The following is a 144,179-nucleotide window of genomic DNA, read 5'->3' on the forward strand; positions in this document are numbered from 1 at the left end:
TAACAATTACAGCAGGGAAACAGGCCATGTTGGCCCTTCTAGTCAGTGCCGAACACTTAGAAAATAGAACATAGAATTGTACAGAATATTACAGGCCCTTTGGCCCACAATGTTGTGCAGACCCTCAGACCCTGCCTCCCATATAACCCCCCACCTTAAATTCCTCCATATACCTGTCTAGTAGTCTCTTAAACTTCACTAGTGTATCTGCCTCCACCACTGACTCAGGCAGTGCATTCCACGCACCAACCACTCTCTGAGTAAAAGACCTTCCTCTAATATCCCTCTTGAACTTCCCTCCCCTTACCTTAAAGCCATGTCCTCTTGTACTGAGCAGTGGTGCCCTGGGGAAGAGGTGCTATAGCTGTCCACTCTGTCTATTCCTCTTAATATCTTTTACACCCCTATCATGTCTCCTCTCATCCTCCTTCTCTCCAAAGAGTAAAGCCCTAGCTCCTTTAATCTCTGATCATAATGCATGCTCTCTAAACCAGGCAGCATCCTGGTCAATCTCCTCTGTACCCTTTCCAATGCTTCCACATCCTTCCTATCATGAGGCGACCAGAACTGGACACAGTACTCCAAGTGTGGCCTAACTAGAGTTTTATAGAGCTGCATCATTTACTTACTCTCACCTAGTCCTTCTGACCTGCACTCAGCCCATAACCCTCCATTCCTTTCCTGTCCATATACCTATCCAATTTTACTTTAAATGACAATACCGAACCTGCCTCTACCACTTCTACCGAAAGCTTGTTACACACAGCTACCACTCTCTGAGTAAAGAAGTTCCCCCTCATGATACCCCTAAACTTCTGCCCCCTAACTCTCAACTCATGTCCTCGTGTTTCAATCTCCCCTACTCTCAATGGAAAAAGCCTATCCACGTCAACTCTATCTATCCTCCTCACAATTTTAAATACCTCTATCAAGTCCCCCCTCAACCTTCTACGCTCCATAGAATAAAGACCTAACTTGTTCAACCTTTCTCTGTAACTTAGGTGCTGAAACCCAGGTAACACTCTAGTAAATTTCCTCTGTACTCTCTCTATGTTGTTGACATCTTTCCTATAATTCGGTGACCAGAACTGTACACAATACTCCAAATTTGGCCTCACCAATACCTTGTACAATTTTAACATTACATCCCAACTCCTGTACTCAATGCTCTGATTTATAAAGGCCAGCATGTGGCGACTCACTTCCCAGCGCACTCGAACCGGCTCACAATTAGCCAGCGCGCCGGCATAAAGGCCAGTCCCAAAAGGGCGCCAAGTCTGCTTCACCAACAAGGGGAAAAGCCCGCACACGGGACGGGACTGAATACAGTATTCCCGCCTGGGGAGGGCGGGATCAGGAAGGCTTTAAAGCGAGGCTGCCAAGTTTGAATAAAGCTCTTTTGTAACTGCAGCTCACCGACTACGTGTCATTATTTCACCGCTGCGTGTAGCACACCGCTACAATTGGTGACCCCGACGGCCCAAACGATATTTGGGCCGAAGATGATGGATGCCGCATCTGTTCATGTGGTTTAGTTGAAACTGCCAAGCTTCTGGACGCTGCGACCTCACCTATGGTTCCAGCAAGCAGAAGCCCAATTCCACATTCGGCAGATAACCTTGGAGGACACACGTTACTACTATGTGGTGAGCTCCCTCGACCAGGAAACAGCGGCCCAGGTTGAGGAGTGCATACAGTCTCCCCCAGTGGACGGCAAATACACGGAATTCAAAGCCTTGCTCATAAGGGCTTTCGGACTCTCACGGCGTGAGTGGGCTGCCCGCTTACTGCACCTGGATGGTTTGGGAGACAGACCTCCATCGAGTCTCAAGATGGCGCTCATGGAGTAAACTGCTTCTAAGCTTTGCTCCAAACCTTTTACGTCTTTTTAACCTACAAACACCCCTTAAAGGATCTTTTTATACTTATTCTAAAGGGGTCTAAACATACAGAATTTTTTCTTTTTAACTATTTGAATTATTCTCAACTTGTTGAAATGTCTAGAGCAAAAGAATCGAAACAGACGAACGAACCGATAACTTTAGAAACAATCGTGAAGCTTATAGAAGACAAATTTGAAGAACTGGAGAGAAAAATAACCGTAAAGTTTTTTCGGTTTGATGAGCGTTTGAAATTTGTGGAAGAAAAGCTCCAGACACTTTCACTGGAATCACAAAAACAACAAGCAAGTATTTTGGCTCTTGAAGAAGCCACTCGCAAGAAAGATCGTATAATTGAAAAAATACAAGAAGAGCAAACTTCGACTTCTCAACAGATGGATCGCTATAAAGTTAAAATTACTGATTTGGAAAATCGCTCTCGAAGACAAAATCTTCGGTTAATTGGGATCCCGGAAAAATTTGAAAGCGGTGATCTTACCGTTTTCTTCTCTAAATTCCTAATGGATGTCCTGGGCCCAGAGGTACTGGATATTCCTCCGGTAATTGATCGGGCACATCGGGTCTCCAGATTTCAGGCGGATTCAAGCTTGAAACCACGACACGTAATTCTCCGGATCCATTATCCCCATATCAAAGAACGTCTGATTCGAGCAGCTCATAAAAAAGGCATGATAACCCATCAAGATTTCAAATTTCGCATTTTGGAGGATTATAGCCCGGAGGTCTTACGGGCTAGGCTGGCTTTTAGATCGGTTATGTCGAATCTTCACCAGAAAGGCTACAAGCAAGCGCTGTTATTTCCAGCACACTTGAGAGTCACTCTCCAAGATGGATCTTTTCGGCTGTTTAAATTGCCAACGGATGCTCAAGGTTTCCTGGAACAATGACATTCTATCGGGCTGACCAATGTAATCTAGTCTATAGATTTGGATCTGCTATAGATTGACGTTTGTTTTTTTTTTTTGGTATGGTTTACATGTATTTCTTACATACGGTTAAAGCTTTTTTTTGCTGGGTTTATTCTGACTTTATATTTTTTCATATTATTAATCTATTAGCGTTGAAAATAACCTATTAGGATTTTTTCTTCCTTTTTGCTTTTCTTTTTTTAAATCGATATATGTTCTCTTTTACACTTTTAACATTTGAATATTACGATTGGGAAAAAAAAATAAAATGGCGTTTCTTCTTCCCGACAGGCTCTAGTGTTTGCAGCGTCATAACTGTTTTGATGTGTTTGAAAGTTTTAAACTTTCATTTATTGTTTTAATTCTTTTTTTTAACCCTTTTGTTTATATACATTTATAACACTAATTTTATATTTTAACTTTTGTTATATCAACCCTTTTTTATAATGTGGGTTGTTTGTATTTTTTTAACTTTGTTACGTTCGAGTTGCCGTCTTGAGACAAGGGGGTAATTTTAGTATTAGATCGCTCGCTTGCCTCTTTTTGGCTTTTTTCCTGGGGTTTTGAGGGCGGTGGGAGGGGGATTTTTCTTTTTTTTCTTTTTTTCGCTTGCTTTTTGCTTAGTTTTATTTCATGGGCTTATATGAAACTACAAAAATGGCTGCAGTGCTGTGACTTCCGGTTTCCCCTTGAACTTACTTCCTTCTTCCGGGTTCATGGGTTCATTTTTCTTTCAAACTCATGTGTCAACTGTAATATATATTGTCAATATGGATAAGACTATTAACTTTGTTTCTTGGAATACTAATGGTTTAAATCATCCGATCAAACGGAAAAAAATATTCAAAGTATTCCATAGAATGAATGCTAATGTTATTTTTGTACAAGAGACTCATGTAAGGAAGGTGGATAGTCAGCGGTTGTTTAGGCTTTGGAAGGGCCAACAGTATCCTCAAATTCGCAAGCTAAAGTGAGAGGTGTTTCTATTTTCATAGACTCATCAACTGCTTTTATACATCATGAAACAATTTCAGATCCGCAAGGTAGATTTTTGCTTATTACTGGTTTACTTTTTAATCAAAAAGTTGTTTTAGTTAATGTTTATGCTCCAAATACTGACTGTCCTGAATTTTTTAAATGCTTATTTACATCCTTTCCCAATCTGGATCAATATAGATGATAATGGGCGGGGATTTTAATTGTTGTCTAAACCCTTTGATGGATAGATCCAAGCCCATTCAAACTTTTCCGAATAAATCGGCTTCTCTTATTAATTCTTTTATGATTGATTCAGCTATTTGTGAAATTTGGTGTTTTTTACACCCTAATGACAAAGAGTTCTCATACTTTTCCCATGTGTATCATAATTACTCAAGAATTGATTACTTTTTCATTGATCAGCATTTACTTACAGATGTTATGGATTGTAAATATGACTCTATTACTATATCTGATCATGCACCTTTGAAGTTATCTATTAAGGTGACGGATTCATATATTAGTACTAAAGGTTGGAGGTTTAATCCTGGTTTACTGCAGGATTCTGACTTTGTCAACTTTATGAAACAACAAATTGATTTGTTTTTCTCAATAAATTCTACAGCAGAGATCTCTAGTGGAATTTTGTGGGATACTTTTAAGGCATATATTCGTGGACAGATTATTTCATATTCTGCTGGAGTTAGGAAATGAACTAATTCTAAAATATTAACATTAGTTGATAAAATTAAGGCAATTGACAAGATCTACTCATTGACCCCTAGTAAAGAACTTTATAAAGAAAGGGTGGAACTTCAAATGCATAGTTTATTATTAACCTCCTCGATTGAAAGTCAGTTAATTAAATCGAAAGCTCAATTCTATACATATGGAGATAAGTCTGGTAAACTACTAGCTAACCAATTGAAAATTGCTTCGGATAAGCGACAGATTACTAGGATTCGCAAACAAGATGGTACTTTGACGATTGATCATAAAGAGATAAATAAAGCCTTTCAAGATTTTTATAATTCCTTATATCAATCAGAATGTACTAAGGACTCTTCTATAATGAATGAATTCTTAAGGAAATTGAATATTCCAAAAGTAACTGTTGAGGATAGTCTATTTTTGGATACACCTATTATGGAGTCTGAAATAGAAAAGGCTATTTTTTCAATGAACTCGGGTAAAGCTTCGGGTCCAGATGGTTTTTCTGCAGAATTTTTTAAATCCTTTTTTTCCAGACTTTCTCCTTGGCTTTGTAAAATTTTTAAAGATGCATTAAGTATCGGTAAACTACCACAATCTTTTTATGAAGCTTCTATTTCTTTAATTCTTAAAAAAGATAAAGACCCTACTGAATATGCATCCTATCGGCCTATATCTTTGCTGAATACGGATTTTAAGATTTTTAGTAAAATTTTGGCTATTAGATTAGAAAATATATTGCCTCAGATTATTTCTGAGGATCAGACTGGATTTATTAAAAATCGCTATTCATCCTTTAATATTAGAAAATTAATTAATATTGTTTATACCTCTTCATCTAAAAGCCCAGAATGTGTCATCTCTTTAGATGCCGAAAAAGCATTTGATAGAGTCGAATGGTCATATTTATTTAATACATTGCAACATTTTAATTTTAGTTCAAAATTTATATCATGGATTAAATTAATATATCAGAAACCTTTAGCTTCGGTCTTCACCAATAATCAAAGATCCCCTTTTTTCAGTTATTTCGGGGTACAAGGCAAGGTTGTCCTTTAAGCCCTTTATTATTTGACCAAATTAAGCAACTTGCTAATAGGTGGTCTCCATTATCTTTGTCTTTGGTAGGCAGAGTTAATGCCATTAAGATGATGATACTACCTAAATTTCTATATCTGTTTCAAGCATTACCAATTTTTATTCCCAAATCTTTTTTTGATATGGTTGATTCTAAAATATCTTCGTATTTGTGGCAGAACAAAAATCCTAGGCTAGGTAAAAAATATTTACAGAAGCCTAAGAAGGAGGGCGGCTTGGCTTTACCAAATTTAAGATTTTATTATTGGGCAGTTAATATACGGTATTTGATATTTTGGACACAAGAATCGACTACAGTTGCTGGCCCACAATGGGTGAATTTGGAATGTAAATCTGTGCAAGATTTCTCATTGATCTCAATCTTAGGATCTTCACTTCCTTTTTCGTTACTCAAAATGAATAAACAGATAACTAATCCCATAGTCAAGTATACATTACGAATCTGGTTTCAATTTCGTAAATTTTTTGGTTTGAATAAGTTTATGTTGTTAAGTCCTATAATATCTAACTACTTCTTCCGACCATCATCTATAGATCAAGCTTTTCTTTTATGGAAAACAAAAGGTATAACATGTTTTCGTGATCTGTTTTTGGATGATAACATTATGTCCTTTGAACAGTTATCTAATAAATATAATTTATCTAAAACCCATTTTTTTAGATATTTACAAGTTAGAAATTTTCTATAAAATGAACTAAAGTCTTTTACGAAAGAATGTCCATTGGACATTACAGAAAGAATTTTAGCTCTCAATCCTTGTCAAAAGGGCTTAGTAGCTATCATTTATAATATGATTATGAATGTACAACCAGATATATCAGAAAAAATTAAGAAGGAATGGCAGGAAGAATTGCATTGCCCTATATCTACTGAGCAATGGGAAAAAATTTTATTATTGGTAAACTCATCCTCTATCTGTGCTAAACATGCTCTAATACAATTTAAGGTTGTACATAGAGCTCACATGTCTAAAGATAAACTTGCTCGATTTTATTCTTACGTTAATCCAACCTGTGATAGGTGTCATTCTGATGTTGCTTCATTGACTCATATGTTTTGGTCTTGTCCTTGTTTACAAAACTATTGGAAATATATTTTTAATATTATTTCAAGAGTTTTAAATATTAATCTCCAACCACATCCTTTTACCGCAATTTTTGGTCTACCAATGATAGATAATAAGCGTTTATCCGCTTCATCCCAACGAATGATTGCATTTGTTACACTAATGGCTAGAAGATCTATTTTACTGAATTGGAAAGAAATTAACCCTCCAACTGTATTTCAGTGGTTTTCTCAAACTATTTCCTGTTTGAGTTTAGAAAAAATTAGAAGTGTGGTTTTTGATCCTTCAGTTAAATTTGAGGAAACTTGGAGACCATTTATTTGATTGAGACGGATGTGTGAAGCACGGAGGAACATCTGGCGAAACTTCTGACATGCCTGTGCTGCTGACGCTGCTACTGAGCGATCGGAGAGATCTCCAGAGAGGAAGGCCCCGAATCCTCGGCTTTGCCTGTTGCTTGGTGGCCGGAGCCGGGGTTGAAGCACTCGGCAGAGATGGTGCTCGGTGCTCGGTGTCGGAGGGCTGGTCGGAGGCACGAAGTTGTCGGAAGTTTTCGGACGGACTCACAGTTGGCTGTGCTCGGGTGCTTCCAGAGGCTGCATCGGGAAGTTTTGCCACGTTGGAGGTTTCTTCCTTCTGCCATCTGCGTGAGATGATGGGCTATCTGGGACTTTGAGACTTTTTTTTACCGTGCCCATGGTCTGCTCTTATCAAATTATGGTATTGCTTTGCACTGTTGTAACTGTATGTTATAATTATGTGGTTTTTTTGGTCAGTTAGTCTTGGTCTGTCTTGTGTTTATGTGATATCATACTGGAGGAACATTGAATTTCCCCTTGGGGATGAATAAAGTATCTATCTATCTATCTATCTATCTATTCAACATTTTCATATGAATTAAATGGTCTGATCCTGAACCTTATTGTTACTATCATGAATTGTGTGGATGGAGGTTCGGAGTCATCGGCACTACTGTATGTATTTAACATTATGCAATTGCCCATGTTGGTTAGTTTTTTTTTATTATTAGTTGTTTTTTTTTATTCTTTTAGTTTTTTTTGGGGGGGGTTTCTTTTTCTCCTTTTCTTTTTTTTCTCAATTTCTTTACATTAATACTATGAGTTTGGGAGACTTTATATATTGATTAATACATATCTGATTGTTAATTAATCTATTAATTGTGTACTCTCAAACGTTTTGTACTTATATTTTACTTATGTTTTTCTTAAAATTAATAAAAAGATTTGAAAAGAAAGAAAAGAAAAGACCTCCATCGGCTTTAATGAATGAGATGTTGTCTCTGGCCGGAGATCACAAGCCCTGCCTTATGTTTGAGCAGGCATTCTTGAAGCAGCTGCCCGAGGACATACGCCTGCTGCTGTCCGACGCGGATTTCAGCGACCCCCGGAAGGTGGCAGCCCGGGCGGACTTGCTGTGGAAAGCCAAGAAGGAGAGTGGGGCATCCGTTGCACAGATCACCAGGCCATGCTCCCAGCAGCAAACCAGACCAGGCCCGGCCACAGAGCCCACTAACCCCAAAGGCAGGGGCAAGGAGACCAACGAACAATGGTGCTTCTACCACCAGCGGTGGGGCGCAGAAGCCCGCTGCTGTCGCCCGCCCTGCAAGTTCCCGGGAAACACCAGGGCCAGCCGCCGCTGATGGCTACGGCAGCTGGCCATCGGGATAGCGTCCTGTATGTGTGGGACAAGCGGTCGGGACGCTGTTTTTTGGTCAACACCGGAGCCGAGATCAGCGTCTTACCTCCATCGAGTTACGACACCCGCAATAGGGCACCGAGTCCCACCCTGAGGGCCGTGAACGGCAGCACAGTAAGGACCTACGGCACCCGTACGGTACCGGCTGCAGTTCGGCTCCAGCCGGTTCACGTGGGACTTCACACTGGCCGCCGTAGCTCAACCGCTTCTGGGTGCGGATTTTTTGCGGGCTCACAGCCTACTGGTCGACCTGCCGAGGCAGAGACTGGTCCACGCCGAGACCTTTCAGACATTCTCCCTGGGTGAAGCCCAATTGCCAGCCCCACACCTCGACTCCATCACATTGTCCGACAATGACTTCACCAGAGTCCTGGCGGATTTCCCATCGGTTCTGGCACCACAGTTCAAGGCAGCCATGCCCAGACACGGGGTTCAGCACCACATCCCGACACAGGGACCACCCCTCCACACCCGTGCTCGAAGGCTTCCCCCGGACAAACTCCGACTGGCGAAGGAGGAGTTCAAGAGGATGGAGGAATTGGGGATCATACGGTGGTCCGACGCCCATGGGCCTCCCTCCTGTACATGGTGCCCAAAGCAACAGGGGGCTGGAGACCATGCAGTGACTACCACAGGCTGAACGAGGCTACAACAGCGGACCGCTACCTTGTGCTGCACATTCAGGACTTTGCAGCAAACCTGCACGGTGCACGGATCTTCTCCAAGGTAGACCTTGTCCGGGGATACCATCAAATCCCGATGCATCCGGATGACGTCCCCAAAACGGCACTCATCACCCCTTTCGGCCTTTTCGAGTTCCTCCGCATGCCGTTCAGCCTAAAGAATGCCGCACAGATGTTTCAGCGGTTAATGGACGCGGAGGGACGCGACCTGGACTTCGCTTTCATCTATTTGGACGACATCCTTATAGCCAGCAGCAGTCGTCAGGAGCATCTGTCCCACCTCCGTCAACTCTACGCCCGACTGAGTGAATACGGCCTGACAATCAACCCGGCCAAATGCCAGTTTGGGCTCAACACCATTGACTTCCTGGGCCACAGGATTACTAAAGACGGGGCAACCCCTCTGCCTGCTAAGGTAGACGCAGTCCGCCATTTCCCCCAACGCAACACAATCAAAGGCCTTCAGGAATTCGTGGGTATGGTGAATTTCTACCACCGCTTCCTCCCTTCAGCTGTCCAAATCATGCGCCCGCTGTTCGCCCCGATGTCGGGTCCGGGCAAGGACGTTACCTGGGACGAGGAGTCCGCCGCCGCTTTCATTAAAACCAAAGAAGCCTTGGCGAACACCGCGATGCTAGTGCACCCCAGAACGGACGTCCCTACCGCCCTCACAGTGGCCGCATCCAACACGGCAGTCGGTGGGGTGCTGGAACAACTCATCGAGGGCCGCTGGCAACCCCTGGCGTTTTTCAGCAAACACCTATGACCACCCGAGCTCAAATACAGTGCTTTCGACCGGGAACTGTTGGCGCTATACCTGGCAATCCGGCATTTCAGGTACTTCTTAGAAGGTAGGCCCTTCACCGTGTTCACGGACCACAAACCGTTCATGAAAGTGTCCGATACCTGGTTGTCCCGCCAGCAGCGACATCTGTCCTACATCTCTGAATACACGACGGATGTCCGGCACGTCTCGGGTAAGGACAATGTCGTGGCGGACGCGCTCTCTCGCCCTAACATTCATGCCCTTTCCCAGGAGGTAGACTATGAAGCACTGGCGGAGGCGCAGCAGGCAGACGAGGAGATCCCTAGTTACAGAACTGCAGTCTCCGGTTTACAGCTCCAGGACCTCCCCGTAGGCCCAGGTGAGAGGACCCTACTCTGTGACGTCACCACCGGCCAACCCCGTCCCGTCATCCCGGCAACCTGGCAGCGGCGCATTTTCGACTCCATTCATAACTTAGCGCACCCGTCCATCAGGACAACCGTCTGGATGGTCTCCAACAGGTTCGTTTGGCACGGACTCCGCAAGCAAGTCAGTGAATGGGCCAAAATGTGCATGCACTGCCAGACGGCCAAGGTGCACGGCACACCAAAGCCCTGCCGCAGCAGTTCCACCCCACCCACCGGCGTTTCGACCACATTCATGTTGATATCGTGGGCCCCCTGCCAGTGTCGCACGGAGCGTGGCACCTCCTCACTATCATGAACCGGTTCACCAAATGGCCAGAGGCGATCCCGCTCACCGACACCACCTCCGAATCTTGCGCCCGGGCACTGATCGCCACCTGGGTATCTCGCTTTGGTGTACCGGCCCACATTACCTCCGACAGAGGCGCCCAGTTCACCTCCAGTCTGTGGTCGGCTGTGGCCTGCCTTTTGGGGACACAGCTGCACCACACCACTGCCTACCACCCACAGTCGAACGGCCTGGTGGAGCGTTTCCACCGTCACCTAAAGTCGGCTCTCATGGCCCGCCTGTGAGGAGCTAACTGGGTGGACGAGCTTCCCTGGGTCCTGCTCGGAATCCGCACGGCACCCAAAGACGATCTGCACACCTCGTCGGCCAAGTTGGTGTACGGCGCACCCCTGGTCGTCCCCGGGGAGTTCATACCAGCCCCAAGGGGGCATGAGGAAGAACCCGCAGCAGTCGTGGGCAGACTACGCGAGAGGCTCGGCAACCTGGCCCCCATACCCACTTCGCAGCATAGGCAGAACCCGACCTGCGTACCCAAAGACCTGCAGAACTGTAAGTTTGTATTTGTACGAACGGGCGGGCATCGGCCACCGCTGCAGCGGCCCTATGAGGGGCCGTTTACGGTGATCAGGAACAACGGGTCCACATTCGTGCTGGACATTGGGGGGAAAGAGGAGATTTTCATGGTGGACCGACTCAAACCGGCCCATGTGGACGTGGCGCAACCGGTCGAGTTTCCGGCACCGTGGCGCAGAGGCCGACCTCCCAAACAGGGTCCGGCCCAGACTGTGGACATTGGGGGGTGTATGGGGGTGGATTATGTGGCGACCCACTTCCTAGCGCACTCGAACCGGCAAGTGCGCCGGCATAAAGGCCAGTCCCAAAAGGGCACCAAGTCTGCTTCACCAACAAGGGGAAAAGCCCGCGCGGGACTGTGAATACATGCCCCCTACAGCATCCGTGCCCGGGGAGGGCGGGATCAGGAAGGCTTTAAAGTGAGGCCGTGAAGTTCGAATAAAATCTTTTTGTAACTGCAGTTTACCGACTCCGTGTCGTTATTTCAGCGCTGCGTGTAGCATTAACATTACATCCCAACTTCTATACTCAATGCTCTGATTTATAAAGGCCAGCATACCAAAAGCTTTCTTCACCACCCTATCCACATGAGATTCCACTTTCAGGGAACTATGCACCATTATTCCTAGATCACTCTGTTCTACTGCATTCCTCAATGCCCTACCATTTACCATGTATGTCCTATTTTGATTATTCCTACCAAAATGTAGCACCTCACACTTATCAGCATTAAACTCCATCTGCCGTCGTTCAGCCCACTCTTCTAACTGGCCTAAATCTCTCTGCAAGCTTTGAAATCCTATTTCATTATCCACAACACCACCTATCTTAGTATCATCTGCATACTTACTAATCCAATTTACCACCCCATTATCCAGATCATTAATGTATATGACAAACAACATTGGACCCAGTACAGATCTCTGAGGCACACCACCAGTCACCGGCCTCCAACTTGACAAATAATTATCCACCACTACTCTCTGGCATCTCCCATCCAGCCACTGTTGAATCCATTTTACTACTTCAATATTAATACCTAACGATTGAACCTTCCTTTTTTAAAATTTAATTTTTTTATTGAAGTTCATCATCAAACAAACATTTCCATAAGATGTAGTTCAGACATTGTACATAAATATCATATAATCATACATATCACAAATCTCCACAAAGTAATTATCTGAGGTATACACTTATAGAAAAGAGTGGAAAGAAAAAACAAGCTAAAGGAAAGAACTATGTATAAGTAGGGAGTGATCTTCTTTTTACAACATATTCATTGATTTGTGAGAATAAAATCAGGCCTATGAGGCATTATGTAGTTAAACCATTTTTCCCAGTATGAATCAAATTGTTCCAGCTTATGGTTAACAGATGCTGTTATCTTCTCCATTTTGTAAATGTCCATTGTAATTTCCATCCATGTATTTAAAGTTGGGCTCTCCTGTGATAACCATTTCCTAGTAAGAGTCTTTTTACCAGCCACCAACAGTATATTCATTAAATATTTATCTCTTTTCAACCATTCTTGAGGTATATATCCAAAATATATGGTCTTACTCTCTAAGGGTATTTCACATTTAAAGATGTCTTGTAGGGCATTGTGTATTCCCCTCCAATAGTTTTTGATAACAGGGCAGTCCCAAAAAATATGATAATGATTTGCATTTTGATTTCCACAATTTCTCCAGCAAACAGGGAGGTTACTATCATAATGGGATTTCTGAGAGGGTGTAATAAAATATCTTATCAAGTTTTTCCATCCAAACTCCCTCCATTTCTGTGAACTGGTACACTTCCATTGATACCTCCATATTGTTGTCCATTCTTCCTCAGATATAATTATCCCTCCTTCCTTCTCCCATTTTGTTTTAATGTATGAAGTCGAATGTGTTTTAAGATTTGCCAACCCCTTATACATGCTTGAAATGATTGTACTACCATTATCTGAATTATATGCTTTTCTAAATAGCTCTATCAAGCATGTACTTGCCTTGGTTACATTTTTAAGCATCTTATTAACATTGTCGCATCTGTAAATACCGATAAAAATCTTGTTTTTCTGATGAGTGTTTCTCTTTAAGCATTTCAAAACTGAACAGTGTTCCTTCTTTCATTATGTTGCAAAGAACTGTTATTCCTTTAGCTGTCCAGTCCTTAAATCTAGCATCCAATTTGTTTCGTGTAAAATCTGAGTCATATGCACACCATTTAAGAATTGCAATATCTCTCTCTAGACTTATCCCTTTTACAATGGACAATCAACTTTTATATAATTGGTTTCAAAAAGGGATTAGATACATAGGAGATTGTTTTGAAGGAGGTATATTAATGTCATTTGATCAATTAAAGAATAAATATAAAGTATCAAATAACACTTTATTTTGTTACTTTCAACTAAGGGCTTATATAAGAGAAAAACTAGGTCAAACAATGTTATTGCCGAAATCTATTGAAATAGAAATTTTAATTCAAAAAGGAAATATTAAAAAATTTATATCTTGTATGTATAATTTGATTCAAAAACAGGCAATTAAACAAGGAGTCCATAAGTCAAGACAAAAATGGGAAAGTGATTTGAATATTAAAATTGAAGAAACAAATTGGTCAAGACTATGTCTTGATAGTATGACAAATACAATAAATGTTCGGTTAAGATTAGTGCAATATAACTTTCTACATCAATTATATATTACACCACAAAAATAAATAAATTAAATCCAAGTTTATCTGATCAGTGTTTCCGATGTAACCAAGAAACAGGTACTTTTTTACATTCTACATGGTCTTGTTCTAAAATTCAACCTTTTTGGACAAATTTAAGACTTTTACTGGAACAAATTATGGGAATACAACTTCCTCATAATCCAATATTACTTTTACTAGGTGATATTGAAGGGATAAAACCGAAGCTCAAACTAAATAAATATCAGAAAGAATTCATAAAAATTGCACTGGCAGTAGCCAAAAAGGCTATTGCAGTTACTTGGAAATCGGATATATATTTAAGTATAGATTGTTGGAAGAAAGAAATCTATGGCTGTATTCCATTAGAAAAAATTACTTATAATTTAAGAAATAAATATGAAACATTTTTGAAAATTTGGTGCCCTTATTTACAAAAGACAGGACTAAATATATAGGTGCTCTGAAGATGAAACAATTGGTTACTTGGGGAAAGAAATAAATATATATACTAGATTATATTCTTTTATAGTAGTTTTCCATATTTTAAGATTCAATTTCACCCATGGGTTATCAATAGTATTTATGTACCTTTGCAGGTTGTTATCAGCCAAAATTGCCTGTATGGGGATGGGAAGTACCCACTCCTCAATGTTTTTCCATTGAGCGTCATATGATGGGTTGCACCAACATATCACAGCTTTGAACAGTGCTGCAAAACAATAATCTCTAAGAGAAGGTAGGCCCCATCCCCCCTTTTCCTTTGCTAATTGCAAAGTTCTGAGACGAACTCTAGGCCTTTTATCCTGCCAAATATACCTTGATAACATCTTGTTCTATTCATTGAATTGATTTTGATTAATCTCTATTGGTAGGGTCTGAAAGAGTCTGGGTAGTATATTCATTTTAATAGACTCAATCCTTGAACTGAGACTGAAAAAAGGAATCAGGTTCCATCTTGCCACACCTTCCTTAATTTGTTTATATAAAGGCTGATAATTACATTCTGATAATTTTGCCAAATCTTTTGGCATAATGATGCCCAAATATTTGAAAGACTCTGTGTGCCATGCCCAGGGGTATCTACTTTCAATTTCTCTTGGTGGGCTATAGTAATATGAAGGTAATTGGGTTTTATCTATGTTGATCTTGTATCATGATAATTGACCATATTGTTCAAAGGATTGCATCAATTTAGATAAAGAGTATGTTGGTTGCCCTAGATAGATCAAAATGTCATCCGCATAACAAGCCAATTTATGCTCTGTCCCTTTAATAGTAATTCCTCTGATATTGTCTGATGTATTGAGCTAATGGTTCCAGATATAACGCGAAGAGTAGTGGTGACCATGCACAACCCTGTCTCGTGCCTCTTTCTAGGGTAAGACTATTTGATAAATATCCATTGATTTTAATCCTAGCAGTAGGATTGTCATATAGCGTCTGTATAGTTTTAATAATTGTATCTTGGAAACCAAATCTATGTAAAACTCTGTAAAGAAAATTCCAATTAACCACATCAAATGCTTGTTCAGCATCCACGCTTATCACTATTGCTTCAATTTTATTTTTTTGTATATGATCCATAATGTGAAGTGTCCTTCGTATATTGTCTTGTGTTTGGCGTTTTCGTATAAAACCTGTCTGATCATTACATATCAGTATGGGTAGAAACTCCTCTAATCGTTTGGCCATGATGGAGGTAAATAATCTATAAATTACATTAAGAACGGATATTGGTCTAAATGACCAATATCCTTGCCTTCTTTCAGTATAGCTGAGATTATCGCTTCCTTCCAACTGGGTGGTATTTGTGCCTTTTTTAGACCCCAGTTCAATGTGGGGAGTAAAACAGGAATTAACTCATTTTAAGATTCTTTGTACCACTCTGCCGTATACCCATCTGATCCTGGTGACTTGCTTAATTTAAGCCTACTAATTGCAGCTTTTAATTCAACTTCAGTTATGTCAGCAGTCATCGTTCTATTTTGTTCTTCGCTTAAAGTGGGTAACTCTAGAGAATTCAAGAAGGTGTCAATTTGGGTTATGCTTCCCCCTGGAACTTTGGAATATAGAGTTTTGTAAAACACTTCGAAAGCTTCTTGAATTTCACAGCTTATTTTTTATCATTTTCGTTCTTGGGTCCCTAATTCTATGAATTATATTTTCTGCTATCTTTTTTTTCAATTTCCATGCCAGTATTTTCATAGATTTCGATCCACTTTCATAATGTCTCTGTTTCAGAAACATTAAATTTTTCTTGATTTCTTGCGTAGCCAAACTATTAATTTCATTCCTAATTCTTTTAATTTCCCCTAATGTATTCTGTGCCAAATTCAATTTGTGTTTTTTCTCTAGTTCCTTCAGCCTATTTTGTAATTCCTCTCCTGATGAAGGGTTTCGGCCTGAAACATCGTCACTACCTCCTCCCATAGATGCTGTCTGACCTGCTGAGTTCTGCCAGCATTTTGTGTTTTTATTTATTTCCAGCATCTGCAGATTCACTCGTGTTGCCTTTGTAATTCCTCTAAAGTTTTATTCCTTATTTTTTTCTTATATGAAGATATCGCTATAATTTTCCCTCTTAAGACCGCCTTCAGAGTATCCCATAAAATGGGAGGTGGAACCTCTCCATTATCATTAAATTCTAAGTAGAGACCAATTTCTTTTTTAATTTGTTCCTTAAAGTACGGATTATTGAGTAGACTTGAATTTAGTTTTCAAATAGTATTCTTTGGTTGTAGGTCAAAATCAACAGATAAAGATATAGGTGCATGGTCACTTACATCTATTATCCCAATTCCACAGGTGTTTATTTTGTCTTTGTCTTTTCTAAATGTCATGAAATAGTCTATTCTTGTATATACAGAATGGGGAGCAGAATAATGAGTGTAATCCCTTCTGTTGGGGAAAAGGTCCCTCCATATATCAATTAAACCAACATCTCAGAAAGTGTATTAACTTTCTTATGTAAAGATCTTATTTCGTAGGTTTTTCTATTGGAAGAGTGTTACGTACCCCGTAACTGGGTTGTCAAAGCAGCAGAAATGGAACACTCATTGAAGTCTGTAATTACTAGAAACTAATAAAGTTTATTAGTAAATTAAGTAATACAGCACACTAAATGCAAGGATATAAATGTAACAGGTTAGCAATGATAATATACACATATACACAGAAATATAGGAATAGGAATCAGCCAAGCTCTATAAAAGTCTAGGGGTAAATGATCAGTCTTCAAGTGAAGCAGAGTTCAGTTCAGTTTAGAGTAGTTCGAGGTAGTTGTTGTGGTACTGTTGGAGAGAGTGAGAGATACAGCTGAAATTTCAGGCAAACCTTCCGTTGTCTTCTTGTCCCATTGTGGTCACCGATTGTGACCCCTCTGTTCCAGATGTGACTGGTTTTCCACGGTGAACCCGTCACCCAGCCAAGGGTGGACACACAACAGGTCCCCACCGGTCGTACCTTTACACCCTGTGAGCCTCTGGCCGATTCCCGCGAATCGGTCCTCCAAACTCCCACCAACTTGTGGGGGCACAATGCTCTCTTCAGGGTCTCGTGGCGTGTCTACTGTGTCTTAGTAAACCCGCTATTTTATCCCCTCCCCGATGGGGTATCACCTGTCCATCAAACTTCACCACTTCCTTTTGTCTCAGCAGGAGTGTTAATGAACAGTTCAGGTTCAAAGCAACTGTCCGTGGCAGTATCAGTGCAGACGCCAAAATACTGAATTATGTGTCTCTCTCTCGTTATCTCTCTCTTATTAGCATTTTGAATGGCTCTCCCTTATCTCTCTCTCATTAGCAGCATCCATTCTGCAGCTCTGCTTGGCTTCACACATAACAAGAGTCTAAGTTTGGTTGTAATTGTAAATTTAAGTCTCCCCCACATATCAGGAGACCTTCTGTTTCCGTTACCATAATATCAGTAATCTTCTGAAAGAAACCAATATCACTTCCCGGGGGTGCGTATATATTCAATGGAGTAACTGAATTTCCATCTATATTCCCCCTTACCAGAATATATCTGCCCTCTTTATCTCCCATTTTGAATACTTTTTCAAAATTTGGCTTACTTGAGATAAGAATAGCAACTCCTCTCCTATGTCCTGATTTATATGAAGAGAAAAACAAGTTAGTGAAGCCCATTCTCTTTAGTTTTTTATGCTCATTATCACTTAAATGAGTTTCCTGTAAATATACTACATGGGCTTGTTCTTTTTTCATTTTGGATAAAATTCTATTATGTTTGATTGGATTTAATAGCCCATTGACATTAAAAGAAATTAATTTTACCTTGTCCTTAGCCATCTGTATTTATCTGTCAATATATCATTGAAATTAGAATAAAACTTAATTGAACAAATAAGAACCAAGGAACACAAATAATAACACAAATGGCAATGAACGTGTGATTCCAAGGCTGAGGTCTCTAGTAGATGACCCTGCATTGAGCTAGAGGAAATGTCTAGCTGTGGGGGATAACCCCTCCTACTTGTGAGTTGAGGGCCCCCATTACAGTATTCATAAAAGTCAGTGAACAAATCCATTACACAGAAAAGATTTCCCTGTGTACTCCTCCTATATATACATATATATATATACACACACACACACACACAAATATATATTCTCATTTTGGTGGGGAAAAAGGAGTAAGTGAGCGAATAAAGATTAACAACTAAGTAATATAAAATCCACATTACACTAAGTATTTCTCGAGATAGGTATATCACCATCTACATTTGCTTCCGTTCAGCTTCTCAACATTTTTAAAGTTAGCCAAACCTTATGGTTCTTCTGAAGGGGGTGAGGGCTGTCTTTGGAAAACTCCCAGTCTCTTCCTGATATACTTCTCTCAGCTTCCTCCCGTCTCCTGCCTTCTCAATTCTTGCACTATTTCCCAAGCGGAGCAGGATAATTCCTCCGCCAGGTTTTCCCTCGGTTTGGTCACACTGACAGGCAACCCTCTGGCCTTCATGTCTGTAGTTGCCTCTTCCACTGTCTGGTACAAGCACGTCCCGTCATCATAAAACACTTGAAGTTTAGCAGGGTACGGAGTTTGAAATCTAATCTTTTTTTGCTTTAGTACTCACTTTACTTCAGAGTATTCTTTATGTTTCTGCAGGACTGTGGGGGGGGGGGGAATCTTGTTCGAAATATATTACTTTATCATCTAAAAACAATCTCTTCTTACCCCAGGCCCTTCGTAGATCTCTGCCTTGGTGCTGAACTGAAGGAATTTAATTATTATTGAGCGTGGCTTATCCCGGGTAGGTTTCGGGACTAACGCGTGATGTGTTCTCTCAATTTCCAGCTCCATTGTTGAGGAAAGCTCCAGCATGTCCCGCAGCAACTTTCCGACAAACTCCGTCATAGACAAGCCCTCTGCTCCTTTGGGAACGTTGTATATTCTGATATTTTTCCGCCGTGATCTTCCCTCCAGGTCAAGCAGTTTACCTTCTTGGTGATTTAATATTTTTATCGTCTTACTCAGTATTCATTCAACGTTTTGAACGCGATCTTCCACCTTCTCAGTTCGAGTCTCTGCCACCACTATTTTTTTGATTGATGTTGGCGAGCTCTGATTTAATATCAAGTAGCTGCCGCTTTATTTCTTTCTGGAACTCCCTTATCTCTTTCAGAATTTCGATCATACTCGCCGCTTCACCTGAACGAGGCCCAGTGTCCGCCTCGCTAGCACGCGGTCGGGTAGGAGAGCCGCTCGCTGCACTCCTCTCGGTCGCAGACTCCGCAGTGTTGCTCTTTTTATTTCCATTCTTTTTCCCCATTCTTGCCCCTCTTTTCAGTTCAAATATTTTTCGAAAAATACTATATTTGATGGGTCAACAGGGCTTAATACGCGTTTTTCTGGAGGAGCTAATGACTTAAGTTGCCATTCTCGACGATGACGTCACCGGAAACCTCACGATTGAACCTTCCTAACTAACCTTGCACCTAGGTAAGACCAACTAGGGTAGGACAGACAGTGAACTGGAGAGCACTGAGGAGTTTTTTAGAACAAAGTGATCTGGGAATACAGGTCCATAATTCATTGAAATTGGTGTCACATTGGCCCTCATAAATCACAGTACAAAGTACAGGAGGTGGGATGTCATGTCATATCACAGGGGCACTCAGGGGAGACATAACGGAGGGGGTCAGACACTGAGTCCCTTTGTGTGGAACTCAGAAATCAGACGGGTGCAATCACACTCATGGGACTGTACTGCAGACCCCCTAATAGACACAGAGGAAAAATATGTAAAGCTTCAGAAGTTAGGATCAAACGGAGCACACATGTTTGTAGATTAGTTTGATTATAATTTGCTAATCGGGTAGTTGTGCAGAAGGTGTTTCTATGCAAACATACATTTATAAAGGTTATCACCCAATCAAACACTGAATGAACTCAGCAGGTTAGACGACATCTATGGAAGACTATAAGATAGAGGAGCAGAATTAGTCCATTTGTCCCATCAGGTTTGTTCTGCCATTTCATGATGGCTAATCCAATTTTCCTCTCAGCCCGAATCTCCTGCCTTCTCCCATATCCCTTCAAGCCCTGACCAAGCAATAATCTATCAATCTCTGCCTTAAATATACCTAGTGACTTGGACTCCACGACCGCCTGTGGCTATAGTTTCCACAGTTTCACTACTCTTTGGCTAAATAAATTACCCTCCTCTCCCCAAAGCTACAAACTGGTTCCCATACTATGCCAATATCAACCCTTTGTCTCAAAATCTTTTAAACTCACAATAATTTTCCTCCTCAGTTCCCTTGTTTTTAGCCGCAAGATCAACCATGAACAACAGAGTTAGCATATGGGACCTCATAACCCGGTGGGTTACAGTTATGGAATTCTTCTCCGATCTTCCCCATCTGTTTTACACTTCTTTGGATATAGTTGGCTCAGATTCACCAGGAATATAGGTACAACATTCCTCTCATGTTCCTACTTTCTCAGTTAAAATAAAATCTAATGCTATCCTGTTTAGTCGGGTCACAGTTCAAGTGGCTAGTACTTCAGCCGTTAAGCATAAATGCACAGATAAATCTAGACACTAAAGCAATACATTCACCATATCGTCAGACATTTCATTTTCCTTCAGTTTTCTGTCTTTTCTAGTCCATTATCGGACTCCAGAAGAGAGGGATAATACAGCTTACACTTGGTTCCGTACACCCAGTTGGCTTTGCCTTGTACCTTGACTGTTGTACGGGGGTCAGCAACACTTGATTGGGTCCCTTCCACCGAGGAGAGCGAGAGTATTTTTCAGTGATTGAATCACCTGGTTAAATTGGATGTGTATTTCCCTCCCCAGGTTTCAGTAAGGCTGCAGTCACTCCCAGGAGAATCCCAGGGCTTGTCCCAATGCTTTACCGTAGATTCCGGACTACAGAGCGCACCTGATTTTAAGCCGCTGGCTCTAATTTTAGAAATAAAATCATTTTTTTAATTGTAAAGGCCGCACCGGATTTTAGGCCGCACCGGATTTTCGGCCGCAGGTGTCCCACGTTGTAATATGAGATATTTACACAGAAAGATATTACACGTGAGGATTTTTTTAACTTTTAATTAAATCCATATGGTAACAAAAACAAATACATATTGCAAATGCTTTTTTTCGAACCGTGCCCGTACGCGGCTACTTTTAAATATACGTTGCGTATACTTCTTTACTGAACAACATTCCAATATCTCCTAACGACTGGTAAAAAATATATATACTGCAGCCTACCAGGAAAAGTTATTGATACCTTTAACTTAAAAGCAGAGTTCGCTCAGATCCAAAGCCGCTCGCGTAATGCACTCCCCCCCTCCGTCCCGTTTCATCGCAAACGGCATTTTCCCACAAGACACCGCGAAACCGGGTGTGTCGTCATAGCATCCCGCGATGTAGTACAGAAAACAAATATAGTTTAAACTAAGTAGGGTAGGTAGCACAATGCTTCGAGTGTTTTCCATGTTGATGAGGGTGAGTACAAATGACTGATTTACAATAATTTAATTGTGAAAGTGCGCTTGATTTATCGTACAATTTCATTGGACCTCTGTGAACTACTCATCAATTTTATTGGTCTACTGTTACGAGGCAAAATGTTTACGAGGCGGCATGAAAAAAATCATGCATTAGCCGCTTCGGATTATTGGCCGCAAAGTTCAAAGCTGTTCAAAATGTGGGAAAAAAGTAGCGGCTTAAAATCCGGAATCTACGGTAGTTAACATCCTCATAAAGTGATTCTTCCATCACTATTAAACTGACAAGGAATCCAAAATCCAATACCATGTAAAAAAAAAGAGAGACAAGTGGATATAGGTCCACTAGAAAATGAGGCCAGAGAAATAATAACGGGGGACAAGGAGATGGCAAATGAACTAAATGACGATTTTGCATCAGTCCTCACTGTGGAAGACACGAGCAGTGTGCCAGATGCTGTAGTGTGTGAAGGAAGAGAAATGGGTGCAGTTACAATTACAAAGGAGAAGGTGCTCAAAAAGCTGAAAGACCTAAAGGTATATAAGTAACCCGCACCCTAGGGTTCTGAAAGAGGTAGCGGTAGAGATTGTGGTGGCATTAGTAATAATCTTAAAAAAATTATTGGACTCTGGCATGGTGAAAAATTGCAAATGTCACTCCACTCTTTAAGAAAGGAGGCCTTCGGGACTCCAATAAGGTTCAAGGTATTAAGAGAGGAGATAAAGTGCATAAAGTTTCGTTGTATACAGATGACTCGTTAGTTTATATTTCAGATCCTAAGAAATCTATTCCTGCTATGTTATCTTTATTTTCTGAATTTAGTAGTTTTTCTGGATATAAATTAAATTTGCACAAAAGTGAGTTATTTCCTATTAACAACTACTTGGATCAATATGACCAAATTCCTTTTAGTATTGCTAAAAATAACTTCACTTATCTTGGTATTAAAATTACCAAAAATTTTAAGGACCTGTATAAATATAACTTGCTTCCATTAACTGAGTACACGCAACAAGTACTTTCTAAATGGTCTTCTTTGACATTTTCATTTATTGGTCAAATTAATGCTATTAAAATGATGGTGTTACCAAAGTTTCTGTATGTATTCCAAGCAATCCCCTCTTTTGTTCCTAAACTGTTTTTTTGATAGAAGAGACTCTAAAATGCTATCTGACATTTGGAATAATAAAAATCCTAGATTGAGTAAACCTTTACTGCAGAAATTAAAAAAGTATGGTGGTTTGGCTTTGCCAAATTTTAGAATGTATTACTGGGCAATTAATATTCAATGTATTCCTTTTTGGATTCATTTCTCAGACATACATGACTGTCCTTTATGGGTGGATTTGGAGAAAAACTCAGTGAAGAGGTATTCTTTGGCCTCTTTACTGAGAGCTCCTCTTCCTTTTTTGCTTTCTAAGATTGGTAGTTGAGACCTTAATCCCATTATTAAACATACATTAAGAATTTGGTTTCAGTTTCATAGATTCTTTGAGTTTAATAATTTTGTTCTTTCTAGTAAAATCCATCTTAATTATTTTCTTAAACCATCAATTTCCAACCAGACCTTTTTAATTTGGAAAACCAAAGGAATAATAACTTTTTCAGACTTGTTCATGGGGGATTGTTTAATGTCTTTCACTCAGTTAGTGGACAAATATGACCTATCTAATGCACACTTTTTTAGATATTTACAAATTAGGAATTTTTTACGTAGTTTACTTCCAAATTTTACCTTGGCTTATTCACCCAATATAATAGATATTCTTTTTCAGGTTAAACCATTTCAAAAAGGACTGATAGCTATAATTTATAAATGGTTATTGGATTTGCGTATGTTATCTAATGATAAAATTAAAGCTGTGTGGGAATTGGAATTTTGAGAGTCACTCTCAGATAATCAATGGGATAAAATTTTTCATTTGCTAAATACTTCATCTATTTGTGCCCGTCATTACTTGATACAGTTCAAGGTAGTGCATCAGGTGCATATGTCAAAGGATAAATGGGCTAAAAATTATAAATCTGAATGCACGAAGTGTCAGAAATAAGGCGGATGAGCTTGAAGCTCAGGTGCGAATGGGTAACTATGATGTTGTTGGGATAACAGAGACATGGCTGCAGGGAGATCAGACCTGGGAAATGAATGTACAAGGGTATACGTGCTATCGTAGGGACAGAAATGTGGGCAGAGGGGATGGGGTGGCCCTGTTGGTGAGGAATGAGATTCAGTCCTTTGCAAGGGGGGACATAGGATCAGGAGAAGTGGAGTCTGTGTGGATAGAATTGAGGAACAGTAAGGGCAAAAGGACCCTAATGGGTGTTGTCTATAGGCCACCAAACAGTAGCATGGATATTGGGTGCAAGTTGAATAGGGAGTTAACAGTGGCATGTGGCAAAGGTAATGGTGCAGTAGTTATGGGGGATTTCAACATGCAGATGAACTGGGGGAATCAGGTTGGTGCTGGACCACAGGATAGGGAGTTTGTAGAGTGCCTAAGGGATGCATTCTTGGAACAGCTTGTACGAGAGCCGACCAGGGACAAGGCTATTCTAGATTTAGTGTTATGTAATGAACAGGATTTGATAAGCGATCTTGAAGTAAAGGAGCCATTAGGAGGTAGTGATCATAATATGATAAGTTTTTATCTGCAATTTGAGAAGGATAAGGGCAGCTCGGAGGTGTCAGTGTTGCAGTTGAACAGGGGAAACTATGGAGCCATGAGGGAGGAGCTGGCCAAAGTTGACTGGACGGATAGCCTAGCAGAAAAGACAGTGGAACAGCAATGGCAGGTATTCTTGGGAATAATGCACAAGGTGCAAAATCCGTTCATCCCCCGGAGAAGGAAGGATTCAAAGGGGGAAAAGGGGCCACAGTGGTTGACAAAGGAAGTCAGAGATTGCATAGCATTAAAAAAAAAGGAAGTATAACAGAGCTAAGGTGAGTGGGAGGACAGATGATTGGGAAATTTTTAAGGAACAACAGAACTTAACTAAAAAGACAATACGGGGAGAAAAAATGAGGTACGAATGCAAGCTAGCCAGGAATATAAAGGAGGATAGCAAAAGCTTTTTTAGGTATGTGAAGAGAAAGAAGATAGTTAAGAACAATGTTGGGCCCTTGAAGAATGAATTGGGTGAAATTGTTATGGGAAACAGAGAAATGGCAGAAGAATTTAATAAGTGCTTTAGATCTGTCTTCACTAAGGAAGACACAAGCAATCTCCCAGATTTATGGATGGGCCAAGGACATAGGGTAACAGAGGAAATGAAACAGATTGACATTAGGAAGGAAACGGTGATGAGTAGACTGATGGGACTACAAAGGCTGACAAATCCCCAGGTCCAGATGGTCTGCATCCTAGGGTACTAAAGGAGGTGGCCCTGGAAATTGCGGATGCATTGGTAATCATTTTCCAATGTTCCTTGGATTCAGGATCAGTTCCTGAGGATTGGAGAATGGCTAATGTTATCCCACTTTTTAAGAAAGGAGGGAGGGAGAAAACAGAGAACTATCGACCTGTCAGCCTAACATCAGTAGTGGGGAAGATGCTTAGAGTCCATTATTAAAGATGAAATAGTGGCATATCTAGATAGCAGTGATAGGATTGGGCCGAGCCAGCATGGATTTACCAAGGGCAAATCATGCTTGACTAATCTATTGGAGTTTTTCGAGGATGTAACCAGGAAGTTAGACAAGGGAGATCCAGTGGATGTAGTGTACCTCGATTTTCAGAAGGCATTTGATAAGGTCCCACATAGGAGATTGGTGGGTAAAATCAGAGCTCATGGTATTGGGGGGAAGATATTGACATGGATAGAAAACTGGTTGGCAGATAGAAAGCAAAGGGTAACAGTGAATGGGTGTTTCTCGGAATGGCAGGTGGTGACTAGTGGGGTGCCACAGGGCTCGGTATTGGGACTACAGCTGTTTACGATTTATGTCAACGATTTAGATGAAGGCATTGAGAATAACATCAGCAAGTTTGCTGATGATACTAAGCTGGGTGGCAGTGTGACATGTGATGAGGATGTTAGGAGAATTCAGGGTGACTTGGATAGGCTGGGTGAGTGGGCAGATACTTGGCAGATGACGTTTAATGTGAATAAGTGTGAGGTTATCCACTTTAAGAGTAAGAACAGGAAGGCAGATTATTATCTGAACGGTGTAAAGTTAGGTAAGGGAGAAATACAAAGGGATCTAGGAGTCCTTGTTCATCAGTCACTGAAGGTGAATGAGCAAAAGCAGCAGGCAGTGAAGAAGGCTAATGGAATGTTGGCCTTTATTACAAAGGGAATTGAGTACAAGAGCAAGGAAATCCTCTTGCATTTGTACAGGGCCCTGGTGAGACCACACCTGGAGTATTGTGTACAGTTTTGGTCTCCAGGGTTAAGGAAGGACATCCTGGCTGTAGAGGAAGTGCAGCGTAGATTCACAAGGTTAATTCCTGGGATGTCAGGACTGTCTTACGCAGAGAGGTTAGAGAGACTGGGCTTGTACACATTGGAATTAAGGAGATTGAGAGGGGATCTGATTGCAACATATAAGATTATTAAGGGATTGGACAAGATAGAGGCAGGAAATATGTTCCAGATGCTGGGAGAGTCCAGTACCAGAGGGCATGGTTTGAAAATAAGGGGTAGGTCATTTAGGACAGAGTTAAGGAAAAACTTCTTCTCCCAGAGAGTTGTGGGGGTCTGGAATGCACTGCCTCAGAAGGCAGTGGAGGCCAATTCTCTGGATGCTTTCAAGAAGGAGCTAGATAGGTATCTTATGGATGGGGGAATCAAGGGATATGGAGACAAGTCAGGAACCGGGTATTGATAGTAGATGATCAGCCATGATCTCAAAATGGCAGTGCAGGCTCGAAGGGCCAAATGGTCCACTTCTGCACCTATTGTCTATTGTCTATTATCTATAAATTAACCCATATCTTTTCCAATAGTAATCCTATTTGCGACAAATTTAATATTGAGGTGGCTACTTTAACACATATGTTTTGGTCATGTATCAAGATAGATAATCTTTGGAAAGAAGTCTTTAAGGCTCTATCAAAAGTCTTGAATTTGGATCTACAACTGAATTTACTTACAGCAATTTTTGGGATCATTCCATCGAAAGCAGGATATATTCCTGTTTCCGCTCAACGAATAATAGCTTTTACAACTTTATTGGCTAGGGGAGCCATTTTGCTTAAATGGAAGGATTCTAATCCACCTGCTGCTCTTTATTGGGTTAGCTCCATTATGTCCTGTTTAAGTTTAGAGAAAATAAGAAGTCAGATATTTGATACATCCTTTAAATTTAAGGAAACCTGGCAACCTTTTATTCAATATTTTTATATGCTTTGATTTATGGCTCTTCCAGTTACCTTCTCGAAATATTGGATTTGATCAGAAAGTTTTTCTTTTTTCTTGCTTTCACTCTCAGTTTAAGCTGCTGAGTTCTCTTTTTTTTCTCTTTTTTTTTGTTTAGTGGGGTTTTTTATATATATAAAAATTTATAAAAGTTTCTTTATCTTTTTGCTTCTTTTCATGGAATGATAAGAGGAGAATCAATTATCTTATTCTTTATTACATACTATTAGATTAATACAATGTATGATCTTGCTAATGTTTATTTTACTTTTTATATGAATTGTTATTGATATAGATATTTGAGATAATTCTCCTCTTGTTTTTATATATACATATATATATGTACTCTTTTTTAATTAATAGAAAGATTGATAAAGAAATAAAGGAGGAAGGCAGCAGAAAGGAAATTATAGACCAGTTAACCTGACCTCAGTGGTTGGGAAGATGTTGGAGTCAATTGTTGAGGATGAGGTGATGGAGTACTTGGTGAAACAGGACAAGATAGTACAATGTCAGCATGGTTTCCTTCAGGGAAAATCCTGCCTGACAAACCTGTTGGAATTCTTTGAGGAGATTACAAGTAGGATAGATAAAGGGGATGTTGTATATTTGGACATGATGTCACACATGAGGCTGCTTACGAAGTTAAGAGCCCATGGTATTTCAGTAAAGTCACTGACATGGTTAGAGCATTGGCTGATTGGTAGGAGGCAGCGGGTGGGAATAAAAGGATCCTCTTCTGATTGGCTACCAGTGACTGGTGGTGTTCTGCAGGGGTCAGTGTTGGGAACGCTTCTTTTTATGCTGTATATCAATGATTTAGATGATGGAATAAATGGCTTTGTGGCCACGTTTGCAGATGATTCAAAGATTGGTGGAGGGACAGGTAATGTTGAGGAAACAGGTAGGATGCAGAAGGACTTAGATTAGGAGAATGGGCAAGAAAGTGACAAATGAAATACAATGTTGGAAAATGCAAGGTCATGCACTTTGGTAGAAGAAATAAATGTGCAGACTATTTCCTTAATGGGGAGAAAATCCCAAAGTCTGAGATGCAAAGAGACGTGGGAATCCTTGTGCAGAGCACCCAAAAGGTTAACTTGCAGGTCGAGTCAGTGGTGAGGAAGGCAAATACCATGTTAGCATTCATTTCAAGAGGCCTAGAACACAAGAGCAGGGATGTGATGCGGAAGCTTTATTAGGCACTGGTGAGGCCTCACCTTGAGTATTGTGAACAGTTTTGGGCTCCTCATCTAAGAAAAGATGTGCTGGAATTAGAGAGGGTTCAGAGGTGGTTCACAAGGATGATTCCGGGAATGAATATGAGGAATGTTTGATGGCTCTGGATCTGTACTCACTGGAATTTAGAAGGATGAGTGGGTATCTCATTGAATGTTGAAAGGCCTAGACAGAGCAGGTGTGAAAAGGATGGGCGAGTCTAAGACAAGGGAATACAGCCTCAGGATAGAGGGGTGTCCATTTAGAACAAAGATGCGGGAAATTTCTTCGGCCAGATAATAGTGAATTTGTGGAATTTATTAACCAGACAGCTGTGGAGGCCAAGTTGTTGGGTTTTTTTAAGGCAGAGATTGATAGGATCTTGATTGGACATGGCATCAAATTTACGGGGAGAAGGCCAGGGAATGGAGCTGAGGAGGAGAGAAGGATCAGCCATGATTGAATGGTGGAATGAACTCGATTGGCCGAATGGCCTAATTCTGCTCCTGTGTCTTACGGTCTTTTACTCAGATCAAGTATCGCACATTTTCTTGTTAGAACTTCTCCGTACTGACATGGAAAAATTCCTGAACTCATTTGGCAAACTCAATCTATCTGGTCCTATTCCAGTTTGGGAGTAAAAATATGTGGTAAGTTAAAATCACCAACTATAACAACCTCAAAGAAGACAAAATCTTCCAATGATGGAAATCCAAGCAACACACACAAAATGTTGGAGGAACTGAGCAGGTCAGGCAGCATCTATGGAAAAAAGTACAGTCGACGTTTCCGAAACTGAAAAGTCAGAAGGTCTGAAGTCACCTGGACCAGATGGACTATATCCCAGGGTTCTGAAAGAGGTGGCTTAAGTGATTGTGGAGGTATTAGATCTTTCAAGGATCACTAGATTCTGGAATGGTCCCGTAAGACTGGAAATTGCAAATGTCACTCCACTCTTCAATCACGAAGAGAGACAGAAGGAAGGAAACTATAGGCCAGTTAGTCTGACCTCAGTGGTTGGGAAGATGTTGGACTTGATTGTTAAGGATTGTTTAGAGGTACTTGGAGGAACATGATAAAAAAAGATGCAGTTAGCATGGTTTCCTCAAGGGAAAATCTTGCCTGACAAATGTGGGTGAATGTTTTGAAGTTATAACGAGCAGGTTAGACAAAGGAGAATTGGTTGATGTCGTGTACTTGGATTATCAAAAGGCCTTTGAAAAGGTGTTGCACATGAGGCTGCTTAACAAGATATGAGCACGGAAAGATGCTAGCATGGATAGAGTATTGGCTGATTGGCAGGAAGCAAAGAGTGGGAATAAAGAGAGCCTTTTCCATTTGGCTGCTGGTGACTAGTGGTGTTACATAGGGGTCGGTTTTGGAATCACTTCTTTTTATGCTGTGTGATTTGGATGAAGGAATTGATGACTATGTGGCCAAGTTCGTAGATAATACAAAGATAGGTAGAGGGACAAGTTGTGTTGAGAAAGCAGGGAGGCAGCAGAAAAACTAAGACAGACTAGGAGAATGGTGAAAGAAGTGGCAGGTGAAACACATTGTTGGGAAGTGTATGGCCATTCTCTTTAAATAGCATATGCTATTTTCTAAATGGGCACAAATTCAAAATTCAAAAATCTGAGACTTGGGAGTCCTTGTGCAGAACACACTAAAGGTGTGTCAGGTTGAGTCAGTGGCGAGGAAGACAAATGCAATGTTAGCATTAATTTCAAGTGGTCTAGAATACAAGAGCAGGCATGTGATGCTGAGGCTTTGTAAGGCACTGGTGAGGCCTCACCTTGAGTATTGTGAACAGTTTTGGGTTCTTCATCTAAGAAAAGATGTGTTGGCATTGGAGGGGATTCAGAGGAGGCTCACAAGGATGTTCTGGGAATGAAAGGGTTATCATACGAGGAATGTTTGATAGCTGTGGGCCTTTACTCACTGTAATTTAGAAGGATGAAGGGGGGATCTAATTGAAATGATGAAAGGTCCAGATAGTTAATGTGGAGAGGCTGTTTCCTATGGTGGGGGAGTCTAGGACCAGAGGGCGCAAACTCAGAATAGATGGACATTCAAAGAGGGGAGATGAGGAATGTCTTTAGCCGGGGGGGGGGGGTGAAAATGTGTGTAATTCATTGTCACAAACAGCTGTCGATACTAAGTCATTGGATGTATTTAAAACAGATCATGATAGGCTCTTGATTAGTCAGGGTGGGAATGGTTATAGGGTGCTGACAAGAGAATGGGGTTGAGAGGAAAATGGATCAGCCATGATGATATGGTGGAGCAGACAATGCGCTGAATGGACTAATTCTGCTCCTATGTCTTATCATGGTCTAATACTGAACTGAAGCCTGCAGATACCTAATGAAGAACTTATGGCGGAGACATAATTCCAGTGGGAATGGCATTTATAACAGTGAAATACCACAACCAAAAACCCACACAGGGCTTGTATGTGGTAAGTCTCCCCAGCATTGTGGGGACTTGATTGGCTCAGCAAACAACAAGTTGATTGGAGAGCAATCCACCATTTGCATGCCACATCCCCTGCAACAGGGTGAACTGAAAGTAAATTAAGAAGGATACTGGATGCTGCCACAGCAATGTTCAAGGATAGCACTGGAAAACTCAAACATATCAAAGATAAAATAGTGTTAAATGAAAATGCCACACCCAAGCTTTACAAAGCCCATCTGGTTCATTATACCATCTGTGATAATGTAGCCAGTGAGCTAGATCACATGGAGGCTGAAGGAATTCTTTCCAAGGCTGGATGGAGCCCATGGACAATGCCAGTGGTTCCAGTAGCCAGAAAGAATGGGTCTGTCAGGATCTGTGGTGATTTTAAGATCACCGTCAACCCAGTATGAAAGTAGATCAATAGCATTTGGGCAGGATAGAGAATATGTTTGTAAACTATTCTGGAGGCAACTGGACTTTGTTGAGGGCTACCTACAGAATGAAATGGAAGAAGAGTCCAAAGAGTGAGGTGGTTCATTTTGGTAGTTCAGATATGATGGCAGAATATAGTATTAATGTTAAGACTCTTGGCAGTGTGGAGGATCAGAGGGATCTTGGGGTCTGAGTCCATATAACGCTCAAAGCTGCTGCGCAGGGTGACTTTGTGGTTAAGAAGGTATACGGCGCATTGACCTTCATCAATGCTGGGATTGAGTTTCAGAGCTGAGAGGTAATGTTGCAGCTATATAGGACACTGGTCAGACCCCACTTGGAGTACTGGGCTCAATTCTGGTCACCTCACTACAGGAAGGATGTGGAAACCATAGAAAGGGTGCAGAGGATTGACAAAGATGTTGCCTGGATTGGGAAGCATGCCTGATGAGAATAAGTTGAGTGAACTCGGCCTTTTTTCCTTGGTGCGACAGAGGATGAGAGGTGACCTGATAGAGGTGTATAAGATAATGAGAGGCACTGATCATGTGGATAGTCAGAGGCTTTTTCCCAGGGCTGAAATGGCTAGCACAAGAGGACACAGGTTTAAGGTGCTGGGGAGTAGGTATAGAGATGTCAGGGGTAGGTTTTTTACGCAGAGAGACAGGTGATTGTGTAGAATGGGCTGCTGGTGGTGGAAGCAGGTTCAACAGGGTCTTTTAAGGGACTCCTGGACAGGTACATGGAGCTTAGGAAAATAGAGGGCTATGGGTAACCTGAGGTAATTTCTAAAGTAAGTACATGTTTGGCACAACTTTGTGGGCTGAAGGGCTTGTATTGTGCTGTAGGTTGTCTATGTTTCTTTGTTTCTAAAGAGTTTTTCACCATAACCACTCACATAGGGCTTTGTTGCTATAATAGGCTTATTTTTGGAGTAGCATCTGCACCTGCACTCTGGCAGAAAGCTATAGACCAGGTGCTGCACTCATTGTTACCTGGATGACATTATTGGTACCAATGAGGATGACAAGAAACATCTCCAAAATTTCAAGACAGTGTTAAGAAGATTAGAAAATTATGAGCTCAGAGCACTGTACAAGAAATGTGAATTCTTTAAACCAAACATCACTTATTGTGGTCACCCTATTGACATTAAAGAATTAGACAAGTGTGTCGAGAAAATTCAGGCAGTGGTGGATGCCCCAAGGCCAAAGGACATGTCACAGTTTTGGTTCTTTTTGTAGGATCTGTCAATTACTCTGACAGGTTCCTATGAAACCTGGCTACTGTGCTTCACCCCTTGAACTCATGATTGCAGAGCAGGAAGAAATGGCAATGGCCAGAACAGTGTGAGGATATTTTCCAAAAGACAAAAGAAATGTTGACATCAGACACTGTACTCACAGATTATGATCCACATCATCCAGTGAAGCTTGTCTGTGATGTCTCACCTTATGGTATAGGTGTAGTCATGTCACATGTTATGAGTGAATGCCCCATTGACTTTGCATCATGATTCCTTTGACACAGATTGGCAGAGAGGCCTTGAGTCTGGTTTGTGGTGGAAAACCTTTCAACCAGTACCTGTATGGGACAGAGTTTACCCTCATTACTGATCATTAACCATGAGTGCCTATTTTCAATCCACATGAACAGCAGCAGCACGAATGCATAGATAGGCTCTGCTTCTTGGAAGACACAAGTACAAGATTGAATTTAGGAGGACAACTTGTCATGTAATCATGGAAGTGCTGATAGATTGTCCCATTTATTCTCGACGTATTCTCCCTAATGCAAATTGTAAGTCTCACTATTATGGCAGAGATGATCCAAAGAGAAACCAGAACAGACCCCCACACTGTCTCAGGTCTACATGGCCACCCAAAAATGAAGTATAAGTTCCAATTGTCCCATTTCTACCAATGCCAGGATGAACTTGCTATTGACAGGGGTTGTCTCATGTAGGGATTGAGAGTTGTTGTACCATCCCAGCTGAGAGCTGAGGTGTTGGACAAGTTACATTCTGGTCACCTAGGTGTAATCAAATTGAACATCATGGCTCGAAGCTTTGTCTGGTGGCCAGGGATAGATCAGCAGATTGAACAGCTTGCCATGCACTGTTAGGGATGCCAACATGTTCAGAAGATGTCAAGAGCAGTGTCTCTCCACCCTGGGAATGGCCTGCAATGCCCTGGTAGAGGATTCATGTGGATTTTGCCAGACCACTCATGGGCACAAGTTTCTTGCCAGTAGTGGATGCAGCTACAAAGTGGCCAGAAGTGTTTTTAATAGCCTCCACTAAGCCTTGCACACTTTGATGTGTTGGGAAGCGTCTTGACAAAGACTAGTATTCCTGAACACTTAGACACTGAAAATGGACCACATTTGTGATGGAATACTTTTACTCATTCCTAAAACAAATTGCATCTGCACCACACCACCTAGCTACAAATGGCTTGGCAGAAAGGTTTGTCCAGAGTCTAAAGAACACACTGTGAGCAATGTCAGCAGAACACACTATGCTAACGCTGAATCAGAAGCTCGCCAATTTCCTCCTTGCATATCGTAATGCAGCACCCTCCACAACCAACAACCCACCAACTATGCTGTTCCTCAGTCGTTCCTTGTGCTCACGCTCCAATCTTCTGTAACCCAATCACAGGTGGAGTATGTAGGATAAACAGCTGAGACACATTGAGAGCTCATTAAACAAGGAGGTCTGATGTTTCACTCCTGGACAAACAGCCCTGGTGAGGGACTACAGAGGTGATCAAAAGTGGGTACTGGGGAAGATCAAGGACAGAACTGGAACTCTCTTCTGCACCAGTGGTCCCCAACCACCGGGCCGCGAGAAAACAATATGATTTGGCGATATGAAACGATATGAGTCAGCTGCACCTTTCCTCATTCCCTGTCACGTCCACAGTTGAACTTGAACGCACACAAGGTCATTAGTCGGTATGAGTAAAAAACAAACGTCGCTTGAGAGTTTCTTTGGAAGAGGTGGTAGGGGACATAAAAGGCCTAACAATGATGATAATGCAGAGACAGCTGAGGCTGGGACTGCAAAAAAATGAAAGCTTCCTTCAACAGAAAATATGACGAGTCGTACATAAAATATGGCTTTATTGTGACTGGTGACTCGCACGCTTCAAGCCCCCTGTGTGTGATATGTGGAGTCAAGCTGTCTAATGAGACAATGAAGCCCTCAAAACTGCTTCGGCACCTTGAGTCCAAGCACCTTGCACTTAAAGACAAACCCGTTGAGTTTTTTGCAGGGAGAAAATGGGAGCAAGCGGGACAGAAGCAAGTACTGAGAGCCACCACCTCCACAAATGCTGCTGCTCTGAGAGCTTTGTACTTAGTGGCTAGCCGTATTGCTAAGGCTAAGAAGCCTTTCACTGTTGTGAAGAATTGATTCTGCCTGCTGCCAAGGACATGTGCTGTGAACTGTTGGGAGAAGCTGCAGCTAACAAGAAGGCACAGGTTTCTCTTTCAGCTACCACAGTTTCAAGGAGAATCGATGACATAGCGGAGGACATCGAAGCATAGCTGTTGGAACGGCTTAACGAGTCACCATGGTATGCCATCCCGGTCGACGAGTCTATCAATGTTGACAACAAGGCAATACTGCTGGTTTATGTGCAATATATATTTCAAGATGATGTGCACGAGGATATGTTGTGTGCACTGCCACTGCCAATTAACACAACTGGGGCAGAACTATTCAAGTCTTTGAATGACTACATGTCAAGCAAATTGGACTGGTCATTATTTGTTGGAACATGCACAAACAGGGCTGCAGTTATGGTTTCACTACCCTGGTCAAAGACGTTGCTCCTGAATGCCAGTCTACACACTGTCATACACAGGGAAATGCTGGCTAGCTGAAAAATGTCACCTGATCTTAACAGCGTATTGAGTGATGTTGTTGAAATTATCAATCACATCTAAGCAAAAGCCCTTAACTCATGTCTGTTTGAGCAGCTTTGTGAGGAAATGAATGCAGAGCACAAGTGCTTTCTCTTACACACTGAAGTCAGATAGCTATTAAGGGGAGAGTCCTGGCCAGAGTTTTTGAGTTAAGAGCAGCTACAGAGATTTCTTTCAGGAAAAAAGTCACCACTGGCAGCACACTTCAGTGACGAGGAGTGGATAGCAAAACTCACTTATCTGTGTGACATCTTCAACCTGCTCAATGAACTCAATTTGTCACTTTAGGGGAGAATGACAACTGTCTTCAAGTTGGCAGATAAAGCGTCTGCTTTCAAGGCCAAACTGGAACTGTGGGGACGGCAAGTGGACAGGAGCATATTTGACATGTTCCCAACATTAGCTGGGATTTTGGGAGAGACTGACACTGCACCGTCCTTCTCACGGTACGCGATTGCCTATCTTTGCTGTCGACAGAAGTCGAGCATTACTTCCCAACAGCAAATGACCCAAGACGTGCAAAGGAATGGGTCCGTGACCCAATTGTGAATGTCCCCGGTGAATCATCCATGTCAGCACAGGAAGAAGATCAACTCCTCGAGCTTGCAAATGACGGTGGGCTGAAAACTATGTTTGACATAACATCTCTGCCGACATTCTGGATCAAAGTCAAGGCTGAATATCCTGAGATAGCCACGAAAGCACTGAAAACGTTGCTTCCATTTCCAACATCGTATCTCTGTGAAGCGGGTTTTTCTGCAATGAATGCAATGAAAACTGAATTGCAGAATAGACTGGACATAAGGAACCGCCTTCGAGTATCACTGTCTCCCATCACCCCTCGATGGGACTATCTTGATGCAGGAAACAAGCACAGGGCTCCCACTGATTCAGCGATATTGGTGTGTTGCAATGATTTTATATGTTCATACGAGGAAAATATGTGCTGTGTGTTTAATATCCAAACGTTACTTAAAATGTTATGATGCTATTGATGCTATTATAAGACTTACCACAATATTCATGCCAGGAAAATATGCACTGTGTGTTTAATATTAAATTCGTTAGATAAACCCTTTTAGAAATGAAAGTGAGTGTATTAATTAGCTACTTATGAGTGACTTATAGTTTCACCTATATTCCGGTCGTGATTAACAATATTAAACCGGTCCATGGTGCAAGAAAGGTTGGGGACCCCTGTTCTACACAGTGGAGATTGCGTCTGATATCATCTGGAGGTGACACATCGATCAGTTGAGGAGAGCAGAGTCAATTGTTGGAGAAGAAAGATATCCAGAGCTGTCAGAACCACTTCTTACAGTCTCAGAGTCAACTCCTACAACTACCATGGAGAAAGCCCCAGAAGCTGAGATTGTTTCACAGCCTCAAGTCACAACTGTCAAGCAAAGGGAACCCCTCTTGTCAGGAAAGATGCTATCCTGCAAGAGTAAGAAATTCTCCATAGTGATTAAATCTTTATGACTGAATGGGACAATTTAAAATTTACTATGCTGTGCATGTCTGTAAATAGTTGAATTGACTTTATTTCTTACATCCTTCACATAAATGAGGAGTAAAAATCTTTACATTACGTCTCCATCTAAATGTGCAATCATAGTAATTTATAATAATTTCTAATAAATAGAACAGTCAATGTAATATAGAGTACACTCAAATCAGTGTGAGTTAATCAGTCTGATGGCCTGGTGGAAGAAGCTGTCCCGGAGCCTGTTGGTCCTGAATTTTATGCTGTGGTAACGTTTCCCAAATGGTAGCAGCTGGAATAGATTGTGGTTGAGGTAACTCGGGTCCTCAATGATCCTTTGGGCCCTTTTTACGCACTTGTCTTTGTAAATGTCCTGACTAGTGGGAAGTTCACAACTACAGATGCACTGGGCTGTCTGCACCACTCTCTGCAGGGTCCTGTGATTGAAGGAAGTACAGTTCCCATACCAGGCAGTGATGCAGCTAGTCAGGATGCTCTCAATTGTGCCCCTGTAGGAAGTTCTTAGGATTTGGGGGCCCATACCAAGCTCCCTCAACCGCCTGAGGTGAAAGAGGCACTGTTTCACCACACACAGCTGGTGGGTATAGACCATGTGGGGTCCTCAGTGATGTGGGTGCCAAGGAACTTGAAGCTGTTTACCCTCTCAACCTCAGAGCCATTGATATCAATAGGGGTTAGCCAGTCTCCATTCCTCCTGTAATCCACAACCAGCTCCTTCGTTTTTGCAACATTGAGGGAGAAGTTGTTTTCGGACACCACTGTGTCAGGGTGATGAATTCTTCCTTGTAGGCCATCTCGTTATTGTTTGAGATTAGGCCAATCAATGTAGTGTCGTCGGCAAATTTAATTAGCAGATTAGAGACTGTAGGTGGCGGCACAGTCATGGATATACAGGGAGTAATGGAGGGGGCTTAGTACACAGCCTGGAGAGGCTCCTGTATTGAGAGTCAGAGGGTTGGAGGTGAGGAATCCCACTCTTACCATGTGCTGGCGATCTGACAGGAAGTCTAGGATCCAGTTGCACAAGGCAGGGTCAAGACCGAGGTCTCTGAGCTTCCTATCGAGCCTGGATGGAATTATGGTGTTGAATGCAGAACTGCAGTCCAAGAACAGCATTCTCACATGAGCATCCTTCTTCTCCAGATGTGTAAGGACGGTAGTGGCTATTGTGTCGTCTGTCAATCGGTTGCGTAGGTAGGTGAATTGTAGTGGGTCCAGCTGCAAGCTGCAGATGTAATCCTTGACCAGCCTCTCTAAGCATTTGCTTATTATTGAGGTGAGTGTGACAGGACACCAATCGTTCAGGCGCGTAATCTGGAGCGCAGTTGCACTAGAGAGCAATATTTGAGTTGAGGTGTATTCTATACTGAGTTGGAGTTTATAGCTGAGCAGGGAGGTGTGAAGTATGTTTGAGTAATATTGTAAGTAAATAGTTTAATTGTTTGTTCATATTATTCATTATGGATTACCTGCAGGAAGCATGTGAATGGTATACATCATTACTCCACTATGTCATATGTGAGCAGCTTACTAAAGTAAAAGTAAATAGACCTGCTTCCTGGCCCCCATGTTTTTCTTTTGATTAGTTTCTGGAGTTACAAAACATAACAGTAACCGGAAAAGGGAATAGAAAGATAGAGACGGGGGGTGGGAATTACTGAAAGTTAGAGAAATTGATATTTATACCTTCAGGTTGGAGGCAAATGAGGTGTTACTCCTCCAGTCTGAGTTTAGCCACATCTTGGCCATGGAGCAATGAATACCCAGTAGTTTTGCCCTTACTGTGACTGAAACCAGATTGTTTTCAGCTCCACATAGATTTAATTTTGTAAATTTAAATTTAACAGCTGCTGAGGTGGGATTTAACCTTGTATTTCTAATCTAATGCATGGAATTCTGAATCCAGTTCGGAAAATTTAAATCTATTTACTTTTACTTTAGTAAGCTGCTCACATATGACATAGTGGAGTAATGATGTATACCATTCACATGCTTCCTGCAGGAAATGCCCTTTGGTCCTAGACTGTGAGGCTATGTCTTCTTGTCCTAGACTGTCAGGCTCTGTCCCCTTCTCCTTGGCTCTGAGGCTATGTCCTCTCGTCCTGAACTGTGAGGATTTGTCCTCTAGTCACAGACTATGATGGTATGCCCTCTTGTCCTGGACTGTGAGGCTATGTACTCTAGTCCTAGACTGTGAGGCTATGTCCTCTGGTACTGGACTGGAACGCTGTGTCCTCTGGTCCTGGACTGAGAGGCTATGTCCTCTAGTCATGGACTGTGAGGATATGCCCTTTTGTCCTGCACTGTGAGGCACTGTCCTCTATCCCTGGACTGTGAGGCTATGTCCTCTCCTCCTATATTGTCAGGCTATGTCCTCTGGTCCTGGACTGTGAGGCTGTATCCTCTGTTCCTGGACTGTGAGCCTATATTCTCTAGTCCTAGACTGTGAGGCTATGTCTTCTAGTACTGGACTGTGACACTGTGTCCTCTGGTCCTGGACTGTGAGGCTATGCCCTCTAGTCACAGACTGTGAAGCTGTGTCCTCTAGTCCTGGACTGTGATGCTATGCCCTCTCGTCCTGAACTGTGAGGCTATGCCCTCTTATCCTCGTCTGTGAGGCTATATCTCTAGTCGTAGACTGTGAATCTATATCCTCTCCTCCTGGACTGTCAGGCTGTGTCCTGTAGTTCTGGACAGTGAGGCTATGTCCTCTTGTCCAAAACTGTGATGCTAAAAACTCCAGTCCTAGTCTGTGAGGCTCTGTCCTCTAATCCTGGACTGAGAGGCCCTGTCCTCAGGTCCTAGACTATGAAGCTATGTCCTCCAGTCACAGACTGTGAGTCTATCTCTGTGAGATAGAGATAGAGGCTATGTCCTCTAGTGCGAGACTGTGAGTCTATGTCTTCTAGTCCTGACTGTGAGGCTATGTCCTCCAGTCACAGACTGTGAGTCTATCTCCTCTCGTCCTAGGCTGTCAGGCTATGTCCTCCAGTCACAGACATTTAGACTATGCCCTCAAGACTAAGACTGTGAGGCTATGTCCCCTTGTCCAAAACTGTGATGATAAAAACTCTAGTCCTGGACTGTGAGGCTATGTCTTCCACTCCTGGACTGTGAGGCTATGTCCTCTGACCCTGGACCATGAGGCTATGTCCTCTAGTCCTAGGCTCTGAGGCTATCTACTTTAGTCCTGCAGTGAGAGGCTATGTCCTCTGGTCCTTGACTGTGAGGCTGTGTCCTCTAGTCCTTGATGGTGAGGTATGCCTTCTCGTCCAAGTATTTGAGGCTCTGTCCTCTAGTCCTGAACTAATGGGCTATGCTCTCTGGTCATAGATTGTGAGGCTATGCCCTCTGGTCCGAGACTGTGAGTCTATGTTTTCTAGCCCTGACTGTGAGGTTATGTCCTCCAGTCACAGACTGTGAGTCTATCTCCTCTCGTCCTAGGCTGTCAGGCTATGTCCTCTAGATCAAGACATTTAGGCTATGCCTTCAAGACAAAGACTGTGAGGCTATGCCCTCTTGTCCTACAATGTGAAGCTGTACCGTCTAGTCCCAGTCTGTGAGGCTATGCTCTCTAATAATAGACTGTGAGGCTCTGCCCTCTCGTCCTAGAATGTGAAGCTATGACCTCTAGTCGAAGAATGTGACGCTATGCTCTCTGGTCATAGACTGTGAGGCTATGTCCTCTAGTCCTGGACTGTGAGGCTATGTCCTCTGACCCTGGACCGTGAGGCTATGTCCTCTAGTCCTAGGCTCTGAGGCTATCTACTTTAGTCCTGCAGTGAGAGGCTATGTCCTCTGATCCTGGACTATGAGGCTATGTCCTCTGGACCTAGACTATGAGGCTGTATGCTCTGGTCCTAGACTGTGACGTAATATCCTCTAGTCCTGGACTATGAGCCTATATTCTCTAGTCCTAGACTGTGAGGCTATGTCTTCTAGTACTGGACTATGACAGTGTGTCCTCTGGTCCTGGACTGTGAGGCTATGCCCTCTAGTCACAGACTGTGAGGCTGTGTCCTCGAGTCCTGGACTTTGAGGCTATGCCCTCACGTCCTGGATTGTGAGGCTATGTCCGCTAGCCCAAGACTGTGAGTCTATGTCCTCTTGTCCAAAACTTTGATTCTAAAAACTCCAGTTCTAGTCTGTGAGGCTCTGTCCTCTAGTCCTGGACTGAGAGGCCCTGTCCTCAGGTCCTAGACTATGAGGCTATGTCCTCCAGTCACAGACTGGGAGTCTAACTCCTCTCGTCCTTGGCTGTCAGGCTATGTCCTCCAGTTTCAGACATTTATACAATATGTATAAATTGAAATGTATACAATATGCATCCTGAAATGTTTTTTCTTCACAACCATGCACAAGAACAGAGGCGAGCCCCCAAAGAATGAATGATAGTTAAATGTTAGAATCTCAAAGCCTCCCCCAGCTCCCCTTCCTCCCGCGCGTCAACATCAGAAAGCAACAATCCCCCCTCTCCCCACCAACAAAAAAAAGATCGGCACCCGCCACCGAGCACTCAAGTGTGAGCAAAGCAATAGCAAAGACACAGACTTGTAGTACCTCAAAGACTACGCGTTCACCTGGTATTCGACACGCCACAGGCTCTCTCTCTCCCTAATAAAAGGTATCTCCGTTTCACAGCGAGAGGGGAGACATAGCAAACAACTTGCTGATTTACTATGTTACAAGTACATTGCGTTGCTTTTTCTGAGCTCTGTGCCCAAAGATCTCAGGTCTCTGGGCACACAGCCAAAGATCTTCCAGCTCCCATGACACACCAGTCTGTCGGGACACCGACCTTCGTTCTGCCCATCTCCAGAGCCGTGAGATCTCGGCCTTCAAAGGCGAGCTGAACTCATAGGCCGAGCCCTTGGCGTGTCGAATAACGGCCATTCATGAAACCCTGAGAGCGGGTCCCATTCCCGCAAAGAACCATAGTCAGCGTGTAACTCCAGGTCAAAGTCTTTAAAAGAACCCAAAGGGAAAAATAGAGATATTAAAGATGGAAATAGAACTGTTTCCGATAATACAGTGGCTGATTAGCAGGAGGCAAAGAGTGGGAATAAAGGGGGCCTTTTCTGGTTGGCTGCCAGTAACTAGTGTTGTTTCACAGGGGTCTGTGGTGGGATTGATTTTTTATTATTTGTCAATTATTTAGGTGATGGAATTGATGGCTTTGTTGAAAAAGTTTGTAGCAGACGATATGAAGATAGATGGGGGAGCAGGTAGTTTTACACAACGGGACAACTTCAGGAAATCGAGTAGCTGCACCCATAATGATCAGAAAATATTGGTTACCAGACTTGGTACTGGGAAGAGCACCAACACAATCAACTAAGGTTCATTCTAAAGGCTCCCTGTTGGCAGGGATTGGATGTAGAGAAACATCAGGGACCTTTTGATTGGATTTGCCAACAGCCCGACATACCTGGCATGACCTACAGTACTGTGCTATACCAGACCTCACACTAGGCCAGAAGAAATGCCTAAGCACATGGTCAAGAGTTTTCTTAGTACCTGAATCACTAGCAATTCAATGGTCAGGAACCAAATGCAGTATGTCAGCCTGTTAAACATCAGGAAAAACTATTTGATAAACACTACTCCAATCATTCTGAATGGCCATTTTTGGAGGAGTCCACTTTCTTGCTAAAACCCCATTGCAAATAAAATTCAAACCGAAGAGACAGAGAAGGGCCTCTTTTTGTTCAAGCACTGGCTGTTCATGAGAGGGAAGCACTTGGCCAAACCCTGTTAGATCTGCATCACCTTTGGCCATAAAGGTGTCAACAGAGGGCAATATTAAGGAGATTGTGAATGCTTTTGCCTTTGGTTTGATCTTTCTTAAACATTACATGAGTAGTAACGCATGTGGCCAAGTGGTTAAGCATTCGTCTCGTTATCTGAAGGTCGCTAGTTTGAGTCTTGTCTGAGGCTGCGTGTGTGTCCTTGAACAAGGCACTTAACCACACATTGCTCTGCGACAACACTGGTGCCAAGCTGTATGGGTCCTAATGCCCTTCCCTTGGATAGCATTGGTGGCCTGGAGTGGGGAGACTTGCAGCTTGGGCAACTGCAGTATCGGATATCCAACAAAGTAAAATGTTCTTCCTCGCACAAAAAGGCAGGATGTTAAAACATTTTTTCTGATGTACATTAATAATATGACTGCTGGGTAAGCCTAAGAGAAAAGACACTGGGTCCAGTTCAAGATCCATCTTCAGAATCTTTTCCATTTCACCCAAAATATCACTCCAGTATGCCTGAAGTTTGGGACAAGTCCAAAAACAGTGGGTGAAAATTCCAGTATTTACTTTACATTTAGAACACATTGGAGAAACCCGTCTTAAGTTTCAAGAGACGATCTGGAGTCAGATGGGCTCTATGCAGAGTTTTGGGTTGCAATGCTTTAGTTCTATGACAAACTGAAATCTTCTTTGCATTATCACAGATGTCTTCCCATGTTTCAGCTGTAATTTCTACTCCCAGCTCTTCCTCCCAGACTTTTTCCAGCTGCTCAGCCTCTCCACAAGAACATTCCCTCAGGATGCTGTAAAAAGTACTAATGGAGACTTCACCCTTAGAACGAAACACCCTCTTTTCTATGTCAGAACTATAGAAATCAGTTAACACTGATGTTCTTTTTCTGTATATAATCTCTTATCTGAAAGAAATGAAAAAGATCCTTGTTTGGGTATGTTAAATTTCTGTACTATTTGACTAAAAGACATCATCGTTCCTTCATCAAACAAATCTCCTAGATGGAAAATACCCTTAGAAATCCAAAGTTTAAATCCAGAATCCATTATGCCAGGCTGAAAATCTGGACTGCCGGTTATTGGAGTGAAGGCTGATACTTTTGCTGCGTTGCCCTCAATTTATCGCACCGCCCTCCAAGCCCTGACTGTATTAATTGTTATTGGATTGCAACAATATTCCTTAACTAGTTTCATCTTATTGAGGAAAAGCAAATTAATAAGAGGGCATTTTGCTTGTGAAGCTTTAATGTCTAGCCAAATTGAGGAAAGGTCCCTGCAAACCCAGTCAACCACATAAGATAAAAAGAAACATAACTGATATTTTTTGATATCTGGAAAATCCAGACCCCCTAGACTACTGGGAAGCTGTAACTTAGACATTTTAATACAGGGTCTTTTTTTGTTCCAGATGAAAGAAACAAACCAGCCATTTTTTTTAAGCATTTGTTGCGTAAAAATGACTGGAATCATTCGTATTGGGTAGAGCAGACGAGGAAGAATGTTCATTTTGAGCAAGGATATTTGGTCAAGCCAAGAAATGGGAAGAGTGCTGTATCGCTCAAGATCCTGTTTGACTTTGTCAAATAACTGTGTAAAGTTAGCTTTGAACAATTGATCAAATGTAGGTGTGATGAATATGCCCAAGTAAACAAAACCTGTCTGCAACCATTTAAAGGGGAAATCACCCTGAGTGTCAGGTACCTGCTGCAGATTCCCCAGAGGCATAGCCTCTGATTTAGTAAAGCTGATTTTATAACCTGAAAAGGCACTAAATGAATTGATGCATTGTATAAGGTGGTGCACTGATATAGCAGGGTTTGATAAGAAAATTAGAACATCATCCGCATACAATGTAATTTTATGTGACTTTAGTCCTATGTCTGGAGCAGATATTTTCGGGTCTCGCCGAATAGCCTCAGCCAATGGCTCGATCACTAGTGTGAAAAGTAATGGTGATAAAGGGCAGCCCTGTCGGCTGCCCCTCAGAATACTAAAATAATCTGACCTAATACCACTAGTGAGAATTGCAGCCAAAGGGTCATTATAAAGAACCTTCACTCACTTAATAAAATTATTGCCCAAACCAAATCGTTCTAAAGTGAAAAAAGATATGGCCATTTGACACAATCAAAGGCCTTTTCTGCATCTAAGGAAACCATCAAGTCATCCACTGCCTGTTGCTGACATGCCTGAATCACATTAAGTAATCTTCTGATATTGTTAGATGATCTACAGCTGTTTACAAAACCCGTTTGATCCTGTTTTATGATCAAAGGTAACACAGTTTCTAATCACAACTCTAAGGTTTTAGATAAGATTTTAAAATCAATATTTAACAATGAAATAGGCCTGTAGGAGGTACAAGCTTCAGGGCTCTTTCCTTTCTTAAGAATTAGGGAGATATTAGCTTCTCTTAATGATGGTGGGAGGAGACCACAATTACATGAATGATTGAACATGTTTAGCATAGGCTCTGACAATAACCCTGTGAACTCTTTATAGAATTCACTAGTGAGTCCATCAAGACCAGGGGCCTTCCCACTTTGGAGCTGTCTCACAGCTTCCTGTATCTCATGTATAGATAACGGAGCATTGAGGAGAGACTCTTGTTCAGAAGAAATGCCCAGGAGATCTAAATTCCTGAAAAAGGACTCCATCCTAGATTGTCCATCATTACATTGCTCAGATTGATACAGTTTAGAATAAAAATTCTTAAACACAACATTAATCATTTTAGAATTACTAGTGAGGGCTCCTGTCCCATCCCTAATTGAAGTAATAGTCCAAGAGGCATTTTTCTTTCTAGCTAAATAAGCCAAATACCTACCTGGTTTTTCACCATATTCAAACATTCGTTGTTTATCAAATGTCAATTTTCTTTTGGCTGCTTGTGTAAGTAAAGTGTTTAGGGTACAGCATAGGGCTGTGATATTCTGTAACTTGGCTGCAGAAGGCTTAATAATATAATCCTTTTCACTGCCGCAATCCTTGCTTCCAGTAGGCGCTACTGTTCCACAGCTTGTTGCTTCTTATTAGCAGAGTAGGAGATAATTAATCTTCTCGCATAGGCCTTAGTGGTTTCCCAGAGCATCGATGAACTACTAGCTGATTTGGAATTATAGATAGGAAAGTTTTGACTTCGGAAGTAAAGTAGTCTATAAATTTATTATCTTTTGGGATAAAAAGATTCAGCCTCAATGTCTAGATCGTGCTGAATTATCTTTGGGCTTAATATTTAAATATACTGCTGCATGGTCAGAAATAGTGATATTTCTAATTGTGCAGGATACAACTAAATCTAGGAGCATTTTGGGGATTAGAAAAAAGTCTATTCTGGTGTAACACTTGTATGGATTAGAAAAAAATGTGAAGTCCTTGTCTGAGGGATGTAACAACCTCCAGATATCCACAAGTCCTAGTTCTCCACATAAGCCCATGATTTGTTTGGACTGTGAGTAGAGCAATGGGGGATCACTAGGCACTCTGTCCATCAATGGGTCCACGAGACAATTACAATAATATTTTGGATTGAAAAGCTTGTAATTTTGGAAAAAGCATCTATTAAGAATTTGAGAGGATGAGCTGGAGGGCAGTAAACATTGAGAATACCATATTCCTCTCCATATATCAATCACAGATCTCCCATCCTTATCCATAATGCAGTCTAATAACTTAAAAGGTAAGTTCTTCCTAATTAAAATGGCCACCCCCTGCTCCTGGTATTAAAAGATGAAAAATAGACTTGATCAAATCCACTCTGTTGCAGTTTTAGATGTTCTTTATCATTCAAATGTGTCTCCTGCAATAAGGCTCTATCCACCCTTTCCTTTCTCAGGTTTAGTAGGATTTTCTTTCTCTTGATTGGTGAATGACTCCCCTTAATGTTCCAAGTGCACAATTTTAATATATTACTGGTCACAACACTTTATAACAATCCATGTGACTCCGGAGGAGAAGAAACCCGACTTAAGATCAGCTGAGCAGCAATAAGTAAATAAAAAATACACCAGAAAAAAACAAAGTGCTGAAAGAGAGGACTTACCCCACACTTAAAGGGGATATCTGAACCTTCTAGCACCCCATATTCTGCCCACTGCCAATGTGGCATTTAACATAGTCAAAAATAAAAACAGGGCATAGTTTATCAATCCACCGATTTGCTACCATCATGTTTAAACTTCTTCAGGCTGGAGCAGCACCGATAATTTAAACAAATAATGAAAGTGTATTAATCAAAACAAACACATTACCCATCCTATAAGAGACCTTGCTGTCGAGTAATGAAAAGGTAAAATAAAGCGACCATCGAGCATGTTATTGTCCATAACCAGGGCTACACAATATACTACATACATTCTTTAGCCCAACGTGTCCACAAAAGTTTTAGCTTTGTCAGGAGAACTAAATATCTTGGTGGTCCCATAGTAGGCAATTTTCTGCGCCGCTGGGTATAGCAGTTAGTACTGGATTCCGGATTCTCTCAGCTGCTTCTTTACCTGGTTGAATTCCTTGCACTTCCGAATAACGGCTGCCAAAAATCTTGAAAAAGCATAAGCCTGGATCCCTCATACATTAAAGCCTGGACATCAGTCCTGTGGCATCTCGAAGCCTCCATCACTCTTTGCTTATCACCGAAATTATGGAGCCACACGAGGACGGGTCGAGGGCATTAGCCAGGGCCCAGTTTTGGCGCCAGCGTACCGTGAGCTCTTTCCACTTTAATGCGTCCAGTCTTGGTTTCCAACTCAAGGAAATTAGGCAGCCAGCACTCAAAAAACTTCGCTGGTTGGCTGCCTTCTGTACCTTCAGGTAGACCGATGATCCATCTGTTCTTCCTCCTTCCTCTGTTCTGAAGATCATCGATATGATCAGACAGGCTTTGAACTTGCTTTTCTCGCACCCGGATGTGGCTTTGGGCCTGATCAGTTACAGTCCCTACCGCGGAGACTTGGCCCTTGGCCTCGGTCGTTCTTTTATCAGGATTTTTAAGCTCCAATGTGTGGTTCTAGAGTGTTAGAGAGAGTGGACCCAGCTTCTCGTCCATCATTTTGGATATGTTCTCTGTAAGTTCCTGAATTATTTGACGAAAAGCAGGGTCCAATGTGTTAGCATAGCTAGCAGCAGCGAGCTCCCCAGCCCCGGGCCAGCACTCTGTGCAGTCCATCTTGGCTGCCTTTTTAGTACCTTTCGATGGCATGGTGTTGAAGCAGCTCAAAAACAATACTCATCAATGTTCATGTCATTAAATCCGACACTTGGGCATTTAAAAACAAGTTGAATCGGATAGGTTTATGTGTGAAATTATCAGTGTAGTGGTGCTGAGCTCAGCAAAGCAGACCTTTCACTGCATCACCATCTTGAAAAACCCGCGAGGGCATATTTTTAAGGTGCTTGTAAGTAGGTACCGAGGAGATGTCAGGGGTCAGTTTTTTATGCAGAGAGTGGTGAGTGTGTGGAATGGGCTGCCGGCAGTGGTGTTTGAGGTGGATACAATAGGGTCTTTTAAGAGACTCCTGGATAGGTACATGGAGCTTAGAAAAACAGAGGGCTATGGGTAACCCTAGGTAATTTCTAAAGTAAGTGCATGTTCAGCACAGCTTTGTGGGCCAGAGGGCCTGTATTGTGCTGTAGGGTTTCTATGCTTCTATGTTTCTAGATGTTTGCTGGTCACACTTATTTTAGCTCCTAAAGTGCTGGTGATAAGCCCCAGGAACCAACTCGTAAGATTTCAAGATAGCTGCTGTAACCCTCAGGTTCTGTTGACTGCCTAAGTCTCAGGAAGACAATCTCTTGCCCCACCAAATAGTTGAGATTGAGATGTGAGCCCACTCCGAAACCCCCTGTTTGTGTGGATGCTGTGTGATTTGTTACCCTGTTACAAATCAGTATCACAAAATAATGGACAGTACACCGCATACAATTAAACAATTTAGCTTTATAATTCTTAATTTGACTAAAGGGTTAGTAAAAAAATGGAAAAAAAAGGGCCCATTTTAATGAAACAGTCTAATATACACAAGTTGGAGCTCACAGTTTCCCCTTTGCTGATCCTCCTTCGATCTCCTGGCTCCACTCCAGCATCTTTTCTCTTCATCTCCCGCTGAACAAAAGCCCCAGATCACCCTGGTGTCAGGTACATGGCACGAAAACACCCTCCCGTCCTTGGAGACTCATATTACAAAGCACCTGTTATCTCTAGCCATAATTGAAACACTGCTTCTACAGAAAGACCATTACGTTAGCAATGAAACCTTTCCCAGGATGTCTCACCACTTTGACCTCATCATTATCTGGGCTCTTTTCAATGCTTAGAGCTGTGTAGGCTTCCTGAGCCTTTCCTTTCAAAACACTCTGCAAAAGCAGAGTCCAGGCATCTTTAGGCCAATTTAAAGTGGTAGCCACTCGTTCAAAATGAGAGATGTATTTTTCTTCATCCTTCTCTGCAAATGGTGGAAAGAACTTAATATGGCTGCAAAAGTTGATCTTTCGTGATCAGCTCAAGAAGGTTTGTTAATGAACTCTTCAAGAGATGCCATATTTAAGAAGCCTCCCTGCACTAGATAGAAGTACTAAGAATGTATACAAGCACACTAATGTGGTGTTTAATACAAAGCAACACGAACCAAGAACAGCCAAACTTTCCCAGAGCCAGTTGCAGCAAAAGGAAGATAAATGACAAAGCAGTATAGCAGAAAACTAAGTAACAAATAAGCAAAAGGCCTGCACACTACAAAACTGTATGGGCAGACACAACTTAGGCCCATCTTTTGAAAATGAAAAAAGAATTGGACAAGCCCTCATTATGTTACAACCTTGGCACTCAGTAAGTAACACAAAGGAGACATGTCACAACAGGAATGACAAACAAAAGGTATTTATTAAATTAAAGTTAAAGTAATGTGATGTGTGGTGTGGTACTGCTGCCTGCAGAATAGGAGTGAGAGAGAGAGAATGTTTACAACAAATCCCTAATTTGTATTTTTGATTACCATAGAATTGAATGTGTTTTTCTGGGGAAGCAACTGCATATATCTGTCCAGACTTAAGTGGCACTGTCATATAAATGCATGTATAGTCATCAGGGTCATAGAATACAAAAAAAATGATTTTGCAGTGACTCCTCACACACCGTTCTTCAGGAAAGTGCTAATATATGCTTCTTGCTCTGGTCACGCTAGTACATCTGAAGTACAATTTGTCATTCAACTGAAAGTAACTTCTATGGCGTAGATTGCACAAGGAAATAACTGGTTCAAAACACACTCAATGCCATTGGGTACCAAAAATAAAAATGTTTACAAGTTACTACTTTCTATTTTTGATCACAATGGATATGTATTCTGCTCAGGAAGCATTATTTTTGTATTGTGTGCAACATCTATGAGGCAACTGCATATAAATGTGACATCCTGATCCTGTACTACGGTGATATCAGGATCAGCTATAAAACACAATGGGTGGGAGAACACTAGGGCAGATATGGGGAGGGTTATACAGGAGCAAGGGAGATGGGGAGGGGTGTAGGGGAGGAAAGAAGTGATGAAGATGGAGAGGTGCATAGTGGAAGACAGATAGTGCATAGGGGTGACAGAGAAGAGGGGTGTAGATGAGGGAGGGGTGACAGAGATGGGAGGGGCATAGGCAACGGATGGGATGATGGAGATGGGGAGAGGAGTAGGGAAGGGAGGGAGTGACAGAGAAGATAGGGACGTAGGGGAGGGAGGGGGGTGATAGTAACAGGGCAGGTGTGAGGGGAAGGAGGGAGGGTGAATTCGTGGGACTGGAGAAAATTGCATGGAAGGCATTCAAGGATGTTGAAATTTTTCTTGGCAACTACAGAGCATCAAACTATGTGCAGCTGGTTGACATGCTTCAAGCTTACAAAGCCATGAAGTGCAACATGTCATAGAAACATAGAAAACCTACAGCACAATACAGGCCCTTTGGCCCACAATGCTGTGCAAACATGTCCTTACCTAGGGTTACTCAGAGCCCTCTATTTTTCTAAACTCTATCTACCTATCCAGGAGTCTCTTAAAAGACCCTGTTGTATCCGCCTCTGCCACAGTCGCCGGCAGCCCATTCCACACACTCACCACTCTCTGCATAAAATTTACCCTGCCAACTCCTCTGTACCTACTTCCAAGCACCTTAAAACTGTGCCCTTTCATGTTAGCCATCTCAGCTCTGGGAAAAAGCCTCTGACTATCCACATGATCAATGCCTCTCATCATCTTATACACCTCTATCAGGTCACCTCTAATCCTCCATCGCTCCAAGGAGAAAATTACTCAATCTATCCTCATAAGGCATGCTCCCCAATCCAGGTAACACCTGGCAAGACCAATGCACCATATGCCTTCTTAACCACAGAGTCAATCTGCGCAGCAGCTTTGAGTATCCTATGGACTCAGACCCCAAGATCCCTCTGATCCTCCACACTGCCAAGAGTCTTACCATTAATATTATATTCTGCCATCATATTTGACCTACCAAAATGAACCACTTCACACTTACCTGGGTTGAACTCCAACTGCCACTTCTCAGTCCAGTTTTGCATCTTATCAATGTCCCACTGTAACCTCTGACAGCCCTCCACACAATCCACAACACCTTCAACCTTTGTGTCATCAGCAAACTTACTAACCCATCCCTCCACTTCCTCATCCAGGTCATTTATAAAAATCACAAAGAGAAGGGGTCCCAGAACAGATCCCTGAGGCACACCACTGGTGACCGACTTCCATGCAGAATATGACCCGTCTACAACCACTCTTTGCCTTCTGTGAGCAAGCCAATTCTGAATCCACAAAGCAAGGTGCCCTTGGATCCCATGCCTCCTTACTTTCTCAATAAGCCTTGCATGGGGAACCTTATCAAATGCCTTACTGAAATCCATATTCACTACATCTACTGCTCTACCTTCATCAATGTGTTTTGTTACATCCTCAGAAAATTCAGTCAGGCTCGTAAGGCATGACCTGCCTTTCACAAAGCCATGCTGACTATTCCTAATCATATTATGCCTCTCCAAATGTTCATAAATGGTCAAAAATACAAAGTAGTAACTTGCTGGAAACATCTGTATTTTGAGTATCCTACGAGGGAGGGTGTTTTGGGACCAGATATTCACATGTGCAGCATACACCATAGAAGTTACATTGAGTTTTATAACAAATTCCACATCAATGTTGCTACCGTTACTGTTACCACTTTCCTGAAAAAAATGCCACGAGGGAAGTTGCTGCAAAATGTTTATTTTTACATATTCTATTATCCTGATGACTACTCATGCAGTTGCATGACAGTGCCAGTTAGCTATGTGCAGTTGCTTCATATAAGTTGCATACATGTCATTTCCGTCAAACCAGTTCAGCAAGGTTTGTTTTGGCGTCAATCCACTATGTTGATCCTCACCCGTACTTCTTTGGAAAGCTGCTGCACTACCAAGTCACCGTTAATAAGCTAGTGCCGGAACATGGTGATAGTTGCAGGCAGCCCTCAGCACATCCTCAGATCTGTTGGTCATTGCTGCAAATGTCGCATTTCACAGTATGTTTGAATGTTTCAATGGACATGTGACAATTAAATCTCATCTCATAATAACCTTATAATCTTATAAAGCTGTACCAAATACTTTGGGTTGAGTTTCTCCAGGTATGGTTGTTGTGAGGGGTGGATGGTCAGGTTTCTGTACCAGCTGTCTAAAATGTGGAAGAAGTAAATGAAAAGATAAGTTTCCCAATGGTAACTGCTCCAATTGTAAACAAACTCTGAGTTACTGATGTGAGCTCAATAGTGAGAATGTGCCAGAAAATGAACAGATAAACATCTTAGATGAAACCCACAACAAAATGGAAGAAACTGTTTCCTCATATCTGGTACATTGGAACAGGGGTACGCTCTCCCCCTAAGTACGCTCTGTACCAGAACAGCCCATTTTCTCTCAGGCCAGTTCTGATTCACTGCCACTTTCTCAAAATGGAGGAAGAATGTATCGACATCCATCTCCTCGAATGGAGGTACCAAATGGATCTCCTGACCAATCTTGAACCCCTCATTTGGGTCTGCCGCCTGGTCTCTTCCCTGGTGTACCTTTAACCTCTCTATTTCCAGCACATGCTACCTCTCTTTCTCCCTTTCCTCCATCTGCCTTTCAGCTTCTTCCTTCCTCCTTTCAGCTTTCCTTTCTTCCTCCTCTGCTTCCAGCTGCCTCATCTGATGTTCATGCTGCCTCTCTTTATCTTTCTCAGCCAACTTTAATTCAGCTATCCATCACTCCTGAATGACTGTATCCATCAAATAAGGCCACTCCTTCAGTCCACTGAGGAATGTTTATGAGCAAACTATTGTCCTTGCAGCGAAACAGTAAATAATTCAAAAAGGAGTCACAATACGGTTAATCAGCAATTTTCCCCTCTCTCTTATCTGTCGCCGATGTTCTTGCTTGTTTTTCCGTCTCTCTTTCTCATGGTCAGCATAGCAACAGTAATAGTTCGTGTTTCTCAGGAGGGGAATGGTTAACTCTGTAGCCCATTGTCCATCAGGTCTGTTCATCACTCATAACACAGTAAACAATTTCCAAGGGAGATATTCCATCACTGTACAGTAAGTTTTCAGCCCTACCTCAGGATGTTGACCATATTTCAGCAGAGAGTGTGTCCGTATGACCTTTTCTGCATGTCACCGTAAGACTATGAGACATAGAATTAGACAATTCTAATTTGTTCAGCCTGCAATTCGATCATGGCTGATTTATTTTCCCTCTCAATTTCATTTTCTTGCCTTCTCCCTGTAACCTTTGACATCCTTAATAATCAAAAATCTATCAATCTCCAATTAATATTTTGTAAGTTTCAATGAGAACTGCCCCACCCCCATTCTTCTTCACTCTGGAGAATGCTAGCTCAGAGCCACCAAATACTTCTCACAGATTAACCCTTTCATTTCCAGGATCACTCATGTGAACCTCCACTGGGCCCGCTCCAACACCAGCACGTAATTCCTTAGATATGGAGCCTTATACTGCTCAAAATACTCCAAATGTGATCTGACCATTGCCTTATAAAATTTCAGTATTATATCCTAGCTTTTATAATATATTCTAGTCCTCTTGAAAGAATGCTAATATTGCATTGGCTTTCCTTACAACTGACCAAACCTACAAGTTAACTTTTAAGGAATCCAACATGAGGACTCCCAAGTCCTTCTGCTTCGCATTTAGAACATTGGCTATGCCTTTATTCCTTCTGCTAAATTTCATGACCATACATTTCCAGATGCTCCATTCCATCTGCCACTTTTTGCCCATTCTCCTAATCTGTCCAAGTCCTCGTGCAGAGTCCCTGCTTCCAGAACACTGCCTGCCCCTCTATGTATCTTTGTATCATTGGCATGCTTGGCCACAAAACCATCAATTCCATCATAAGACACAAGACCATATGATCATAAGACACAGGAGCAGAATTAAGCCTTTCAGCCCATCGAGTCTGTTCCGCCATTTCATTATGGCTGATCCCAGATCCCACTGAACCCCAACTCAACCTACACTCTCACCATTTCCTTTGATGCCCTCACCGATCAGGAAACGATCAACCCCCGTCTTAAATATACCCATGGGCTTGGCCTCCACCGCAGTCAGTGGCAGAGCATTCCACAGATTCACTACTCTCTGGCTAAAAAAATTCCTCCTTATCTCTGTTCCAAAGGGTTTCCCCTCAAATTTGAGGCTGTGCTCTCTAGTTCTGGAGACACCCACCATAGGAAACATCCTCTCCACATCTACCCTATCTAGTCCTATCAACATTCAGTAGGTTTCAATGAGATCCCCCCTGAATTCCTCTAAATTCCAGTGAGTACAGGCCCAAAGCTGCAAACACACTTCATATGTTAACCCCTTCATTCCTAGAATCATCCTTGTGAACTTTCTCTCCAATGACAACACATCTTTTCTGAGCTATGGATCCCAAAACTATTGACAATACTCCAAGTGCAGCCTCACTAGTGTCTTTTAAAGGCTCGGTATTACCTCCTTACTTTTATATTCTATCCCCCTTGAAAGAAATGCTAATATTGCATTTGCCTTCTTTACCACAGACTCAACCTGTAAATTGACCTTTTGGGAGTCTTGCACGAGGACTCCTAAGTCACCTCTGATGTTTGAACCTTCTCCCCATTTAGATAATAGTCCGCACTATTGTTCCTTTTACCAAAATGCATTATCATACACTTCCCAACACTGTATTCTATCTGCCACTTTTTTGCCCATTCTTCCAATTTGTCTAAGTCCTGCTGCAATCACATTGCTTCCTCAGCACTACCTACCCCTCCACCGATCTTCATATCATCCATAAACTTTGCCACAAAGCCATCAATCTGGATGCCCCTCTCATTCCCCACGTGACATGTCCTCAAATTACATCAGTAAATTCATTTACATCTTTTTTTTACCAAGTTCCTCAGATTCCTCCACTAAGGACCTGTGGTCCTTCTGAGACTGAGGGACTCCTGCAATGTGATTTCACTGTACACAGCCTACAACTGTACACAAGCTTTGTTCTGGTGTATGTCCTTTCATTAGTATTTGCATTGGTATTCGCATTGGTATTTGTTTAAAATTGAGTCTGGTTGTATATAGTTTCAGGTTTTTGTTTCTGCCCAGTGAGAGAGGGGAGAGGAGAGATTGTCCATGGTGTGTGGGGTCTTTGAATTCACTGAGAGAGCAAGAAATATAGATATAAGCCATAGAAGGGTGGGTGAGATCCTTCATGATGTTACTGGCCCTTTTCTGACACCTTTCTCTATAAATGTCCTTGATGCTGGGCAGGCTGGTGCTGGTGATACATTGGTAGATTTGGCTACCCATTGTAGAGCCTTCCTGTCCACCACAGTGCACTTCCCATACCGTGCTCTGAGAATGCGCATCTGAACCTGTATCTGAAAGCTGCTGCACTTGTGGATAGTAAAGGTTATTAAGGCTACAGCAATACATAGGCCAGATGAGCCCCACCAGAGCCCATCGTGTCTCTCTAGGTTTGACCTGTCTTCCTCTCTTCTCACAGCTACCATCGGGTGGATGGTGCAGGAGTCTTGGGTCAATACCACCAGGTTTAGAAGTAAGAGTTGCCCTGCAGCCATTGGGCTCCTGGACCAGCTTCAATAGTCTCAGCATGAACTTGTTCCATGGTTATGGTTTCACTTTTGGGATTCTGCTGTTCATGTTCTCTGTATATTTGTTTACATTTTCATTGTTTACACAATACGTTCTTTTAGCACATTGGATGTTTGTTGGTCTGTGCTATGTGGTGTTTTTCATGGAATCTCTCGTATTCCTCTGTTTTGGGGCTGCCTGCAAGATGAAGCTCAAGGATTATTGTGGTATACATACTTTGATAATAAATTTACCTTGAACTTTCAGCTTTGAGATAGAAGATTGGACGGAGTGGCAATTGGAAATTAATCCTGACAACTATAAGGTAATATATTTTGGGAAATCAAATAGCGGTAAGACATTCACAACAAATGATAGGGCAACAATGGATATTTATAAACAGAGGGGTTCAAGTTCATAGATCCCACAGAGTGACAACATAGGTAGATAGGGTGCTGAAGACGGCACATAAGACACTTGCCTTCATTAAGTCAGAGCATACAATATAAAAATTAAAAGGTTATGTGGCAACTTCAGTGGCTACATCACATAGACAATTGTCTGCAGTTCTGGTCGCCACACCATAGGAAAGGATAGTCTTATGGATGTGATTTTAATTTACTGGAAAGAGGTTTAAGACAATCAGAACATTAGACCATATAACAATTACAGCACGGAAACAGGCCACGTTGGCCCTTCTAGTCCATGCCGATTGCTTACTCTCACCTAGTCCCACTGGCCCACACTCAGCCCATAACCCTCCATTCCTTTCCTGTCCATATACCTATCCAATTTTACTTTAAATGACAATACCGAAACTGCCTCTACCACTTCTACTGGAAGCTCGTTCTACACAGCTACCACTCTCTGAGTAAAGAAATTCCCCCTTGTGTTACCCTTAAACTTTTGCCCTCTCTTAACTCATGTCTTCTTGTTTGAATCTCCCCTACTCTCAATGGAAAAAGCCTATCCATGTCAACTCTATCTATCCCCCTTATAATTTTAAATACCTCTATCAAGTGCCCCCTCAACCTTCTATGCTCCAAAGAATAAAGACATAGCTTGTTCAACCTTTCCCTGTAACTTAGGTGCTGAAACCCAGGTAACATTCTAGTAAACCTTCTCTGTACTCTGTCTATTTTGTTGACATCTTTCCTATAATTCGGTGACCAGAACTGTACACAATACTCCAAATTTGGCCTTACCAATGCCCTGTACAATTTTAACATTACATCCCAACTCCTATACTCAATGCTCTGATTTATAAAGGCCAGCATACCAAAAGCTTTCTTCACCACCCTATCCACATGAGATTCCACCTTCAGGGAACTATGCACCATTATTCCTAGATCACTCTGTCGTACTGCATTCTTCAATGCCCTACCATTTACCATGTATGTCCTATTTGGATTATTCCTACCAAAATGTAGCTCCTCACACTTATCAGCATTAAACTCCATCTGCCATCGTTCAGCCCACTCTTCTAACTGGCCGAAATCTCTCTGCAAGCTTTGAAAACCTACTTCATTATCCACAATGCCACCTACCTTAGTATCATCTGCATACGTACTAATCCAATTTACCACCCCATCATCCAGATCATTAATGTATATGACAAACAACATTGGACCCAGTACAGATCCTTGAAGCACACCACTAGTCACCGGCCTCCAACCTGACAAACAGTTATCCACCACTACTCTCTGGCATCTCCCATCCAGCCACTGTTGACTCCATTTTACTACTTCAATATTAATACCTAACAATTGAACCGTCCTAACTAGCCTTCCGTGTGGAACCTTGTCCAAGGCCTTACTGAAGTCCATATAGACAACATCCACTGCTTTACCCTTGTCAACTTTCCTCGTAACCTCTTCAAAAAATTCAATAAGATTTGTCAAACATGACCTTCCACGCACAAATCCATGTTGACTGTTCCTAATCAGACCCTATCTATCCAGATAATTATATATACCATCTCTAAGAATACTTTCCATTAATTTACCCACCACTGACGTCAAACTGACAGGCCTATAATTGCTAGGTTTACTCTTAGTGTTCATTTTTGTGTCCATTATTCTGGATTTCCAGCATCTACAGAATCTCAAGTTTAAATCTTGAGCTGTCTAGTTAGAGCCATTCGATTTGACCTTTCAATTGAGCTGTTATTGAGAAACTGAGCATTATTTCCTGATCTCACACAGAAAGGTGATACCAACAAAGTCAACAGCTGACGTGATAGTCAAATGTTTGGGTTATGAAGAAATATGACACCAGGTTGCTCCTGCCTGTAGCTCAGGGCAGGGTTGCCGTGGAAACAAATTCCAAAGAGTTGATTCTGGAGTTGCTAACTCTACAGTATAACCAGGCTAAACATTCTGTCCAGTCCTCAACCCCTGACAGAGGAAAGAATAAGCAGGAAAACAAAACTGCTACATTGTCGGCAAGTGTGGAGAAACACAACTTGAAAAAAAACATTGTGTTTATTTATTTACATTTATCACTTAAATTCTGTGAGAGCAAATTGTATTCTGTATCTCAAATTTTTGGGTTGTGGTTTGGAACTGCATGAGGGCAAATATCTCAGAATCAGAATCAGATTAATTATCACTGACATGGGTCATGAAACATGAAACGTGTTGTGTTGCAGCAGCAGTACAGTGCAATGTATAAAATATATATACTATAATTTATAATAAGGAATATTTATAAGAAAGTTAATTAAGTAGAGCAAAACGAGATCAAAGATAATCAGGTATTGTTCATGGGTTCATTCACTATTCCAAAATCTGATGGCAGAAGGGAAGAAACTGTTCCTAAAACACTGAGTGTGTATCTTCAGGCTCATGTACCTCATGGTAGTAATGAGTCCTGGGCTGTGGGAGTTTTTTTTGAGGCATCACTGTCTGGTATGGAGGGGCTGCTGCACAAGACCAAAGGGAGCTGCAGAAGGTTGTAAATCTAGTAAGCTCCATCTTGGGCACTAGCCTACAAAGTACCCAGGATATCTTCAGGAAGCATTGTCTCGTAAAGACAGCATCCATTATTAAGGACCTTCAGCATGCAGGGCATGCCCTTTTCTCACTGTTACCATCAGGTAGGAGGTACAGAAGCCTGAAGGCACACACTCAGCGATTCAGGAACAGCTTCTTCCCCTCTGCCATCCGATTCCAAAATGGACATTGAAGCTTTGGACAGTACCTCACATTTTTTAATATACAATATTTCTGTTTTTGCAAATTTTTGCAAATCTTTCTATATATGTAATTGCCCATACCCGTACCATTGCACACAATCTATGCATTTATGTAAACTTCACTTAAATGTTGCAATTGAAGGCGTATGCACAACTTACACTAGCAACTCGTTCCATCTGAGTGAAGAAGTTTCCCCTCAGGTTCCCCTTAAAAATTTAACATTTTGCCCTTAACATATGACTTCTAGTTCTAGTCCCACCCAGCCTCAGTGGAAAATGCCTGCTTGCATTTATCTCACCTGTAAACTACATAATTTTATAACACTCTTTCAACCTTCCCCCTATTTTCATAAGCTCGAGAGAAAATTATAACGGAAGGCTATATCTCAGGTCTTTAGGTCTCTGCACTCTCTGCACTCTTGTAAATTTTCTCTGCACTCTTTCAGTCTTTCTGATAATTTTCCTGTAGGTAGGAGACCAGAACTGCACTTTGGCCCCATCAAATTCTTACATGCTATAAAATAACATGCCAGCTCCTTTATTTAACTTTCCGATTTGTTAAAACCAATGTGTTCAAGATCCTATCTACTGTGACACCACTTTTTCAAGGAACTGTAGCGATGTACTACATACAGAGCTAGAGACAATGACACGCAGTCGTTTTGAGACTAGTTTATTCAAACTTCGCGGTGCCGGCATTTAATCCCTAGCGCCCGCCCTCTCCGGGCGGAAATGACATCAGAGGTGCATTACCAAAGTCTCTCCCCGTGCGCTCGCTATTTGTGAGCCAGTTCGCCTGCGCAGAAAGTGGGTCGCCACATATCCCTCCCCCCAGAACTGGCGATACACCCCCCAATGTCCACAGTCTGGATCAGCCTCTGTTTGGGAGGTCTGCCTCTGCGCCGCGGTGCCTGAACCTCGACCGGCTGCGCCAAGTCCACATGGGCTGGTTTGAGTCGGTCCACCGTGAAAACCTCCTCTTTCCCCCCGATGTCCAGAACGTACGTGGACCCGTTGTTGTTTATCACCTTGAACAGCCCCTCATACGGCCGCTGTAGCGGTGCCCGGTGTCCGCCCCTTCGTAGAAACACAAAACTTACAGTTCTGCAGGTCTTTGGGTACATGGGTCGGGGTCCGTCCATGCTGTGAAGTCGGTACAGGGCCAAGTTGCCGAGCCTTTCACGTAGTCTGTCCAGGACTGCTGCGGGTTCTTCCTCTTGCCCCCTTGGGCCTGGTATGAACTCTCCTGGGACGGCCAGGGGTGCGCCGTACACCAACTCGGCCGACGAGGCATGCAGATCCTCTTTGGGCGCTGTGCAAATTCCAAGCAGGACCCAGGGAAGCTCGTCCACCCAGTTATGTCCTCTCAGGCGGGCCATGAGAGCCGACTTCAAGTGACGGTGGAAGTGTTCCACTAGTCCGTTCGACTGTGGGTGGTAGGCAGTTGTGTGGTGTAGCTGCGTTCCCAACAGGCTGGCCACAGCCGATCACAGGCTGGAGGTGAACTGGGTGCCTCTGTCGGAGGTAATGTGGGCCGGTACCCCGAAGCGTGCTACCCAGGTTGCAATCAGTGCTCGGGCGCAGGAATCGGCAGATGTGTCGGTGAGCGGGACTGCCTCTGGCCACCTTGTGAACCGGTCTACCATAGTTAGGAGATGCCGCGCTCCTCGGGACACTGGTAGGGGGCCCACGATATCCACATGAATGAGGTCGAACCTACAGCGGGGCTTTAGTGTGCCGCTGTACCTTGGCTGTTTGGCACTGCGCGCACATTCTGGCCCATTCACTGACCTGCTTGTGAAGTCCATGCCATGCGAACTTGCTGGAGATCAGCCGGACGGTTATCCTGATAGATGGGTGTGCCAAACCGTGTATGGAGTCGAAAACTCGCCGCCTCCAGGCTGCCGGGACGATGGGGCGAGGTTGGCCGGTAGCCACGTCGCACAGGAGGGTCCTCTCACCTGGGCCTACGAGAAAGTCTTGCAGCTGCAAACCCGAGACTGCGGTCCTGTAGCTGGGCATCTCGTCATCTGCCTGCTGCGCCTCCGACAATGCTGCATAGTCCACCCCCAGCGACAGGGCCTGGACAGCTGGTCTGGAGAGTGCGTCCGCCACGACGTTGTCCTTTCCCGAGACATGCTGGATGTCCGTCGTGTACTTGGAGATGTAGGACAGATGTCGCTGCTGGCGAGCCGACCAGGGATCGGACACCTTAGTGAATGCGAAGGTCAATGGTTTGTGGTCCGTGAACGCAGTGAACGGCCTGCCTTCCAAGAAGTACCTGAAATGCCGGATTGCCAGATACAGTGCCAACAGCTCCCGGTCGAAAGCACTGTACTTGAGTTCGGGTGGTCGTAGGTGCTTGCTGAAGAACGTCAGGGGTTGCCAGTGCCCCTCGATGAGCTACTCCAGCACCCCACCGACTGCTGTGTTGGATGCGTCCACCGTGAGGGCGGTCGGAACGTCCGTTCTGGGGTGCACCAGCATCGCGACATCTGCCAAGGCTTCCTTGGCTTTAACAAAAGCGGCCGCAGCCTCCTCATCCCAAGTAATGTCCTTGCCTTTACCCGACATCAGGGTGTACAAAGGGTGCATGATACGGGCTGCTGAGGGGAGGAAACGGTGGTAGAAGTTCACCATACCAACGAACTCCTGCAGGCCTTTGACCGTGTTGGGCCGTGCAAAGTGGCGGATCGCGTCTACCTTGATGGGCAGAGGTGTTGTCCTGTCTTTGGTAATCCTGTGGCCCAGGAAGTCGATGGTATTGAGACCGAACTGGCATTTGGCCGGGTTGATCGTGAGGCCGAAATCACTCAGACAGGAGTAGAGCTGGCGGAGGTGGGACAGATGCTCCTGACGACTACTGCTGGCTATGAGGATGTCGTCCAAGTAGATGAACGCAAAGTCCAGGTCACGTCCCACCGCATCCATTAGCCGCTGGAACGTCTGTGCGGCATTCTTCAGGCCGAATGGCATTCGGAGGAACTCGAACAGGCCGAACAGGGTGATGAGTGCTGTTTTGGGGATGTCTTCAGGGTGCACCGGGATTTGACGGTATCCCCGGACGAGGTCTACTTTGGAAAAGATTCTTGCCTCGTGCAGGTTTGCTGCAAAGTCCTGTGTGTGCGGCACGGGGTAGCGGTCTGGAGTTGTAGCCTCGTTCAGTCTGCGGTAGTCGCCGCATGGTCTCCAACCCCCGGCTGCTTTGGGCACCATGTGTAGGGGGGAGGCCCATGGGCTGTCGGACCGCCGTACGATCCCCAATTCCTCCATCCTCTTGAACTCCTCCTTCGCCAGGTGGAGCTTTTCCAGGGGGAGCCTTCGTGCGCGGGCATGGAGGGGTGGTCCCTGGGTCGGAATGTGGTGCTGTACCCCGTGTCTGGGCATGGCTGCCGTGAACTGCGGTGCCAGAATCGATGGAAAGTCCACCAGGATTCTGGTGAATTCGTTGTCCGACAGCGTGATGGAGTCCAGGTGTGGGGCCGGCAACTTGGCTTCACCCAGGCAGAACGTCTGGAAAGTCTCGGCATGTACCAGTCTTTTCCCTTGCAAGTCGACCAGCAGGCTGTGAGCCTGGTCTGGTCTGCTGTTGGGCACGTGGCCTGGTAATCTGACTGACGGACACCACGCTCTCCCTCTTAGCTTTCCATAGCATGTCTGCCCGGGCCACCACCTTCCGGGGGTCGCTGAAATCTGTGTCGGCCAGTAGCAGATGTACGTCCTCGGGCAGTTGCTCTAGGAACGCTTGCTCGAACATGAGGCAGGGCTTATGTCCATCAGCCAGGGCCAGCATCTCGTTCATCAATGCTGACGGCAGTCTGTCTTCCAAACCGTCCAGGTGAAGCAGGCAGGCACCCCGCTCACGCCGTGAGGGGCCAAAGGTCCCAATGAGCAGCGTTTTGAATGCTTCATATTTGCCTTCTTCCGAGGGCGACTGTATGAAATCTGCAACCTGGGCGGCCGTCTACTGGTCAAGGGCGCTCACCACGTGATAGTAACGCGTGGAATCAGAAGATATCTGCCGAATCTGGAACTGGGCTTCTGCTTGACTAAACCACACGTGTGGTCGCAGCGTCCAGAAAGTCGGTAGTTTTAGCGAAACTGTGTGAACAGATGAAGAGTCGGTCATCTTTGGTCCAAATCCCATTTGGACCGTCAGGGTCACCAATGTAGCGATGTACTACATACAGAGCTAGAGACAATGACACGCAGTCGGTAAGTCGTTTGGAGACTAGTTTATTCAAACTTCACGGCGCTGGCATTTAATCCCTAGCACCCACCCTCTCTGGGCGGAAATGACGTCAGAGGTGCATTACCAAAGTCTCTCCCCGCGTGCTGGCTATTTGTGAGCCGGTTCGCCTGCGCAGAAAGTGGGTCGCCACAGAACTATGGATCTGTATTCCAAGAACTCCACCACAAACCTTAGTGCCCTCCTGTTCACTGTGTAAGTCCTATTCTGGTTTGTCCTCTCCATTTGCAACACTTCACACTTAGCTGCATTAAACTCCATCGGCCATTTTTCACAGATGATCCAGAACCCACTACAAACACTGATTGTCTTCCTTGCAGTCCACTGCACACCAAATCTTCATGTCATCCAGAAATTTACTGATCCAGTTTACACATTATTAGAGCATATGATCATGAGATATAGGAGCAGAATTAGGTCATTTGGCCCATCTCCTGCACCGCTATTTCATCATGTCTGCTCCATTTTTCCTCTCAGCTCCAATTTACTGCTTTTCCTCAGAAACTTCCATGCCCTGTCCAATCAACTTATCAACATCTGTCTTAAATATGCATAAAGACTTGGCCTCTACAGCTGCTTCTGGCAAAAAATTCCGCAGATTCACTGCTCTCTGGCTCAAGATATTCCTCTTCATCTCCATTCTAAAATGACACCCCTCTATTCTCAGGTTGTGACCTCTGGTCTTAGACTCTCCCACCATAGGAAACATCCTTTCCACATCCATCTATCAAGGACTTTCACCATTCGATAGGTTTCAATTAGGTCACCCCTCATTCTTCTGAATTCCAGCAAATACAGTCCAGAGCCATTAAACCCTTTCTAATGTCAGTACATTTTTCCTGATATAAGGGGCCCAAGGTTGCTCAGAATACTCCAAGTGAGGCCTCGCCAGTGCTTTAGAAACTGGAACGTTACATCCTTGCTTTTATATTCTAGTCCTCTTGAAATGAATGCTCACATTGATTTGCCTTCCTGACCATAGACTCAACCCGCAAATTAACCTTCAGGGAATTCTGCACAAGGATTTCTAAGTCCCTTTGTGCCTCAGATTTTTTGTATTTTCTCTCCAGTTCTCCCCTTTTATTTCTTCTCCCAACATGCATGACCATCCACTCTCCAACAGTGTATTCCATCTGCTATTTCTTTTCCCATTCTCTTCATCTGTTTAGTCCTTTTGTAGCCTCTCTACTTCCTCAAAACTATTTACCTCTCCACCTATCTTCATATCATCCACAAACTTTCCAACAAAGCCATCAATTCTGTCATCCAAGTCATTGACATATAATGTAAAACGAAGTGGTCCCAACACAGACCCCTGTGGAATACCACTAGTCACCAGCAGCCGACCAGAAGAGGTTCCCTTTATTCCCACTCTTTGCGTGCCGCTAATCAGTGTCAGGAACGGGGCCGGATGGACCCAAACGCAGGACGCAGACACTGAAGTACTAGGGGGAGGACAGGATGGGGATGCCATGGCATTTAAGGGTAGAGCTGGGGTTCAGGTAGATAGAGTGTCAGGCAGGCAGAGCGGAGCGGGCTCCTGGAGTTCAGGCAGGCAGAGCGAAGCGGGCTCCCGGAGTTCAGGCAGGCAGGCAGACAGGTCCCCGGGGTTCAGGCAGGCAGGTCTAGGTGGCTAGATAGGCTGGTGGAGAGCCCTCCATGGGCGGGCGGCATATATCTCGGGAAGGGCCGCCTCCCAGGCGGAAACACCAGAGGCCTGGGCACGACGCGAACCCCTAGGCGGGTGCGGGGCACTATCCCAGGGTTCGGGCGGAAGAGGAGGAAGGGGCAGAACCCCTGCCGGGCAGCGGCAGACTGGCCAGGTCTGCCCGATGGAGGCAAAGGGTAGGAACGGGCATAGGTCCAGGGTGACCAACACAACAGCCATGATAGCGGGAAAATCGGGAATGGCCGGCAGACAGTGCGACCGCGCAAACAAAACAAACGAGCGGAGAAGCGGGACCAGCGCATGGAAAGAAAGGTGAGGGAGAGGACCAACCTGGCAGTACTGGTACAGGGCATGATGAGGAGTAGATCTGAGCACGGGCAGGATAACAGAATGCAGAGAAGAGTTCGGAGACGGCGGAGAAGCAGGAAACAGAACAAAACAACCACCCGCCTGGTCCCAGTCCCAAGGCCCCTTATAAACACCTGCAGCTCAATGAGTTACAGGTGTGTCTCCTTGAGCCAGGAGGGTCATAACTAGTTCACGGGTGATGGGAGGGACAACTGCAGGACCCGGAGTCCGGAGCCCTCAGACCGGATCGAGACCGGGAATGCGGATTCCAGACCGGACCAGACCCTGACAATCAGCCACTACTTTATCCATGCTTGAGTCTTTCCTGTAAAACCTTGGGTTCTTAACTTGCCCTTGAGGAAACCATGCTAACAACAGCCCATGTTATCATGTGCATCTAAGTACTCCAAAACCACATGCTTAACAATCGACTCCAACGTCTTCCCAACCACTGAAGTCAGACTAACTTTCTCACTTCTGCATCTATCCCTATTGGAAGAGGGGAGTGACATTATAATTTTGCAGTCTAATGATTCTTGAAAGGTCATTACTAATATCTCCACAATCTCTTCAGCTACCTCTTTCAGAACCCTGCAGTGTACACCAGTGACCCAGGTTCAATTCCACTGCTGTATGTAAGGAGTTTGCAAAGTCTGCCTGTGGCTGGATGAGATCATTCTGGTGCTCTGGTTTCACTGCCAAAATGTATGGGTTAAGGTTAGTAAGTGTAGACATGCTATTTGCCACTAGAAGTGTGGAGACACTTGTGGGCTGCCACCAGCATATCCTCAGACTGTGTTGGTCGTTGACACAAACAATGCATTTCACGGTTTTGAAGTATATGTGTCAAATAAAGCTAAACTTTATCTTTTAGTTTATATTCTGCACATTAGACCATAAGACGTAGGAGCAGAATTAGGCCATTCAACCCATTGAGTCTGCTCCATCATTGCATCATGGCTGATCCCGGATCCCACTCAACTCCATACACCTGCCTACATCCTTTGATGCCTTGACAATTCATTTCCGCCTTAAATATACCCATGGACTTGGCCTCCACTGCAGTCTGTGGCAGAGCATTCCACAGACTTACTACACTATGGCTAAAAACATTCTTTCTTACCTCTGTTCTAAAGGGTCATCCCTCAATTTTGAGGCTGTGCTCTCTAGTTCTGGATACCTCCACCATAGGAAACATCCTCTTCACATCCACCCTATCTAGTCCTTTCAACATTCAGTAGGTTTCAATGAGATACATCATTGTTTCATGTTTCATCTCATGTTTCAATGAGATACATGAGATACATTATTCTAGAACCCAGTGAGCACAGGCCCAAAGCTGTCAAACACTCCTCATATGTTAAGCCCTTCATTCCCAGAATTGCCTGTGATATGACTGTGCTAAGCATGTTTTTCATTAAACCTCACTGCTCTTGTAGGCATGATAATAAGCTCCATATGGAAGCATCATCCCTGATTCTTCCTTGTAAAGTTCTGTCTGTCATAATTTTCAAAGTCAAAGTAAATTGATTATCAATGTATATGCTGTATATATCACCACATATGACCTTGAGATTCATTTTCTTGCACACAGGAAAATAAAGAAATACAATAGAATTTATGAAAAACTATACGTAAACATGGAATGACAAAACAACCAATTTGCAAAAGAAAACAAATTGAACAGATATAAAAATAAATAATTCTGACAACATGAAGTTTTCAAGTCCTTGAAAGTGAATCCATAGGTTGTGGAGTCAGTTCACTGTTGAGGTGAGTGAAGTAATCCACATGTCTGATGTTTGAAGGGTAAAACTGTTCTTGAACTTGGTGTGGGACTTAAGGCTCCTGTACCTCCTGCCCAATGGTAGTAGCAAGAAGAGGGCATGGCCTGGATGTTGAGGTCCTTGAAGATAGATGCTGTTTTCTTGTGGCAACACTCCTTGGAAGTGTGCTCAATGGTGGTAAGGGCTTTGCCTTTGATGACTTGGTGTATCCATCACCTTCTGTTGACATATCCATCAGATCATAAGATAAAGGAGCAAAATTAGGCCATTTGGCACATTAATCCTGCTCCGCCATTTCATCATGGCTGATCCAATTTTCCTTTCAGCCCCAATCTCCTGCCTTCTCCCCGTATCCCTTCATGTGCTGACCAATCAATAATCTATCAACTTCTGTGTTAAATATACATAAAGACTTGGCCACCACAGCTACCTGTGGTAAAGAATTCTACAGATTCACCACTCTCTGGCTAAAGAAATTCCTCCTCATCTCTGTTCTAAAAGGACACCCTCCATTCTGAGGCTGTGTCCTCTGGTCTTAAACTCTCCCACCAGAGGAAGTATCTTCTCCACATCCATCTATCAATGCCTTTCACCATTCAATAGGTTTCAATGAGGTCATTTTTCTGAATTCCAGTGAAGACATGTGCAGAGCCATCAAACACTGTTCATATGACAAGCCATCCAATCCTGGAATCATTTTCATGAACCTTCTTTGTACCCTCTCCGGTTTCAGCACATCCTCTCTAAAATAAGGGGCCCAAACCTGTTCACAATACTCCAAGTGAGGCCTCACCAGTGCTTTATAAAATTTCAACATTACATCCTTGCTTTTATATTCCAGTCCTCTTGAAATGAATGCTAACATCACATTTGCCTTCCTCGCCATAACTTGCAAATTAATATTTAGGGAACCCTGCACAAGGATTCCCAAGTTCCTTTGTACATCAGTTCTTTGTATTTTCTCTCCAGTTAGAAAATAGTCTACACTTTTATTTCTTCTACTAAAGTGCATGACCATACACTTTCCAACACTGTATTCCATCTGTATTCATTGTCCATTCTCCCACTTTGTCTATGCCCTTCTGTGGTCTCTCTAATTCTGCAAAACAACCTGCCTCCTACCTACTTTCATATCATCTCCAAACTTTGCAAAGTGCCATCAATTCCATCATCCAAATCATTGACAGATAACGTAAAAAAAAATCAGTCCCAATACGGACCCCCGTGGAAAGCCACTAGTCACTGGCAGCCAACAGAAAAGGTTCCCTTTATTCCCACACTTTGCCTTCTGCCAATCAGCCACTACTTTATCCATGCTAAAATCTTCCCTGTAGTACCATGGGCTTGTAGCTTGTTAAGCAGTCTCATGTGTGGCACCTTGTCTGAGGCCTTCTGAAAATCCAAGTACACAACATCAACTGATTCTCCTTTTTCTATCCTGTTTATTACTTCTTCAAATAAATCCAACAGATTTGTCAGGCAAGATATTCTCTTGAGGAAATCATATTGACTATGGTCTATTTTATCATGTGCCTCCAAGTATCCTGAGACCTTGTCCTTAGTAATTGACTCCAATATCTTCCCAGCCTCTGAGATCAGACTTTTTGTCCTATAATTTCCTTGCTTCTGCCTCTCTCCCTTCTTGAAGAGTGGAGTGACATTTGCAATTCTCCATTCATCCAGAACCATTCCAGGAACCAATGATTCTTGAAAGGTCATTAGTATTGCCTCATCGATCTCTTCAGCCATCTCTTTCAGAACTCTGGGATATACACCATCTGGTCCAGGTGACTTCAGACCTTTCAGACCAAAAGACATAGAAGAATTAGGCAAATACGAGGAAATCTGCAGATGCTGGAAATTCAAGCAACACACACAAAATGCTGGTGGAACGCAACAGGCCAGGCAGCATCTATAAGGAGAAGCACTGTCGACGTTTCGGGCCGAGTCCCTTTGTCAGGACTAACTGAAAGGAAAGATAGTAAGAAATTTGGAAGTAGGAGGGGGAGGGGGAAATGCGAAATGATAGGAGAAGACTGGAGGGGGTGGGGTGGAGCTGAGAGCCGGAAAGGTGATTGGCAAAAGGGATACAGAGCTGGAGAAGGGAAAGGGTCATGGAACGGGAGGCCTAGGGAGAAAGAAAGGGGGAGGGGAGCAACAGAGGGAAATGGAGAACAGGCAGAGTGATGGGCAGAAAGAGAGAAAAAAAAGGAGGGGGAAAAATAAATATATCAGGGATGGGGTAAGGAGGGGGGAGGGGCATTGACGGAAGTTAGAGAAGTCAATGTTCATGCCATCAGGTTGGAGGCCACCCAGCCGGTATATAAGGTGTTTCGCTGTTTTGCTGAACACCTACGCTCTGTTTGCCAGAGAAAGCAGGATCTCCCAGTGGCCACGCATTTTAATTCCACATCCCATTCCCATTCTGATATGTCTATCCATGGCCTCCTCCATGTCAAGATGAAGCCACACTCAGGTTGGAGGAACAACAACTTATATACCGGCTGGGTAGCCTCCAACTTGATGGCATGAACATTGACTTCTCTAACTTCCGTTAATGCCCCTCTTCCCCTTCTTACTCCATCCCTGATATATTTATTGTTTCCCCCACCTTTTATTTAATTTTTTTCTTTTCTCTCTCTTTCTACCCATCACTCTGCCTGTTCTCCATCTCCCTCTGGTGCTCCCCTTCCCCTTTCTTTCTCCCTAGGTCTCCGGTCCCATGACCCTTTCCCTTCTCCAGCTCTGTATCACTTTTGCCAATCACCTTTCCGGCTCTCAGCCTCACCCCACCCCCTCCGGTCTTCTCCTATCATTTTGTATTTTCCCCTCCCCCTCCTACTTTCAAATCTCTTACTATCTTTCCTTTCAGTTAGTCCTGACAAAGGGCCTCGACCCGAAACGTCGACAGTGCTTCTCCCTATAGATGCTGCCTGGCCTGCTGTATTCCACCAGCATTTTGTGTGTGTTAAGAATTAAGCATATTGAGTCTGCTCTGCTATTTAAACATAGTTAATTTTGTTCCTGGTCATTGATGTTTCCATACCAGGTCATGATGCAACCAACCAGGCCACCCTCCACTGTGCATCTATAGAAGTTTAACAATATTTTAGGTGCCATGCCAAATCTGCACAAACTTCTAAGAAGGTAGTGCCGCTGTCTTGATTTCATGTGCAATTCAGTGAAATCACTTGTCGTTATTTTAAACTTTTGACAGAGTACCCCTGACTCTTTAATCTCTCTGTATTTGATTAAAACCCCATGCCTAGGAATAACATTTTCTGCATTCCCTGTCACAAGTGTGTCCTATACATAATCAGTATTCCCAAAGCTCTGCATTACTGGAGAAATGCTATCTGACCTACTGAGTTCCTCCAGCATTTTGTGTGTGTTATATGGTGCTTCGGCACCTGTTTTCAAATTTCGATGAATTAAAGGTCACATACTAATTTATTACTCTTCCTGAAGATTAGCTGTCAATGACTTGCCAACACTGAAGATCCTTGAATACTAACCCTACTCCCAGTTCCTGTTCCTTCTGTAATATCCCCCACAACGAGACACTTCAGTATAAAAATTATTGCCTTCTTCTAAAGAATACTTCTTTAATAATTCCTGGTACTTTGAATAATGTGCTGGATAGAGATAGTTCGTGCTCTATCTGTTTACTTCTCACTTAGACCATAAGATAGTAAGATATACAGTAAGTGCAGAATTAGACCATTGAGTTTGTTCCACCATTTCATCATGGCTGATCCATTTTCCCTCTCAGCCTCAATCTCCTGCCTTCTTCCCATATCCCTTCATGCCCCAGCTAATCAGGAATCTATCAACTGCTCCTTCAAATACACCCAAGGGCTTGGCCTCCATAGCCACATGTTGCAACAAATTCTACAGATTCGCCACTCTCTGGCGAAACAAATTCCTCCTCACCTCTGCTCTAAAAGGATGCCCCTCTATGCCGAGGTTGTGCTTTCTAGTCTTAAATGCCTCCACTATAGGAAACATTGTCTCTACATCCACCCTATCAAGGCCTTTCAAAATTTGTTAGGTTTCAATTAGGTCACCCGTTATTCTTCTTATTCCAGTGAATAGAGGCCCAGAGCCATCAAACACTCTTGACAAGCCTGGAGTAATTTTAGTGAACTTCCTTTGAACCCTTTCCAATGTCAGCACATTCTTCCTGTTATACAGTAAGGGGCCCAAGCCTGCACACAACACTCTGAGTGAGGCCTCGCCAGTGCTTTATAAAGCCCCAACATTACATGTTTGCTTTTTTTTCTAGTCCTCTCAAAATGAATGCTAACATTGATTTGTCTTCCTCACCACAGACTCAACCTGCAAATTAACCTTCAGGGAATACTCCCAAGCCCCTTTGCACCTCACATTTCTGAATTTTTGAGAAAATAGTCTACCCATTCATTTCTTCAACCATCAGTGTCTTTTAACACTTACAGTTCCTTATCTCTATCACCTCAGTGCTTCACCTACAATGCTTCAACATCTTCCATCCATGACATTCTTTTCTAATAATTTGATTTCATTTTTTACCAACAGAGCCATGTCACCTCCTCTGCCTTCCTGCTTGTCCTTTCAATACAATGTGTATCCTTGGATGTTAAGCTCCCAGCTATAATCTTTCAGCTAAGATTCAGTGAAGCCTACAACATCATTGAATTGACTTTATTTCTTACATCCTTCATACAAATGAGGAGTAAAACTCTTTCCCTTAGGTCTCCGTCTAAATGTGCAATGTGCAATTTATAGTAATTTATAATAAATAGTATGTACAGCAGGATAGCCAATATAACATAGAAATACAGTTATGTCAGCATGAATAAATCAGTCTGATGGCCAGGTGGAAGAAGCTGTCCCCGAGCCTGTTGGTCCTGGCTTTTATGCTGCGGGGCCATTTCCTGGAAGGTAGCAGCTGGAACAGTTTGTGGTTGGGGTGACTCAGGTCCCCAATGATCCTTCAGGCCCTTTTTACACACCTGTATTTGTAAATGTCCTGAATAGTGGGAAGTTCACATCTACAGATGCACTGGGCTGTCCGCACCACTCTCTGTAGAGTCCTGCAATTGAGGGAGGTACAGTTCCCACACCAGGCAGTGATGTAGCCAGTCAGGATGCTCTCAATTCTGCTCCTGTAGAAATTTCTTAGGATTTGGGGGCCCATACCAAATTTCTTCAACCGACTGAGGTGAAAGAGGTACTGTTGTGCCTTTTTCACCACACAGCCGGTATGTGCAGAACACGTGAGGACCTCAGTGCTCATATATGCCAATCTGTTACTGTGCTACAAGTTCATCTAACTTATTCCGTACACTATGTGAATTCAAATATAACCCCTTCAGTCCTGTATTCACCCTTTACAATTTTGTCTGCCTTTTACACTGCGACTCATCCTGTTGACTTAAATTTTGCCCTCTCACTACACACTGTATTTATAAACTAACTACTTCATCATCAGTACTATCATGCTGGATTCCCCTGCCCAATTAGTTCAAACCCTCCCGAACAGCTCCAGCAAACCTGCCTGCAAGGATATTGGTCCTCCTTCGCTTCAGGTGCAAACTGTCCCTTTTGTACAGGGCATACCATCCGCCGAAGAAATCCCAATGATCCATAAATCTGAACCCCTGCCCCTGCACCAGTTCCTCACGCATGCATTCACTGGCCAAATAATCCAATTCTTACCCTTACTAGCACGTGGCATGGGGAGCAATCCATAGATTACTACCCTGGAGATTCTGTTTTCAGCTTTCTACCCAGCTTCCCGAAATCTTTCTTCAGGACCTCCTCACCTTTCCTACCTATGTCATTGGTGCCAATATGCTCCAAGACATTTGGCTGCTCATCCTCTTGCTTTAGAATGCCATGGACCCGATCCAGGACATCCTGACCCTGGCAACTGGGAGGCAGCACACCATTTGGGTGTCTCAATCAAGCCCACAGTCCCTGTAGTTCCCCTGTCAGATTCTCCTGCACCGCCACTGCCCCCATTCACCACCCCGGACAACAGTTTCCAAAGTGGTATACTTTGGGTGCTTATTAGCTGTGTTGGAGTGTCTTCAGCTACACAGACACAAAATGTTGGAGAAACTCAGCAGGTCAGGTGGCATCAATGGAGGGGAATAAATAGTTGATGTTTCAGAGTCCTGATGAAGGATCTCAGCCTGACACAATGGCTGTTTATTCCTCTCTATAGATACTGCATGACCTGCCGAGTTCCTCCTGCATTTTGTGTCCATTATTCTGGATTTCCAGCATCTACAGAATCTCAAGTTTAAATCTTGAGCTGTCTAGTTAGAGCCATTCGATTTGACCTTTCAATTGAGCTGTTATTGAGAAACTGAGCATTATTTCCTGATCTCACACGGAAAGGTGATACCAACAGAGTCAACAGCTGACGTGATAGTCAAATGTTTGGGTTATGAAGAAATATGACACCAGGTTGCTCCTGCCTGTAGCTCAGGGCAGTTTTCATAACTGCTGGTTGCCGTGGAAACAAATTCCAAAGAGTTGATTCTGGAGTAGCTGACTCTACAGTATAACCAGGCTAAACATTCTGTCCAGTCCTCAACCCCTGACAGAGGAAAGAATAAGCAGGAAAACAAAACTGCTACATTGTCTGCAAGTGTGGAGAAACACAACTTGAAAAAAAACATTGTGTTTATTTATTTACATTTATCACTTAAATTCTGTGAGAGCAAATTGTATTTTGTATCTCAAATTTTTGGGTTGTGGTTTGGAACTGCATGAGGGCAAATATCTCAGAATCAGAATCAGATTAATTATCACTGACATGGGTCATGAAACATGAAACGTGTTGTGTTACAGCAGCAGTACAGTGCAATATATAAAATATATATACTATAATTTATAATAAGGAATATTTATAAGAAAGTTAATTAAGTAGAGCAAAACGAGATCAAAGATAATCAGGTATTGTTCATGGGTTCATTCACTATTCCAAAATCTGATGGCAGAAGGGAAGAAACTGTTCCTAAAACACTGAGTGTGTATCTTCAGGCTCATGTACCTCATGGTAGTAATGAGTCCTGGGCTGTGGGAGTTTTTTTTGAGGCATCACTGTCTGGTATGGAGGGGCTGCTGCACAAGACCAAAGGGAGCTGCAGAAGGTTGTAAATCTAGTAAGCTCCATCTTGGGCACTAGCCTACAAAGTACCCAGGATATCTTCAGGAAGCATTGTCTCGTAAAGACAGCATCCATTATTAAGGACCTTCAGCATGCAGGGCATGCCCTTTTCTCACTGTTACCATCAGGTAGGAGGTACAGAAGCCTGAAGGCACACACTCAGCGATTCAGGAACAGCTTCTTCCCCTCTGCCATCAGATGTTCCATCTGAGTGAAGAAGTTTCCCCTCAGGTTCCCCTTAAAAATTTAACATTTTGCCCTTAACATATGACTTCTAGTTCTAGTCCCACCCAGCCTCAGTGGAAAATGCCTGCTTGCATTTATCTCACCTGTAAACTACATAATTTTATAACACTCTTTCAACTTTCCCCCTATTTTCATAAGCTTGAGAGAAAATTATAGCAGAAGGCTATATCTCAGGTCTTTAGGTCTCTGCACTCTCTGCACACTTGTAAATTTTCTCTGCACTCTTTCAGTCTTTCTGATAATTTTCCTGTAGGTAGGAGACCAGAACTGCACTTTGGCCTCACCAAATTCTTACATGCTATAAAATAACATGCCAGCTCCTTTATTTAACTTTCTGATTTGTTAAAACCAATGTGTTCAAGATCCTATCTACTGTGACACCACTTTTTCAAGGAACTATGGATCTGTAACTGATTCCTAAGCTCTGGAACCTGGGTCTTAGCACTCAGATCTGCAGCTGGATCTTCAACTTCCTCACAGGCAGGACCCAGGCTGTAAAAATGGGGAACAAGCTCTCCTCTACAATCACTCTGAGCACCGGTGCCCCACAAGGCTGCGTACTCAGCCCCCTGCTGTACTCACTGTACACCCATGATTGTGCAGCCAAGTTTCCATCAAACTCAATATATGTTTGCTGATGACACCACAATTGTAGGCCGTATCTTGGGTGATGATGAGTCATTGGGTACAGAGAGGAAATTAAGAACCTGGTGGCATGGTGCAAAGACAATAACCTATCCCTCAATGTCAGCAAGACGAAGGAATTGGTTGTTGACTTCAGAAGGAGTAACACGACCCCATCAGGTGGGACAGGTCAAAAGTCAAAAGCTTTAAGTTCCTGGGGGTGAATATTACAAATGACCTGACTTGGTCTAACCAAGCAGAGTCCACTGCCAAGAAGGCCCACCAGCACCTTTACTTCCTGAGAAAGCTGAAGAAATTTGGCCTGTCCCCTAAAACCCTCACTAATTTTTATAGGTGCACCGTAGAAAGCATTCTTCTAGGGTGCATCACAACCTGGTATGGAAGTCGTCCTGTCCAAGACCGGAAGAAGCTGCAGAAGATCGTGAACATAGCCCAGCACATCACACAAACCAATCTTCCATCCTTGGACTCACTTTACACCACACGCTGTCGGAGCAGTACTGCCAGGATAATCAAGGACAGGACCCACCCAGCCAACACACTTTTTGTCTCTCTTCCCTCCGGATGAAGGTTCAGGAGCATGAAGATTTGTACGGCCAGATTTGGGAACAGCTTCTTTCGAACTGTGCTAAGACTCCTGACCCAGATCTGGGCTGTACCTTCCAAATATCCGGACCAGAATTGCACTACCTTACATTCCCTTTTCTATTTTCTAATTATGATTTATAATTTAATTTTTTTATTATATTTACTTTGATTTGTACTTCAGGGTGCGCGAAGTGCAGAATCAAATATCACTATGATGATTGTATGCTCTAGTATCAATTGTTTGGTGACAAAAGTAAAGTATAATCTGTATTCCAAGATCTCCACCACAATCCTTAGTGCCCTCCTGTTCACTGTGTAAGTCCTATTCTGGTTTGTCCCCTCCATTTGCAACACTTCACACTTAGCTGCATTAAACTCCATCGGCCATTTTTCACAGATGATCCAGAACCCACTACAAACACTGATTGTCTTCCTCGCAGTCCACTGCACACCAAATCTTCGTGTCATCTGGAAAATTACTGATCCAGTTTACACATTATTGTCCAGATCCTTGATATAATTGATAATTAACAATGGACCTAGCACAGATCCCTTTGGCACACCACTGGTCACATACCTTCTGTTGGAGAGGAAACCATCTACTACCACTCTCTGGCTTCTCCACAGAAGCCAATAATGAATTTGGTTTACCAACTAATCCTGAATGCCTAGCAACTACACCTTTTTGACTGGCTTTCCTTGCCTGATTTTATCAAACGGTAAACAATGTCCAACTTTCCTGGTAATCTCCTTGAAAAGCTCAATCACGTTGGTTAGACACAACTTACCATGCACAAAGTCAAGATCATTATCCCTATCCCTATCCCTTGCCATTGTGAGGGTGGCCTTTGTTGGAATGGGCCACAGTTACATTGGTTCAACAGGCCTCAGTGACAGCAATCTAATGGTCTACACAAGTTTCCAGTAAATATTTATTTTCTCTCTCTTTGTCTGTACATAGCTAGTGCGTTGAGACTGGATCCAAGATTGGAGGTATTTTCTTTGTGTGAGATGTGGGAACTCCAGTCTCTCTGATAACCCCATCTGCAGCACATGCTTTGAGCTGCAACTCCTTAGGGACCGTATTAATGAACTGGAGCTTCAGCTTGTTGACCTTCATCTCATACACTAGAATGAGGAGGTGATAGATAGGAGCTACAGGAAGGTAGTCATCCTTAAGTTGCAGGAGAAGAAAGGGAATAGGCCTCAATGCAGAGTACCCCCATGGCCATTCCTCTCAGAAATAACTATATCACTTTGAGTACTGTTGGGGGATGATCTACCAGGGGAAATCTGCCGTGTCTGGCACTGAGGCTCAGAAGGTAAAGGAGAGAAGTGGAGTGCTGTAGTTATTGGGGATTTCATAGTTAGAAGAGCAGACAGGAGATTCTATGCATGTGAAAGAGACACCCAGGTATGTTGCCTCCCGGACGTTAGTTGGAGGGATGTCTTGGATTGGGTCCAAGGAGTTGCAAGGAGTTGTGTGCTGTAATCTTATTGTAATAACATTACAAGGAATTGTTAAAATAATTACATACTTAACATGTTGATTGTTTGAATAATGGTGACGGTATTGTGGATTAAGTTACGAACAATTGCATTATGTTTTGGAGGATTTCCTTGTCAATGGCATTAAGGAAACTCAGACTACTAAAATAATTTCACATTTTGAAATGAAGCTAAATTGAAAGCCTCTTGCAACACATTATCTTTCCACTGCTCCTGCTCTCTAAAGCAGCTTCTACCAGTGAGGAAGGAAGTCAGTTCTATTCTGCAGTCAGTTCTGTGAGTCTTTCAGGGTCATCTGCTGTGTCTGGTGCTCCTGGTGTGTTTCTCTAATCAGTGAGATGTGACATAGATTGGGGGACTGCTTTGTCAAGCATCTTCACTCCATCCACCACAATAGGTGGGATTTCCCGGTAGCCACACATTTTACCTCTACTCCCAATTGCCATTCCGACATGTCGGTCCATAGCCTCTACAACCACTCTCTGGTTGGAGGAACAACTCCTCATATTCCATCTGGGTAGCCTCGAACCTGATGGCATGAATATTGATTTCTGTAACTTCCAGTAATTTCTCTGTTTTACCATTCCCCATTCTTGCTCCATTCTTGCTTTTTTTTACTTGTCCATCTCCTCCTTATAGTGCCTTTCTCAGCATATAGGAGGGAGTTTGGTTGATGATGCCACCACAGCTTTACTCAATGTAAGCAAAATCAAAGAGCTGATTATCAATTTCAGGAGAGAGTAGCCGGAGGTCCATGAACCAATCCTCATGAGGGGATCTGAGGTGGAGAGAGTCAGTAGCTTTAAACTCCTGCTATCATATCAAAGGGTCTGTCCTGGGACCATCTTGCAAGTGACACTGCAAAAAAGGCAATGTCAGTGTCCCTACTTCCTTAGGAGTTTGTGTAGATTTCACATGTCAACAAAATCTTTGAAAAACATCTATAAATGCACAGCAGAGAGTAGCGTAATGGGTTGCAACATTGCCTGGTATGGAAACATCAATGGCCAGGAATGAAAAAATCCACAGCAAGTGGTGGATACAGCCCAATCCATCACAGGAAAAGCCCTCCCCACCATTGAGTACATGGAGTGCAGTCACCAGAAAGCAGCATCCATCATCAAAGACATCCAGACCATGCTCTCTTCTTGCTACTGCCATCGGGCAGGAGGTACAGGAGCCTTAGATCCCACACGATCAGCTTCAGGAACAGTTATTACACTACAACCATCAGGCTCCTGAACCAGCATGGATAACTTCACTTACCACAACTCTGATGATTTAACAACCTACAGATCCACTTTCAAAGTCTCTTTATCACTCATTTTCTCAATCTTATATTTTTTCACACATAGAATTAATATTCTTTTGCCCATTAGTTGTTTGACAGCCTTGCTTGTGTACAGTTTTTAATAAGTTATCTTTATTCCTTTATTTTTCTTCAAATGAATCTCAAGGTATGGCAACATATATGTACATACTTTGATAATAAAATTTAATTTGACCTTGAGGAAGCTTGCAACTGACTGAAGAGTATCTAATAATGATGAGTGCACCTAGACTCCAAAGCAAAGGCAAGGCCAGATCTATCATCTGTTATGGTCCGGATCGGTTCCCTTTTAAATTTAGTTAGGTTGCATTATGATCCGGATCACTGACTCTTTGTTCCCTTCTAATTCTGTTTCACGTGTCCCTTGAGCTTGGCAATTAAGGTGATCTACTCTTGACCCAAACCGGCAGCTTATAAGCCCCTGGCTTTAGCCGTTCGGGGCGAGAGTGTTAAGAAGCCTTCGCAAGTCCGCATCGGAGTACCAGCAATTTGCCTTCCATCGCCAGAGTGGGTCCGGGCAAGGTCAATCTACCAGGGGTGAGTGAAAGGCGGAGTCTTGGCTCGACGTTCATGCCCATTGCCCGTGTCTACCCCTCGAAGAAGAGTCCCGGCTTGATGCTTGATCTAAAGGAGGAGTCCTGGCTCATGGTTCCTTGTCCTGTGTTTTGGTGTCCACGTTTCTGGCTGTGGTGATCCATGGTGTCCATGTTTGCTGGCTGCGGTGAATCAAGGTCCTAGTCTCCCAGTCCAAGGGCCGCAGCGGTCCCAGTCCCCAAGGGAAAAGTCCAAGGGCCGTGGCGGTCCCAGTCCCCAGTCCCCTATTCCGAGGTTTGTGTTGCTCTTTGTCCTCCTTGATTTCCCGATTTTCTGTGTAGCGAGTAATAAACGCTATTTTATTGAACCTAAGGAAGATGTGTTTGTATCCTGCTTGTGGGTCCTCTCCCAGCACCCTTGTCCCCACCTCGTGACATCATCAACCCTGGGGCTAAAGAGGTTTGCAAAATCATTCTCCTGCATGTCATTGATTAAGGATTAAAGGACCCTCAGTTAATTCTGGATTACATCTTGGTAAGCTAATGCTCACTGCTGATTGTCGACTATCCTCATTTTATAAGGCCGGCATGGTAGCATTGCAGTTGGTATAACAACAGTGATCATGATCGGGGTTCAACTTCAGGATTAACTTATCTTTTCTGCACAACACTTACAGCATCAGTGACCCGGGTTCAATTCCACTGTTATCTGTAAGGAGCTTGGACATTCTCCCTGTGACCACATGGGTTTCCTCCCACATTCCAAAGACACGTGGGTTAGTAAGGGTTAGTAAATTGTAAGCATGCTTTGTTGGCATTTGAAGTGGACTGCTCCACCACAATCCTCGAAGATGCAAAATGATGCATTTCACTGCATGTTTTGATGTTTCAATGTATATGTAACAAATAAAGGTCATTTTAGAATCTAATCAAATCCATTTTTTAGTATTTCTCCATTTTTAGTGGTGTCATGGTTATCCTAAGCCTAGAAAACTGAACTTCTGCTGCAACTCAATAGATAAGACAATTGTCCTCAATGATAATGGTATACTTGTCACAATGCTGTTCAACACCACAAATCTCATTAACTAATTTCTAAACTCTCATAACTTAGACTTGGGGACCAGTCTGCCCCAGACTTCTAAGCATCATGAGTCAGTTAGAATTAGTCATTACATTTCATCCACCCTGCCCCTCAAAGCTGTTGCTCCCCAGGGCTTCCAGCTCAGTCCCATCCTCTACTCCTTGTACAACCCTGACTGGATGGCCAGATACAGTACAGACTTGCTTACTGATAATATCAGCCCAATCACCAACAATGATGAGCCAGAGAGTGGAAAAAGAGATTTTAAACTCTGTGTCATTGCACCACAGCAACAACCTAACCTTTGACATCTTCTGAAACCTTCAGCTTTGTTTTCTTTCTCTGAGAGAACCAAAGGAATCTATAGATCTATTTTTCAGAAGACTGGGAAAGGTCGTCACTGTGTCTTGAACAATTCGTATCTCTAAAAAAGGTCAGCTTGTCATTACGGCAGAAAAGCCCCATACTTAGAATCAGTTGTTGCTATTTCCACACTAGAAGTGGCAACTCACCATGGATTCATGGTACTTTTAAGTCTTGACTGATTTCATAAATCCTCCAGTTTGACAGGTCTCAGGTAATGAATCAAATGGCATTACTGGCATTGGAATGTTGTTTACTGGAGACAACCTGTGTGATTGCTGTCAAACCAGAAATAATCTTCTCCAATAATCATCATCACTTTTTATGTAGTTTACAAGGAAAACAAAGCAACCAATTGTTCAGCGTTTCCTGAATTTTCAATCTGAGTGTGGAAATCATCAGGTGTGTTCCCAGTACCCAAGACGGGCTAACTGAAAGTATTGAATGACTTCCATCCAGTGGCCCTGACCTCACTCATCATGAAGACTTTAGAGAGGCTGGTCCTGGCTCACCATTGACCCCTGGTCAGATCAGCCCTCGATCCCCTGCAGTTTTCCTGCCAGGAGCACATTGTAGTTGATAATGCTGTCATCAATCTGCTGAATAGAGCCTACTACCATTTGGATAAGCAGAGCAGCACTATAAGGATCATGTTTTTTGATTTCTCAAGTGCCTTCAATTCCATACGGTCCTTATTGCTGGGGGAAATGCTCCAATAAATGCAGGTTGGCACCTCCATTGTATCCTGGATAGTTGTCTATCTGACTGGCAGACCACAGTTTGTGCGGCTTCAGAGCTGCACGTCAGACAAAGGCTATAAGCAGTACTGGGGCCCCACTGGCTTCCTTCTTGTTTACCCTGTATACCTTTAACTTTAGATACAACACTGAGTCATGTCATCTGCAGAAATTCTCTGATGACTCAGCAATAGTTGGGTGTATAAAGGGAGGATGGGAGGCCCTGGTACAGAACTTTGTCAAATGGTGCAAGTTGAATCATCTGCAGCTCAACATCAGTAAGACAAAGGAGATGGTGGTGAACTTTAGGAAGACTAAGCCTGCACTGCTCCCTGTTACTATAGATGGTCAGGGTGTGGATGTGGTGAGGACCTACAAGTATCTGTGGGTGCACCTGAAGAACCAACACACAGGCTGTGTACAAGAAGGACTAGAGTCGCCTCGACTTCCTGAGGAGGCTGAGGTCCTTTGGAGTATGCAGGCCTCTCTGTCATATGCCCTCCACTCTGTTGGCACCAGTACAATCTTCTATGTGGTGGTGTGCTGGGTCAATGGCATCAACACGGGTGATGCCAACAGGCTCAATAAACTGATTAGAAAGGCTGGTTCTGTTATCGGAGTCAAACTGGACACACTGGAGGCTGTGGTAGAACAAAGGACCTTACGGAAAATCCTGGCAATTCCGGACAATGTTTCTCACCCTCTGCATGCCACTTTGGCTGAACAGAGGAGCACTTTTAGTAATAGACTAAGACAATTGTGCTGCTCCAAAGAGCGCTATATGAGGTCATCCTTACCCTAAGCTATTAGGCTCTATAATGAGTCAATCTATAGCCGGGGAAATGATGACCCTCTCCTGTTAGACTGCTTGTGATAACTTATTTTTTATTCTTTCTTCCTGCTTTTCTGATATTTGTATATCTGTGCACTTGTAATGCTAGGTGACACTGTAATTTCCTTTGACATCAATGAAGTATCTATCAATTTGATGGTTGTGGGGCTGTACTCTCTGGAGATCAGAAGAATGAGGATTGTTTTCCAGAGGAGGTTCAAAACAATAGTCCTGGCATTAAAAGGGTTAATGCATGAGCAGCATTTGATGGCTGTGGGGCTGTACTTGCTGGAGTTTAGAAGAATGAGGGAGAATTTCATTCAAACTTACTGAATATTGAAAGGTCTAGGTAGAGTCGATGTGGAGAGGATGTTTTCAAAAGTGGGGGAGACTAGGACCAGAGGGCATGACTTCAGAATACAAGGATTTCTCTTTAGAACAGAGAGGGGGGTGATTAATCTGTGGATTTTATTGCCACAAGTGGCAATGGAGGTCAAGCTATTGGGTATATTTAAAGAGGAGGTTGTCAGGTTCTTGATTAATAAGAGTGTAAAGGTTACTAGAGAAGGCAGAGAATGGAGTTGAGGGATAATAAATCAGCTGTGATGTAATAACAGACTCGATTGGCCAAATGAACCAGTTCTGCTCCATGTCTTATGTGGGGCAAAAATTCAGGAGTGAGAAAATGGAGTTAGAAGATGGGGTTCCCCAACAGTAAAATTAATGAAGATGTTGTTTCTGGTACTGAAGAAATATAGATGTTCAAAAACTGGAAATACAGGTGATTCTGCAGAAGCTGGAGATTTTGAGCAACACACACACACACACACACACACACACACACACACACACACACACACACACACACACACACACACACACACACACACACACACACACACACACACACACACACACACACACACACACAATGCTGGAAGAGTTCAGCAAGTGAGGCAGCATCTACGGAGAGGAATAAATAGATGATATTTCGGGCCAAGGTTCTTCATCAGGACTGGAAAGGAAAGGGGCAGAAGCTAAAATAAGATGGTGAGGGAGAGGAAGGTGCATAAACTGGCAAGTGATAGGTGAGACCAGGTGAGATTATGAGGTAAAGAGATGGGGAGGAATAGGTTGTAGAGGAAGAGGTCACCATTAATTCCTTTCCCCTTCACATTAGAACGTTGGACTTAATTTGTCATAACTTAAAAGAGTCTAGAGCTATACAGCAAAGTGAACAAGCCCTTTGGATCCAAGGCATCTATGGTGACCAATTTCCCCTACTGAGACAGTCCCATTTGCCTTTATATCCTTCTCTAACGCTTTCCAATCCAATCTATATAGTGATAGGAGACCCAGCAGTTAGGGGGACAGACAGAAGATTTTGTGGCCACAAGCTAGACTTCAGGATGGGATGTTTTCTCCTGGGTGCAGGGCCAAAGATGTCATAGAGTTATAGGACACTAAACACAGAAACAGATCCTTCATCCCATCTAGACTGTACAGATGTCTGCGAGTGGAGACAGAGCATTCTCAAAGTGGCCAGTGGTGATTGTACCAATTGGCAATGACATGGGGGAACAAGGATGAGGTCGGCACAAAGAATATAGGGATTTGGGCAGAAGATCAGGCCTCAAGGACTGGAATTGCTGGATTACTCTTGATGCCATATGCTTTGAGGGTAAGAATAGAAGGATGGGAGAGATGAATGTATGGCTGAGGACCTGGTACAAGAGGGAAGGATTCATGTTCTTGGACCATTGGGTTATCTTCTGGGGCAACACTGAATTGATTCCACACCCTATGGACTCACTTTCAGACTCTACAACTCATATTCTGTATTATTTATTAATTATTATTATTATTTGTGTTTGTTTCTTTTACATATTGGTTGTTTGTCAGTCTTCGTGTACTTTTCATTGATCCTATTTTATTTCTTTGTTCTACTGTGAATGCCCACAAGCAAATGAATCTCAGGGTAGTTTATGGTGGCATACACAATAAATAAGAAAGTTATAATAAATTTACTATGAACATATTGAATGATTGAATTTTCTGAGGATGTAACAAAACACAATGACGAGGGTAGAGCAGTAGATGTAGTGTATATGGATTTCAGTAAGGCATTTGATAAGGTTCCCCATGCAAAGCTTATTGAGAAAGTAGGGAGGCATGGGATTCAAGGGGACCTTGCTTTGTAGATCCGGAATTGGCGTCCTCAGAAGGCAAAGGGTGGTTAGATAGATAGATAGATAGATAGATAGATATTTTATTCATCCCCATGGGGAAATTCAACATTTTTTCCAATGTCCCATACACTTATTGTGGCAAAACTAATTATATACAATACTTAACTCAGTATAAATATGATATACATCTAAAATCACCCTCTCAAAAAGCATTAATAAATAGCTTTTAAAAATTTCTTAATAGTTTACTAAAATACATTGAATGGTAACTTAAGCTCAGTCCTAACCCCGGCACTTTAACATATCTTACCCCTGGCGGTTGAATTATAAAGCCGAATGGCATTGGGGAGTAATGATCTCTTCATCCTGTCTGAGGAGCATTGCATCGATAGCAACCTGTCGCTGAAGCTGCTTCTCTGTCTCTGGATGGTGCTATGCAGAGGATGTTCAGGGTTTTCCATGATTGACCGTAGCCTACTCAGCGCCCTTCACTCTGCTACCAATGTCATACTCTCCAGTTCTGTACCCACGACAGAGCCCGCCTTCCTTACCAGCTTATTAAGACGTGAGGCGTCCCTCTTCTTAATGCTGCCTCCCCAACACGCCACCACAAAGAAGAGGGCGCTCTCCACAACTGACCTATAGAACATCTTCAGCATCTCACTACAAACATTGAATGACGCCAACCTTCTAAGGAAGTACAGTCGACTCTGTGCCTTCCTGCACAAGGCATCTGTGTTGGCAGTCCAGTCTAGCTTCTCGTCTAACTGCACTCCCAGATACTTGTAGGTCTTAACCTGCTCCACACATTCTTCATTAATGATCACTGGCTCCATATGAGGCCTAGATCTCCTAAAGTCCACCACCATCTCCTTGGTCTTGGTGATATTGAGACGCAGGTAGTTTGAGTTGCACTATATCACAAAGTCCTGTATCAGTTTCCTATACTCTTCCTCCTGTCCATTCCTGACACACCCCACTATGGCCGTGTCATTAGCGAACTTCTGCACATGGCAGGACTCCGAGTTATATTGGAAGTCTGATGTGTACAGGGTGAACAGGACCGGAGAGAGCACGGTCCCCTGCGGCGCTCCTGTACTGCTGACCACTGTGTCAGACCTACAGTCTCCCAACCGCACATACTGAGGTCTATCTGTCAAGTAGTCCACTATCCAATCCACCATGTGAGAGTCTACTCCCATCTCCGTTAGTTTGTGCCTTAAGATCCTGGGCTGGATGGTGTTAAAGGCACTAGAGAAGTCCAGGAATGTAATCCTCACCGCACCACTGACCCCATCCAGGTGAGAGAGGGATTTGTGCAGCAAATACGTGATAGCATCCTCCACTCCCACCTTCTCCTGATACGCAAACTGAAGAGGATCCCGGGCGTGCCTGGTTTGTGGCCTCAGATTCTGTATTATCAGCCGCCCCATGGTCTTCATCACGTGCGACATCAAGGCAACAGGTCTGAAGTCATTCAACTCCTTTGGTTGTGGTTTCTTCGGTACCGGGACAATACAGGATGTTTTCCACTGTCTGGGTACTCTTCTCTGCTCCAGGCTCATGTTGAAGATGCGCTGTAGGGGTTCTCCCAGCTCAGTCGCACAGGCCCTCAGTAATCGTGGGGATACTCCATCCGGTCCAGCCGCCTTGCTGGTACAGATCTTCCTCAGTTGACCTTTCACCTGTGCAGCCGTAATCCCGGGCGTGGGCAAGGTCTCCTGTGAGTGGCTATTTTCCTGTGAGGGAAGTAAGAGGGAGGACGAGTAGAAAGACAAGCCTGGTGTGGAGTTCTGCGGTGAGGATGAGATTGTGCTATCAAACCTATTGAAGAAGTTATTCAGCTGGTTCGCTTTCTCCACATCTCCACTTATGTTTGCCCCCCGCTTTGCACCGCAACCGGTGATGATCTTCATCCCATACCACACCTCCTTCATGCTTTTGTTTTGCAGCTTTTGTTCTAGCTTCCTCCTATACTGCTCCTTTGCCCCCCTGATCTGTACTCTGAGTTCCTTCTGAACTCTTTTAAGATCCAACCGATCACCATCTTTAAAGGCCCTCTTCTTCTGGTTTAGGAGGCCTTTGATGTGACTAGTGATCCAGGGCTTATTATTGGGATAGCAGCGAACAGTTCTAACAGGAACAACGGCATCCACACAAAAGTTAATATAGTCCGTTGTGCATTCAGTGACCTCCCCAACGCCCCCACAGAGCCCCCCATCCCAGTTAGTAGTACCGAAGCAGTCTCTCAGGGCCTGTTCAGCTTCAGGAGTCCACTTTCTAAAAGAGCGTGTGGTAGTGGGATGCCTCATCACAATTGATTTATATCTGGGCTGTAACAAAACCAGGTTGTGATCAGCTTTCCCCAGTGCAGGCAGCGGGGATGCACTGTATGCCTCCTCTACGTTTGCATACAGTAGGTCAATAGTCCTATTACCCCTGGTGTAACAATCCACGTACTGGGAGAAAGCAGGTAGTGTCTTGTCCAAAGCCACATAATTACAAAGTCCCCTGTAATTATCACCAGTGCCTCAGGGTGCTGTGTCTGAAGCCTAGCAACAGCGGAGCTGATGACGTCACACGCTACCGCTGCGTCGGCACGCGGCGGGACATACACAATCACAACAATGACGTTTGCGAATTCTCGCGGCAGGTAATATGGCCTCATACTCACGGCGATCAGCTCAATATCCCTTTCACAAACGGAGATCTTTGTACTCACATGCCCGGGGTTACACCATCTTACGTTAATGTAGACAGCGAGTCCCCCTCCTTTCTTCTTCCCACACTTTTTGGCATCTCTGTCAAATCTTACCGTAGTAAAACCAGGTAATTCTACATTTACATCCGGGATGTTAGCCGTCAGCCATGTTTCGGAAAAGCACATTAAACTGCATTCCTTGTATGCTTTAACATTCCTTACTAGTGAGGCTAGCTCATCCAATTTATTTGGCAGCGAGTTTACATTCCCCATAATGACCGAAGGAACAGCGGGCTTATAACGCCGCTTCATCTCCGTCCACCTGTCCCTGCGCAGCTTTCCAGCCCTGGAGCCGCGGAACTTTCGTTTAATTTCGCTCGGGATCTGGTGCGCAACACTGACCGGCGCCTTTCTCAGCGCAAGTAGCTGGTTTCTCGAATACAACTTTCTCTCCATCACAATACTAAACATAAACACTATGACTAAAAACAAACAAAAGAATTATCAAATTCTCGGGAGAAGAATCGCTCAGGTCGGCGCCGGAAGATGGTTGTATTCTGCATGGAGATCAGTGACCAGTGGTGTTTGGCAGGGATCTGTTCTGGGACCCCTCCTCTTTGTGAATTTCATAAATGACCTGGATGAAGAAGTAGAAGGGTGGGTTAGTAAGTCTGCTGATGACACAAAAGTTGGGTGTGTTGTAGATAGTCTGGAGGGTTGTCAGAGGTTACAGCAGGACATCCATAGGATGCGGAACAGGGATGAGAAGTGACAGATGGAGTTCAACCCAGGTAAATGTGAAGTGGTTCATTTTGGAAGGTCAAATTTGAAGACAGAATATAATATTAATCATAAGACTCTTGGCAGTGTGAAAAGTCAGGTCAAGTCAAGTCATTTTTTTGGTCATTTCGGCCATAACTGCTGGTACAGTACATAGTGTTATGACCCCAGCCCCCTCCTTTGTGAGAATCGCAAGAGAGAGAGTGACCTGCTGAATTGGACTCAGGAAAATAAGAGAGAAGCCTTAAGGTTTGGAATGTGGTCTGGCCTCTCAGCCAGACAAAAGCCACGGACATGGCCATTGTCTCTTGGAGACACCTTTGTGGAATAAGGGACTGGGTTATGTGCAAACCCTCAGGGCAATGTGGGCTGGGAGATGAGGAGAGATTGCCTCACCCCACCCTGATTGACAGCTACAACCCTGCAAGTTCCGATAAAAGGTGGGCTGCCGAGGCGGCCCCTCAGACGCACCAAGGAGACACGCTAAGAAGACACGATAGCGCTTCCCGTCGGAGCGGGAAGCCATTTTGAAGGAAGCCACGTGCGTTAGATTCCGGATCGGGAGTCTGTGGCTGAAACCAAAGGAAAAACCGTTTTTAACTAACAGCAGGGATTTGCTTCGCAAAGACAACGGGCAAGTGTTCCTTTTCTCTCACCAATCTCTCTCTCCAACACGTGAAATGCCAGCGGTTCCCAAACGGAAAAGCCTGCAGATTTCTGAGTGACTTTTATATTTCCAGTGGACTCAGTATTATCCCCTAGACAACGATAGAGCTTATTTCTGATTGATTATTACTATGCCTGTGCTTTAGATTGAGTATTGACGATGTATATGATCTGAATGTTTTGTATTAACCATACGTTTGTGCCCCTTTATAAATAAAAATGTTTGAAAATAGTACCATCAGACTTCAGCGGACCTCTCTGTCTTTGCTGGTAAGTCACCCAGTTACGGGGAACGTAACAATAGTAAAAATGAGACAAAGTTTTTCAGGACCATGGTGTTACAGGACACAGTACAAAAGCTAGACTGAACTACGTAAAAACAACAGAAAAATACTACACTAGACTACAGACCTACCCAGGACTGCATAAAGTGCACAAAACAGTGCAGGCATTACAATAAATAATAAACAAGACAATAGGGCAGTAAGGTGTCAATCCAGGCTCTGGGTATTGAGGAGTCTGATAGCTTGGGGGAAGAAACTGTTAAATAGTCTGGTTGTGAGAGCACGAATGCTTCGGTGCCTTTTCCCAGACGGCAGGAGGGAGAAGAGTTTGTATGAAGGGTGCGTGGGGTCCTTCATAATGCTGTTTGGTTTGCGGATGCAGTGTTTAGTGTAAATGTCCGTAATAGCGGGAAGAGAGATCCCGATAATCTTCTCAGCTGACCTCACTATCTGCTGCAGGGTCTTGCGATCCGAGATGGTGCAATTTCCGAACCAGGCAGTGATGCAGCTGCTCAGGATGCTCTCAATACAACCTCTGTAGAATGTGATGAGGATGGGTGGTGGGAGATGGACTTTCCTCAGCCTTCACAGAAAGTAGAGACGCTACTGGGTTTTCTTTGCTATGGAGCTGGTGTTGAGGGAGCAGGTGAGATTCTCCGCCAGATGAACACCAAGAAATTTGGTGCTCTTAACGATCTCTACCCAGGAGCCATCGATGTTCAGCGGGGAGTGGTCGCTCTGTGTCCTCCTGATGTCAACAACAGTGAGATCTTGGGCTCTGTGTCCATAGTACACTCAAAGCTGCTACACAGGTTGGCAGTGTTGTTAAGGAGGCATATGGTGTGCTGGCCTTCATCAACCATGGGATTGAGTTCAAGAGCCATGAGATAATGTTACAGCTATATAAGACCTTAGTTAGACCTCACTTGGGGTACTGTGTTCAGTTCTGGTCACTTCACTACAGGAAGGACGTGGAAACTATAGAAAGGGTGCAGAGGAGATTTACAAGGATGTTGCCTGGATTGGGGAGCATGCCTTATGAGAATAAGTTGAGTGAACTCGGCCTTTTCTCCTTGGAGCGACGGAGGATGAGAGGAGACCTGATAGATGTGTACAAGTTGACGAGAGGCATCGATCGTGTGGATAGCCAGAGGCTTTTTCCCAGGGCTGAAATGGCTAGCATGAGAGGGCACAGTTTTAAGGTGCTTGGAAGTAGGTACAAAGGGTTCCTTGTCAGGGGTAAGATTTTCCAAACAGAGAGTGGTGGGCACTTGGAATGCACTGCTAGCGACAGTGGTAGAGGTGGATACAATAGGAAGTTTTGTTAATAGTCAAACTGCATCAGTAGTGACATTGAAGGATATGTTGTTTCTCCCCTACGACATCTGCAACTGCATCAGACAACAACATTTTTACGCATTTTGGGAGCTAGGTGTGCACATTTCAGTAATTGTCTGAATCATCTGTGAGTGGAACTGGACAGTGTGTACAGGGACTCCACTGACAATCTCAACAGGTAAAAAAAAAGTTGCAGAACCAGAAAATGCTCAGATGCACCTCCCACAAGTTATTCAAATTTAAAATCATTTGAATATCAATCACAGATAATTTTAAATTTGAATAACTTGTGGGAGGTGCATCTGAGCTCCCTTTAAACCATAGAGGAATCAGCGGAGCTAAATCTTCTACTGACACCTCACCTCTTCAGCATTCAGACAGCTCCCAACAGAGAGAAATGGCTTCAATTCTACTTGTGCTTCTTCTCGGTTTATTTCTTCAGTGTACACCAAGTTATTCGCAGACGCTCTGCATGCTAGAAAATGCACAAACTGGAAAAGACTTTAACTTTAGTGTCAGTCCACTACAGTATAAACCAAACACAAACTACACTGGTAAGTTACTGCTTGATATCACAAAGGGTACAACTGTTCAGCCTGTTATAAAACTTTCAAAATTACTATCAAACTTTTAATGAGCATGGGGCACACACACAAAATGCTGGAGGATCTCAGCAGGTCAGGCAGCATCTATGAAAAGAATGAACAGTGTGCTTCTAACTGAGAACCTTCATCAGGTCTTCAGGTCTCAGCCTGAAACATCGACTCTTTATTCATTTCCATTGATGCTGCCTAACCTGCTGAGTTCCTCCAGCATTTTGTGTGTGTGTGTGGCTCTAGATTACCAGCATCTGTATAATGTCTTTGTGTTTTTTAATAAGCATAAATTTCATTTGAGATTGTGGAAACTAATTACTTTTCTGAGTTTTTTTGGATCATTTTATACTGGGAAACAGGAAATGAGTTAGAAGGCATTATTCTTTAGAGAGTATGAGCTGAGAGGTGATATAAAAGAGATGTATAAAATCATGATGAGCATAGAAAAAGTGAACGCACTCAGATTTTCTCCCAGGTTTGGGAAATCAAGAATTAGATGGTACAGGTTTGAGGGGAGAAATTTTACAGGAACTTGAGAGGTAACTATTTTTTACACAAAGGCTGATATCTATGTGGAATTCAGCTGGTAGAGAAAGTGGTTGAGGAAGGTACATCTAGAACTTTGAAAAGACCCTTGGACAGATACATGGATTGGAATGGTTTAGTAGGTTATGGACCAAATGGGGCATCTTGCTCAGCATTGACAAGTTGAGCTGAAGGACCTGTTTCTGTGCTGTTAACTCTATGACTAAACACAACAAAGAAGTGAGGCAATGTGGCATCAACTTCATGGACAACTTGCAGATTACAGAGAAGGAGGTGTTTTCTGTTGCAGATGAGAGTAGATAATCTTCAGAGCCTGACAAGGTGTTCCCTTGAACCCTGACACTTCGGCAGGTGCAAAAATTGCCACAGCCCTAGCACAGATATTTAAATCATCCTTAGCGACAGGTGAGGTGCCAGAGAATTGGAGGATGACCAATGTTGTTTCACTGTTTAAGAAAAGCTCAAAAAATAAACAGAGACTGTTATCAGTAGTGGGAAAGTTATTGGAAGGTATTCTAAGGGACGAGATATGTGAACACTTGGATAGACATGGACTGATTTGGGATAGTCAGCGTGGCTTCATGCCTGGTAGGGCATGTCCAGCCAATCTTATAGAATTTTTTGAGGAAGTTACCAGGACAGTTGAACAAGGTGAGACAGTGTATATTGTCTACATAGACTTTAGCAAGGCATTTGACAAGGCCCCGCATGGGAAGCTAGTCAAGAAGGTTCAGCAGCTCGGAATTCAAGATGAGGTAGTAAATCAAATTTGACATTGTCTTTGTGGGAGAAGCCAGAAAGTGGTAGTAGAGGGTTGCCTTTCTGACTGGAGGTTTGTGACTAGTGGTGTGCCACACGGATTGGTGCTGGGTCTGTTGTTGTTTAGCATCATTTTGTTTGTCATATACATTAATGATCTGGATGGTGGGGTGGTAAATTGGATGAGTAAGTATGCAGATGATACTAAGATAGGTGGCGTTGTGGATAATGAAGTAGGTTTTCAAAGTTTGCAGAGAGATTTAGGCCAGTTAGAAGAGTGGGCTGAAAGATGGCAGATGGAGTTTAATGCTGATAAGTGTGAGGTGCTACATTTTGGTAGGACTAATCAAAATAGGACATACATGATAAAGGGTAAGGCATTGAGGAATGCAGTAGAACAGAGTGACCTAGGAATAATGGTGGATAGTTCCCTGAAGGTGGAATCTCATGTGGGTAAGGTGGTGAAGAAAGCATTTGGTATGCTGGCCTTTATAAATCAGAGCATTGACTATAGGAGTTGGGATGTAATGTTAAAATTGGACAAGGCATTGGTGAGGCCAAATTTGGAGTATTGTGTACAGTTCTGGTCACTGAATTATAGGAAAGATGGCAACTAAATAGAGAGAGTGCAGAGGAGATTTACTAGAATGTTACCTGGGTTTCAGCACCTAACTTACAGAGAAAGGTTAAACAAGTTAGGTCTTTATTCTTTGGAGCGTAGAAGGTTGAGGGGGGACTTGATAGAGGTATTTAAAATTATGGGGGGTTAGATAGAGTTGACGTGGATAGGTTTTTTCCATTGAGAGTAGGGGAGATTCAAACAAGAGGACATGAGTTGAGAGTTAAGGGGCAAAAGGTTAAGGGTAACACGAGGGGGAATTTCTTTACTCAGAGAGTGGTAGCTGTGTGGAATGAGCTTCCAGTAGAAGTGGTAGAGGCAGGTTCGATATTGTCATTTAAAAAAAAACTGGAGAGGTATATGGACAGGAAAGGAATGGAGGTTTATGGGCTGAGTGCAGGTCGGTGGGACTAGGTGAGAGTAAGCGTTCGGCATGGACTAGAAGGGCCGAGATGGCCTGTTTCCGTGCTGTAATTGTTATATGGTTATATATGGTTATGGTTATATACATTATATGGTTATATATGGTGTGAGGTTTTGCACTTCAGTAGGACCAACTGTGAACAGTAGGGCACAGAGGAGTGTGGTAGAACAGAGGGATCTGGGAATACAGGTACATAATTCATTGAAAGTGGGGTCACAGGTAGATAGGGTCATAAAGAAAGCTTTTGGCACACTGGTCTTCTTAAATCAAAGTATGGAGTATAAGAGAAGGGATGTTATGTTGAAGTTGTGCACGACGTTGGTGAGGCCTAATGTGGAGTATTGTGTGCAGTTTTGGTCACCTACCTACAGGAAAGATGTAAATAAGGTTGAGAGAGTACAGAGAAAGTTTACAAGGATGCTGCCAGGGCTGGAGGACCTGATTTATAAGGAAGAAATGAATAGGACAGAACTTTATTCCTTGGAACATAGAAGATTGAGGGGTTACCCATAGCCCTAGGATTAAGGGTGAAAGGAGAAAAGTTTAAGGGGAACATAGGGGCAACTTCTTCACTCTGAGGGTGGTCAGAGTGTGGAATGAGCTGACAGCGCAACTGGTCCATGTGAGCTCGAATTCAACATTTAAGAGAAGTTTAGATAGGTAAATGGGTATGGAGGGCTACGGACCAAGTGCAGGCTGATGGGACTAGGCAACTTAGATGGTTCAGCATGAACTAGATGGGCCAAATAGCCTGTTTCTGTGCTGTACTTTTCTATGACTCTGACTAAAAGTCACCCAGTCATAGATAATTAAAGAGCTTGATTTATTGTTGAATATTAAAGGGATTAGGGGATGTGGGCCTTGTGGAGTTGCAAAGGAAGTGGGTCAAGTGCTGGTTGTGTTGGGTTCACAGGGGCAGGAAATGTTTGAATTCTGTAGTATCTTTCATGAATGGAAGGTATTGACAAGTGCTTTAAAACCAATGGAAGTTGAATTGGAATTGTTTTATTACTTGTCAGTGACATACTGCTGTTTGCACACTGTTCAAGAAGATCAAATCATTCCACAGTTAATTGAGGTATACAAGTTAAATCAGTGACAATGAAGAATAAAGTGTAATAGCTACAGAGAAAGGGCAGTGAAGGTAGACAATAATGAGGTGGATTGTGAATTCAAAAGTCTATCTATTCTACTGGTTATAGATAGAAATATGAATGTGACCAACATCTAGCTTATGATGTTTAGAGGATGGATGAGAAAAGCTATTATTGGTGGAGCCATGCAATTAGTGGGGAGTTTTATGCCTTTGGGTTTAGTTGCTTTGGTGTCATTCGGAGCCTTGATGAAGGTCTTCCTGGGGCTGTAAACTGAACAGAAGTTGTTTGTACAGGCAACAGAAGTATGGTGTTGGTGACACAGTGGAGAGAAATATTGGATAAAGTGTAAATTCTCAAGGAAAGATGTTCTAGTGCTGAAATTTGGAGAGGAGTTTGAGGACATCCCACTCCAATTTACAATCTACCTTCAGTAGCTCAGGTAGAAATCTGAATCACTATAAATATGAAATAGCTGCTCAGTGGCTACTTCATTAAGTACACTTGTACTCCTGTTAATCCAAATATCTAATCAGCTAATCACATAGCAGCAACTCAATGCATGCAGACACGGCTAAGAGGTTTGGTTGTTGCTCAGACCAAATATCAGAATGGGGAAGAAAAATAACCTAAGTGACTTTGACCATGGAATGGTTATGGGTGACAGATGGGGTAGTTTGAGTATCTCAGAAACTGCTGTTCTTTGGGATTTTTATACACAATAGTCTCTGGAGTTTACAGAGAATGGTGTGAGAAACAAAAGACATCCAGTGAGCAGCAATACTGTAGGTGAAAACACCTTTTTAATGAGGGAGATCAGAGGAGAATGGCCAGACTGGTTTAAGCTGAGAGGAAGGTGACGGTAACTCAAATAACCATGCATTACAACAGTGGTGTACAGAAGAGCATCTCTGAATGCACAACATGTCAAAACTTGAAGTGAATGGGCTACAGCAGCACAGACCTTGAGCATACACTTAGCGGCCACTTTATTAGAAAGTCTCTATTTCAGTTTGTAACTTTGGACTCAATTTGCCATCACTGCTTCAGAAGCTAATACTCCATGTTAAACTCAGCTGGAGGATGTTCTTCAATATGATTATTTACATTCAGCCTTACCAAATGTGGTTATCCAATGGCCCACCTTTACTGTGGAACAAAGTACAAAGTAAAATTTATAATCAAAGTATATTTATGTTACCTTACACTATTTTGCAAATCATTTTTCCATATTTACAGGGAACAAAAGAGAATTTTAAGAAAAAGCTATACATAAATAGACAAGGACAGACTTACAATCAATGTGCAAATTACAAATTGTGCAAATTAAAATAATACTGAGAACATGAGTTGTAAAGAGTTCTTGAAAATGAGTGTAGTTCGTAGAATCAGTTTGGAGCTGATTCAGGAGCCTGATGGTTGTAGAGTATTAACTTTCCTTGAACCTGGTGATGTGAGACCTATGGCTTCTTTTTGTACCTCCTGCCTGATGGTAGTAGTGGGAAGTGAGCATGGTCTGGGTGGAAGACTGGACTGCATTAAATTGTCATCCTGGCCTTATCCCCTTTAGTGCATTAGTAGCGACATTGTTAAACACAAGGAAAAGACATAAAAGAAAACCTGGCCCACCCTGTTGCTCTCATAAATCACAAGCTGGCTGCCTGCCTCTTTCTGGGACACTGAGAGATGAATTCATTTCACCAGATAGCCACAGGTTGATCAGTATTGGTAAAGTTAGACTGCATTCATTAGCATCCCGGAGTAAGGCTAAAAAACCATAAGACCATAACACATAGGAACAGAATTAGACCTTTCAACCCATCAACTCTGCTCTGCTATTCCATCACGATGAATTTATTTTCCCTCTCAACCTCATTCCCTTGTCTTCTCCCTGTAACATTTGACACCCTTACTAATCAAGAACCTATTAACCTTTGGTTCAAAAAGCCAATGACTTTGGTTTCAATGAGATCCCCCTTTTAAATTCCAGCAAGTACTGGCCCAGAGCCCATACCCTCCTCATATGAATCATTCTTGTGAACTTCCTCTGGATCCTCTCCAATGCCAACACATCTTTTCTTAGTTAAGGGGACCAAATCTCCTCACAATACGGGGCAGCACAGTAGCGTAGTGGTTAGTACAGTTCCAGTGACGCAGGTTCAATTCCTGCTATTGGTCATTGTAAACTGTCCCATGGTTAAGCTAGGGTTAAATCAGATGTTGTTGGACAGTACAGTTTGAAGGGCCAGAAGGGCCTGTTCTGTGCTGTATCTCAAGAAATAAATAAATAAAGACTGAACCACAGTGCTCTCAGGAATATGCAAAACCACTGATTCATTGGTCTGCAATTTCAAAAGTTAAATTATCAAATTTTAATTTAATTTCAAGATTCAAGATTGTTTAATGTCATTTCCTGTATAAAAATAGCTGGCCAGTGCTGTTGTGTCATGTACTGGACTTCGAGGCGAGTGGTCCCAAGTTCAAATCTGGTCAACTCCTTGCACACTAAACATGCATGTTGGGTTGAGAGTCAAGTTAGCAACTCGGCCTCATAAAAAAAAAATCAAAATTCTATGGAAACGGCAAAAATCTGTATATCTGTCCTTGCTGGCAGGTAGGCTGGTGCCAGTGATGCGTTGGGCAGTTTTGACCACCCATTGTAGAGCCTCCCTCTTTCCTGCCATTGACTCACAATCATGTTTTATGTCATATCACAATTGATGATGAAATGTCGGCATAACAGGAAGTTGACCGACATTGACATTGAAGTACTGCTACTCACCTCCTTGCCTTTGTGTGGAATTATTAACTCGTTTTTTGCTTTTTCAGTTACCATCTCAGGACTGCAATACAATGTAAGTGTAGTACTGTCAGCTTCCATGAATAACTCAACCATTTGGACTTGGGAAAAAACTGCCCTAAATTGCACAGGAATCTTAACAGAGATGAGTGTAAGTTTGGTGGAGCAATGGACTTCAAGTAGTGAAAACAACAGTAATGTTGAGTTCAGGTATTGTTTAATTTCATCTTCGTATAAAAGGTTCTTGCAAGTTGCTTCCCCACTACATGCATTGAATCACTGAGTGATCCTGATCAGTAGCTTGCTTATGCAGTGCCTGTACACTCAGTGGCCACTTTATTAGGTACACCTGCTCGTTAATACAAATATCTAATCAAACAATTATGTGGCAGCAACTCAATACTGAAAGGCATGCAGACATGGTCAAGAGGTTCAATTGTTGTTTCGACCAAACACCAGAATGGAGAAAAAATGGGATCCAAGTGACTTTGACCATGGAATGATTGTTGGTCCCAGAAGGGGTGTTTTGAATATCTGAGAAAATCTCAGGAGAGTGGTGTGAAAGACAAAAAAAATTCTGTCAGTGGCAATTTTGTGGGCAAAAATGCCTTGTTAATGATGGAGGTCAGAGGAGAATGGCCAGACTGGTTCTAGCTGACAGGAAGGCGACAGTAACTCAAATAACTACATGTTGCAACAGTAGCGTGCAGAAGAACATCTCTGAATGCAAAACACATTGAACCTTGAAGTGGATGGGCTACAGCAGCAGAAGACCACACGGTGTTGCACTCCTGTACTTAATAATGTGCCCACTGAGTGTATAGTCCATAAATATCAAAGAATAATATCTATGCAGCAGGGACAGATTTTGTTCTGTGAACTGAAAGGTTTTCACATTCTTTTCTGCAACTTAAAGCACTGCAATGATTGGTACACAGCATTAACAATCAGAAGTCAGGTAGAAATTGGATATTGAATAAGAAAATCAACTATCAACCATTTGATTGGCTCTGCTGTAAGACAATATGTAGCCAGGCCACAAATGGAAGAAAACTGGATCTTGTCCTACAAAACTTTGCACTGACTAGGAACTTTTTCCTCCCCTTTCTAAAGTACCTCACAGTTAACTTTTTGTCTTTTAGAAATCATTGTTCTGTCTGCAGTGTAACCATACAAATATAATCTTGAGTAACATATACAAAAGCTGGAGAAAAATATTAGATCAAGCAGTATCTACTGTGCTGGAAAGGAATAAACAGACATTGTTTCAGGCCAAGACCCTTCATTTTTGAATATATTACCTCAATCTGGTCATTGACAATAAATTATATTGATAAATGTACCTATTGGGCATTTTTAGAATCAATTAAAAGCCTAAAATATCATTACAGGTCCCTGCTAGATATCTATCCATGGAAGCATTTTAATCATACTAGTCTACTGTGTGAAAAGTACTGAATTGTTTCATAAGTAATTATGACAAAGGACTTGTAACATTCATGTGTTTCCATCTCTGTCTAGGGCATACATCACGATGGGCAATGTTACATATCTCAAGACAATAATTCTTCAATGTAAGATTTATTTTATTGTTCAATAAAAATGGATGGCTATTGTATGATAAAGAACACTGTTGTTTTGCTTTAACTGCTCTTGCTTCTTATTTTTAAGAGGTCAATATTTTAAAAAATACCATTTATTTCCATTGTCCCATCCTCTACTAAACTCAGGCAGTCCTTCTCTTTCTGTCACTCATCACGTGGTTCAAAGGAACAAAAGTTCTTCTTGGATGAAGCAGACAATGGAACGCTTTAGATGAGATGGACACCAGTCATCTTAAAAGGAGAAAAAATGACCTGAACTTCTCCATTTTGTCTTTATTCAAGGAGCCCACATATGGTGTTCAGTTTGGCAATCTTCACGTGAACTACCTCAGTTAACATACTGGAGGATATTGGGGTCTGTGTTTCTTTTTGCTGAGATTCTCCATAGCAACTTGGTCTTTTAATCATTATTCCACCAGGAAGAAATGACTGTTCATGGACCTGTGCCTCAACAGCAGCATCCCAGGCATAGAGCATTCACAACAAAAGCACATATTTAACATAAGCTATACAAACCAGAAAGTACACAATTAAAACAAAAGGAAAAAAAGTCCATTTTAATGCTAAGTGTTTATAGTGTTGCTGAACTGCAGTGATGGAAGCTTTTGCCAGTAGGATCAAGAACCAAATGGTTTAAGTTATATAACTGTTTTAAAAGCTGGTGGTGTTGGTCTTCAGGCTTCTGTACCTCCTGCCTGATGGTATCTGCGTGAAAGATAGCCTGGATGGTGGGGATCTTTGTTGATGGGTGATGCCTTCTTGAAGTTATATCTCTTGTCGTTTCCTTCGATGGTGGGGTATGACATGACTTGCTAAAGGCAATGCCGGATTTGACATGTATTCAAATTAAAATTGATTATGTAATAAATATCATGTCTCATACAGTTTCCAGCAGCATGACTATTGTGATCTATACAACCTCCAATCCAATGACTACACGCGGTAAGGTTACAGAAAATGCAGGGAGCGTCAAGACACTGCTTGGATTTTCTGTATTTTTCTGCTCCTTGTTACAGTCCTTGAAGTGCTGTCATTAACAATATGAAATGATTCTTTTCAAAATAAGGTATAATTTATTGTAACTGATTAATCTACGGGATTTGGTAGGAAATCAGACAAGACAGACTCATAGAATCATGCAGAGAGCATGCGCTCTCCAGGGAGGCAGCTCCCAAAACTTATGTTTCTTTAAATCTTCTTCCAATCAGAAGTTAAAGCAATTCAAAGGTAAAGGTGCTTTTACTGTCATATGCACAAGTACATGTATATGCATGTGCAGTAGAATGCTTGTTTGTAGCAGCATCACAAGAACCCAGCAACAAATTCTCAACATTCACGAAATTTAATTATGCATTAAATATACAAAAATTACACAGGAAGGACATGACTAAAACAAACAAGAAAAATGTGGTCAGTGTTGGCATGCTGAGGGAGTTGTTAGGACTGTGCAGCTTGATTCAAGAACTGAACAGTTGAATTGAAGTAGCTGTTCTTGTATCGAAGGTTTAGGGTCTCCAGCTTTTGTCCGTCTGCCGAATGTTATCTAAATAAGAGGCATTTGGTTCTGAAACTAACACACACAACCCCACTAGCCTCCACATCCAGCACATAATTCTATGTAATTTCTGCCATCTCCAACAGGATTCCACTACCAAGCACATTTTTCACTCCCCCCCAATTTTCACTTCCCATAGGGATCACTCCCTGCATGACTCCCTTGTCCACTCATCCCTCCTCACTGATATCCCTCCTGGCACTTATCCTTGCAAGCAGAACAAGTGTTACACCTGCCCCTACACCTCCTCCCTCACTACCATTCAGGGCCCCAAGCTTTACTTCCAGGTGAGGCAACACTTCACCTATGAGTCTGTTGGGGTTATATACTGTGTCTGGTGTTCTCGTTGTGGCCTTTTGTATATTGACAAGACCCAATGTAAATTGGGAGACTGCTTTGCCGAGCATCAATGTTCCATCCGCCAGAAAAAGCGGGATCTCACGGGAGCCACCCATTTTAATTCCACTTCCCATTCCCATTTAGATTTGTCTATCCATGACTTCCTCTACTGCTGCAATGAGGCCTCACTCAGGTTGGAGGAGCAACACCTTATATTCCATCTGGGTACCCTCCAACCTGATGTCATGAACATCAATTTCTCAAACTTCCAGTAATTGCCCCCAATTCTCCTTCACCATTCCCATTTCCCTCTCTCACCTTATCCCCTTACCTGCCCATCAGCTCCCTCTGGTTCTCCTCTTCCTTCGATTTCTTCCATGGCCTAGGTTCTCCATCAGACTCCCCCTTCTCCAACCCTGTATCTCTTTCACCAATCAACTTCCCAGCTCTTTACTTCACTACTCCTCCTCTCCCAGTTTCATCTATCACATCTCCTCCCTCCATCTTCTTATTCTGACTCCCTCTCTTTCTTTCCGGTTCTGAAGAAGGGCCTCAGCCAGAAACATCAACTGTTCATTCACTTCCGTAGATGCATATAAATTAAATCAATAATTGGAACGAGCTGAATGGGCATCGTGATTTACACAGATTGATTGGGCCAAAGGGCCTGCATCCATACTGCATTGTTTTACGACTCTATTATACTGTGAGTTCATTTTAACATTCATAAAGAAAAGATAATTATTGTCAGATGAAGAACATCACCATTATTTTTATCTGAATAGTCTTTAATTGTTCTTGTCTCTGTTATTCTTAAGGGAGAAATAAATGATCAATTTACTGCATTCCTCACTAAAGAGCTAGGCAGTCATTCTCTGTCCTTTACTGTCCCATGAGACAAGTACAATTTGGCTCAACATATGATGAATTATTTCATTTATTATATCTAATTTGGTATTTGTAGATATGGTGGCCTAATATCACAAAGTGAATATTCAGTTTCTCATCATAGGGGCACCAACAGTGTTCACCATGTCATATTATGTAGCTGTGGAAGTATTGATCTGTTCCAGCCACTGTCACTAGCGATTAATACAAAGCACTCGCTTACTATGACAGAAGCAGCATGTTTGTTCATGCGCTGTCAACAGAGTCCAGAGCAGGTTCACATGAATGATTCCAGGAGTGAAAGGGTTAATGTATGAAGATCGTTTGATAGCACTGGGTCTGTACTCATCGAGTGGCCCAATTCTGCTTCTATGTCTTATGCTCTTAACACCTGCAGAATGAGAACCAGGCTGACAAATCACTTTAATAGACAGGGAACTGAGGGGCTCCAATGTTGAAATTATTATTGTGTTTATATACAGTATATTGTGCCAGGTAAAGGTCATATTATTTGAAAAGTATTTAAAGTAAAAATAATTATGTAATAAATTGTTGTCTTTACACAGCTTCCAGCAACATGACTACTATGAACAATGAAGCCACCACTCCAAAGACCACACATGGTAAGGTCACAGAAAGTGCTTGTAGATTCAAGCCACTACTTGGATATTTTGTATGTTTCTGTTCCAAGGCGTGCTATTAATAACAATATGAAATGATTCTTCTCAAAATACCAATTCCAAAAGCATTAATTCTAACCATAAACAAGAGAAAATCTGCACACAAACAACACATACAAAATGCTGGTGGAACTCAGCAGGCCAGGCAGCATCTATGGAAAAAATTTGGTATTTGTAGATACCAAATTTGTAGATTTGGTATTTGTAGATATGGTGGCCTAATATCACAAAGTGAATATTCAGTTTCTCATCATAGGGGCACCAACAGTGTTCACCATGTCATATTATGTAGCTGTGGAAGTATTGATCTGTTCCAGCCACTGTCACTAGCGATTAATACAAAGCACTCGCTTACTATGACAGAAGCAGCATGTTTGTTCATGCGCTGTCAACAGAGTCCAGAGCAGGTTCACATGAATGATTCCAGGAGTGAAAGGGTTAATGTATGAAGATCGTTTGATAGCACTGGGTCTGTACTCATCGAGTGGCCCAATTCTGCTCCTATGTCTTATGCTCTTAACACCTGCAGAATGAGAACCAGGCTGACAAATCACTTTAATAGACAGGGAACTGAGGGGCTCCAATGTTGAAATTATTATTGTGTTTATATACAGTATATTGTGCCAGGTAAAGGTCATATTATTTGAAAAGTATTTAATAATTATGTAATAAATTGTTGTCTTTACACAGCTTCCAGCAACATGACTACTATGAACAATGAAGCCACCACTCCAAAGACCACACATGGTAAGGTCACAGAAAGTGCTTGTAGATTCAAGCCACTACTTGGATATTTTGTATGTTTCTGTTCCAAGGCGTGCTATTAATAACAATATGAAATGATTCTTCTCAAAATACCAATTTCAAAAGCATTAATTCTAACCATAAACAAGAGAAAATCTGCACACAAACAACACACATAAAATGCTGGTGGAACTCAGCAGGCCAGGCAGCATCTATGGAAAAAAATTTGGTATTTGTAGATACCAAATTTGTAGATTTGGTATTTGTAGATATGGTGGCCTAATATCACAAAGTGAATATTCAGTTTCTCATCATAGGGGCACCAACAGTGTTCACCATGTCATATTATGTAGCTGTGGAAGTATTGATCTGTTCCAGCCACTGTCACTAGCGATTAATACAAAGCACTCGCTTACTATGACAGAAGCAGCATGTTTGTTCATGCGCTGTCAACAGAGTCCAGAGCAGGTTCACATGAATGATTCCAGGAGTGAAAGGGTTAATGTATGAAGATCGTTTGATAGCACTGGGTCTGTACTCATCGAGTGGCCCAATTCTGCTCCTATGTCTTTTGCTCTTAACACCTGCAGAATGAGAACCAGGCTGACAAATCACTTTAATAGACAGGGAACTGAGGGGCTCCAATGTTGAAATTATTATTGTGTTTATATACAGTATATTGTGCCAGGTAAAGGTCATATTATTTGAAAAGTATTTAAAGTAAAAATAATTATGTAATAAATTGTTGTCTTTACACAGCTTCCAGCAACATGACTACTATGAACAATGAAGCCACCACTCCAAAGACCACACATGGTAAGGTCACAGAAAGTGCTTGTAGCTTCAAGCCACTACTTGGATATTTTGTATGTTTCTGTTCCAAGGCTTGCTATTAATAACAATATGAAATGATTCTTCTCAAAATACCAATTCCAAAAGCATTAATTCTAACCATAAACAAGAGAAAATCTGCACACAAACAACACACACAAAATGCTGGTGGAACTCAGCAGGCCAGGCAGCATCTATGGAAAAAAAGTACAGTCAATGTTTAGAGCCGAGACCGTTCAGCAGGGCTGGAGAAAAAAGCTGAGAAGTCGATTTAAAAGGTGGGGGGAGGGAGAGAGAGAAACACCAGGTGATAGGTGAAACTGGGACGGGGAGGGATAAAGTAAAGAGTGGGGATGTTGATTGGTGAAAAAGGGCTGTGGGGGGGTAGTCTGATAGAATACTAACCATAAGGTTAACATAATTTGTCTTCACTGTATCAGGCTTGAGGCAGTAAAACTGGGAATTGTACTTTGTTGGAACTTGTATTTCCTTAGATAAAGCAATAATTTTCACAATTATCCCACTGTCAGATACTGCACTCAGCTACTCACTCTGAGTTCCATTCTGAACCAAGTTAAACACATTCTGTATTCTGCATTTCTCTCCGTGATGAGCTTTGTAGCAGGGTGCATAGTGGTTTTACAGGAAGTATAAACCCCACAGATTTTCAAATATTCTTAAGTATTCGATTAGTGATTGTCATCAATTTGGTAAGCATTTATTATTTAATTACTCCATTTATTGTGATTTCTTTGGCACTTCTCTGCCGGGAGCCTAAATGATTGCAAATGGAATATTCAATCTCTTCCAGACCGGGGCAAGATCATGCAGTCTTCCCACTGGCTGCGGATCTATTGGTCGATTCCAGCTGCTGTCACATGGGTTCACTAGACCAATAAGGCTTGCAGATTTTCTTATTTCTTCCTAAATATTCACTTTATTTCGTACAATGTCTGTCAAAACACCAAAACATACAGTGAAATGTGTTGTTTTTATCAAATACTAAAACAGTCCAAGAACTGAGGGCATCCCGCAAGTGTCACCATGCTTGCAGTGCCAACAAAGAATACCCTCAATTTACTACCCATACTAACACAGGCCTTTTGAACATGGGAGAAAACCGGAGCACACGTGTGGTGACGGGGAGAATGTGCAAACTCCTTACAGATAGCGGCAGGAATTGATCCTTGATCATTGCCACTGTAAGGCTACAGCCCGATGATGCAGAAGGAGGTCTTTCAGCCCATCAGTTTCATTCTGGCACAACAGACCCATTCCACACTTGCAGAATTAAAATGTGACTAACAAATTAATGGATGTGTTCACTTTAACAGTTGGAGAATTGAGAGATTTATCATCATATTTATATACTGTATATTGTGCTTAGTAAAAAGCAAAGCTATATTGGAAATGTACTGTATTCAAATTTAAAATGATTACATAATAAATGTGATTTCTTCACACAGGTAATAACAACACAACTTCTTCCATGATCAACAATACGACAACACAGATTTCCACCTCAGCTGCAAAGAAATCCACACCTCAAAATGCTGCAGGAATGGTTATCGGCTTCAAGCCACTGTATGCATTTACCTGTATGCTTCTGCTCCTTGTAACAGCCCCAGAGCTGCTGTCACAAAGGGTATAAAATGCTGACTTCCAGTAGTCATGGTCTAAAAGCTATTCTTAACAACAATTGTCCTTTCACTCTATCGTATCAAACTTAAGGGACCAAAATCGGGAAATACAAGTTAACAGAACATGCGTTTCCGTTTAGTAAACTATACTTCTGTTAGATATTATATCCTACTTCTCAATGTCTAAGATTCCACTCAGAACCAAGTACAAACACATTCAGTAGATTGCATCCTTCTCGTATATCAGACGTCCTTGAATTTGTCAATATGGATCTACTTTAGGTTTTTCCTTAATATTCATTCATTCATTCAGTGAATTTGATCAAATTGCTGTATTTAGACAATTCAGTTATTCTATTTTCTTTGTCTTTTCTGTGTCAAGAAGCCTATCTTTAATATCTTCAGTGTGAAGGTAAAAGCAGATTAGCCTTTTGTATATCTGATTAGCTGCAAAATGTTTATCATCCCCAGTTTCTGGAACATGAGCTTGCTTGGCCAACAAATCCTTTGAAGTTGCAGATCTCAAGTGACAACAATTAATGCAATAGAAATCTCAATATTGTACTTCTAACATTTAAAAAAAATTCTGTATTGCTGATTCTATTCCATTCAGAAAATTAGTGCTAATATTGGAGTAACAATTCAATAATTTAAACTCCATTGAGTTATTTTATAACTGCTAAGAACATCCTAAACTCTATTCTTATTGGAGTTTATCTGTAATTAAGTACATATTAATTACAGCCAATTCCTGACCTAATGACAACAAAGCTCAAAATTCAAAGTAAATTTAATACCAAAGTATGTATACTATATATAACCTTGAGATTCATCGCAATGAAATTCATGAAATACATCAATGATTCTGCAAAACTCAGGATTAAAAATCAAGGAATCTAAATGTTATTTCCAGACAAAAAAAAAACATATTTAATTGTTGATGTGCCTCTAGAAGAATCCCACCAGCTGATTGTCAAGTTCAAGTTTAATTATCCTTCAACCATACACAAATGCATCTATATGAAACTGCACTCCTCTGGGACCAAGGTGCAAAATATCCACAGCACAACACAGCACAAGGCACTTACAGCACAGATAAAATAGCAAGTAAAAATACAGTCAAGCAGAAAAAATATAGCCTAAGTCCCTGAATAACGTCCTGTAAATTGATAGTGCTATCAGCAAGAAAAAGCCGTTCTTGACAATCCATAGATGAACATATACACACATGCATATATGGAAGTCTAATGAGAAAAATTTTGCTTCACATGAGTGTGCTGCAATACAAATCTCAATTAAGTCAGCAGTTGACCTCCAGAGAATATTAATCTCTGGTGTGGTTTGTTTTATCCGTAGTGTTGTAAGCATAGAAATAATATTATCATACAAGTTTGTCTACTTGCAAATTCAGCTGAAAAGGGAATTTGGTTCAACCATTTAGAAAGATCATTTGCTAAACTTGGACATGGAACTACCACTCTATAATCATGTTTGTTGGTTTTTCAAAATTGCCCAGTTTGGTTTTAGTTTCGTTCCTGTTCTTTAGTGAAATAATAACTTGGTTGATGTTTATTAATGCAACATATTGCACAATTCTAGGCAAACCTAGCATGATACCGAAGGCAGAAATCTTTTGAAACAGAGACCATATTATGAAGATTTGCAGACACAGGGTTGCAAACGGAAGAATGTATAGGTTATCTTGTCCTTCAATAGAAAGCCATGGTGGATAACTACTATAAAACATATATTAAACATTTTGTAAATGAAATTAAGTGATTTACAAGTAATTGTTGAATTCATTAATAATAAAAAATAAACTTGATTGTGTTTCATGTGAAATTTGCCAATATGTGGCTTATTAAGAAACATTGAGATGTGAAAATAGGGTATTTTTTCCATTTTTGAACACACAACAAAGTCATTGTTGAAAAACACCTTGTCAATTCAACAGAGTGTACCAGCATGTCTGCAGGTAACTGAATGTATTGCAGACACCATGGAATAGGGACATTAAAGATTCTGTTGGTTAATTCTGTGGGCTTTTTCTCCAAGCAAACAGTCAAAACCATCTCACAGAACACCTTATCATCAGATATAACCCACAAACACCAAAACCTCACTTGGCTGGTGGTGAGAAAGCTTAGCATGTGAATTTAGAAAAGGCAGAGGGAGCGTAACGTCTTCTTGACAAGGAAAGAACTATGTATGGTCTAGCCATTCTTTTCAAGAATACATCTCAATGAAAGAACTGGTTGAAAAGAAATTGCTTTACATAATCAGGAATTGATGAATTTGACATTTGGGAATTAATACCTCTCATAAATACCAGACAGTTTTACTGTATTTTCCTTCAACCTTTCAATGATATTGGAAGACTCACTCATTAAAGTAAACCACACAAGGTGCTGAGCAAAGCTCCAGTCTCATACTCAGTAATTTATATTGGGCAGTGATTTACACTGTGGGTGGAAGCAATTTTACATCAGCAGTAACTAAAGGAGCACTGCATTTAATTAAAGTTTGAGTAATGGAGGTCACTGAAGAGTTCTGCTCCGTCTGTTAGACACACGTTAGTTAGAAAAGGCTGTCACACAAGGTAAAAGACAGTGAAATTATTCATGATAATCGGGCTTCAATTGTGAAATTGCCCAAAAAAAAGAGGAAGATGGTTAGATCTTAAGATTTCAAGAGACAGTAGTACATAGAAAATATTCATAGAACATTACAGCGATGTTGTGCCAACTTTTTAACCTACTCCAAAATTAATCTCACCCTCCCCTCCCACATGGCCCTCCATTTTTTCTTTCATCCATGTGCCCATCTAAGGATCTCTTAAGTGTCAGTAATATATCTGTCTTGACCACCACTCTGTGTGTATTAACAACACCTCTGACATTCACCTATACTGTCATCTAATCACCTTAGATTTATGCCCTCTTGTATTAGTTATTTCCACCCTGGGAAAAAGTCTCTGGCTGTCCACTCTTATCTGGTACACCTCTATCAAGTCACCTCTCATCCTCCTTTGTTCCAAAGAGAAAAGCCTTGTACTTTTTCATCTCCCTCCCTAATGTTCTTTCTGTCTTCTTTTCCCCTCCTTTCCATTCCTGATTAAGGCTTTCACTCTGAAACATTGACAGTTTATTCCTCTTTTTTGATGCTGCCTGATCTACTGAGTTCTTCTTTTGTGCAGCCCTACATTACTCAACCTTGCAAGACATGCTCTCTAATTGAAGCAGCATTCTGGTAGATCTCTTCTGCACCCTCTCTAATGGTTCCTGTCACAAGCCATTTTATCTAGAGTTATTAAAGCCTTGTGCTTTCTGTTTAATCTTGTCAAGTTTCTTTTGACTGGCATGGGCTGACCATTTGAAGCAGCTTAATCTGTGCTTATCACAGGGTCCTTATGTTTCGAGAATGATTTGTCTCACGTTGCCACTCGGTCAAGCTACCGACATTCAGTTGAATAAACTCTTGTGCCTGTCTCTACTTGGGAGTCTGTGACACTTCCTTATCCTTCCTATAATGAGGTGACGAAAACAACACAATTTCATTTGAAGATCACAGATAACATCATGATTATTTTTTAGGCTGATTTTTTCCAATGGAAGTTGTTGGAGAAGGGGAGAACATCCCTTTAACTTGGCAAAATGGCTCTAAGTTTAAGCAGGTAGTAGCACCTTCAGATCTCCAGGTCAATATCTTCCCTGACAAATTTATCATGATATTCTTATTAACTATTAATTCTTGTATTATTTTAATCTGAATGTTGGTGCAACAGTATGACCTTAGACTATTCAATATCAAGGTCTCTTGTCACAACAATAATGAAATGCAACACTGTGTCCAAGTTTAATTATTTTATTTGTTTAAATACATCATTGACTTGTAACTGTACATAATGGTATCATTACACATCCTTAAAATGATTATACTCAGTGGGCCAGGCAGCATCTATGAAGGAAAATGAACAGTCAACATTTTGACAAACCTCAAACTGAAACCTCATAGATGCTGCTTGACCTGCTGAGTTCTTCTAGCTCCTTTGGGTGTTACTCCATGTTTTCAACATCTGCAGTCTCTTGTATTTTCCCATGATAAGAATTAGGTTTAAATTTCCACTGACAGAGCTGACATCTTAATGGAGGCAAGTTGGGTATAACCACTAGAACTACAATTGATAATCAAAGAACTATATAAAATTGAAATAAAGACATCAATGCATTCAAAGAGAAGATTAGCTTCCCATCCCAGCAGTCCTCATCCTAATGCTATAATACCCCAACTGGAATGTGAGAGGAAAGCAGAGCACCCAGAAGAAACCAACATGATCAAGCTCCTTACAAACAGTGGTGGAAAATGACCCCCGATTGGTAATCAGCATTGTAAAGCAATGTGTTAACCATTAAGCTACTGTACTACTCCCATTGGAACTGCCTACAGTGGCTACCTGACTTACTCTGTGTTTCTAATAATTTCTGTGTTTTTTTCCTGGAATTCTAGCTGGTGTGCGTTATGTGCAATCTTCATTCAGCTTTCTTGGGGCTGGGTGATTCATGTGTTCAACTGAGTTATCACTTTGTTTATTGAAGAAGGCCTCATTTTCTAATATTGATTTTCCCACATGATTTTCCCATGTTGGTCCATGTAGGGACCAACGACGTGGGTAGGATGAGTGAGGGGGTTCTGTGTAGTGAGTTCAGGGAGTTAGGTGCGAAGCTAAAGGGCAGGACCTCCAGGGTAACAATCTCAGGATTGCTACCTGTGCCACGTGCGAGTGAGGCAAGGAACAGAAGGATTATACAGATTAATACGTGGCTGAGAGGATGATGCAGGAGGGAGGGCTTCAGGTTTTTAGATAATTGGGCTTTGTTCCAGGGAAGGTGGGATCTGTTCTGATGGGATGGTTTACACCTGAACTGGAGCGGTACTAACATTCTTGCAGGAATGTTGCTAGTTGAATTCTTGCTAGTGCTGCTTGGGGGGGCGGGGTGTTAATCTAAATTTGCAGGGGGCAGGGATCCAGAATGTGAGAGAGGATAGCGAGATGAAGAATAAAGGACAGGTGGGGACTACACGGTTCCGGAATATTAAGTGTGTCGTAGAGAAAGGTGAGGCTAAACAAGTGATAAGGAGGACACGTGTACAGAGGGATGGTCTGATGGAGCATGGTGTTAAATGTGCAGAAAGTATAAGTAAATTTAGGAAGGACAACAAAATTCAAGGGGCGTATAGCCCGAGGGGAGTTCGGGGAGCTGGGTTAAGCAGAATAGGTAGCGATTTAAACAGAGAGAGGAGAAATGGGCTAAAAATTCTATATCTGAATGCACGGTGTCAGAAATAAGGCGGATGAGCTTGAAGCTCAGGTGCGAATGGGTAACTATGATGTTGTTGGGATAATGGAGACATGGCTGCAGGGAGATCAGACCTGGGAAATGAATGTACAAGGGTATACGTGCTACCGTAGGGACAGAAATGTGGGCAGAGGGGGTGGAGTGGCCCTGTTGGTGAGGAATGAGATTCAGTCCTTTGCAAGGGGGGACATAGGATCAGGAGAAGTAGAGTCTGTGTGGATAGAACTGAGGAACAGTAAGGGCAAAAAGACCCTAATGGGTGTTGTCTACAGGCCCCCAAACAGTAGCATGGATATTGGGTGCAAGTTGAATAGGGAGTTAACAGTGGCATGTGACAAAGGTAATGTCGCAGTAGTTATGGGTGATTTCAACATGCAGGTGAACTGGGAGAATCAGGTTGGTGCTGGACCCCAGGATAGGGAGTTTGTAGAGTGACTACGGGATGCATTCTTGGAACAGCTTGTACGAGAGCCGACCAGGGACAAGGCTATTCTGGATTTAGTGTTATGTAATGAACAGGATTTGATAAGCGATCTTGAAGTAAAGGAGCCATTAGGAGGTAGTGATCATAATATGATAAGTTTTTATCTGCAATTTGAGAAGGATAAGGGCAGCTCGGAGGTGTCAGTGTTGCAGTTGAACGGGGAAACTATGGAGCCATGAGGGAGGAGCTGGCCAAAGTTAACTGGATGGATATCCTAGCAGAAAAGACAGTGGAACAGCAATGGCAGGTATTCTTGGGAATAGTGCACAAGGTGCAAAATCAGTTCATCCCCCGGAGAAGGAAGGATTCAAAGGGGGGAAAGGGGCCACAGTGGTTGACAAAGGAAGTCAGAGATTGCATAGCATTAAAAAAAAGGAAGTATGACAGAGCTAAGGTGAGTGGGAGGACAGATGATTGGGAAATTTTTAAGGAACAACAGAACTTAACTAAAAAGGCAATACAGGGAGAAAAAATGAGGAACGAATGCAAGCTCACCAGGAATATAAAGGAGGATAGCAAAAGCTTTTTTAGGTATGTGAAGAGAAAGAAGATAGTTAAGAACAATGTTGGGCCCTTGAAGAATGAATTGGGTGAAATTGTTATGGGAAACAGAGAAATGGCAGAAGAATTTAATAAGTGCTTTAGATCTGTCTTCACTAAGGAAGACACAAGCAATCTCCCAGATGTATTGATGGGCCAAGGACATAGGGTAACAGAGGAACTGAAACAGACTGACATTAGGAAGGAAACGGTGATGAGTAGACTAATGGGACTGAAGGCTAACAAGTCCCCAGGTCCAGATGGTCTGCATCTTAGGGTACTAAAGGAGGTGGCTCTGAAAATTGCAGATGCATTGGTAATCATTTTCCAATGTTCCTTAGATTCAGGATCAGTTCCTGAGGATTGGAGAATGGCTAATGTTATACCACTTTTTAAGAAAGGAGGGAAGGAGAAAACAGAGAACTATTGCCCTGTTAGCCTAACATCAGTAGTGGGGAAGATGCTAGAGTCCATTATTAAAGATGAAATAGTGGCATATCTAGATAGCAGTGACAGGATTGGGCCAAGCCAGCATGGATTTACTGAGGGCAAATCATGCTTGACTAATCTATTGGAGTTTTTCGAGGATGTAACCAGGAAGTTAGACAAGGGAGATCCAGTGGATGTAGTGTACCTCGATTTTCAGAAGGCATTTGATAAGGTCCCACATAGGAGATTGGTGGGTAAAATCAGAGCTCATGGTATTGGGGGGAAGATATTGACATGGATAGAAAACTGGTTGGCAGATAGAAAGCAAAGGGTAACAGTGAATGGGTGTTTCTCGGAATGGCAGGTGGTGACTAGTGGGGTGCCACAGGGCTCGGTATTGGGACCACAGCTGTTTATGATTTACATCAACAATTTAGATGAAGTTATTGAGAATATCATCAGCAAGTTTTCTGATGATACTAAGCTGGGTGGCAGTGTGACATGTGATGAGGATGTTAGGAGAATTCAGAGAAACTTGGATAGGCTGGGTGAGTGGGCAGATACTTGGCAGATGATGTTTAATGTGAATAAGTTTTTTTAAAAACTTTTTTTATTGAGTTTTCAAATGATTACAGAAAGAAAAAAATATATACCCTTCCCCCCTCCCCTTAGCCCCTCCCCCTAACATCCCTATAGAAAAAAAAAGAAAAAAAGAAAGAAAGAAAGAGTGCCTGGATATCGGAAGATCCCCACATCCCCACGGCGTTCGTTATAACTTTAATATATATATTTATTTCTTTCCCCAAATAACCAATAATTGTATCTTCGGAGCACCTATATATTTAATCCTGTCTTTTGTAAATAAGGGCGCCAAATTTTCAAAAATGTTTCATATTTATCTCTTAAATTATAAGTAATTTTTTCAAGTGGAATACAGCTGGAAATTTCATTCTTCCAACGATCTATACTTAAGTATGCATCCGATTTTCAAGTAACTGCAGTAGCCTTTTTGGCTACTGCCAGTGCAATTTTTATGAATTCTTTCTGATATTTATTCAATTTAGGTTTCGATTTTATCCCTTCAATATCACCTAATAAAAATAATATTGGATTATGTGGAAGTTGTGTTCCAATAATTTGTTCCAATAAAACTCTTAAATTTGTCCAAAAAGGTTGAATTTTAGAACAAGACCAAGTAGAATGTAAAAAAGTTCCGATTTCTTGGTTACATCAGAAACACTGATCAGATAAATTTGGATTTAATTTATTTATTTTTGTGGTGTAATATATAATTGATGTAAAAAATTATATTGCACTACTCTTAACCAGACATTTATTGTATTTGTCATACTATCAAGACATAATCTTGACCAATTTGTTTCTTCAATTTTAATATTCAAGTCACTTTCCCATTTTTGTCTTGACTTATGGACTCCTTGTTTAATTGCCTGTTTTTGAATCAAGCTATACATACAAGAAATAAATTTTTTAGTTTTTCCTTTTTGAATTAAAGTTTCTATTTCATTAGATTTCGGCAATAACATTGTTTGACCTAATTTTTCTCTTAAATAACCCTTAATTGGAAGTAACAAAAAAGATTGTTGTTTGATACTTTATATTTATTATTTAATTGATCAAATGACATTAATATACCTCCTTCAAAACAATCTCCTATATATCTAATCCCTTTTTGAAACCAATTATATAAAAGTTGGTTATCCATTGTAAAAGGAATAATTCTATTTTGAATTAAAGATCTCTTTGCTAATAAAGATTTCTTTGTCTCATCATCAACATTTATCTTATTCCATAAGTCAATCAAATGTTTTAATATAGGAGATTCTTTCTTTTCCTGTATCCATTTAGATTCCCATTTATATATAAAATCTTCTGGTGTATTTTCTCCTATCTTATCTAGTTCTATTCTAATCCATGCCTCTTTCTTTCTATCTTTCTCAAAAAAAGATGCAATAAATCTAAGTTGATTTGCTTTATAATAATTCTTAAAATTTGGAAGTTGTAACCCTCCTAGATCAAATTTCCATGTCAATTTTTCCAACGATATTCTTGACATCTTACCTTTACAAAGAAACTTCCTCACATATTTATTTAACTCTTGAAAAAACTTCTAGTGTAGTTGTATTGGTAGTGATTGAAATAAGTATTGTAGTCTAGGGAATATATTCATTTATACGGTATTTACTCTACCTACTAATGTTATTGGTAATATCATACATTTATCAAGATCTTCTTGAATTTTTTTCAATAATGGTAAGTAATTTAATTTATATAAGTTCTTTATATCATTATCAACTCTTATACCTAAATATTTAATATCATTTGCAGGTCATCTAAATTGAGTTATTAATCGACATTGACTATAATCTCCTTTAGTAAGAGGTAAAATTTCACTTTTATCCCAATTTATTTTGTAACCTGATATTTTCCCATATTCTTCTAATCTATAGGATAATTTACGCAACGAGTGCAATGGGTTTGTTAAATAAAGCAGAACATCATCAGCAAATAATTTAATCTTGCATTCTTCTTGATTAACTCTGAAACCCTTAATATCTGGGTCCATTCTAATTAATTCAGCTAATGGTTCTATCGTCAACACAAATAAAGCAGGTGATAATGGACAACCTTGCCTAGTTGACCTTGTTAACTGAAATGCTGTTGAAATTTGACCATTTGTCACTACTTTAGCTTTGGGATTAGTATTTAAGGTTTTAATCCATTTTATGAAAGATACTCCTAATCCATATTTTTCCAATACCTTAAATAAAAAATCCCATTCCAATCTATCAAATGCTTTTTCTGCATCTAAAGCAACTGCCACACTCATTTCCTCCCTCTTTTGAGCCAAATGAATTATACTAAATAACCGAGTTACATTATCTGCCGATTGTCTATTTTTAATAAATCCTGTTTGATCCATATGTATTAATTTTGGTAAGTATTTAGATAATCTGTTAGATAAGATTTTTGCTATTATTTTATAATCAGTGTTTAACAAAGAAATAGGTCTATATGATGTTGGCTTTAAAAGATCTCTATCTTTTTTTTGGCAATACTATTAAAATAGCTGTCGAAAAAGATTCTGGAAGTTTATGCGTTCTTTCCGCTTGATGTATTAACTGCATAAAAGGAGGAATTAATAAATCTTTAAACTTTTTATAAAATTCAGGTGGAAAACCATCTTCTCCTGGAGATTTATTACTTTGAAATGATCCTAGAGCTTCTTCAACCTCTTTTAATGTAAAAGGCATATCTAATCCCTTTTGTTCTTCCGTATTTAATTTTGGAAGAGTTATTTGTGATAAAAACCTTTCTATCTTGACATTATCATTTTGTGATTCTGATTTATACAATTCAGAATAAAAATTCTTGAAAGTTTCATTAATTTCTAAAGGTTTATAAGTAATTTTATTTACTCTTGTTCGAATTGCATTTATCATTTTAGAAGTCTGGTCTGTTTTTAACTGCCATGCAAGGACCTTATGTGATCTTTCACCTAGTTCATAATATTTCTGTTTAGTTCTCATAATTGCTTTTTCTGTTCGATATGTCTGAAGTGTATTATATTGTAACTTCTTATTAATAAGTTGTCTTTGTTTTTCTTCTGTCATATATCTTTGAGATTCTTTTTCTAATTTTGTAATCTCTTTTTCCAATTGATCTATTTCTATCATATATTCCTTCTTAATTTTAGAAGTATAACTTATTATCTGACCTCTCAAATATGCCTTCATTGCTTCCTACAATATAAATTTATCATCAACTGAATGTGAATTTGTATCTAAAACGAACTGAATCTGCTTTTTCTTAAAATCACAATAATCTTGACATTTTAGTAATATTGAATTAATTCTCCATCTATAAATTGATTCCTCTTTATCTATCATTATCAAAGGAGAATGATCTGACAATATTCTTACTTTATATTCCATATTTTTCACTCTATCTTGAATATTCATTGATGATAGGAAAAAATCTATCCTTGAATATGTTTTATGTCTATTTGAATAAAATGAATAATCTCTTTCTTTTGGATTAATTCTTCTCCATATATCAATCAAATTTAAGTCTTTCATCAATGATAGAGTTAATTTTGCTACTTTTGATTTTGTGACAACCTTTGTTGATCTATCTAAAACTGGATCTAGACAAAAGTTAAAATCTCCACCTATTAATATTTTGTCATGTGCGTTAGCCAAATTCAAAAAGACCTCTTGTATAAATTTTACATCATTTTCATTTGGTGCATAAATATTCATAAGAGTCCATAGTTCTGAAAAAATTTGACAACGTATAATTACATATCTCCCCGCTGAATCAATTAATACATTTTGTATTTTAATTGGTAAATTTTTATTAACCAAAATTGCAACTCCTCTCGCCTTTGAATTAAGTGAAGCTGCAATAACATTTCCAACCCAGTCTCTTTTTAATTTCTGATGTTCTATCTCTGTTAAATGTGTTTCTTGTAAAAAAGCTATATCTATTTTCATTTTTTTTTGATGTATGTTAAGATTCTTTTTCTTTTCACCGGTCCATTAAGCCCGTTAACATTAAAACTTTAAAAATTCAGTAAATTAGTCATTATTTTTAATTATGTTACTCCAATCTATAATAATACCTAATCTTTCAACTTTCGTGGTATCTTGGGAAATCTTTTTAAAATTCTCCATGTTGCTATGTGTGTCCCCAGCAATCATCCAGGCAGAAAGATAGAAGAAAAATAGAGTATAAAGAAAAAAACAAAATACCCTCCTACTAATGTTGTGAAAAAAAAGAACACAACATTACCCCCCTCTGTTGTACGGGTCATGGCAATCACCATGATTGCACACGTGAATCCCGCAGTAAACGATCCAAAGCTCCCCAGCCCCCCCCCGCAACATAAAAAAGTATATATATAAGAAGAAAAAAATACTATTCTCAATTAGTATTTCTGAAATTTTGCTTTTCTCCCCTGTATCATCCTTAAATGTCCATCACTTCCATTCACTGTCTCTGTGTTGCCTTTATGGCATTCGTTTAGTTTATAATATTTTCCATTTTCTAGTTAAAGTTAGGATTGTTTAAAGTAAATTCGTTGTCTGTGATATATCGCGGCATGCGATGACGTCACATCCGGTTTCGCCGTGTCTTGTGGGAAAATACCGGTTTGGAGAAACGGGAAGGAGGGGGCTCACATGTGCAAGATCAGCGCAAGAAAAGTTGTCTTTCTACGCATGAGAAACATAGTGAAGCAACGCCGTAAGTTCATGAGATAATCGATATGTTGAATTAAAATGTTAACGCTGATTCTGTTAAAAGTAACGACGGTTGATAAGGTTTATGTTTTCGTTAGTTAAAGAGTTGCGGATAGTTTGTGTTGAAGTGTATTTAAAGCAGTCAATGGCGTAGGTAGATTCTGACTGTATGCTGCATTTTAATGTAATGTAGTTGTGGTAGTTTACTTTTGCAAGTATTTATGATGTAAATGTGATATCAAGAAGGAAACAAATACTGTACAAATCTTGTATTGTTTTATCAACAGTTTTCACCATGCGTTAATGTGGAAGAGAGAACAGTAAACAGTTAATCTTACTGCGACCCTGTCTTCATTGACTACGGTTTACCTCGGTGTTTAGTTCAGAGTTCTCTTACACCTGAGCGAGAACACTACAGTGAAAAGGCGGCATTATCAGGTGTTTCAAGCGCTGCAATGAAAACTCGGTCCAGCATCAAGTCGTTGCCATCCAGCGACAGGGGCAGTAGGGCATCATCAAGGGCTGCCCATGCAAGAGCTAAAGCAGAATCCGCTCTGCAAGCGCTCTACGCCAAACAAGAAGCAAAATTGAAAATGAAAGCGGCTGCCAGAGAAGCCGAAAACCAGAAGGAAGTGGCTGCCAGAGAAGCCGAAAACCAGTTGGAAAGGGCAAGGATAGCATCAGAGTTAGAAGTGCTGACGCTAGAATGAGAAGCAGAAGCTGCCAGGGTGGAAGCAGAATTCATAGAAGATGCTGAAGAAATGCATGATCTGGTTGACGTAAAATCTACTTCAGAAAAGATCAGATTGGAATGCACAAGCAACTATGTCCAATCTCAAATAGACTGGAAGATTCGTTCTTCCTCCCCATACTTATTTGATAACGTCCCATGTCATGAGGAGTCTCAGAGAGGCCCGATTGCATCACATCCGTCCGAGGAAGACAATTTACCCTTGCAACTCCGCGATGAATTCAAGAATGAAAGGGCTCATAATAAGTACTTCTCGACACCAAACTTACCAGATTTGGCGAGAAAAGAGGCAAAGACCGAATTCAGAACAGCAAATTCCATAACAGTCATATACCCGCCGACATATTTCCCCAGCCCGCATGCCACTTGCAGTTGAACCCATGGCACGGTATTTAGCACGACGGGATCTCGTCACTTCAGGACTATACCAGTTCAACGATAAACCTGAAAATTACCGTGCATGGTACTCCACATTCACCAACGCTATCGATGGAGTCCAGCTCAGAGCAACCCAAGAGTTGGATCTTATGGTGAAATGGTTGGGAAAAGAATCATGTGAACAGGTGAGACGCATACGCTCAGTGTACATCAACAACCCCAAGCTAGCCTTAAGCAAAGCATGGGAGAGACTTCGGGAGGGCTATGCGGCCCCTGAAATTATTAAAGCGGCGCTATACCGACGTCTGAAAAATTTTCCTAAGGTGTCAGCCAAGGACCACACTAAGTTAAGAGAGCTCGGAGATTTACTCATGGAGATTCAAGGTGCCAAAGAAGATGGCTACTCAACTGGTCTAGTATACCTAGATACTCCACACGGGATTAGACCAATCGTGGACAAATTTCCATTTGGGCTGCAGGAAAGGTGGGTGTCTGTTGCCTCAGAGTACAAGGAAGACCACAAGGGTCAATTTCCTCCCTTTGTGTATTTCACTAGGTTTGTGTGCAAGGAGGCGAAGAAGCGAAACGACCCTAGCCTCATGGGTCCAGAAAGCGGTACAATTTATACCAAGCCAGATAAATCCTCTTCGAATAATTTCAACATTAATAAACCAGTCTCAGTGCTCAAGACTGAAGCCTTTACAACTAACAACGACCCTAGCAAGAATTGTCCATTGCATAACAAACCCCACCCCCTCAAGAAATGCAGAACGTTTAGGGAAAAACCCCTTGAAGAGAGGTTGGCCCTTCTCAAGGAGAAAAGAATATGTTTTAAATGCTGTTCCTCTACCTCTCACCTTGCTAGAGCGTGTACGATCGCCGTGAAGTGCCCGGAATGTAATAGCACTAATCACGATGGGGCCATGCATCCCGGCCCGTTACCGCAAACCGACAAAGCTCCTTCACCCCCACAACAGGACGGCGGGGAGGGAGAGGCTCACTCCAGGACAACTGCTGTCAGCTCGAGCTGCACAGAAGTTTGCGGTCAAGCTCAGTCAAGCCGTTCTTGTTCAAAGATCTGCCTCACTAAGGTGTACCCTAAGGGAGCCAAAGATAAGGCCATCAAAGCCTATGTAATTCTGGATGATCAGAGCAATCGCTCACTAGTCAGACCAGAGCTCTTTGACTTGTTCAACATTGAGAGTAATCAGTTCCCATACTACCTTAGAACTTGCTCAGGCAGCGTGGAAACTTATGGAAGGAAGGCAGAAGGCTACCAGCTCGAGTCCCTGGATGGTAAAGTTGTCATCTGTCTCCCTCCACTCTTAGAGTGCAATGAAATTTTGAATAACCGCACTGAGATCCCGACGCCAAGTGCGGTTCTACACCAGCCACATCTCCACCACATCGCCAAACACTTCCCAGAACTGGATCCAAAAGCAGAAATACTCCTGCTATTAGGGAGAGATGTTCTCCGGGTGCACAAGGTTAGGCAGCAGGTCAATGGACCACACGACGCCCCCTTTGCGCAATGCCTGGATCTGGGCTGGGTGGTGATAGGAGAGATGTGTCTTGGCAATGTACACAAACCGACGGTTAACACATTCAAGACCAATGTGCTAGAGAGTTGCTGCCATTCAATTTTTCAACCCCGCACAAGTGTCATGTGTATTAAGGAAGCACGACAAGGCTTTAACAAATGTAAAGTAACTGACGAGATGCTGGGTCAGTCAGTCTTCGCTCAAACTGAGCATGATAATAAACTTGCTCCATCAGCTCAAGGCGCCATTTTCTTAAAAACAAAGGACACCAAGGTCTTCAGAGACAAAGCAAATAGTGGGGTCGCCCCACTACCTTTCAGAGAACCACGCCAGTGCTTGCCAAACAACAAAGAGCAGGCAGTCAAACAGTTCACGTCCTTGCAAAAAACCCTGAAAAGGAAACCTAAGATGCGCAACGCACCCGATTGACCCACGAGGTACTGTGCACACTAATGGCAGAGGCCACGGCCATTATAAATGCACCACCACTCCTACCCGTGTCTTCTGACCCGGAAAATCCCTTCATACTCTCGCCATCAATGCTCCTTACGCAGAAGGCAGGAGCTCCCCCTCCACCAGGGGACTTCTCTGATAAGGATTTGTACACAAAGCAATGGAGACAGGTCCAGGCTCTGGCAAATCGGTTCTGGTCTTGTTGGAGACAGGAGTATCTACCTTTGTTGCAACACAGACAAAAGTGGACAGAACCCCGCAGGAATCTTCAAGTTGGAGATTTAGTCCTGCTCAGGGACAAGCAAATCGCCCGCAACAGCTGGCCAATGGCCAGAATCACTGCCACATTCCCTAGTAGGGATAGACATGTCAGGAAGGTTGAGTTGAAAACTACCGACCAAGGTGATGTGAAAATTTACCAAAGGCCAGTTACAGAAGTCATTTTACTTCTGCCTAACGATTGATTTAGAGACTGAAGTTTTGTATTATGTTCATTGTGACCCTACGAAGGTCAAGCGGGGAGTGTGTTGCCTTTATGGCATTTGTTTAGTTTATAATATTTTCGCTTAGTAATTTGTTTGTTAGCATTTTCTAGTTAAAGTTAGGATTGTTTAAAGTAAATTCGTTGTCTGTGATATATCGCGGCATGCGATGATGTCACATCCGGTTTTGCCACGTCTTGTGGGAAAATACCGGTTTGGAGAAACGGGAAAGAGGGGGCTCATATGTGCAAGATCAGCGCAAGAAAAGTTGTCTTTCTACGCATTAGAAACATAGTGAAGCAACGCCGTAAGTTCATGAGATAATCGATATGTTGAATTAAAATGTTAACGCTGATTCTGTTAAAAGTAACGACGGTTGATAAGGTTTATGTTTTCGTTAGTTAAAGAGTTGCGGATAGTTTGTGTTGAAGTGTATTTAAAGCAGTCAATGGCATAGGTAGATTCTGACTGTATGCTGCATTTTAATGTAATGTAGTTGTGGTAGTTTACTTTTGCAAGTATTTACGATGTAAATGTGATATCAAGAAGGAAACAAATACTGTACAAATCTTGTATTGTTTTATCAACAGTTTTCACCATACGTTAATGTGGAAGAGTGAACAGTAAACGGTTAAACTTACTGCAATCCTGTTTTCATTGACGACGGTTTACCTCGGTGTTTAGTTCAGCGTTCTCTTACAACTGAGCGAGAACACTACAGTCTCTGTCTTCATCTTTAATCCATTATGCTTGGAAATCTCAATGTGTAATTAGTGAATAGATGGGAGTTTTTGTGCGAACTCCTCCGCTTCTCGATAATCGGTAAAAAATCTTCTTTTTCCATCCTCCAAAAAAATTATCAGTGTTGCTGGGTGACGCATTATAAATTTATAACCCTTTTCCCATAAAGCTTTTTTCGCTGGGTTAAATTCCTTCTTTCTCTTCAAAAGGTTATAACTTATATCAGGATAGAAAAGAACTGCCTTCCCTGCTATCATCAATGGCCCATTTCTCTTTTTGGCACGTTGGGCAGCCGCCTTCAGGATCTTTTCTTTATCTTGGTATCTTAAGCATTTTATCAAAATTGATCGTGGATTTTGATCAGCTTGAGGTCTTGACCTTAAGGCTCTATGAGTCCTTTCAATTTCAATTAGAGTTTCTCCTCCCATTTCCAATTTTTCAGGGATCCATTTTTGAAAAAAAATTATTGGATCTTCTCCTTCTATATCTTCTTTAAGTCCAACAATTTTAATATTGTTTCATCTACTAAAATTTTCAAGCTTATCAATTTTTTCCAACAATTGTTTTCTTTCTGATGTCCAGGCAGTAATATCATCTTCCATTTTATTCATTCTTTCAACCATGTCTTCCGTTGTAGTTTCCAAAGCTATAATTCTCTTTTCCATTTTTTCCTGTGTTTTTGTCATTTTATCAAATGTAATCTCCATATTTATCTTTTTTTGATTACTTTTAATGCGTTTAATTTTTCTAATTTACGCATTATTTGCATCAAAGTCTTTTCTATATTTCCAGAAAAACTTTTACCTCCATCTTCATCTGATTTTTCCAGAGAATCTGAATCTGCCTCAGATTCACTTTCACTTTCGGTTTCAGTCGTAACTGGGATTTGTCGTTCAGGTTGCTCTCGTTTGCGCATGCTCTTTCCTTCACGTTTGCGCAGTTCTTGTTGGTCTTTTTCTTTAGAAATGGTCGATGTTGCCGCATTTTCCTGTTCTGTATCGCCGGAGGTAAAATGTACCTGAGCCCGTGGTTCTTTGGCAGAAGTGGGCCTTGATTCTGTTCCAAATTGCGTTGTCTTCACGGTAGTAGTTTTTTTTCATCTTCTGTTTGTGTGGCATAACTTGAAACAATCAGGAGTAGTTTATAAGTAACTTTTTAGAAAGTATTGACTAACTTTTCTTCACTTAAACATTAATTTTTTACGGGAGAGCTGGGTTCCAGCGTCTTGATCCTACATCATCACGTGATATCCCCCCCCCCCCCCCCCCCGTTTAATGTGAATAAGTGTGAGGTTATCCACTTTGGGAGCAAGAACAGGAAGGCAGACTATTATCTGAACGGTGTAGAGTTAGGTAAGGGAGAAATACAAGGAGATCTAGGAGTCCTTGTTCATCAGTCACTGAAGGTGAATGAGCAAGTGCAGCAGGCAGTGAAAAAGGCTAATGGAATGTTGGCCTTTATTACAAAGGGAATTGAGTACAAGAGCAAGGAAAGCCTTTTGCATTTGTACAGGGCCCTGGTGAGACCACACCTGGAGTATTGAGTACAGTTTTGGTCTCCAGGGTTAAGGAAGGACATCCTGGCTGTAGAGGAATTGCAGCGTGGATTCACAAGGTTAATTCCTGGGATGTCTGGACTGTCTTACGCAGAGAGGTTAGAGAGACGGGGCTTGTACACGCTGGGATTAAGGAGATTGAGAGGGGATCTGATTGCAACATATAAGATTATTAAAGGATTGGACAAGATAGAGGCAGGAAATATGTTCCAGATGCTGGGAGAGTCCAGTACCAGAGGGCATGGTTTAAGAATAAGGAGTAGGTCATTTAGGACGGAGTTAAGGAAAAACTTCTTCTCCCAGAGAGTTGTGGAGGTGTGGAATGCACTGCCTCGGAAGAGCCAATTCTCTGGATGCTTTCAAGAAGGAGCTAGATAGGTATCTTATGGATAGGGGAATCAAGGGATATGGGGACAAGGCAGGAACCGGGTTTTGATAGTAGTTGATCAGCCATGATCTCAGAATGGCCTCGCGGTGCAGGCGTGAGGGGCTGAATGGTCTACTTCTGCACCTATTGTATATTGTCTATAATGCAGAACTCTGATAATCTGGCACTCGTGTGACAATGGAGGGGCTAGACTGGCATATTTTCCGGACTATTATGAACACAAGAGAATCTGGAAATACAGAGCAACACACACAATTACACAATAGTATAATCAATTTTACAAGAAGTCAGATAAGACCATAAGACCATACGATACAGGAGCAGAAGTAGGCCATTCGGCCCATCGAGTCTTCTCTGCCATTCAATCATGGGCTGATCCAATTCTTCCAGTCACCCCCACTCCCCTGCCTTCTCCCCATACTCTTTGATGCCCTGGCTAATCAAAAACCAATCTATCTCTGCCTTAAATGCACCCAATGACTTGGCATCCACAGCCGCTTGTGGCAACAAATTCCACAGATTTACCACCCTCCGACTAAAATAATTTCTCTGCATCTCTGTTCTAAATGGGCATCCTTCAATCTTGAAGTCGTGCCCTCTTGTCCTGGACTCCCCTATCATGGGAAATAACTTTGCCATATCTAATCTGTTCAGGCCTTATAACATTCAGAATGTTTCTATGAGATCCCCCTCATTCTCCTGAACTCCAGGGAATACAGCCCAAGAGCTGCCAGATGTTCCTCATATGGTAACCCTTTCATTCCTGGAATCATTCTTGTGAATATTCTCTGAACCCTCTCCAATGTCAGTATATCCTTTCAAAAATAAGGAGCCCATAACTGCATACAATACTCCAAGTGTGGTCTCACGAGTGCCTTATAGAGCCTCAACATCACATCCCTGCTCTTATAGTCTACTAGGCAATGGGATGACCCATTGGGGCATCCTTTGAGATAATTGAAACAGAGCTGCCCTGCCCTTTTGCTCCGGTTGGTGTTGTTGCTGAGGCTGGCCGAGCGCATGCGTCGTGGTGTCGCATCCTGATTTCCATGATGGACGATCGGCTCTCGGGTGAAAGCGAGCCTGTTGATTTTGGTGAATGAGCAATTTTATACGAATATATAACCCTAAACTTTGCCTGCATTCTGTAAGTTAGCACATTTTAAGTTGATTTAGCCAAAAAAAAGTGCTGCTGTGATGCCCCATTTGCGCTAATTGGAGGTCACAAACAGACAGACAGAGTATGAGACTTTAAGAGGTATATACTAGATAGATAACTGTAGAAATGAATGCTAACATTGCATTTGCTTTCTTCACCACTGACTTAACCTGGAGGTCAACCTTTAGAGGATCCTGCACAAGGATACTTAAGTCCCTTTGCATCTCTGCCCGTTATTTCTTCCACCAAAGTGCTTGATCATACACTTTCCAACATTGTATTTCATTTGCCACTTCTTTTCCCATTCCCCTAAACTATCCAAGTCTCTGCAGGTTCTCTGTTTCCTCAACACTACCTGCGCCTCCACCTATCTTTGTATCATTGGCAAATTTAGCCACAAATCCATTAATCCCATAGTCCAAATCATTGACATACATCATAAAATATTCTGGAGATAAAAAATAGACAAGCACAGGAAAAAGCCGTTCGTCTCACAATGTTGTGTCAAACTATGGAAATGTCCATATTCTTCCTTTTCCCTCACACTTATGTGTTTATCTAAATGTCTCTTAAAAGTATCTAATATAGATCACAGAACAATTTGCTGAATTTATGCAGTTATTTGATTCTCAGTTTTATTTGCTTGCAAAACATTTACACAAGAGCATAAGAAATAGGAGCAGGAGTATGCCTTCTGGCCTGTCGAGCCTGCTCCACCATTCAACAAGACCATGGCTGACCTGACCATAGACTCACCTCCACCAACCTGACCCTCCCCACAACCCTCAACTCCCCCACTATACAAAAATCTATCCAGCCTCGTCTTAAATACATTCACTGAGGTAGCCTCCACCACTTCATTGGGCAGAGAACTCCATAGATTATCAAGTTCAGAGGGAGGATGAGAAACAGACTCCTGCTGAGTTTCAACAAAGCACTGAAACAGAACCTTGTGAGTTTCAAGAGGCAGTGGGAACCAGGATGAGGAAGAGTTTAAAGAAAGTACAGTGACCAGGGGCCTATGATTTGGAAGGGAGCACAATAGTCACAGACCCTGGGAAATTGTGGAGACTCTGGGAACCATCACCCATGAGCCAGATGCTTAACCATCATGAAGCAGGTTGTCAGAATTACATTGTACACAGCTTTTCATTTTTGAAATGTAAAGGTCATGATGGTAATAAATTATTTTGAGAAAAAAATTGTAATAGGTACCATTTCCTAAGAAAACCTACCATTGAGAAATAAATACAATATTCAGTACACAATCTTTCTTCTAGTGTCTCCAGTTAGTGATAATGGTTGTCGATGAATAATCCCTAATTATCACTTATTACAGTCTTTGTGTTTTTATTCCTCTCCACGAAATCCTGTTCAACTCTACATACACTGCAAGTAACTTTTGGTTACAGAAGTAAAAAAACAAAATGTGATTCACAACTATGCCAACCTTTCTCTTAGCTGTTCTGCATTTTAGACTGTCTATAGACAACAATCAGTCAAATTGACACACAGTACATATGCAGGAGAATGCTTTAGTTCTTTTACTTGTTCTTAAAGCTCTTACAGGTCTGGGAAGCTTATATTACAGAATTGATTTTTGTTTTGTAATCCTGCTTCCATCAGTCTCTTAAATTTAAACATTCTCACTCAAAAGATAATTGGCAGGTCAAAATTTTTTGAACTATGCTCCTAAACTGTGGAATTCAATACCTAAGGGATGGAGACTCAGTTGACACTTTTAAAAAAAGCTCAAAACCAATTTATTTAACCTTGCTTTTATCTAAGTCTTTTTGTCTTTTATTTTCAAGTTTAGTCGTAGAGTCATAGTACAGTACAGTATATATATATATATATATATAGTATAGAATACATATATAGTACAGCACAGAAGCAGGCCCTTTGGCCCATCTAGACTGGGCTGAGCCATTTAAATGGCCTACAACCTGCACTGGGACCATGGCCCTCCATACCCCTACCATCGATGTACCTATACAAACTTCTCGAAGGTTGAATTCGAGGTGATGTGCACCAGTTGCGCTGGCAGCTTGTTTCATACTCTCGTGACCTTCTGAGTAAAGAGGATTCTCCTCATGTTCCCCTTAAACTTTTCACCTTTCACCTTTAACCCAAAACTTCTAGTTGTAGTCCCACCCAACCTCAGCGGAAAAAGCCTGCCTGAATTTACCCTCTCTCTACCCTGCATAATTTTGTATATCTCTATCAAATCTCCTCTCAATCTTCTATATTCCAAGGACTAGTGTCCTAACCTATTCAGTCTTTCCTTATAACTCAGGTCATCCAGACTCAGCACCATCCTTGTAAATATTCTCTGCACTCTTTCAATCTTGTTTACATCTTTCCTGTAAGTAGGTAACCAGAACTGCACAAAATACACCGTGGATCTTCTACTCCCCCCCCCCCTTCTCTTCTGAGTCACAGAGCCAGGCATAGTGCCAGGGACCCGACCACTGTGACTTTCCTCTGCTAGGTCATCCCTGCCCCCCAATAGTATTGTATGCCTGTTGTTGAGGGAAATGGCCACAGGGGTACTCTGCACTGGCTGTTTTGAGCTAGTGTTTTTATTCCCTTTTCTTTCCCCTTCCTGACTGCCACCCAGTCTCCTGTGTCCTGCACCTTGGGTGTAACTACCTCTCTATGTCCTATCTGTCACCTGCACAGCCTCCAGAATGATCCAGAGTTCATCCAGTTCCAGTTCCAATTCCTTAACACAGTCTGTTCGAAGCTGCAGCTGGATGCACTTCCCACAGTTGTAGCCATCAGGAATACTGGAGGTCTCCCCACCTTCCCACATCCCGCAAGACCTGACGGCGCGACGCAGGTTGCAGCGGCCACTCTGGAGCTGATATCTGTTATTTGTGCCGAGCACAATCCTAATCTGATGAAAAACAGACGTGGGAGCATAGAGGAACATCTGGAAATCTCCAGGAAGGCCCTCTTCATTGCTGCTGCTGTTGTGAGGTCCGGGTCTCTGCTGAGAAGAACAGGCCCCCAGTCCTCGGGGTCGTGTTGCTGGTGGCTGCTGGCGGGGGCGCCGTAGTGCGCTCGGCAGAGGATGGTGCTCAGAGAGGCTGTGCTGGAGGGGATGGTCAGAGGCTTGGAGGTTCGACGGACTCGGAGTCTGCTGTGGTTGGGGCGCTTTCACTGTGTGCTGCATCGCGAGGCTGAATCAGGCAGCGCCTTGGAAGCCCATAGCGTGGGTATTCCCTTCTGCCGCCTGCGTGGGATGATGAGTCTATCAGGACCCTGAGGACTTGTGGAAACTGTGTGGTGCTTTCTTTTGAACTTATAGTCTTTTAACATCTTTGGACTATCTTTACTGTGCCCGTGGTCTGCTTTTTATCAATTATGGTATTGTCTGCACTGTTGTAACTATATGTTAACTATAACTATATGTAACTATGTGACTTTGTGTAGGTCTCGTAGCTTTAGTTTTTGGTTTGTTGGGTGGTAGAGTTGGTCTCTTGACTTGGTGTGTCTGAGTAGTCTTGTTTTGTCTGGTGGATTTGGAGCTCCTTTCCGGGGAACGCGCTAAGATGGTAGTGCGATATTAATACGCAGCAGCCTCTCCGGACTCTGGATTTGGGGATTACCAAATGTTATGTGGACTTTCTGATGTAATCTGTTTTGTCACGTGCTTTTGTGATATCATTCTGGAGAACGTTGTCTCATTTTTTAACTGCATTACAGTTGTGGTTTCTAAATGACAATAAATTGAAACTGAACTGAACTGAAGAGGAGAATTCTACTATCCTGCCTGGCATCTTTGCTGTCCTAACTGAGCTGCTATAAAGAAGGGAAAACAATAAACTCTGGGGAGAAAAATAAATTCTGAATGCTGATTGGCTGCTGCTCAAAGCACCAAAGTACCACTTTTTCCCATTGTAAAGCACTTTGAACTACATTGTCTATATGAAAAATGCTCTTTAATTTAGTTTATTTTTTCTCAGCTCAAGCTGGTAAAACCTGAGGCATGGGCACAGCCAAGCACACTCATTTCTCAATTGCTAGGAATTTTTGGACTATTCTAATGGTGTTTAGTATTGTGGATTTCTGAAGATTTATACGGATATTGCTGTGTAGTCCTAATTGTTTAATGCTATTGTGTAGTGACTTTGTGATGACACCAGTTGTAGATATTACTATCAGGACAATGTATACCCTATTCATGTTCCATAGTCTTTCAATTTCTTCTTTTTACTCAGCATATTTATGGTGATTTTCACTTTCTGATTTCTGGATGTCATATGTGTTTGGAATGGCTATATCTATTAAGTAAGTTGTTTTTGCTTGCTTATCCTGTAATGCTATATCCAAAAGGATATTATGAATTGCCCTATAGTGCATAGAGCATAGAATGGTACAACACATAAACAGGCCCTTGTTATATCTAACAAGCTAAAAAGTAAATCAAAACCCCCCCAAAAACTAATCCTCACAATTTCCATATCTCTCCATTTCCCTCATATTCATGTGACTATCTAAACACCTCTTAAAAGCCTCTAATGTATTTGCCTCTACCACTACACCAGGCACCACATTCCAGGCATCCACCACTCTCTGAGTAAAAAAATTTACCCCTCACATCCCCTTTGAACCTGCCCCCTCTCAACTTCAATGCATGTCCCCTGGTATTAGACATTTCTCCCTGTCTTCTCTATCGATGCCTTTCATTATCTTAGAAATCTCTATCAGATCTCCCCTCAGCCTCTGACACTCCAGAGCAAACAACCCAAGTTTATCCAGCCTCTCGTGATAACACATGCCCTCTAAACCAGGCAGCATCCTGGTGAAACCATTCTGCTCCCTCTCCAATGCCTCAACATCCTTTCTACAGAGGGTTAACCAGAACAGTAAATAATACTCCAGATATGGCCCAACCAGACTTCTATAAAGTTACAATAAAACCTTTTGATTTTGATCTCAATTCCTAGAATAATGAAAGCAAGCATTCAATTAGCCTTCTTAACCATCTTATCAATCTGTGTAGCCACTTTTACGGAACTATGAATTTGGTCCTCAAGATGAATCTGCCGTCAGGACTTATCCATCTTAATATTCATTAGGAGACCGAACACTTCCTGCTCCATGGCCTCCAAATGTCATAATGTATTTATACTGTACACTCAGCATTGAACTCCTAGTCTTCCATATTCTTTTCCTTGGTAAATACTGAAGGAAAATACTCATTAAGTACCTCACTCACATTCTCTGCATCCAAGCAAATGTTTCCCCCTTTATCCATGACTGGTCCCACCCTCTCCTCAGTTATCTTCTACTTTTGATGTGGGTACTGGCAGTTAAACTCAACATGGAGGATAAACCGCAAAGCGATCTTGTCTTTGCAGAGTAGTTGTCTACAGTATAACCTCCATTTAGTGAGGTTACCTGTAGTTATCTATAATGGATCGGGCTTAAGATCTTTGTTTGAGTTCAGAACTTCACAAAGCATCACATTAAACGCTGAGGATGTTGAAGATTCAAGATTCAAAGTACATTTATTATCAAAGTGTGTATGCAGTATACGACCCTGAGATTTTTCTTCCTCATAGACAGCCATGAAACAAAGAACCATAGAACCAACCCACTCAAAGAAAAACATCAAACACCCCTGCCCTCGCAAGCAGAAAATTGTCCAAATGGCAACAAAAAAAAAGCAAGCAAAATCACAGAATATAAAACATGGTTTTGTATTGCCATGTGCTCCTGTCCGCACTCTTGCTCTACCCAGCCCCTGTATCACTGAGTACTCCATCTCTCATCTGTTTCTCGCTATTACCTGTGTTGCTGCCACCTGTGTCTCATTGTGTTCCACCTATCATCTGCCTCTCTGTTTATTGCTCAGTGTATTTCAGTCCTGTGTTTTCACCTGTTTGTTGCCAGATTGTGCCAGTGAATTTTCCTGAGCCTTTCCAGCATTTGTATCTGTACTCTGTCTGAATATCGACTCTGCCTGTTCCCCAATTCTGGTTTTTGGATTTCTCTGGATGCTTTGATCTCTGCCTGAACTTTGACGCTGACTTTGTTTGCACCTTGGGATTTGTTACTCAATTAATATCACTGTGTGCACAGTGCTGGGTCTGTGATTGGATCCCTGCTCCAGCTCATTATCTGTTCATTATCTGCAGGCTGCCTCGATTCAAAGGTAGCAACAAAAAAGGAGCAACCAGAGCTAGAACACATTATAAATCTGAACTAGAGTCCGAATCTGTAAAATACAGTGATTAAAACTTGCTCCTGCAGCAATCTCAGACAGCACCAAGGAAAAGGGAGATCACTCGAACATGTGGACCTTCCTTTGAGAGCAGTGAGCAAGAGGGAGTGAGAGACCACCACACACAGACACACTCCTCCCCCCAGTAGTGAGCGAAAGGCTGTTAGACAACACTCAACACTTGCTGGTCTTGATGTTTCAATCTTTCTGAACACTTTAATCTGCTGAGATTGATGAGAGATGGATTCAATCATGGGCTCATGCCCCATCTCCTAACTTCCTGGCCTCCATGCTGCATGCCTTGCTCACAGCCTATTGGCCCAAAAACCAGAGTATTTTAACAGGCTCTAACAGTAGCAGAACCATATCTAAAATGAAAAGAAGATGGAAAAGAAATGAAAGGAGTTACTTTGTAAACCATCTTGAAGATGTCGCCTCAGTCCAGACTCTGAGGATATTGTTCAGGAGTCTGAGGATAATATTTAGTCTATAAAATAGTACTTTGGGAACTGAAAGCTGAGATGGACCATGGTTTAAAATCTCATCAAATCTCAAACCTCCAGCAGTACACCTGTCCCTACAGGATTCAAGCAACAATCCAGCCAATAGACCATGACACAGACTTTCTGACTGAGAAGTGAAGGTGCTGCTCTCTGAGGCACAGCTGAGATAGTCCTCAGGTTGCAGCTTGACAGTTATTAATAGAATAGGGCAGTATGCAAAATGTGGACTGACTTTAAGAAAATGCAAATAAAATATCAATTCCAGTCTCCTATTGGTGATCAGAGTCAAGCAGAGGATAATATTGTGGGACATTGCTTAATGTTGCCTTTCCTGGAGGTGATTGTTGCCGTGTAATGCTTTACAGTTCCAGTAATCGGGTCTGAGTCCATTGTTTTTTGTAAGGAGTTCGTACATTTTCCCCGTAACTGCGTGAGCTTCCTCTGGGTCCTCCAACATTCCAAAGATCTATGGGTTAGTAAGTTTTTGGGTATATTATGTTGGCGCCAGAAGCATGGCAAAACTTTTGAGCTTCCCCCAGAACATCTTTGGACTGTGTTGATCATTGATGCAAACAACACATTGCACTCTGTTTCAATGTTTTGAAATAAATATAATAAATAAAGCTAATCTTTAATTTTTCAATCACATGCAATGAATGTGATTTGCCTTTCACCCATCCAAGCCTGAGTGTTGTGTAGGTCTTGCTACATGCAACAGATACAAATGCAATTGAACATAGTGCAGTCGCCAATGAAGACAAATGGTGGAAATGATAAATAATGAATAAGTAAATACATACATACATACATACATGAGCTGCAGAGAGCTTGAAAGTGAAACTGAAGGCTGTGGAATTAGTTCAGTGTTGAGGTGAGAAAAGTTATCCACGCTGCTTCAGGAGCCTGACAGTTGAAGGGTAATAGCTGTCCTGAACCTGCTGGTTTGTGACCTAAGGGTCCTGTATCTCCTTCCTGATACTAGTAGCGAGAAGAGAACATGGCTTGGTTGGTGGTGGTGGCATTAAAGATAGATACTGCTTTCTTGTGGTCGTGCTTTTTGTAAATGAGCTCAATGGTGGGGAGTGCTGAGGTAACTGATCTCCAATTCTTCATAGTATGAATCACTGCTCCACATTTCCCCTTGATTTCCACTGAGTTTCACTTGACCAGTTTCTTTGATGCTATGCTTGGTCCATGATGACAGACAAAAGAAGCTCGTTTATCTTAACTGACGTCTTTATTGCAACAAGCACAAAGCAGATAGGGAGCTATGACCCTGGGAGAGAACCCACTCAGTCTCATACAGACGGAGGAGGTGATTATTACACACCCAGTTACAGTCAGGGTGACCCACAAATACACATGCAAGTAACTGTATAACCCAAGCTAACTGGAACAATAAATGATCTTGAACTTCCCATCATAATCCCATGAAAGCATTTTAACACAAGAACAATTAGGGAGGTTGGGGCAGGGCAGACTGTTGATCACGTCCCCTCCCCATACCCCAGAGCATCACAATATCACTCTCTCCATGGCCACAGCACCAGCAATAGGGGTTCAATTCCTCCCTTGTCTGTAAGGAGTTTGTACATTCTCTCCATGACCTTGTGGTTTTCCTCTGGGTGCTCCAGTTTCCATCAGACCACAAGACATAGGAGCAGAATTAGGCCATTCATCTCATTGAGTCTGATTCACTTCCCTCTCAACTCCAGTCTTATCCTTTCTTCCCATAACCTTTCACACCCTGACAAATCAAGAAATTATCAACCTCCACCTTAAATGCCTGGGATGACCTGACCTCTGACAACACATTCCACAACTTCATCACCTTCTGGTTAAAGAAGTTCCTCCTCATCTCTGTTCTAAGTGGATGTCCCTCTATTCTGAGGCTGTGCCCTCTGGCCCTAGACTCCCCACCAAAGGAAACATCATTTTCACCTTGTCTAGGCTTTTCAATATTGATAGGTTTTAATGAGAACCCCCCCCCCCCCCATTCTTCTAAATTCCAGCAAGTACAGGCCCAGGGCCTTCATTCGCTGCTCAAATGATAACCCTGGCATTTCTAGAATCATTCTCGTGAACCTTCTCTGAACCGTCTCCAATGCCAGCACATCCTTTCTTAGATAAGAGGCCCAAAACTGGTCACAATACTCCAAGTGAGGCCTCACCAGTGTCTTGTACAGCTTCAGCATTATATTCTTGTTTTTTATATTCCAGTCCTCTTGAAATGAATGTTAACATTGCCTTCACCTTCCTTGCCACTAGTTCAGCCTGCAAATTAACCTTTAGGGAATCCTGCATAAATGTATGGAGTTGAGTGGGATCTGAAATCAGGCTTGATAGAATGGCAGAGCAGATTCAATGGGTTGAATGGCCTAATTCTGCTCCTATGTCATATGGACTTATATGCTAGTCTTCTTGTAATGAATGCTAACATTACACTTGCCTTCCTCACCACAGAATAAACCTGCAAATTAACCTTTAGGAAATCCTGCATAAGGACTCCTAAGTTCCTTTGCACCTTAGTTTTTTTTGTATTTTCTTTCCATTTAAAATGGACTATGCTTTCTCAATTGCTTCATCCACCTCTTTCAGAACTCTGGGGTGTACACCATCTGGTCCATGTGACTGATCTACCTTCAGACCTTTCAGTTTTCCAAGGGCCTTCTCCCAATTAATAGTAACTGCACTCACTTCTGCCCCGACTCTCTCAGACTTTCAGTATACTACTACTGTCTTCCACAGTGAAGACTGATGCAAAATGCTTATTCAGTTTGACTGCCATTTCCCATTACTATCTCTTCAGCATAATTTTCCAGCAGTCTTACTATTTCCTACTCTTTCCTCTTTTGTACTCTATATACCTGAAAAAAACTTTAGGGTTTTTTTTGATATTATTGTCTGGCTTACCTTCATATTGTTTAAAAAGGGTTCTAGAAGTAAGCCTGGCAATTATAGACCTGTCAGTTTGACATCAGTGGTGGGTAAATTAATGGAAAGTATTCTTAGCGATAGTATTTATAATTATCTGGATAGACAGGATCTGATTAGGAACAGTCAACATGGATTTGTGCGTGGAAGGTCATGTTTGACAAACCTTATTGAATTTTTTGAAGTAGTTACGAGGAATGTTGACGAGGGTAAGGCAGTGGATGTAGTCTATATGGACTTCAGCAAGGCCTTTGACAAAGTTCCACATGGAAGGTTAGTTAAGAAGGTTCAGTCGTTAGGTATTAATGCTGGAGTAATAAAATGGATTCAACAGTGGCTAGATGGGAGATGCCAGAGAGTAGTGGTGGATAATTGTTTATCGGGATGGAGGCCGGTGACTAGCGGGGTGCCTCAGGGATCTGTTTTGGGCCCAATGTTGTTTGTAATATACATAAATGATCTGGATGATGGGGTGGTAAATTGGATTAGTAAGTATGCTGATGATACTAAGGTAGGAGGTGTGTGGATAATGAGGTGGGTTTTCAAAGCTTGCAGGGAGATTTATGCCGGTTAGAAGAATGGGCTGAACGTTGGCAGATGGAGTTTAATGCTGAGAAGTGTGAGGTTCTACATTTTGGCAGGAATAATCCAAATAGAACATACAGGGTAAATGGTAGGGCATTGAGGAATGCAGTGGAACAGAGAGATCTAGGAATAACAGTGCATAGTTCCCTGAAGGTGGAGTCTCATGTAGATAGGGTGGTGAAGAAGGCTTTTGGAACGCTGGCCTTTATAAATCAGAGCATTGAGTACAGAAGTTGGGATGTAATGTTAAAATTGTACAAGGCATTGGTAAGGCCAAATTTGGAATATTGTGTACAGTTCTGGTCACCGAATTATAGGAAGGATATCAATAAATTAGAGAGAGTGCAGAGACGATTTACTAGGATGTTACCTGGGTTTCAGCACTTAAGTTACAGAGAAAGGTTGAACAAGTTAGGTCTCTATTCATTGGAGCGTAGAAGGTTGAGGGGGGATTTGATCGAGGTATTTAAAATGTTGAGAGGGATAGATAGAGTTGACGTGAATAGGCTGTTTCCATTGAGAGTAGGGGAGATTCAAACGAGAGGACATGAATTGAGAGTTAGGGGGCAAAAGTTTAAGGGAAACACGAGGGGGTATTTCTTTACTCAGAGAGTGATAGCTGTGTGGAATGAGCTTCCTGTAGAAGTAGTAGAGGCCAGTTCAGTTGTGTCATTTAAGGTAAAATTGGATAGGTATATGGATAGGAAAGGAGTGGAGGGTTATGGGCTGAGTGCGGGTAGGTGGGACTAGGTGAGATTAAGAGTTCGGCACGGACTAGGAGGGCCGGAATGGCCTGTTTCCGTGCTGTGATTGTTATATGGTTATATATGGTTATTTCATCTTTCCCTCCTTATGTTATTTTAGCCACCTTCTGTTGGCTTTTAAAAACCTCCCCATCCTCTAACTTCTCATTAAGTTTTTCTCTATTATATGCCTCTTTAGCTTTTACATTGGCTTTGACTTCCCTTGTCAACCACAGTTGCATCATCCTGCCTTTAGAATACTTCCTCTTCTTTGGGATGTATTTATCCTGCACCTTCTGAATTGGCCCCAGAAACTCCAGCCATTGCTGTTCTGCTATCATCCTTGTTAGTGTTCTCTTACAATCAACTTTGGCCAGCTCCTCTTTCATGCCTCTGTAATTCCCTTTACTCCACTGTAATATTGATACATCTGACTTTAGTTTCTCCCTCTCAAATTGCAGGGTGAAGCCTATCATATTATGATCACTGTTACCTAAAGGTTCCATTACATTCAACTCCCTAATCATATCCGGTTCATTACACAACACCCAATCCAGGATTGCTGATCCCCAAGTGGGCTCAACCACAAGCTGCACCAAAAAGCCATATCGAGGCATTTCACAAATTCTCTCTCTTTGGATCTAGTATCAACTTGATTTTCCCTATCCATCTGCATATTGAAATCCCCTATGACTAATGTAATCTTGCCCTTTTGACATGCTTTTTCTATCTCCCATTGTAATTTGTGGCTGATATCCTTGCTACTGTTTGGAGGCTTGTAATTAACTCCCATCAGGGTCTTCTCACCCTTGCAGTTTCTTAAATCTACTCGGAAGGACTCTATATCTTTTGATCCTATGTCATCTCTTTCTATAGATTTGATCTCATTTGTTACCAACAGAGCCACTCTTCCTCCTCCTCTGCCTACATGCCTGCTCTTTTGATGGATATTGGATATTTAGCTTCCAACTGCAATCATGTTTTAGCCATGATCCACAACGTTATACCTGCCAGTCTTTAATTCCACTACAAGATCAAATACTGTATTTTGCATTCAAATGGAACACCTTCAGTCCAGTATTCATCACTGTTTTCAGTTTTGTAGCCCCTTTTCATGCAACCCATCCCACTGACTGCAATTTCACCCTATCGTCTACCTGTCCTCCCTGACAGTCTCACTATAAACATGTCTGTTTGTAAGTCAACAGCCCTATCCTCAGCCATAGGCATGTTGTGGGCATGCTGTGCAGGTACTGGATGCAGGACAACATCACATTCTCAGACTGTGCTGGTCATTGATGCCAACAATATATTTCACTGCTTTTCAGTTTAGGTAAGGGTCTGGACAGAGAACACTTGGTACTGTAAGTGAGAAGGATTTGAAGTCACGGGAGATAGATGGCAAATCAAAAGGGTATGTGAATTGCTTAGGTTGAATAGACTACTGACTTCAGAATGAAGAGAAGAAAGACTATTATGGCCAGTGGAAATTGGAGATTTGTGACTCAGAGGTCCTGGAAATGGCTAAATATTGGAAGTGAGGAGTAGCACTGTAACAGGATATACATTAAGCACATTGGAGAAATGAATAGTCAAAGCACATCATGTTCAGGACAGTATTACCTGACAACCACTAGACTCCTGAACTGAGAAGGATAACTTCACTCTCCTGAACTCTGCACTCATTCCGCAACCTACTGACTCACTTTCAAATAATATTTATTTATTTATTATTTACACAATAGTTGTGAGTCAGTATTTGTGGATAGTTTTTCACAGATTCTATTGTATTTCTTTATTTTCTATAAATGCCTACAAGAAAATGAATGTCAAGGTACTAAATGGTGGCATATACTGTATGCACTTTGATCATAAACTTCAAACAGAAAACATTGAACATAGAACACTGCGGCACTGTACAGGTCCATCACAGGGTAAAAAACATGTAATTTCCTCCAATTACCTTAAATTATGCCCCTTGGTACTCGCCAAGTGATAAAATGTCTTGGGGCTCTCCATCATTCCACTTCTTTTAATCCTGTGCCATTGTACTTAAGAAAACTTTTGTGTTTAAGAGTTGCATCATTCTTCATGTAACTGATTCAAGTGATTCAAGTGGACGCTGTCCCTCATTGATGTACTGCGAGTTTACACTGCCAATTGAAAAGGCTGTCAATGATTTCAGATGCTTTTCTTCAAGTTTATGTGTTCTCATTTCTGCTACCCTTCCATCCTAAATAACTCCCCATTTGACATTCTACAAAGAGTTTCTTAAATGTCTGAAATATATCTGCCTCTACCACCTACCTTAGCAGTGAGTTCCAGTCTGTGTAAAAATCCTACCTCTGACATCCTCCCTGTACTTTCCTCCAATTAGCCTTAAGTGATGTCCCACTAGTATTAGCCATGAGAATATAGCAATTTTCTTTCTATATTCTTCATTTTCAGTAAGGGTCTGGACAGAGAACACTTGGTGCTGCAGATGAGCAAGATTTGAAGTATAGGGTGGAAGGGGATATGGATAGTCTGGGCTGAATAGACTGCTGACTACATTCAGAAGAGATGAAAAACTATTACAGCTAGTGAAAATTGGTGGTCCACAACTTTGGGGTTCAAATACCCCAAACTATACCACTTTGGATACTGTTATGGGTGAGTTAGTTATTGTGGGAGAATGATGCCAGCAGAACTGGTGGATGGAGGTTCAATTTCAGCCATTAAGAGAAACTTGGGTAAGTACATAGATGGGAGGGATATGGAGGTGGGTGGGACTAGGCAAAATAATAGTTCGGCATGGATTAGATAGGCTGAAAGGCCTGCTTCTTTGCTGTAGTGTTCTAAGACTCTATCGTGCAGTCCAACAGTAGGCTACCCATTTTCAACCCACAACTCTGTGAGTTTCCAGTCTAGCTGAGAACAGATTAGCTCTGGTGTGTATTAATAATTGGTTCAGATTTCCTTTGTGGAACACAATACATTCCATAAATTAGCTTAACAAAAATGAACAGCTATGAAAACAGTGTGGACCTTCTGTTGCCCAGGGTGCTACATTCCGAGTGCTCTCTCTGAATAACAAGCTGAAGTAATGAGGTACCTGAGCTCATACAATGACGTCAGATAATGTGTAGATTACACTCAGTGGCCATGGTATCAAACTGGATTGAGAACTGAGCACAAAACAAACACAAAATCACTATTAAGGCTTGCGATTGAGCACTGAACCTTAAATGCTAAATCCTTGGTGCCTGAAACATAATTGCTAATTAGTGAGATTGTTCTGAATCTTTAAAGGAGCCGCACTGAGCATCTAAACCTCAGAAGCTAACATAGATGGGTGTGTGTCATTGCATTCTCTCATTAGCAAGGCATTTTTGCCCATAGAACTTTTACTCACAGGATGCCTTGTGTTTTTCAAACCATTCTCTGTAAACTCTAGAAATGTTGTGATGAATGGTCCCAGGACCATTTCTGAGATAATTAAACCACCCCATCTGGCACCAACAATCATTCTACAGCTTACTCCATTGACCTGCACTGTGACCATAGCCCTCCATACCCCTACCATCCATATCCCTATCCAAACCTCTCTTGAACATTGAAATCAAGTTTTTCATTCACCACTTTGCTGGCAGCTCATTCCACACTCTCACAACCCTCTGAGTGAATAAGTTTTCCCTCATATTCCTCTTAAACTGCACACCTTTCACCTTTAACCTATGACCTCTGGTTGTAGTCCCACCCAACATCAGTGGAAAAAGCCTGCATGCATTTACCCTGTCTATAATCCTCATAATTTTGTATACCTCTACTAAATCTCCTCTCAATCTTCTACATTCTAAATAATACAGTCCTATTTAATCTTTCCTTATAAGTTAGGTCCTCCAAACCTGGCAATATCCTTGTAAATTTTCTCTGTACTTCTTTCATTCTTGTTTACATCTTTGCTATAGGTAGGTGCCCAAAACTGCACACAATACTCTAAATTAGGCCTCACCAACGTCTTATACAACTTCAACATAACATCTTCTGTACTCAACACATTGATTTAAGAAAACCAATGTGACAAAAGCTTTCTTTCTGACCCTATCTACCTGTGATACCATTTTTAATGAATTATGGACCTGTGTTCTCAGATCCCTTTGTTCTTCCCCATTCCTCAGTGCCCTACCGTTCATTGTGTAAGACCTACCCTGGTTGGTCCTACTGAAATGCAAAACTTCACACTTGTCTGTATTAAACTCCATCTGCCATTTTCTAGCCCATTTTCCTGCTGATGCAGAACCCTCTGAAAGTCATGATACCCTTCCTCACTGTCCACTAATTTGCTGATCCAGTTGTAGGACTCTCAGTACCAGTAACTGTGGTGTTAACTGTTCAGGCTAACAAAATGGCTTCTCTGTAATGCTGTGATGGGTTTCTGTGTCTGGTATGTTTGGGTTATGACTACCGATAAGGGGGAAAATAACCAATGGAGAATTGTTATGTTATCTTGTATGTGTAAGCTGAGCAGGAGTTCACGGTCTTTTTCGGGAGAAGAACGAGGAGGATGGATGTGAGGAGCAGACAGCGGTTCCAGAGTGGTGGATACTGGATGTCAGCGGTTCGGACGGTGGCTGAAAGCTTGAGAGTTTGTTGTGGATGGAACCGGAGGCGTGAGCTCCAATGTATTAAAATATTATGTGCACAAACTGATAAACTTATTGATTTGGTGCCTTTAGGTTATCTGTTTCTACTAACCCATCACTAAGAAATAACTATAAAGTTGCAATTATTTACTCACCTTTGGTGTATTGCCTGATATTTGTGTTACGGGCGTGTACTGGGGGGGCATTACACCGTATTTACTCCACAGTATTGCACTATTGGCAATAGGGTGGTTCACCCTAGGCGAACGGGGTTAAATTGAGGGCACGGAGGCTACATTTGTGGTGTTTCTTGTCTGGGATTGTATTTGTCACATACGGGGTAATTCACCCCAGTTTAAACGAGGGGAGATGGATTCGGATAAGATTGAACTCTGGTGTGAGATTGAGGGAGTCATGCCTACGTATTAAGTGGGGTGCACATGCGTACCTCGGACGAAGTGTTAATTTGATGTTTGAGTATGGTTAGAGCTATCGGTAGGGTCGAAACCATAGATTGGTAAAATGGGGGATTTAGGCTTTGTGTTAGCGCAGATTGGGACTGCCGCCATTTCTCAGTGACCTCAGTGACGCGGGGCCATGGGGGTTTGACGTGTCTGATGGGACACCAGAGGAGTTGCCAGCAGCTGGGGGTGGAGATTTTCGAGAGCGGGTCCTATCGTTTTTGAAGGATGAAGGTAAGGAGTGGTCAGATTTGGAAAATCTAATTGGTTCCCCTCTCCCACGGAAGGGGGAGGGTTCAGAGTTGGCGTCAACCATTAACTCCTTGGTGAACAAGACGGCAGGTCCCTGTCAGAAGTTAAGAAGGGGAGGATACTTTTGTGAGCTGGACAGAACATGTCTCTTGGCTGCTGTGTGAGTGACAGTGTTCTGAGGAAGAGAAGCAGCAGAGATTGGTTGACAGTTTGAGAGGGGTGGCAGTGGAGGTAGTAAAAGATGTGAAAGGCAGCAAACCCTTGGCTACCTGGAAGGAGTATCTGGAAGCATTAGAGGAGGCTTTTGGTCTGACGAGGGGCATGGTGGAGCTTTCGGGGGGGGGGGGGGCTTCGGAGCCTACGTCAGGAGAAATGGGAAAAGCTTTCTGAGTAACCTTTCCAGGTAGAGCGAAGGATAAATTGTTTGAGACGACGGGAGGTCATTTCAGAGACGGAGGTGAATCAGATCAGGATAGACCAGGTAGCATGATGTGATTGCTATGAGTCTCCGCCAGTCCCATAGATCGTGGCCCCCCCCATCTTTTGTTCAGTTGCTCAGAGAGGTGAGGGAGGAGGAGGACTCATTGGAGTCAGAAGAGGGCTACGTCAGTACTGTACAGTCCTCCATGGTAGCCCCCTGTGGGGAAGAGGGCCACTTCAGACGGGAATGCGACCGGCCGGGAGCCCCTCGGAGGGAGATTCCATGGGTGTCCCAGCAGGAAGGGGGGGACAGGAAACTTAGAGGAGACCCAGTGAGGGAACAGCCTGGAGTCTCTGGGAAAACATGTTCCTAGCAATGTGCCATGGGACCACCGAGAGGAAAAGACCCTATCCCAGTGTGTCAATCTGGATAGAGGGAATAGATGCAAAAGCCATACTCGACACTGGGTCGCAGGTCACGCTATTGTACCATTCGTTCTATGATCAGTGTTTGTCGCATTTACCCTTGATGCCTTTCGGTGCCCTGGAAATTTGGGGTATCAGTGCTGATGATTACTCATACGATGGTTATTTGTCTGTGAGGCTGGAGTTCCTCGAGGCCGAGGTGGGAGTGTCTGAGGCTCATGAGGCCTTGGTGTTGGTTTGCCCAGACCGAGTTGCGACTGGAGGTGTGTCAATTCTGGTAGGGACCAACACCCCTATTGTGCGGAGGATCCTGGGGGAAGGAGAAGGCTGGTGAGGACATTTTGGAGACCCTGTGGTGTACCCAGTGTTTCAGGCTGCCTTTAAGGAGGTTGTGGTCACACGGGGTGGGACACGGTATTGGAAAGAGGAACTGAATGGTGTACCCAGTCGAAGCCCAGGGTGGTACGACCCGGTGAAGTAGCGAGAGTGATGGGGATCCCCAGATACTCCGGAGTGCCTGAGGGTGAGGCCTTTTTAATGGACACCCTGGAAGATCTCAAGGGGGAATCGAGATTCCCAGCTGGGGTGCTGGTGAGACCTGAGCTGCAGAAGCTCTTGGTGGTACAAGCACGCCGGGTGGTGGTGATCGTCAGGAACACCACACAATGGGAGATCACTTTTAAACGAGGGATGCCCCTGGCGCATTTGTTCCCAGTGACGGTAATGCGTAGTGCCCCCGTGAGGCTCGCGGGGGGAGGGCCATTGGAAAACAGGGATAAGTTGACCGCTGGGGCGTTTAACTTTGGGGTCTCGCCTGTGCTGGAGAGTTGAAAGCGGAGGATGTGGAGAAGATGTTGATGCTGAAAGATGTTTTTTCCCTAGCTGAGTTGACATGGGCTGTTCCAGGAGCAGTCGCCACACCATCCGGGTGACTGAAGACACCCCGTTTTGAGAAAGGTTGTAGCAACTGGCCCCTGCAGATGTGGAGGATGTGCGGCAGCATTTGAGTAAGTTGAAGGAAGCTGGGATCATTACGGAGTCCCGCAGCCCTTATGAGTCCCCAGTAGTCGTGGCCAGGAAGAAAAATGGGAAGATTTGTATGTGTGTGGACTATAGGACCCTGAATAGGTGCACCATCCCTGACCAGTATATGGTCCCCAGGGTCGAAGACACACTGGGCTGTCTGAGTGGGGCGAAGTGGTTCAGCGTGTTGGATTTGAGGAGTGGATATTACCAGATCCCGATGAGAGGGGCGGATAAGGAGAAGGTGGCTTTTATATGCCCTCTGGGATTTTACCAGTTTGAAAGGATGCCCCATCGGGGGCCCCTGCCACCTTCCAGAGGGTCATGGAGAAGACCATGGGAGATATGAACCTGCTTGAAGTGTTGGTATATTTGGTACACACACTACAATTCCACAGACCACTCCCACTCCGATATGTCTGTCCATGGCCTCCTCTACCGTCAAGATGAGGCCACACGCAGGTCGATGGAGCAACACCTTATCTCCTGCCTAGGTAGCCTCCTACCTGCCGGCATGAACATTCAACTCACAGACCTCCGTTGATACCCTTACCCCATCCCTATCTATAATTTTAGTCTGGTTCTCTTTCTCTCTCTTTTTCCCCCCTCACTATAATTTCCCCCCAGCCCTACCTTTCTTTCTCTTTTATTTCCCATAATTCTCCATCTCTCCCCTAGCCCATTTCCCTTCAGCCTATCACTTCCCAGCTGTCTACTTCATCCCTCCCCCCACTTCTTATCCCCCCCCCCCCCCCCCCGACCATCCCATGTTATTTCACTCCTGATGAAGGGTTTCAGCCCGAAACGTCGTCACTACCTCCTCCCATAGATGCTGTCTGGCCTGCTGAGTTCTGCCAGCATTTTGTGTTTTTATTTACTTCCAGCATCTGCAGATTCACTCGTGTTGTCTTTAAATTTGGCTTCTGTTATTTTTCAGCTTAAACCTTTTCAAAAACGATTAATAGCTATCATTTATAAACAGTTAATGAATGATCGCATGTCACCTAATGATAGGGTTCAACGCATCTGGGAAGTAGAACTTCGATATTCACTTTCAGATAATCAATGGAGTAAAATTTATTATCTAGTCAATAATTCATCTATCTGCACGCGCCATACCTTAATTCAGTTTAAGATAGTACACAGGGCCTATATGTCCAAAGATAAACTGGACATATTATTTTTCCTAATATAAGCCCTATTTGTGACAGATGTAACGCAGAAGTGGCTAGTTTAACTCATATGTTTTGGTCATGTGTAAGCTTAAACAATTTTTGGAGGAATGTATTTAGAATATTATCTAAAGTTATAGATGTGGATGTTCAACCCAATTTACTTACAGCAATTCTTGGGATTATTCCAGAGGAAGCAAGCAAAGTGTCTGCTTCCGCTCAACATGTGATAGCCTTTTCAACTTTACTGGCTGGGAGAGCTATCTTGCTACACTGGAAAGAATCTAACCCACCTACTGTCTTTTATTAGCTCTCCTCC

At 42.3% G+C, this 144,179-nt stretch overlaps 1 protein-coding gene across 6 annotated transcripts; it reads left to right on the top strand.

Annotated features, from left to right (window-relative positions):
* The first annotated feature begins 10,360 nt into the window (after nt 1–10,360).
* LOC140716748 (uncharacterized) lies at nt 10,361–106,765 on the top strand. 6 transcript variants are annotated; one of them, XM_073029561.1, is made up of 7 exons: nt 10,361–11,091; nt 96,711–96,736; nt 98,203–98,255; nt 101,634–101,690; nt 102,438–102,494; nt 103,251–103,307; nt 104,789–106,765. In XM_073029561.1, exons 1-7 carry the CDS (start codon nt 10,972–10,974, stop codon nt 104,971–104,973), a joined length of 555 nt encoding a protein of 184 aa, XP_072885662.1. In that variant the 5' UTR covers nt 10,361–10,971; the 3' UTR covers nt 104,974–106,765. The 6 variants fall into 6 exon arrangements, with proteins under 6 accessions (XP_072885662.1, XP_072885663.1, XP_072885656.1 ...); XM_073029562.1 differs by lacking the exon at nt 10,361–11,091 and adding an exon at nt 90,204–90,397; XM_073029555.1 differs by lacking the exon at nt 10,361–11,091 and adding an exon at nt 90,206–90,397 and having other exon boundaries at nt 96,711–96,891.
* Nucleotides 106,766–144,179: the final 37,414 nt, after the last annotated feature.

The sequence above is a fragment of the Hemitrygon akajei genome, chromosome 26 (genome assembly GCF_048418815.1).
Source record: "Hemitrygon akajei chromosome 26, sHemAka1.3, whole genome shotgun sequence".
Taxonomy (NCBI): Eukaryota; Metazoa; Chordata; class Chondrichthyes; order Myliobatiformes; family Dasyatidae; genus Hemitrygon; species Hemitrygon akajei.

Bases quoted from the DNA above. Each gene is read 5' to 3' on its own strand.
- LOC140716748 (XM_073029555.1), top strand. From the start codon at position 90,241: ATGGCTTCAATTCTACTTGTGCTTCTTCTCGGTTTATTTCTTCAGTGT. The intron at 90,398-96,710 runs GTAAGTTACTGC...TTGCTTTTTCAG, and splicing joins ACCAAACACAAACTACACTG to TTACCATCTCAGGACTGCAA. The intron at 102,495-103,250 runs GTAAGGTCACAG...GTCTTTACACAG, and splicing joins CACTCCAAAGACCACACATG to CTTCCAGCAACATGACTACT.